General features: G+C 39.0%; 3 protein-coding genes and 2 pseudogenes across 7 annotated transcripts; 3 read left to right on the top strand and 2 right to left on the bottom strand.

The window, feature by feature from the left end:
* Positions 1-7,758: 7,758 nt before the first annotated feature.
* Positions 7,759-11,727, top strand: LOC139756029 (hemocyanin B chain-like; annotated as a pseudogene).
* A 597-nt stretch (positions 11,728-12,324) lies between these two features.
* LOC139755749 (hemocyanin A chain-like) lies at positions 12,325-12,824 on the top strand. The gene has a single exon (XM_071674379.1). It carries the CDS (start codon positions 12,325-12,327, stop codon positions 12,763-12,765), a length of 441 nt encoding a protein of 146 aa, XP_071530480.1. The 3' UTR covers positions 12,766-12,824.
* A 14,966-nt stretch (positions 12,825-27,790) lies between these two features.
* Positions 27,791-123,671, bottom strand: LOC139756027 (hemocyanin B chain-like). Of its 5 annotated transcripts, none has more exons than XM_071674973.1 (3): positions 123,490-123,610; positions 28,660-30,183; positions 27,791-28,436 (listed from the first exon to the last, which is right to left on the bottom strand). In XM_071674973.1, the coding sequence occupies exons 1-3, from the start codon at positions 123,578-123,580 to the stop codon at positions 27,997-27,999; spliced, it is 2,055 nt and encodes a 684-aa protein (XP_071531074.1). In that variant the 5' UTR covers positions 123,581-123,610; the 3' UTR covers positions 27,791-27,996. The 5 variants fall into 5 exon arrangements, with proteins under 5 accessions (XP_071531074.1, XP_071531076.1, XP_071531075.1 ...); XM_071674975.1 differs by lacking the exon at positions 123,490-123,610 and adding an exon at positions 31,642-31,797; XM_071674974.1 differs by lacking the exons at positions 27,791-28,436; positions 28,660-30,183 and adding exons at positions 61,440-62,082; positions 62,308-63,831 and having other exon boundaries at positions 123,490-123,642.
* On the top strand, positions 52,931-56,944 carry LOC139756028 (hemocyanin B chain). Its single transcript, XM_071674977.1, has 3 exons — positions 52,931-53,048; positions 54,557-56,080; positions 56,296-56,944. Exons 1-3 carry the CDS (start codon positions 52,952-52,954, stop codon positions 56,733-56,735), a joined length of 2,061 nt encoding a protein of 686 aa, XP_071531078.1. The 5' UTR covers positions 52,931-52,951; the 3' UTR covers positions 56,736-56,944.
* On the bottom strand, positions 100,012-102,399 carry LOC139756025 (hemocyanin B chain-like; annotated as a pseudogene).
* Positions 123,672-124,538: the final 867 nt, after the last annotated feature.

Genomic DNA, 124,538 nt, shown 5'->3' with positions numbered 1-124,538 from the left:
GCCAGATCCACTGACAGATATCTAAAACACTTTACTTCCTCCAGTTTTTCTCCATTCAAACTTACCTCCCAATTGACTTGATCCTCAACCCTACTGGACCTAATAACCTTGCTCTTATTTACATTTACTCTTAGCTTTCTTCTTTCACACACATTACAAAACTCAGTCGCCAGCTTCTGTGGTTTCTCACATGAATCAGCCACCAGCGCTGTATCATCAGCGAACAACAATTGACTCACTTCCCAAGCTCTCTCATCCACAACAGACTGCATACTTGCCCTTCTTTCCAAAACTCTTGCATTCACCTCCCTAACAACCCCATCCATAAACAAATTAAACAATCATGGAGACATCACACACCCCTGCCGCAAACCTACATTCACTGAGAACCAGTCACTTTCCTCTCTTCCTACACGTACACATGCCTTACATCCTCGATAAAAACTTTTCACTGCTTCTAACAACTTCTAACAGCTTCTAACAACCATATATTCTTAATACCTTCCACAGAGCATCTCTATCAACTTTATCATATGCCTTCTTTAGATCCATAAATGCTATATACAAATCCATTTGATTTTCTAAGTATTTGTCACATACACTCTTCAAAGCAAACACCTGATCCACACATCCTCTACCGCTTCTGAAACCACACTGCTCTTCCCCAATCTGATGCTCTGTACATGCCTTCACCCTCTCAATCAATACCCTCCCATATAATTTACAAGGAATGCTCAATAAACTTATACCTCTGTAATTTGAGCATTCACTCTTATCCCCTTTGCCTTTGTACAATGGTACTATGCACCCATTCCGCCAATCCTCAGGCACCTCACCATGAGTCATACATACGTTAAATAACCTTACCAACCAGTCAACAATACAGTCACCCCTTTATTAATAAATTCCACTGCAATACCTTCCAAACCTACTGCCTTGTCGGCTTTCATCTTCCGCAATGCTTTTACTACCTCTTCTCTATTTACCAAATCATTTTCCCTAACCCTCTCACTTTGCATACCACCTCGACCAAGACACCCTATATCTGCCACTCTATCATCAAACACATTCAACAAACCTTCAAAATACTCTCTCCATCTCCTTCTCACATCACCATTACTTGCTATCACCTCCTCATTAGCGCCCTTCACTGAAGTTCCCATTTGCTCTCTTGTCTTACGCACTTTATTTACCTCCTTCCAGAACATCTTTTTATTCTCCCTAAAATTTAATGATACTCTCTCACCCCAATTCTCATTTGCCCTCTTTTTCACCTCTTGCGCCTTTCTCTTGACCTCCTGTCTCTTTCTTTTATACATCTCCCACTCAATTGCATTTTTACCCTGCAAAAATCGTCCAAATGCCTCTCTCTTCTCTTTCACTGATAATCTTACTTCTTCGTCCCACCACTCACTACCCTTTCTAATCAAACCACCTCCCACTCTTCTCATGCCACAAGCATCTTTTGCGCAAGCCATCACTGCTTCCCTAGATCATCCGATTCTTCCCCCACTCCCCTTACTTCCATTGTTCTCACCTTTTTCCATTCTGTACTCAGTCTCTCCTGGTACTTCCTCACACAAGTCTCCTTCCCAATCTCGCTTACTCTCACCACCCTCTTCACCCCAACATTCACTCTTCTTTTCTGAAAACCCATACAAATCTTCACCTTAGCCTCCACAAGGTAATGATCAGACATCCCTACAGTTGCACCTCTCAGCACATTTACATCCAAAAGTCTCTCTTTCGCGCGCCTGTCAATTAACAGGTAATCCAATAACGCTCTCTGGCCATCTCTTCTACTTACATACGTATACTTATGTATATCTCGCTTTTTAAACCAGGTATTCCCAATCACCAGTCCTTTTTCAGCACATAAATCTACAAGCTCTTCACCATTTCCATTTACAACACTGAACACCCCATGTATACCAATTATTCCCTTAACTGCCACATTACTCATCTTTGCATTCAAATCACCCATCACTATAACCCTGTCTTGTGCATCAAAACCACTAACACACTCATTCAGCTGCTCCCAAAACAATTGTCTCTCATGATCTTTCTTCTCATGCCCAGGTGCATATGCACCAATAATCACCAATCTCTCTTCATCAACTTTCAGTTTTACCCATATCAATCGAGAATTTACTTTCTTACATTCTATCACATACTCCCACAACTCCTGTTTCAGGAGTACTGCTACTCCTTCCCTTGCTCTTGTCCTCTCACTAACCCCTGACTTTACTCCCAAGACATTCCCAAACCACTCTTCCCCTTTACCCTTGAGCTTCGTTTCACTCAGAGCCAAAACATCCAGGTTCCTTTCCTCAAACATACTACCTATCTCTCCTTTTTTCACATCTTGGTTACATCCACACACATTTAGACACCCCAGTCTGAGTCTACGAGGAGGATGAGCACTCCCCGCGTGACTTCTCCTGTTTCCCATTTTTTAGAAAGTTAAAAATACAAGGAGGGGAGGATTTCTGGCCCCCCGCTCCTCGAAGGCTCAGATTGGGGTGTCTAAATGTATGTGGATGTAACCAAGATGAGAAAGAAGAGAGATAAGTAGTATGTTTGAGGAAAGGAACCTGGATGTTTTGGCTCTGAGTGAAACTAAGCTCAAGGTTAAAGGGGAAGAGTGGTTTGGGAATGTCTTGGGAGTAAAGTCAGGGGTTAGTGAGAGGACAAGAGCAAGGGAAGGAGTAGCACTACTCCTGAAACAGGACTGGTAGGAGTATGTGATAGAGTGTAAGTAATAAAACTCTAGATTGATATGGGTAAAATTGAAAGTTGGTAGAGAGAGATGGGTGATTATTGGTGCATATGCACCTGGGCATGAGAAGAAAGATCGTGTGAGGCAAGTGTTTTGGGAGCAGCTGAGCGAGTGTGTTAGTAGTTTTGATGCACGAGACCGGGTTATAGTGATGGGTGATCTGAATGCAAAGGTGAGTAATGTATCAGTTGAGGGAATAATCGGTGTACATGGGGTGTTCATTGTTGTAAATGGAAATGGTGAAGAGCTTGTAGATCTATGTACTGAAAAGGGACTGGTGATTGGGAATACCTGGTTTAAAAAGAGATATATACATAAGTATACATATGTAAATAGGAGAGATGGCCAGAGAGCGTTATTGGATTACGTGTTAATTGATAGGCGCGCGAAGGAGAGACTTTAGTATGTTAATGTGCTGAGAGGTGCAACTGGAGGGATGTCTGATCATTATCTCGTGGAGGCGAAGGTGAAGATTTGAAGAGGTTTTCAGAAAAGAAGAGAGAATGTTGGGGTGAAGAGAGTGGTGAGAGTAAAGGAGCTTGGGAAGGAGACTTGTGTGAGGAAGTACCAAGAGAGACTGAGTACACCATGGAAAAAGGTGAGAATAAAGGACGTAAGGGGAGTGGGGGAAGAATCGGATGATCTAGGGAAGCAGTGATGGCTTGCGCAAAAGATGCTTGTCGCATGAGAAGCTTGGTAGGTGGGCAGGTTAGAAAGGGTAGTGAGTGGTGGGACGAAGAAGTAAGATTATTAGTGAAAGAGAAGAGAGAGGCATTTGGACGATTTTTGCAGGGAAATAATGTAAATGAGGAGGAGATGTATAAAAGAAAGAGGCAGGAGGTCAAGAGAAAGGTGCAAGAGGTGAAAAAGAGGACAAATGAGAGTTGGAGTGAGAAAGTATAATTAAATTCTAGGGAGAATAAAAAGATGTTTTGGAAGGAGGTAAATAAAGTGCGTAAGACGAGGGAACAAATGGGGCCTTCAGTGAGAGGGGCTAATGAGGAAGTGATAAGAAGTAGTGGTGATATGAGAAGGAGATGGAGTGAGTATTTTGAAGGTTTGTTGAATGTGTCTGATGATAGAGTGGCGGATATAGGGTGTTTTGGTGGAGGTGGTGTGCAAAGTGAGAGGGTTAAGGAAAATGATTTGGTAAACAGAGAAGAGGTAGTAAAAGCTTTGCGGAAGATGAATGCCGGCAAGGCAGCGGGTTTGGATGGTATTGCAGTGTAATTCATTAAAAAAGGGGTGACTGTATTGTTGACTGGTTGGTAAGGTTATTTAATGTATGTATGACTCATGGTGAGGTGCCTGAGGATTGGCGGAATGCTTGCATAGTGCCATTGTACAAAGGGCAAAGAGGATAAAAGTGAGTGCTCAAATTACAGAGGTATAACTTTGTTGAGTATTCCTGGTAAATTATATGGGAGGGTATTGACTGAGAGGGTGAAGGCATGTACAGAGCATCAGATTGGGGAAGACCAGTGTGGTTTCAGAAGTGGTAGAGGATGTGTGGATCAGGTGTTTGCTTTGAAGAATGTATGTGAGAAATACCTAGAAAAGCAAATGGATTTGTATGTAGCATTTATGAATCTGGAGAAGGCATATGATAGAGTTGATAGAGATGCTCTGTGGAAGGTATTTAGAATATATGGTGTGGGAGGCAAGTTGTTAGAATCAGTGGAAAGTTTGTATCGAGGATGTAAGGCATGTGTACGTGTAGGAAGAGAGGATAGTGATTGGTTCTCAGTGAATGTAGGTTTGCGGCAGGGGTGTGTGATGTTTCCATGGTTGTTTAATTTGTTTATGGATGGGGTTGTTAGGGAGGTGAATGCAAGAGTTTCGGAAAGAAGGGCAAGTATGCAGTCTGTTGTGGATGAGAGAGCTTGGGAAGTGAGTCAGTTGTTCGCTGATGATACAGCGCTGGTGTGCTGATACATGTGAGATACTGCAGAAGCTGGTGTCTGAGTTTGGTATAGTGTGTGAAAGAAGAAAGTTGAGAGTAAATGAGAATAAGATCAATGTTATTCTTTACAGTTGGGTTGAGGATCAAGTCAACTGGGAGGTAAGAATGAATGGAGAAAAACTAGAGGAGGTGAAGTGTTTTAGATATCTGGGAGTGGATTTGGCAGTGGATGGAACTATGGAAGCGGAAGTGAATCATAGGGTGGGAGAGGTTGGCGAAAATTCTGGGAGCGTTGAAGAATGTGTATAAGTCGAGAACATTATCTCGGAAAGCAAAAATAGGTATGTTTGAAAGAATAGTGGTTCCAACAATGTTATATGGTTGCGAAGCGTGGGCTATGGATAGAGTTGTGAGGAGGAGGGTAGATGTACTGGAAATGAGATGTTTGAGGACAATATGTGGTGTGAGGTGGTTTGATCGAGTAAGTAATGTAAGGGTAAGAGAGATGTTGGTGATAATACGAGTGTGGTTGAGAGAGCAGAAGAGGGTGTTTTGAAATGGTTTGGTCACATGGAAAGAATGAGTGAGGAAAGATTGACCAAGAGGATATATTTTTCGGAGTTGGAGGGAACGAGGAGAAGTGGGAGACCAAATTGGAGGTGGAAAGATGGAGTGAAAAAGATTTTGAGTAATCGGGGCCTGAACATGTAGGAGGGTGAAAGGCGGGCAAGGAATAGAGTGAATTGTAACTATGTAGTATACTGGGGTCGACATGTTGTCAATGGATTGAAGCAGGGCATGTGAAGCGTCTGGGGTAAACCATGGAAAGTTGTGTGGGGCCTGGATGTGGAAAGGGAGCTGTGGTTTCGGTGTATTATTACAGCTAGAGACTGAGTGTGAACGAATGTGGTCTTTGTTGTCTTTTCCTAGCGCTACCTCGCTCACATGAGGGGGAAGGGGGTTATCATTTCATGTGTGGCGAGGTGGCGATGGGAATGAATAAAGGCAGACAGTATGAATTATGTACATGTGTATCCTTTTCACACTCAGCTTCCCCTCGCACCAACCCACATCTCACATCTATCCCCTCCCCGTCTCCCATTCTCCTAGTTCCTTTTTAGCTCGACCGTGATTTGCTCTCCCGAGTAGTTTATCTCTATCGAAAAAAGTAGCCTAATGTTCTCATCTGATACTCTGACAAGGCGGGCTTTCCCTATTCTGTTTAAGTAAAGACCATCCCTAGAGTGCAGAGATCTCTCATGACTGAAATGGTCCCACAGGTCTATACACATGTATATACATACACGTCGACACACGCACATATACATTCCTATACATTTCAACGTATACATATATATATACGTGCACAGACATATACATATATACACAAGTACATATTTCATACTTGCTGCATTCATTCATTTCAGTCACCACCCCGCCACACATTAAATGACATCCCCTATCCCCGCATGCGCGAGAGGTAGCGCTAGGAAAAGACAACGAAGGCCACTTTCATTCACACTCAGTCTCTAGCTGTCATGAATAATGCAACGAAACCACAGCTCCCTTTCCACATCCGGGCCCCACAAAACTTTACATAGTTTACCCCAGACGCTTCACATGCCCTGGTTCAATTCATTGACAGAACGTCGACCCCGGTATACCACATCGTTCCAGTTCACTCAATTCCTTGCACGCCTTTCACCCTCCTGCATGTTCAGGCACCGATCACTCAAAGTCCTTTTCATTCTATCCTTCCACCTCCAATTATGTCTCCCACTTCTCGTTCCCTCCATCTCTGACACATATATCCTCTTGGTCAATCTTTCCTCACTCATTTTCTCCATGTGACCAAACCATTTCAATACACCCTCTTCTGCTCTCTTAAGCACACTCTTTTTGTTACCACACATCTATCTTACCCTTACATTACTTACTCTATCAAACCACATCACACGATATATTGTCCTCAAACATCTCATTTCCAAAATATCCACGCTCCTCCGCACAACCCTATCTATAGCCCACGTCTCGCAACCATATAACATTCTTGGAAGCACAAATTCCTTCAAACATACGCATTTTTGTTTTCCGAGATAATGTTCACGACTTCCACACATTCTTCAACGTTCCCAGAACTTTTGCCCCCTCCCCCACCCTGTGACTCATTTCCGCTCCCATGGTTCCATCCGCTGCCAAATCCACTCCCAGATATCTAAAGCACTTCAATTCCTCCAGTTTTACTCCATTCAAACCTACCTTACAATTGACTTGTCCCTCAACCCTACTGTACCTAATAACCTTGCTTTTATTCACCTTTACTCTCAGCTTTCTTCTTTCACACACTTTCCAAACTCAGTCACCAGCTTCTGCAGTTTCTCACCCGAATCAGCCACCAGCGCTGTATCATCAGCGAACAACAACTGACTCACTTCCCAAGCTCTTTCATCCACAACAGACTGCATACTTGCCCCTCTCTCCAAAACTCTTTCATTCACTTCCCTAATAACCCCATCCATAAACAAATTTAACAACCATGGAGACATCGCGCACCCCTGCCGCAAACCGACATTCACTGAGAACCACTCACTTTTCTCTCTTCCTACTCGTGCACATGCCTCACATCCTCGAGAAAAACTTTTCACGGTTTCTATCAACTTGCCTCCCACACCATATACTCTTAATACCTTCCACTGAGCATCTCTATCAACTCCATCATATGCCTTAGTCTAGATCCATAAAACGCTGAAAAAAAAGACAAATGGAGAATGAGAAAGAGTGTTAGCGCCAGAGAGCAGTTCCATATATTCTTATCCACACGCTCCATATTAAGTACAACTAACAACCATATATTATTCTTTAGAATTCGTCTTCCATTTCAAAACTTATTTACCCCAGTCAAACCACCTTTATTATCCTCTAACCACCATATGAAGTAATAATGTATTTCATCACAGATAATGATCAGTCATAATATGTTACGATAATAGAGACCTGGATGTCTTGTGTTGTCCAGCAAATCTCAAGCATTAAGATTGTCAGGGGAAGCAAAGGTCGCTGCGGGGCTGGACAAACACCGGTATATAAGCGGTCTGGGAGAGCTCAGTACCACCTCCACCAACATGAAGGTCCTGGTCTTGTGTGTGCTAGTAGCGGCTGCGGCTGCTTGGCCGAGCTTCAGCGAGGAAATTGGCGTACACTTCCAGAATGACGCTGGCGGTAAGCACATCATGCTATATTACGCATTGTATCATTACTTAAGGGGAACTCTCACTTGCGCTGTTCTTCACAGGACATTCCTGAAATAGTTTTCCAATCGTCTTGGCACTTTACTAACAATATACTGGTTCAAAACGAAATATTACATGTTAACAGATTAATACTTTTTATAATGATTGATTTGGGAAAAATTCCCTAATTCAGTACACACACACACACACACACACACACACACACACACAGACACTTGGTGGTATATATATATTTTCACTCCTTTAGCTTGATAAATTGTTTTTCCTTTGTTTGTATACCGATGTAAGTGTAACGGAAGGTATGTATCTTTATACCATTTTCACAGGTAAGAACACAAAATTGGTTCCATTGTAGTGTACGATATTCTACACAGGACACAAGTAATTGTTGCATATCATTAGGAATATATACTAAAATAATCAGTAGATTTAGAGGATATGTTCACGAGGGGAAGATGTTTCAAAAATTATCTATACCTAATGGAAACCACTTTTCATATTGATAGACAAATATTGACATGGATAAAGTGCTGCAAACAAAGATATTGTTGTGCAGTGAAAGACAAGGCGGTGTATAGAACACTAAAGTTGATTAACAAACATCTATTCCTGAGGAATTTTAGATCTACAGAGTAGGCAGAAAAGTTAGATTCAATCATTGATTCCATCATTGACGTAAGACCGTCATTTATCATTAACGTATCTTTGGATCAATATTCAGCTTGTCGATGAGCACATGCTTATTAACTCCATAGAAATAAGAGGAAAGTTGATACATACTCGTTGCTCTAAAGTTTCACTCTCACAGGAGAACTAGCCATAAAGAGCTTTCTTTTCTAAACTCAGGAGTATCAGAGACCATTCTAGGGAATATCTTTTATGGAGACGATGACGGTGACACGCACAATCAAAATTTCTAGGTAATAGTTTGAACGACAATGGAACGATAAATGTACCACAGAGAGGAGGGCAGAGCATGGAGCACCCTCGATTGTGTTCGTACTGACTAGAGCAATGCCTTACTGCTAACAGGGGACCAAGGGTGCTCATAACATACAAGGATGTCAAATGTACTTAAAGAACGTTAATAGCAGTATATAATGTGAAGTTTATCATATAGTGGAATGACAATAATGTAAAGGGAACAATTCCCATCAAAAATGAGTGGAGCAGAAAAACACTGCAACCAACAGTGGTGATGGATGAAAATTTGTGGGTCGGTTAGATTATTATATCATTCATTATTGATAAAATGTGCTCACGAAGTTTCATTTGTCATGATACAGTTTTCAAGTATGGTCTTTAAACTTTTCAAAACATGTTTTATCATGAAAAATTCATATAATTGTAAAATTGCACATAATGTCATGTATGTAACTCCATGATGATCATTCAAATATCTTACATTCCAGGATCTGATAACGCCCATAAACAACAAGATATCAACCATCTGCTGGACAAGATCTACGAGCCCACAAAGTATCCAGATTTGAAAGAAATAGCAGAAAACTTTAACCCTTTGGGCGACACTTCCATATATAATGACCATGGTGCAGCCGCCGAAACGCTCATGAAGGAGCTTACCGATCACAGGCTCTTGGAGCAGCATCACTGGTTCTCACTTTTTAACACTCGCCAACGAGAAGAAGCTCTCATGCTTTTTGCTGTTTTGAATCAGTGCAAGGAATGGTACTGTTTCCGTAGCAACGCCGCCTACTTTCGTGAGCAAATGAATGAGGGAGAGTTTGTGTATGCACTCTATGTGGGTGTCATCCACTCCAAACTGGGAAAAGGAATTGTTTTGCCTCCACTCTACGAAATCACCCCTCACATGTTTACAAACAGTGAAGTCATCGACAAGGCTTACTCTGCCAAGATGACACAAAGAGCAGGTACATTTGATGTGAGTTTTACTGGAACAAAAAAGAACAAAGAACAACGAGTTGCCTACTTCGGAGAGGATATTGGCATGAACATCCACCACGTTACTTGGCATATGGACTTCCCCTTCTGGTGGCAAGACTCCTATGGCTATCATTTGGATCGCAAGGGTGAGCTCTTCTTCTGGGTCCACCACCAACTTACTGCCCGCTTTGACTCTGAGCGTCTCTCCAACTGGCTGGATCCCGTTGACGAGCTACACTGGGATGACATCATCCACGAAGGGTTTGCTCCACTTACCAGTTATAAGTATGGTGGTGAGTTTCCTGTGCGTCCAGACAACATACACTTCGAAGACGTGGACGGCGTAGCTCGTGTGCACGACATGGAAATCACAGAGAGCCGCATTCGTGACGCAATTGCTCATGGTTACATTACAGCCACCGATGGACACACGATCGACATCAGGCAACCTAAGGGTATTGAAATTCTGGGAGACATTATCGAGTCCTCCATGTACAGTTCTAACGCGCGTTATTATGGTTCACTACACAACACTGCTCACATGATGCTCGGTCGACAGGGAGATCCTCATGGCAAGTTCAACTTGCCTCCCGGTGTTATGGAACACTTTGAGACTGCCACAAGAGACCCAAGTTTCTTCCGTCTGCACAAGTATATGGACAACATCTTTAAAGAACACACGGACTCTTTCCCTCCCTACACCCATGATGACCTCGAGTTCGCCGGAATGGTCGTGGATAGTATCGCTATTGACGGACATCTTACTACGTTCTTGGATGATTTCGAGTATAGTCTCATAAATGCTGTGGATTCGGGTGAAAACGTAGATGATGTGGAAATCAATGCCAGAGTTCATCGGCTTAACCATGAAGAATTTACTTATAAGATTACCGTCACCAACAACAATGAGGAAGACCATTTGGCTACCATCCGCATATTCTTGTGCCCCATCAAGGATAATAATGGCATAACTTTGAGTATAGATGAAGCACGTTGGCTTTGCCTTGAACTGGACAAGTTCTGGAAGAAGGGTAAGTAACATGTATCTCTTTCAGTAATTGATTTAGCTTCGTGCATTCAACATATGATCAGTAAGCCAAAGGCACTGTGATTATATAGGAAAATGGGGAACGGAGATGTATGCAAAGAAGATTTTTTTGATTATAGATATTATTAGAAATGAGTTTGGAAAAAAATATACAATACCAATAATATACACATGCCTATTTTCTCCCCTACAGTGCCCGGTGGAACTCATACAATCGACCCGCAGTTCTAAGGACTCATCGGTCACCGTTCCTGATATGCCAAGTTTCCAGTCACTGAAGCAACAAGCTGATGATGCTGTAACCGGCGGCCACGACCTCGACCTGAGTGCGTATGAACGGTCCTGTGGCATCCCCGACAGAATGTTGCTACCCAAGAGCAAGCCTGGAGGTATGGAATTCAACCTCTACGTGGCCGTGACTGACGGAGCCAAGGATACAGAAGGACACAATGGGGACCTCGAGCACGGTGGCACCCATGCTCAGTGTGGCGTTCATGGTGAAGATTACCCAGACAACCAGCCTTTGGGTTATCCTCTGGACCGTCGCATTCCTGATGAACGCGTCATTGATGGAGTTACAAACATCAAGCACACAGTCGTCACGATCGTTCATGATCCAGATCACCATGCTTAAGTTTCCTCTTCTGAATAATACAGTAATGTCAATCTTTTGATTCTCTCCCATTAACGAATTATTTCAGTAAATATTTGATATTTTACGTTCATTCATGCTTAGCTGGGTAGAATCTGATATGAATCATTCTTCTCCAGTTATCATTGAAAGGGAACTATGTATAGAAATTGATAACTTTATTGTCCCTTAATAAAAAGATTCTGTATTCATCACTTATGTTCATTATCCGGTTAGAAAATCCGTCAAAAGTTAAAACAAAGCACATACTTTTAGCCCACATATCCAAGCATGTACGAAAAAAAAAGTGTTGCGGATCTTATACTTATGTGACTTTTCTCCATGGATCTGCATTAAAATATTCAGTAACTCTTTGCTTCAATAACAATGAATGAAATGCGTCTTACACTCGCACAAACTAACGAATTCTATAAGGATATATAGGATTCTTCTTGTACTTGTATGTGTATGAAATTGCCTATCTAATTTCTTGAAATCACAGACGTTAATATGGCTGAGATCTTTAAGCTTGTTGATCCCGGGTATTTAAATATTCATTATACTGCACTTAGTTCTAAGCTTGTCATTTACTCAGCAATCATCTCGTTTTCGTATATCCTTTCCATGCCCAGCGGTTTACCATTCTAGAATACTTTCTACCAATTTCTTAAGCACTCAGTTTTCCAATCACAAGATAATGATTCCAATCTCCTACAGTCCAATTTGTTTCAAAATATTCATAAGTAACATCACAAAGACCTCTGGCGAACTTCAAGATTTGTGACCGTTCTGAAATCTCATATATATATGCCCGGTGGAACTCATACAATCGACCGCAGTTCTAAGGACTCATCGGTCACCGTTCCTGATATGCCAAGTTTCCAGTCACTGAAGCAACAAGCTGATGATGCTGTAACCGGCGGCCACGACCTCGACCTGAGTGCGTATGAACGGTCCTGTGGCATCCCCGACAGAATGTTGCTACCCAAGAGCAAGCCTGGAGGTATGGAATTCAACCTCTACGTGGCCGTGACTGACGGAGCCAAGGATACAGAAGGACACAATGGGGACCTCGAGCACGGTGGCACCCATGCTCAGTGTGGCGTTCATGGTGAAGATTACCCAGACAACCGGCCTTTGGGTTATCCTCTGGACCGTCGCATTCCTGATGAACGCGTCATTGATGGAGTTTCAAACATCAAGCACACAGTCGTCACGATCGTTCATGATCCAGATCACCATGCTTAAGTTTCCTCTTCTGAATAATACAGTAATGTCAATCTTTTGATTCTCTCCCATTAACGAATTATTTCAATAAATATTTAATATTTTACGTTCTTTCATGCTTAGCTGGGTAGAATCTGATATGAATCATTCTTTTCCAGTTATCATTGAAAGGGAACTATGTATAGAAATTGATAACTTTATTGTCCCTTAATAAAAAGATTCTGTATTCATCACTTATGTTCATTATCCGGTTAGAAAATCCGTCAAAAGTTAAAACAAAGCACATACTTTTAGCCCACATATCCAAGCATGTACGAAAAAAAAAGTGTTGCGGATCTTATACTTATGTGACTTTTCTCCATGGATCTGCATTAAAATATTCAGTAACTCTTTGCTTCAATAACAATGAATGAAATGCGTCTTACACTCGCACAAACTAACGAATTCTATAAGGATATATAGGATTCTTCTTGTACTTGTATGTGTATGAAATTGCCTATCTAATTTCTTGAAATCACAGACGTTAATATGGCTGAGATCTTTAAGCTTGTTGATCCCGGGTATTTAAACATTCATTATACTGCACTTAGTTCTAAGCTTGTCATTTACTCAGCAATCATCTCGTTTTCGTATATCCTTTCCATGCCCAGCGGTTTACCATTCTAGAATACTTTCTACCAATTTCTTAAGCACTCAGTTTTCCAATCACAAGATAATGATTCCAATCTCCTACAGTCCAATTTGTTTCAAAATATTCATAAGTAACATCACAAAGACCTCTGGCGAACTTCAAGATTTGTGACCGTTCTGAAATCTCATATATATACATAAAATTTTACGGACAATACTTGTATAATGATATATATATATATATATATATATATATATATATATATATATATATATATATATATATATATATATATATATATATATATATATATATATATATACATATATGAGTGAGGAAAGATTGACCAAGAGGATATATGTGTCGGAGGTGGAGGGAACGAGGAGAAGTGGGAGACCAAATTGGAGGTGGAAAGATGGAGTGAAAAAGATTTTGAGTGATCGGGGCCTGAACATGCAGGAGGGTAAAAGGCGGGCCAGGAATAGAGTGAAGTGGATCGATGTGGTATACCAGGGTATATGGGAGGGTATTGATTGAGAGGGTGAAGGCATGTACAGAGCATCAGATTGGGGAAGAGCAGTGTGGTTTCAGAAGTGGTAAAGGATGTGTGGATCAGGTGTTTGCTTTGAAGAATGTATGTGAGAAATACTTAGAAAAGCCAATGGATTTGTATGTAGCATTTATGGATCTGGAGAAGGCATATGATAGAGTTGATAGAGATGCTCTGTGGAAGGTATTAAGAATATATATATATATATATATATATATATATATATATATATATATATATATATATATATATATATATATATATATATATATATATATATTTTTATTTATTATACTTTGTCGCTGTCTCCCGCGTTTGCGAGGTAGCGCAAGGATACAGACGAAAGAAATGGCCCAACCCCCCCCATACACATGTATATACATACGTCCACACACGCAAATATACATACCTACACAGCTTTCCATAGCTTACCCCAGACGCTTCACATGCCTTGATTCAATCCACTGACAGCACGTCAACCCCGGTATACCACATCGCTCCAATTCACTCTATTCCTTGCCCTCCTTTCACCCTCCTGCATGTTCAGGCCCCGATCACACAAAATCTTTTTCACTCCATCTTTCCACCTCCAATTTGGTCTCCCTCTTCTCCTTGTTCCCTCCACCTCCGACACATATATCCTCTTGGTCAATCTTTCCTCACTCATCCTCTCCATGTGCCCAAACCACTTCAAAACACCCTCTTCTGCTCTCTCAACCACGCTCTTTTTATTTCCACACATCTTTCTTACCCTTACGTTACTCACTCGATCAAACCACCTCACACCACACATTGTCCTCAAACATCTCATTTCCAGCACGTCCATCCTCCTGCGCACAACTCTATCCATAGCCCACGCCTCGCAACCATACAACATTGTTGGAACCACTATTCCTTCAAACATACCCATTTTTGCTTTCCGAGATAATGTTCTCGACTTCCACACATTCTTCAAGGCTCCCAGAATTTTCGCCCCCTCCCCCACCCTATGATCCACTTCCGCTTCCATGGTTCCATCCGCTGCCAGATCCACTCCCAGATATCTAAAACACTTCACTTCCTCCAGTTTTTCTCCATTCAAACTCACCTCCCAATTGACTTGACCCTCAACCCTACTGTACCTAATAACCTTGCTCTTATTCACATTTACTCTTAACTTTCTTCTTCCACACACTTTACCAAACTCAGTCACCAGCTTCTGCAGTTTCTCACATGAATCAGCCACCAGCGCTGTATCATCAGCGAACAACAACTGACTCACTTCCCAAGCTCTCACATCCCCAACAGACTTCATACTTGCCCCTCTTTCCAAAACTCTTGCATTCACCTCCCTAACAACCCCATCCATAAACAAATTAAACAACCATGGAGACATCACACACCCCTGCCGCAAACCTACATTCACTGAGAACCAATCACTTTCCTCTCTTCCTACACGTACACATGCCTTACATCCTCGATAAAAACTTTTCACTGCTTCTAACAACTTTCCTCCCACACCATATATTCTTAATACCTTCCACAGAGCATCTCTATCAACTCTATCATATGCCTTCTCCAGATCCATAAATGCTACATACAAATCCATTTGCTTTTCTATATATATATATATATATATATATATATATATATATATATATATATATATATATATATATAGGATGTTTTGTTCGGGGTGATGTGCGAAGTAAGAGGGTCAAGGAGAATGGTTTGGTAAACAGAGAGGAGGTAATGAAAACTTTGCAGGAGATGAAAGCCAACAGCGCGGCGGATTTGGATGGTATTGCTGTGGAATTGATTTAAATAGAGGTTGACCATGCTGTTAATTGGTTGGTAAGGATATTCAATCTATGTATAGATCATGGTGAAGTACTTGACGATTGGCGGAATGCGTGCATAGTGCTATTGTAAAAAGGCAAAGGAGATATAGGTGAGTGTTCAAACTACAGAGGCATAAGTTTGCGGAGTATTCCTGGGAAATTATATAGGAGGGTATTGATTGAGAGGGTAAAGGGATAAAGGCAGCGTGGTTTCAGAAGTGGTAGAGGATGTGTGGATCAGGTGTTTGCTCTGAAGAATGCATTTGAAAATAATTAGAAAAACAGATGGATTTGTATGTAGCATTCATGTATCTGGAGAAGGCATATGATAGAATAGAGATGTTTTGTGGAAGGTATCGAGAGTACATGGTGTGGGATGTAAATTGCTAGAAGCAGTTTAAAGTTTTAACCAATGATGTAAGGGATATGTACGATAAGGAAGAGAGGAGAGTGGTTGGTTCCCTGTGAATGTCAGTTTGCGTTAGGGGTGTGTGTTGTCCCCATGGTTGTTGAATTAGTTTGCGGATGGGGCGGTTTGGTAGGTAAATGCAAGAGTTTTTGAGAGAGGAGCGTGTATGCAGTCTGTTGTGGATGTGAAGGACTGGGAAGCGAGTCAATTGTTCGTTGATGTTACAGCTATAGTGGCTGATTCGGGTGAGAAGCTGCAGAGGTTGGTGACTGAGTTTGGAAAAATGTGTGAAAAGAGAAAGTTGAGAGTAAATGTAATAAAAGCAAGATTATTAGGTTTGTAGGGTTGAGGGACAAGTCAATTGGGAGGTAAGTTTGAATGGAGAAAAGCTGGTTGAAGTGAAGTGTTTTAGACATCTTGGAGTGGATTTAGCATAGGATGCAACCTTGGATGGAGGAGAAGTGGGAGACCAGATTAGAGGTGGAAAGATGGAGTGGAATAGGTTTTCAGTGATCGGGGCCTAAACATGCAGGAAGGTGAAAGGTGTGCAAGGAATAGAGTCTAAAGATGGGGAAGGGGGCGAAGGTTCTGGGAGCGATGATGAGAGTGTGGAAGGAGAGAAAGTAGTCTCGGAGAGCAAAAATGGGTATGTTTGAAGGATTAGTAGTTCCAACAATGTTATATGGTTTCATGACATTGGCTATAGATAGGTTTGTTCGGAGGAGGGTGGATATGCTGGACAATATGTGGTGTGAAGTGGTTTGATAGAATAAGTAAATGAAGGATGACAGAGATATGTGGAAATAAAAAGAGTGTGGATGAGAGAGCAGAAGAGGGTGTGTTGAAATGGTTTGGACATATGGAGAGAATGAGTGAGGAAAGATTGACGAAGAAGATATACGTGTCAAAGGTGAAGGAAGAAGGAGAAGCGTTAGACCAAATCTGAGGTGGAAGGGTGATGTAAAAATGATTTTCAGCGATCGGGGCCTGATCATACAGAATGGTGAGAGGCGTGCAAGGAATATAGTGAATTGGAGCGATGTGGTGTACTGGGGTCGACGTGCTGTCAATGAACTGAACTAGGGCATGTGAAGCGTGTGGCGTAAACCATGGAAGGTTCTGTGGGGCCTGGATGTGGACAGGGAGCTGTGGTTTCGGTGCATTACACATGAGAGCAAGAGAATGAATGTGAACGAATGTGGCCTTTTTGTCTGTTTTCCTGGCACTACCTTGCTAAAGCGGGGATGGTGATGCTATTCCCCGTGTGGTAGCAACAGGAATATATGAAGGCAAGTAACTATGAATATTACTTGTGCCCATATGTTTTTATATGTATATGTGTGTGTTGATATGTATATTTGTGTATATGTGCGTATATATATGTGTGTGTATATGAGTGGATGGCAATTCTTCGTCTGTTTCCTGGCGCTACCTCGCTGACGCACGGAAGAGTAAGTATACATATCCATGGGGATAAGGGAGAAAGAATACTCACCACGTATCCCCGCATGTCGTAGACATGTGGGGATACGTGGCCGGCCGTCCTTGTATTTAAATTTGTCAAAGGGAAAACAGAAGGAGTCAAGCGGGGAATGCTGATCCTTCTCGAAGGTTGAGATTTAGGTGTCTCAATGTGTGTGGATGTAACCAAGATGAGAAAAAAAAATGAGAAATAGCCTGTATGTTTGAGGAAAGGAACCTGGATGTTCTAGCTCTGAGTGAAACAAAGCTCAAGGGTAAAGGGGAAGAGTGGTTTGGGAATGTTTTGGGAGTAAAGTCAGGAGTTGGTGAGAGGACAAGAGCAAAGGAAGGACTAGCACTACTCCTGAAACGGGAGTTGTGGGAGTATGTGATATAGTGTAAGTAAGTAAACTCTAGATTGATATGGGTAAAACTGAAAGTGGATGGAGAGAGATGGGTGATCATGCACCTGGGCATGAATAGAAAGATCATGAGAGGCAAGTGTTTTGGAAGCAGCTGAGTGAGTGTATTAGTAGTTTTGATGCACGAGACCTGGTTATAGTAATGGGTGATTTATTTGCAAAGGTGAGTAATGTGGCAGTTGAGGGAATAATTGGCATACATGAGGTGTTCAGTGTTGTAAATGAAAATGGTGAAGTGCATGTAGATTTGTGTGTTGAAAAGGACTGATGATTGGGAATACATGGTTTGAAAAGAGATATATGCATAAGTATACGTATGTAAGTGGGAGAGATGGCCAGAGAGCGTTATTGGATTACGTGTTAATTGATAGGCGCGTGAAAGAGAGACTTTTGAATGTTAATTTGCTGAGAGGTGCAACTGGAGGGATGTCTGATCATTATCTCTTGGAGGCGAAGGTGAAGATTTGTAGAGATTTTCAGAAAAGAATAGAGAATATTAGGGTGAAGAGAGTGGTGAGAGTAAGTGAGCTTGGGAAGGAGACTTGTGTGAGGAAGTACCAGGAGAGACTGAGTGCAGGAGAAAGGTGAGAGCAAAGGACGTAAGGGGAGTAGGGGAGGATGGGACGCATTTAGGGAAGAAGTGACGGCTTGTGCAAAAGATGCTTGTGGCTTGAGAAGTGTGAGAGGTGGACAGATTAGAAAGGGTAGTGAATGATGGAATGAAGTAAGACTATTAGCGAAAGATAAGAGAGAGGCATTTGGACGATTTTTACAGAGAAATAATGCAAATGAGTGGGAGATTTATAAAAGAAAGAGGCAGGAGGTCAAGAGAAAGGTGCAAGAGGTGAAAAAGACAGAAAATGAGAGTTGGGGTGAGAAAGTATCATTATATTTTTGGGAGAATCAAAAGATGTTTTGGAAGTAGGTAAATAAAGTGCGTAAGACAAGAGAACAAATGGGAGCATCGGTAAAGGGGGCAAATGGGGAGGTAATAACAAGTAGTGGTGAGGTGAGAAGGAGATGGAGTGAGTGAAAAGTTTTTATCAAGGATGTAAGTCCTGTGTACGAATAGGAAAAGAGGAAAGTGATTGCTTCTCAGTGAATGTCGGTTTGCGGCAGGGGTGCGTGATGTCTCCATGGTTGTTTAATTTGTTTATGGATGGGGTTGTTAGGGAGGTGAATGCAAGAGTTTTGAAGAGAGGGGCAAGTATGCAGTCTGTTGTGGATGAGACGGTTTGGTAAGTGAGTCAGTTGTTGTTCGCTGATCATACAGCGCTGGTGGCTTATTCGGGTGAGAAACTGAAGAAGCTGGTGACTGAGTGTGGTAAGGTGTGTGAAAGAAGAAAGCTGAGAGTAAATGTGAATAAGAGCAAGGTTATTAGGTACAGTAGGGTTGGGGGACAGGTCAATTGAGAGGTATGTTTGAATGGAAAAAACTGGAGGAAGTGAAGTGTTTTAGATATCTTGGAGTGGATTTGGCAGCGAATGGAACCATGGGAGCGTAAGTGAGTCACAGGGTGTGGGAGGAGGCGAAGGTTCTGGGAGCGTTGAAGAATGTGGTGAAGGCGAAAACATTATCTCGGAGAGAGAAAAGGGTATGTTTGAAGGAACAGTGGTTCCAACAATGTTATATAGTTAAGGTATGGGCTATAGATTGGGTTGTACGGAAGAGGGTGGATGTGTTGGAAATAAAATTTGTAGTGGGGTGGCGACGGGAATGAGCACTCCTGGCTTGACTCCATCTTTTTTTTTCCCCTTTTAGAAGCTGAAATATAAGGAGGGGAGGGTTTGTGGCCCCCCCCGCTCCTGTCCCCTTTAGTCGCTTCTACGACACGCAGACACGTATTCTTACTCCCCTATCCCCAAGGATATATAGATATATATATATATAAATATATATATATATATATATATATATATATATATATATATATATATATATATATATATATATATATATTGGAAATGGTGAAGAGCTTGTAGATTTATGTGCAGAAAAGAAATGGTAATTGGGAATACCTGGTTTAAAAAGCGAGATATACATAAGTATACGTATGTAAGTAGGAGGGATGGCCAGAGAGCGTTATTGGATTACGTGTTAATTGATAGGCGTGCGAAAGAGAGACTTTTGGATGTTAATTTGCTGAGAGGAGCAACTGGAAGGATGTCTGATCATTATTTTGTGGAGGCGAAGGTGAAGATTTGCAGAGGTTTTCAGAAAAGAAGAGACAATGTTGGGGTTAAGAGAGTGGTGAGAGTAAGTGAGCTTGGGAAGGAAACTTGTCTGAGGAAGTACCAAGAGAGACTGGAAAAAGGTGAGAACAAAGGACGTAAAGGGAGTGGGGGAGGAATGGGATGTATTTGGGGAAGCAGTGATGAATTGCGCAAAAGATGCTTGTGGCATAAGAAGCGTGGGAGGTGGGCAGATCAGAAAGGGTAGTGAGTGGTGGGATGAAGAAGTAAGATTACTAGTGAAAGAGAAGAGAGGCATTTGGACGATTTTTGTAGGGAAATAATGCAAATAAGTGGGAGATGTATAAAAGAGAGAGGCAGGAGGTCAAGAGAAAGGTGCTAGAAGTGAAAAAGAGGGCAAATGACAGTTGGGGTGAGAGAGTATCATTAAATTTTAGAGAGAATAAAAAGATGTTTTGGAAGGAGGTAAATAAAGTGCGTAAGACAAGGGAACAAATGGGAACTTCAGTGAAGGGGCCTAATGGGGAGGTGATAACAAGTAATGGTGATGCGAAAAGGATATGGAGTGAGTATTTTGAAGGTTTGTTAAATGTGTTTGATGATAGAGTGGCAGATATAGGGTGTTTTGGTCGAGGTGGTGTGCAAATGAGATGGTTAGGGGGAATGATTTGGTAAACAGAGAAGAGGTAGTGAAAGCTTTGCGGAAGATAAAAGTCGGCAAGGTGGCGGGTTTGGATGGTGTTGCAGTAAAATTTATTAAAAAAGGGGGTGACTGTATTGTTGACTGGTTGGTAAGGTTATTTAATGTATGTATGACTCATGGTGAGGTGCCAGAGGATTGGCGGAATGCTTGCATAGTGCCATTGTACAAAGGCAAAGGGGATAAAAGTGAGTGTTCAAATTACAGAGGTATAAGTTTGTTGAGTATTCCTGGTAAATGATATGGGAGGGTATTGATTGAGAGGGTGAAGGCATGTACAGAGCATCAGATTGGGGAAGAGCAGTGTTGTTTCAGAAGTGGTAGAGGATGAGTGGATCAGGTGTTTGCTTTGAAGAATGTATGTGAGAAATACTTAGAAAAGCAAATGGATTTGTATGTAGCATTTATGGATCTGGAGAAGGCATATGCTAGAGTTGATAGAGATGCTCTGTGGAAGGTATTAAGAATATATGGTGTGGGAGGCAAGTTGTTAGAATCAGTGGAAAGTTTTTATCGAGGATGTAAGGCATGTGTACGTGTAGGAAGAGAGGAAAGTGATTGGTTCTCATTGAATGTTGGTTTGCGGCAGGGGTGTTTGATGTCTCCATGGTTATTTAATTTGTTTATGGATGGGGTTGTTAGGGAGGGGAATGCAAGAGTTTTGGAAAGAGGGGCAAGTATGCAGTTTGTTGTGGATGAGAGAGCTTGGGAAGTGAGTCAGTTGTTGTTCGCTGATGATACAGCGCTGGTGGCTGATTCATGTGAGAAACTGCAGAAGCTGGTGACTGAGTTTGGTAAAGTATGTGAAAGAAGAAAGCTGAGAGTAAATGTGAATAAGAGCAAGGTTATTAGGTACAGTAGGGTTGAGGGTCAAATGAATCGGGAGGTAAGTTTGAATGGAGGAGAACTGGAGGAATGAAGTGTTTTAGATATCTGGGAGTGGATTTGGCAGCGGATAGAACCATGGAAGCGGAAGTGAATCATAGGGTGGGGGAGGGAGCGAAAGCTCTGGGACCGTTAAAGAATGTGTGGAAGTCGAAAACATTATCTCAGAAAGCAAAAATGGGTATGTTTGAAGAAATAGTGGTTCCAATAATGTTATAATGTTGCGAGGCGTGGACTATGGATAGAGTTGTGCGGAAGAGGGTGGATGTACTGGAAATGAGATGTTTGAGGACGTTATGTGGCGTGAAGTGGTTTGATCGAGTAAGTAATGATAGGGTAAGAGAGATGTGTGGTAATAAAAATAGTGTGGCTGAGAGAGCAGAAGAGGGTGTTTTGAAATGGTATGGTCACATGGAAAGAATGAGTGAGGAAAGATTGACCAAGAGGATATATGTCTCAGAAGTGGAGGGAACGAGGAGAAGTGGGAGACCAGATTGGAGGTGGAAAATGGAGTGGAATAGGTTTTCAGTGATCGGGGCCTAAACATGCAGGAAGGTGAAAGGCGTGCAAGGAATAGAGTGAATTGGAACGATGTGGTATACCGGGTTCGACGTGCTGTCAATGGATTGAACCAGGGCATGTGACGCGTCTGGGGTAAACCATGGAAAGTTTTGTGGGGGCTGGATGTGGAAAGGGAACTGTGGTTTAAGTGCATTATACATGACAGCTAGAGACTAGAGTTTGAACGAACGTGGCCTTTGTCGTCTTTTCCTAGCGCTACCTCGCGCACACGCGGTGGGAGGGGGTTGTTATTTCATGTGTGGCGGGGTGGCAATGGGAAGGAATAAAGGCAGACAGTATGAATTATGGACATGTATATATATATATATATATATATATATATATATATATATATATATATATATATATATATATATATATATATATATCTTTCTTTTTTTCAAACTATTCGCCATTTCCCGCATTAGCGAGGTAGCGTTAAGAACAGAGGACTGGGCCTTTGAGGGAATACCCTCACCTGGCGCAATTCTCTGTTCCCTCTTTTGGAAAATTAAAAGAAAAAAAAAAAAAAAACATCCAGCCCCCACAAAACTTTCCATGGTTTACCCCAGACGCGTCACATGGTATTGCAGTGGAATTTATTAAACAAGGGGGTGACTGCATTGTTGACTGGTAGGTAAGGTTATTTAATGTATGTATGACTCATGGTGAGGTGCCTGAGGATTGGCGGAATGCGTGCATAGTGCCATTGTACAGAGGCAAAGGGGATAAGAGTGAGTGCTCAAATTACAGAGGTATAAGTTTGTTGAGTATTCCTGGTAAATGATATGGGAGGGTATTGATTGAGAGGGTGAAGGCATGTACAGAGCATCAGATTGGGGAAGAGCAGTGTGGTTTCAGAAGTGGTAGAGGATGTGTGGATCAGGTGTTTGCTTTGAAGAATGTATGTGAGAAATACTTAGAAAAGCAAATGGATTTGTATGTAGAATTTATGGATCTGGAGAAGGCATATGATAGAGTTGATAGAGATGCTCTGTGGAAGGTATTAAGAATATATGGTGTGGGAGGCAAGTTGATAGAAGCAGTGAAAAGTTTTTATCGAGGATGTAAGTCATGTGTACGTGTAGGAAGAGAGGAAAGTGATTGGTTCTCAGTGAATGTAGGTTTGCGGCAGGGGTGTGTGATGTCTCCATGGTTGTTTAATTTGTTTATGGATGGGGTTGTTAGGGAGGTGAATGCAAGAGTTTTGGAAAGAGGGGCAAGTATGCAGTCTGTTGTGGATGAGAGAGCTTGGGAAGTGAGTCAGTTGTTGTTCGCTGATGATACAGCGCTGGTGGCTGATTCATGTGAGAAACTGCAGAAGCTGGTGACTGAGTTTGGTAAAGTGTGTGAAAGAAGAAAGTTAAGAGTAAATGTGAATAAGAGCAAGGTTATTAGGTACAGTAGGGTTGAGGGTCAAGTCAATTGGGAGGTAAGTTTGAATGGAGAAAAACTGGAGGAAGTAAAGTGTTTTAGATATCTGGGAGTGGATCTGGCAGCGGATGGAACCATGGAAGCGGAAGTGAATCATAGGGTGGGGGAGGGTGTGAAAGTTCTGGGATCCTTGAAGAATGTGTGGAAGTCGAGAACATTATCTCGGAAAGCAAAAATGGATATGTTTGAAGGAATAGTGGTTCCAACAATGTTGTATGGTTGCGAGGCGTGGGCTATGGATAGAGTTGTGCGCAGGAGGGTGGATGTGCTGGAAATGAGATGTTTGAGGACAATGTGTGGTGTGAGGTGGTTTGATCGAGTAAGTAATGTAAGGGTAAGAGAGATGTGTGGAAATAAAAAAAAGAGCGTGGTTGAGAGAGCAGAAGAGGGTGTTTTGAAATGGTTTGGTCACATGGAAAGAATGAGTGAGGAAAGATTGACCAAGAGGATATATGTGTCGGAAGTGGAGGGAACGAGAAGTGGGAGACCAAATTGGAGGTGGAAAGATGGAGTGAAAAAGATTTTGTGTGATCGGGGCCTGAACATACAGGAGGGTGAAAGGAGGGCAAGGAATAGAGTGAATTGGATCGATGTTTTATACCGGGGTTGACGTGCTGTCAGTGGATTGAATCAGGGCATGTGTAAACCATGGAAAGTTGTGTGGGGCCTGGATGTGGAAAGGGAGCTGTGGTTATCGGGCATTATATGCGTGGCAGCTAGAGACTGAGTGTGAACGAATGGGGCCTTTGTTGTCTTTTCCTAGTGCTATCTCGCACACATGAGGGGGGAGGGGGAAGGTATTCCATGTGTCGCGAAGTGGCGATGGGAGTGAATGGGGGCAGACAGTGTGAATTGTGTGCATGGGTATATATGTATGTGTCTGTGTATGTACTCATATGTGTACATTGAGATGTATAAGTATGTATATTTGCGTGTGTGGACGTGTGTGTGTATACATTGTGTATTGGGGTAGGTTGGGCCATTTCTTTCGTCTGTTTCCTTGCGCTACCTCGCAGACGCGGGAGACAGCGACAAAGCAAAATAAAAAAAGATAATAATATACATATATATATATATATATATATATATATATATATATATATATATATATATTATTATTTTTATTATACTTTGTCGCTGTCTCCCGCGTGTGCGAGGTAGCGCAAGGAAACAGACGAAAGAAATGGCCCAACCCCCCCCCATACACATGTATATACATACGTCCACACACGCAAATAAACATACCTACACAACTTTCCATGATTTACCCCAGACGCTTCACATGCCTTGATTCAATCCACTGACAGCACGTCAACCCCGGTATACCACATCGCTCCAATTCACTCTATTCCTTGCCCTCCTTTCACCCTCCTGCATGTTCAGGCCCCGATCACACAAAATCTTTTTCACTCCATATTTCCACCTCCAATTTGGTCTCCCTCTTCTCGTTCCCTCCACCTCCGACACATATATCATCTTGGTCAATCTTTCCTCACTCATTCTCTCCATGTGCCCAAACCACTTCAAAACACCCTCTTCTGCTCTCTCAACCACGCTCTTTTTATTTCCACACATCTCTCTTACCCTTACGTTACTCACTCGATCAAACCACCTCACACCACACATTGTCCTCAAACATCTCATTTCCAGCACATCCATCCTCCTGCGCACAACTCTATCCATAGCCCACGCCTCGCAACCATACAACATTGTTGGAACCACTATTCCTTCAAACATACCCAATTTTGCTTTCCGAGATAATGTTCTCGACTTCCACACATTCTTCAAGGCCCCCAGAATTTTCGCCCCCTCCCCCACCCTATGATCCACTTCCGCTTCCATGGTTCCATCCGCTGCCAGATCCACTCCCAGATATCTAAAACACTTCACTTCCTCCAGTTTTTCTCCATTCAAACTCACCTCCCACTTGACTTGACCCTCAACCCTACTGTACCTAATAACCTTGCTCTTATTCACATTTACTCTTAACTTTCTTCTTCCACACACTTTACCAAACTCAGTCACCAGCTTCTGCAGTTTCTCACATGAATCAGCCACCAGCGCTGTATCATCAGCGAACAACAACTGACTCACTTCCCAAGCTCTCTCATCCCGAACAGACTTCATACTTGCCCCTCTTTCCAAAACTCTTGCATTTACCTCCCTAACAACCCCATCCATAAACAAATTAAACAACCATGGAGACATCACACACCCCTGCCGCAAACCTACATTCACTGAGAACCAATCACTTTCCTCTCTTCCTACACGTACACATGCCTTACATCCTCGATAAAAACTTTTCACTGCTTCTAACAACTTTCCTCCCACACCATATATTCTTAATACCTTCCACAGAGCATCTCTATCAACTCTATCATATGCCTTCTCCAGATCCATAAATGCTACATACAAATCCATTTGCTTTTCTAAGTATTTCTCACATACATTCTTCAAAGCAAACACCTGATCCACACATCCTCTACCACTTCTGAAACCACACTGCTCTTCCCCAATCTGATGCTCTGTACATGCCTTCACCCTCTCAATCAATACCCTCCCATATAATTTACCAGGAATACTCAACAAACTTATACCTCTGTAATTTGAGCACTCACTCTTATCCCCTTTGCCTTTGTACAATGGCACTATGCACGCATTCCGCCAATCCTCAGGCACCTCACCATGAGTCATACATACATTAAATAACCTTACCAACCAGTCAACAATACAGTCACCCCCTTTTTTAATAAATTCCACTGCAATACCATCCAAACATGCTGCCTTGCCGGCTTTCATCTTCCGCAAAGCTTTCACTACCTCTTCTCTGTTTACCAAATCATTTTCCCTAACCCTCTCACTTTGCACACCACCTCGACCAAAACACCCTATATCTGCCACTCTATCATCAAACACATTCAACAAACCTTCAAAATACTCACTCCATCTCCTTCTCACATCACCACTACTTGTTATCACCTCCCCATTTGCGCCCTTCACTGAAGTTCCCATTTGTTCCCTTGTCTTACGCACTTTATTTACCTCCTTCCAGAACATCTTTTTACTCTCCTTAAAATTTAATGATACTCTCTCACCCCAACTCTCATTTGCCCTTTTTTTCACCTCTTGCACCTTTCTCTTGACCTCCTGTCTCTTTCTTTTATACATCTCCCACTCAATTGCATTTTTTCCCTGCAAAAATCGGATTATACTACCGGGTACGGAGAGGACAGGAAGCCACCATCATTATCCTTCGGAAACACAAATGGAGAGGACACGAAATGAAAAACCTGCTGCCTATTGACAGATTACAGCTATCAGATTACACCGCACAACCCAGCCTGATATATATATATATATATATATATATATATATATATATATATATATATATATATATATATGTATATATATATATATTGTTAATATATGTATATATGATGTTAATATATATACATATATTATATATATATATATTATATATATATGTATATATGATGTTAATCATAAATATTTTGAAATAAATAGAACTGTAGGAGTTTGGCGGTCATCATCTTGAAATTGGAAATTTTAGCGCTCGAGATTGGTATAAAGTATTTCTTCAATAGTGAAGCGCTGGGCATTTATAGGATTGATGAAGAACAAATAATTATCGAGTGAATGGAAAGCTTAGGGTTATACACAGTAGAATGTATGTTTAAAGTCCCGGAAGCAACAAGTGTTAAGATTAGATAGGTAATTTCATACACATACAAGTATAAGAAGAGTCGTGAACGCACTTAAAGACCTTAGTAGTTTGTGAAGGTGTAACACACAATTCATTTCAGTGATACCAAAGTAATAAGTTGTGAAGTTCCTGAATGCAGCTCCATAGCAAGAATAACATGTATATGAGCGTTGCATCTTTCTTGATGCATGCTTGGATATGTGAGCTAAAATGTCCCCTATTAAGAACTGTAATCGGATTGTGACCACAAATATAATGCAGATTCCTTTTATTATGGGAAAGTAAAGTTACAACATTCTTATACATTGTTACATTTTCATAACAACTGTAGAATGATTCACCTCAAATTATAAGCATCTAATCATGAAAGGACATAACCAGTTAAATATGTAATTCAATAATTCACTGATGGCAGAGAATCAAAAGTCTGACATTACTATATTATCCAGAAGAGGAAACTTAAGCATGGTGATCTGGATCATGAACGATCGTGACGACTGTGTGCTTGATGTTTGTAACTCCATCAATGACGCGTTCATCAGGAATGCGACGCTCCAGAGGATAACCCAAAGGCCGGTTGTCTGGGTAATCTTCACCATGAACGCCACACTGAGCATGGGTGCCACCGTGCTCGAGGTCCCCATTGTGACCTTCTGTATCCTTGGCTCCGTCAGTCACGGCCACGTAGAGGTTGAATTCCATACCCTGAGGCTTGCTCTTAGGTAGCAACATTCTGTCGGGGATGCCACAGGACCGTTCATACGCACTCAGGTCGAGGTCGTGGCCGCCGGTTACAGCATCATCAGCTTGTTGCTTCAGTGACTGGAAACTTGGCATATCAGGAACGGTGACTGATGAGTCCTTAGAACTGCGGGTGATTGTATGAGTTCCACTTGGCACTGTAGGGGATAAAGAAATGTTAAGTGATATATGAAGGGTATATCATACGTATATTCTATCTTATTCTATTGATGTTCGTGAATCAGCAACTCATAAAACTTTTGCACATATTCCCACCCCAACCCGTTTCTCATATATGACTGTAGTACCTTTAAATTGTTTGACATTTATGAAATTATTATTGAAACTAAACCAAATACCGAAGTAGGTAATGGTACTTACGCTTCTCCCAAAACTTGTCCAGTTCAAGGCAAAGCCAGCGTGCTTCATCTATACTCAAGGTTATGCCATTATTATCCTTGATGGGGCACAAGAAAATGCGGATGGTACCCAGATGACCATCATCGTGGTTGTTGGTGACGGTAATCTTATAATTAAATTCTTCATGGTTAAGCCGATGAACTCTGGCATCGATTTCCACATCCTCTATGTTTTCACCGGAATCCACAGCATTAATAAGACTGTACTGGAAGTCATCGAAGAAAGTAGTAAGATGTCCGTCAATAGCAATACTGTCTATGGACACACCGTCGAACTCGAGGTCATCATGGGTGTAGGGAGGGAAAGAGTCCGTGTGTTCCTTAAAGATGTTGTCCATGTATTTATGCAGACGGAAGAAACTTGGGTCTCGTGTGGCAGTCTCAAAATGTTCCATAACACCGGGAGGCAAGTTGAACTTGCCATGAGGATCTCCCTGTCGACCAAGCATTACGTGAGCAGTGTTGTGTAGTGAACCATAATAACGCGCGTTAGAACTGTACATCGAGGATTCGATAATGTCTCCCAGATATTCAATACCCTTAGGGTTCCTGATGTCGATCGTGTGTCCATCGGTGGCTGTAATGTAACCATGAGCAATTGCGTCACGAATGCGGCTCTCTGTGATTTCCATGTCGTGCGCACGAGCTACGCCGTCCACGTCTTCGAAGTGTATGTTGTCTGGACGCACAGGAAACTCACCACCATACTTATAACTGGTAAGTGGAGCAAACCCTTCGTGGATGATGTCATCCCAGTGTAGCTCGTCAACGGGATCCAGCCAGTTGGAGAGACGCTCAGAGTCAAAGCGGGCAGTAAGTTGGTGGTGGACCCAGAAGAAGAGCTCACCCTTGCGATCCAAATGATAGCCATAGGAGTCTTGCCACCAGAAGGGGAAGTCCATATGCCAAGTAACGTGGTGGATGTTCATGCCAATATCCTCTCCGAAGTAGGCCACTCGTTGTTCTTTGTTCTTTCTTGTTCCAGTAAAACTCACATTAAATGTACCTGCTTTTTGGGTCATCTTGGCAGAGTAAGCCTTGTCGATGACTTCACTGTTTGTAAACATGTGAGGGGTGATTTCGTAGAGTGGAGGCAAAACAATTCCGTCACCCAGTTTAGAGTGGATGACACCCACATAGAGTGCATACACAAACTCTCCCTCATTCATTTGCTCACGAAAGTAGGCGGCGTTGCTTCGGAAACAGTGCCATTCCTTGCACTGATTCAAGACAGCAAAAAGCATGAGAGCTTCTTCTCGTTGGCGAGTGTTAAAAAGTGAGAACCAGTGATGCTGCTCCAAGAGTCTGTGATCGGTAAGCTCCTTCATGAGCGTCTCGGCGGCTGCACCATGGTCATTATACATGGAAGTGTCGCCCAAAGGGTTAAAGTTTTCTGCTATTTCTTTCAAATCTGGATACTTTGTGGGCTCGTAGATCTTGTCAACCAGATGGTTGATATCTTGTTGTTTATGGGCGTTATCAGATCCTGGAATGGAAGACTTGAATAATCATAATGGCTTTACATACATGACATTACGTGCAATTTTGCAGATCTATGAAAATTCATGATAAAGAATTTCTTGAAATCTTTAAAGTTGTCTCATGACAAATATAACTTCATGAACACCATTATCACGAGTGAATAACAAAATCAGATAACCAATCTCAGAATTTTCATCCATTTCCACTGTTGGTTGCAGTGTTTTTGTTCCACTATTTTGTGGGGTGAAATATTCCCTTCACATTATTGTCACTCCCCTATATGATAAGGTTCACATCATCTACTGCTATTACTTTCTTTTTAGTACATTTGATAACCTTGTATGTTATGAATTTCCTTGGTCCCCTTTCAGCAGTAAGGCATCGCTCTAGCGAATACTAACACAGTGGGTGCTCCATGCCCTGCCCTCCTCTCTGTGGCATACTTAACGTTCCAATGTCAATGAAACTATTACCTAGAAATTTTGATTGGACGTGACACAGTCATCGTCTCCATAGGAAAATATGCTGATACACCTGAGTTGAGAAAGGAATGTTCCTTATGGCAAGTTGTGGTGTGAGACAGAAACTTTAGAGCAACGCGTGTGTTAACGTCCCTCTTATTTCTATGGAGCTAATAACCATTCATTTATGGACAAGTTGAATATTCCTCCAACGATAAGTTAATTTATGACGGTTTTACGACAATGATTGAATCTAACTTTTCTGCCTACTCTGTATATCTAAAATTCCTCAGGAATGGATGTTTGTTAATCAACTTTAGTGTTCCATACACCGCTTGTCTTTCACTGCACAACAATATCTTGGTTTGTTTGCAGCACTTTATCAATAACAATGATTTTCTACTAATATGCAAAGGGGTATGCATGTGGTATACATATCTTTCTAAAACATTTTCCCCTTGTGAGCAGAACTTCTAAATCGACTGGTGATGCTAGTATTAATTCTTAATTATATGAAACTCCAAAATTATCGCCGTTTCACCTATGATCCAGCTAATGAGGAAACATTTGTGTTCTGTCTAAAACATCGTACACTACAATGGAACCAATTTTGTGTTCTTACCCGTGAAAATGGTGTATACATACCTTCCATTACACTTAGATCGGCATACAAAGAAAGTAAAAACCATTTATCAGGCTAAAGGAGTGAAAATATGTACAATACCAAGTGTGTGTGTGTGTGTGTGTGTGTGTGTATGTGTGTGTGTGTGTGTGTGTGTGTGTGTGTGTGTGCATTTGTGGGTGAAGAATTATAGAAGTTCTCCCAGCGTAAACCTTATATAAGGGAGTAATCATTTAAAGTTTCGTTTTAGACCTGTACATTGTCAGTAAAGTGCCAAGACGATTGGAAAACTATTTCCGGAATGTCCTGTGAAGAACAGCGCAAGTGAGAGTTCCCCTTAAGTAATGATACAATGCGTAACATAGCATGATGTGCTTACCGCCAGCGTCATTCTGGAAGAGTACGCCAATTTCCTCGCTGAAGCTCGGCCAAGCAGCCGCAGCCGCTACTAGCACACACAAGACCAGGACCTTCATGTTGTTGGAGGTGGTACTGAGCTCTCCCAGACCACTTATATACCGGTGTTTGTCCAGCCCCGCAGCGACCTTTGCTTCCCCTGACAATCTTAATGCTTGAGATTTGCTTGACGACACACCCAGGTCTCTATTATCGTAACATGTTATGACTGATCTTTATCTATGACAAAATACATGATTAACTCACGTGCTGGTTAGAGGTAAATGAAAGGGGTTTGACTGGGGTAAGTAAGTTTCAAAACAGAAGACGAATTTTAAAGAGATTATAGGTGTATGCTATACGTAATATGAAGTGTGTGGTTGAAGGAATATGCAACTGCTCCCTCTCCGTCCCTGTCACTGTCTCTCTCTTTCTTTGCATTTATCTATGTTTCAGTAGATTAGAGTTGTTGTCTGTCTTTTTCATACATAATTTAGTTACCTACAGTATATATATATATATATATATATATATATATATATATATATATATATATATATATATATATATATATATATATATATATTTCTTTCATACTATTCGCCACTTCCCGCATCATCGAGGTAGCGTTAAGAACAGAGGACTGGGCCTTTGAAGGAATATCCTCATCTGGCCCCCTTCTCTGTTCCTCCTTTTGGAAAATTAAAAAAAATGAGAGGGGAGGATTTCCAGCCACCCGCTCCCAATATATATATATATATATATATATATATATATATATATATATATATATATATATATATATATATATTTTCTTTTTTTATTTATATTTATTATACTTTGTCGCTGTCTCCCGCGTTTGCGAGGTAGCGCAAGGAAACAGACGAAAGAAATGGCCCAACCCCCCCCATACACATGTATATACATACGTCCACACACGCAAATATACATACCTACACAGCTTTCCATGGTTTACCCCAGACGCTTCACATGCCCCGATTCAATCCACTGACAGCACGTCAACCCCGGTATACCACACCGCTCCAATTCACTCTATTCCTTGCCCTCCTTTCACCCTCCTGCATGTTCAGGCCCCGATCACACAAAATCCTTTTCACTCCATCCTTCCACCTCCAATTTGGTCTCCCTCTTCTCCTTGTTCCCTCCACCTCCGACACATATATCTTCTTGGTCAATCTCTCCTCACTCATCCTCTCCATGTGCCCAAACCACTTCAAAACACCCTCTTCTGCTCTCTCAACCACGCTCTTTTTATTACCACACATCTCTCTTACCCTTACGTTACTCACTCGATCAAACCACCTCACACCACACATTGTCCTCAAACATCTCATTTCCAGCACATCCATCCTCCTGCGCACAACTCTATCCATAGCCCACGCCTCGCAACCATACAACATTGTTGGAACCACTATTCCTTCAAACATACCCATTTTTGCTTTCCGAGATAATGTTCTCGACTTCCACACATTCTTCAAGGCCCCCAGGATTTTCGCCCCCTCCCCCACCCTATGATCCACTTCCGCTTCCACGGTTCCATCCGCTGCCAGATCCACTCCCAGATATCTAAAACACTTCACTTCCTCCAGTTTTTCTCCATTCAAACTCACCTCCCAATTGACTTGACCCTCAACCCTAGTGTACCTAATAACCTTGCTCTTATTCACATTTACTCTTAACTTTCTTCTTCCACACACTTTTCCAAACTCAGTCACCAGCTTCTGCAGTTTCTCACATGAATCAGCCACCAGCGCTGTATCATCAGCGAACAACAACTGATATATATATATATATATATATATATATATATATATATATATATATATATATATATATATATATATATATATATATATATGCAAACTTGATTGCCGTTTCTTGCGTTAACTAGGTAGTGCCAAAAACAGGCGAAGAAAGGCCGAAGTCATTGGTGCAATGCATCGATACCGCAGTTTCCTATCCATTTCTGAGCACCACAGAACTATCCCTGGTTTCCTTCGGCTGCTTCACATGCTCTAGTTCAGTTTACAGGCAGCAGGTCAACCCCTGTAAACCACAAAGCTCCAATTCAATGTTACTCTCTGCCGCACACTGAAGCTCCAATCATTCAAAATCTTTTTCATTCATTCCTACCATCTCCAGTATTGTATTCTCTCCTCCTTCTCCTTTTCCCCTCCCTTTTGACACCTGCATCCTATTAATCAATCTCTCTTCATTTAATCTCTCCATGTGTCCAAATCATTTTAGCACACCCTATTTTGACCTCCCACCTACGCTCTCTTAATTAACACTCCTTTCTCTTATACTATATAAGATTACAACCAATCTTTCCACACATTCTTCATTCCTCTTGGATCCTTTGGCCCGTCACCCATCATGTGACTCACCTCCGCTTCCATGATTCCATTCGCTCCCATGTGTACTCCAAGGTTTTTTCTGTTCAAACTCACACCATGTCTAACTTGACCATCACCCTTGCTAAATCTAATAACGTTGCTGTAACTCACATTTGCTTTTAACTTAATTCTTTTGCACAGTCCTCCAAACTTAATCATCAACTTTTCCAGGTTCTTAATCGAATCTGCCACCAATGCTGTATCATCAGAAAACAACAACTGACTCATTCCCAGTTGACTCATTCCCTACAGAATGCATACTTGCCCTTTCCCCAAGACTTACGTTCACTTTTAACAACACATTATCCATAAACAAATTCAACAGCCATGTTGACATCACCCGTGCCTTCGATAGGCTAGCCTTCATTGAAACCATACACTCTCCTTTCTTGCTACCCGTACACAAGCCTTACTCCCTTGATTCTCACTGCTTCTAGCAGCTTTGCATGAGACATCTATGTCAACACTTTCATATGCTTTTTTGAGATCCATAAATACCATATACAAATCCATCTTTTTCTTTAAGTATTTCTCACACACAATCTTTAAATCAAATTCCTCATCTACACATCGTTTACCACTTTTGAAACCACACTGTTTCTCTTTAGTATAATGTTCTGTATATTCCTTCACCCTTTTAATCACTAATCTACCAAACAAGTTATCAGGTACACTCAAGAAACTTATTCCTCCGTACTTGGAGGAGTCAACTTTATCCCCCTTACCTTCTTACAGTGGCATTATACATGCGTTCATCAATCTTCAAGCATTTCACCACGATCCATGCTTACATTCAAAATTCTAACTAACTAACAACACAGTTACCCCTTTATGAAATAATTCATCTGCAATGTTATCAACTCCAGCCATCTTGATATTTTTCATCTTACACAAGGCTTTCACCATGTATTCTCGTTTGACTTAACTATTATTCATGACTTTCTTACCTTGCATACTTCACGTACAACCCAGACCCAAACACCCTACGTATGACACACTAGCATCATATATTTCAACAGTACTTCAAAACACTCGCTTCATCTCCGCACTTCATCACGACCTGTTACCACATACCCTTTTGCTCACTTCATTGGTGTTCCCATTTGTTCTCTTGTTTGTCTCACATTACTAACTCATTCCAAATTATCTTATTCTCCCTAAAGTTTACTAATAATCTCTCACTCCAATCCTCATTTCCACTCCTTTTTTTTTTTTTTTTAACTCCTTCACCTTCCTCATGAACTTCTACCACTTTCTCTTATACATCACCCAATCATATGCACTTCTTCCCAGTAAGTTCCACCCAATCACCTGTCTTTTCTCTTTCACTGACAATTTACTTCTTCATCCAACAACTCACTACCTTTTTGACCTGCCCACCTCCCACCTTTCGCATGCCACATTCCACATTAACCAAGGGAGGATAGAACTGAGGTAAGTCAAGCAGTTTTTCATTGAAACTTATCATAATGTCACATGTTATCAATGCTTCCCTAAATACCTTCCATTCCTCACTAAATCCCTTGCTTTATTTACTGGCACCTTTTATCATTCGATACTAAATTTCTCTTAATATTTCTTCTCACAAGTCTCTTTTACAAGCTCACTTTCTTTCACTTTTCTCTCATCACCAATAATGTTTCCTCTTTTCCGAAACCCTCTTCAAGGCTTCTCCTTCACCTGCAGAAGTTGGAGACCACATTTCAGCACCTACCCATTTCAGCACACTTATATCCAAAAGTCTCTCTTTTACACTGCTGTCAATCAATGTGTAATCTTATAGCGCCCACTAACCATCTTTCCTACTCATATGGTATGCTTGAGTTTGTCCCTTTTTCAACTCCATAAGCTATTCACAAATTCCTCCACAATATTGAATACCCGATCCCTCCTCCTAGATATACCACCAAATGCCGCATTTCTCTACTTTGCATTTTAATAATCCATCACTAATACCTTACATCTTGCATCAAAGATGCTGACACACTCATTCATGTATGGAATTATCTAATACATATGAACCAATATAATTATTCTTATTGATATATCTATTATGTTTTCTAAGACGATTCATCTGTTTCTGTCAATTACTAAGTTATTGAATGTGGAAACCTTAGCAAAGCCCATCTCTCGTACCCACCTATTTTCTTTTTCGATTGATCCTCCTAACATAACAAGTTGTCCTCTACCATATATTTCCAAGACATTTACCGTATCCTTAGAATTTTGGTGAAGCTCAACACCTTACATACAATCTAAAACACTTCCCTAACCACAAGTTCCCTCCACTCAAAGTCACATTCCAAATATCCTCTCTCTTTTCATTTACTCTCAGCTTCTTTTACAAACACCAATATCGGCAGTTTCTTACCGTAATCTCTCACCAGCGCCGTATCATCAGCAAACACCAACCAACTCACCTCACACTCGACTCCCACCCAACGCCAGTAGACTGCATATTTGTTTCTCCATCGAAGACCTTTGCATCACTATCTCATCCATAAATAGATCAAATATCCATGGTGACATCATATATCTCTTTTGCAGAGTCACTTTCATCTAGAACCGCTTGCCCTCTACTCTACCAAATCATACAAATGCCGTAATCTCTTTATAAAAACTCTGCACTTTTTCTAATAGCTTTTAAGAAAGCATCCCAAGCAACCCAATCATACGCGTTCTTCAGATCCATAAATGACACAGGCAAATCTATCTGTTTTTCTAAGTATTTCTCATACACTCTTTTTAAAGCCATTACATGATTAACAATACTCTAGCACTCTTGAACCATATTGTTATTCCCGTGTCCGATGCTTTGTGTACACCAACACTCTCTGAATCACCATTCATCCGCACAGCTAATGAGATACAATGAACAGACTTATACCTCTGTAATTCGTACACTCACCTTTGTCTTCTTTGCCGTCATACAATGTCACTATACACGTATTCCGCCTATCTTCAGGCACTCTACTGAATATGATAACAAACAATCAACAATCTAGATAACCCCTTTCTTAAGAAATTTAACTGCTATATCATCCACTCCAGCCGCTTGTCACATTTCATGTTGTCGTCGCATTACCCAACAACCTACGAGCAACGAACTCTCGACTCAGAACAGGTTTAGCGCACTAGATGGTGAAGTACAGGATGATCGTAGCATCATCCTGGTCAGGGACTCTATAGTCAAACATCAGGACCAGGAGTTCTGTGCGAAGGGTAGAAATAGGAAGAACTCGTGCTATCGAGGGGCTAGGATAGAACACGTCCTAGATAAGTTTGACGACATAGCCTCAAACAATCCTGAGGATGTGATTTTGTCGTTCAGGTGGGGACTAACAATTCAGTTAATGGAAGATCGGAAGAAATTTTAGCGAAGAGTAGGGAACTTATGAGCAACTTTAAAGAAAATCATAGGAAGCTTATGATATCGGGATTGCTGCCAAGGTATGACGTCGTTTCCTGTACCCTCAGTAGAATGCTGGTGATAAACAGAAAAATCGAGGCTCTCTGTAGTGAGGAGTTTATTGCATTTAGCATGGACTAGGACCATTTTAGTCATGATAGAAGTCTGTACACTAGGAATGGTCTTTACTTGAATGGAATAAGGAAAGTCCGCCATGGCAGTTTAATATATTATATTAGAAAATTAGGCCTTTTTTCGATAAGCTTCTCAGGAGATCCTATCACGGTCGAGCTAATGAAGGAAGTAGGAGAATGGGGGAGGGTGAGGAGGGAGCTGTGGGAAGTGGGTCGGTGCAGGTGTAATCTTAATGTGAAAGGGATCTGAGGTCCAAGGTCTACGGATGGGACCTTGGCAGTAGGGATCCTCGGGGATTAGCGGTAACTTTACACGTAGAGGAATTAATAAAGAAAGGTCAAGAAGGGTTAGATCGAGACAGCTCAGGCAGTAGAAGCAGCGGTTTCGCACAAGCACATGTCAACTCTCAGGTAAATTTTAACCAAGGCTGGTAGCTTCCAGCGCGGTAAGGGTCAGAGTAAGCGGTGAACCCAAAACAAGTGAAGAACCGTCTCTCTCCCGCTGCTACACACGCAGACATAAGCAATGATGATACAATCACGCAAACCGGCAGTAAAAACACGCATGCCAACAGTAGAAAAAAAGAGGCAAAGGCAAATTCAATTCAGTATCAACTACAAGGAAGATAAATTTAATATACACAAATGCCCGAAGCATCATTGTTTATATCCTATACAGCTACTGAAAGACGAACATCATTGCAATCTCAGAAACGTTGGTAAACTGAGAATAACACAATCTCTGAATTAGTATTACCTGGACACAAATTATTCTCGAAAGATCGCTTCTACAGGGTAGGTGGTGGAGTTTTGATCTCCGTTGATAACAGTCTAAGTGCTCTTAAGATAGGTAGACACACACACACTCACGACTCTCCTTATATTGACCTTCCCAACGAGTTAACAAGCAAAATACGTCTTGACTTTATCTACAGACATCTTAAGCAATGAGAAGATAACTATAATATGTTATACAATTAAATCAAAACTATAGTTGACAGTAAAGAGGTCATAATGGCAGTAGACTTCAACAGTCTAAATATAGATTGGAAAACAACGTTAACAGATGACCGAGAGGGAACGAGACTTAACGGAACTGGTTGAAGACGCTTTTCTAGAACAGGTAATTAGAAGACCAACTAGAGGTAAAAACATTCTTGATCTTGTCCTCACCAGTGACAAAAACTTAACCAACTCTTGCGAAGTAGGCAAGAGTTTGTGAAACAGTGATCACAGTTTATTAGATTAGAGATATATTTAGATTTCTAAATATATGACAACAAACTCTTGATCTCAGATTACAGGAGAACAAATTCTTAAAAAAAATTAGACACGAAATTCGCAGTACCAATTGGACAAAACTTCTTGACGTTCTTACAGTAGAGGGAATGTAGAATTATTCTAAAGACACACTACTCGACATTGAAAATAACATATTCCAAGAATTGCGAAGAGAACTTGCAATATTTCAAAAACATCGTGGGTGAGTAGGGCAATTTCTAAAAGCAAACATATATGACATTCAAATCAATAAGAACCAATGAAAATCGCCAGGAATGAATCAAAATCCAAAGAGAGTGTAAGAAGGTCATAAGACAGAGTAAACGCGAGTAAGAAAAAAGAATTTCCTTGAAAGTTAAGAATAATCCTAAGGATTTTTTTTTATATATAAGACAACGAAATACAGTAAAAGAAGGAATTTGATCATTACGAAACGAGCATGATACACTAACTACTGACAAAGAAATTGCTATCATACTAAATCATGATTTAACTCTGTATTCACAAGTGAAGAAACATCTCGAAAATGTTTCAAGGGGTCAGATGAAGAAGAGCTGAAGGTTAGAGAAATGAAGAGCTGTGAAATACTTTGATACCTAGACCAATTAAATCTTAACAAATGCAACGGCCCAGATAACAAAGCTCCAAGGTCATGAGACAGCTGATGTATTCCGAATCAAAAATATTCAACAACTCTTTAACGGATGGTCAGGTGCTAACTAACTGGAAACTAGTAAATGTTACTCCTATATATAAAAGGAGACAAAAAGTGTATCATGAACTACCACCTAATTAGTCTTACGTCAGTGTTAGGCACACCGATGAAAATGATAATGGGAGATAAAATTGTCACGTTTCTAAAGGATCACAATATTATATCGGACAACTAACACGGTGTCTGCAATAGAAGATCCTACCTGACAAATTTGCTGGACTTTTTTAATGTTACTATTCAGAAATAGGACGAAAAAGTACCGTCTTATGTAGTATTTTTAGATTTCAAAAAGGCTTTAGATAAAGTAGTTTACAAGAGACATTTATATAAATTGAAAGCAGACGGAATCATTGGAGAACTCTGTACATGGATCACAGACTGGCTTACCGGAAGAAAGGAGGGTGTAGTATTAAACGGCGAAGCCTCAGATTGGCTTGACGTAACGAGTGGTGTGCCACTATGAAGAAGACGAGGAAGAATTAGAGCAAGTACAAAGACGCGCGATAAAATTGATCGCATCCCCTAGAAATCTGGCATAGGAAGAGAGGCCAAAACGATTGGATCTCTTCACCCTTAAAAAACGTAAACTCCTTGGCGACTCCAGGTTTTCAAATTTCTGGAAAAGTTCGATAGCGGAAATCACGAACATCTTTTCGAAATACAAACTAAAAGTGTATTAAGGACGTGGGAAAAAGCTTCTTTTCCTGTAAGTGTGTTGAGCAATGGAATAAGCTTCTGTCAGGCGTAGTGAATGCTAAGATTATAAATACCTTCAAAAGTCGTTTAGATAAATATTTTGTATATTCAGATATACTTTGAGAAAAACGACAGAAATAAGCTGTTTAAACGACAGCAGTGACGAAGACAGTAGAAGGCTAATGTGCAGTATCGGGGAGTCGGAGATGGATCTAAAAACTGCTAAGCGGAATTACATTTTCTTAAGTTAACCTCCTGTTTTTTCAGGCAACCCAATCGTGAGCTAATCAGGCCTCCTGTTGTCCTTCTTTCTCATGTGCACACTCATATAAACAACACTCCTTTTGTTACCACATCTTTATCTTAAACTTTTATTACTTTATTCGATGAAACCACATCAAACCACATGCTTTTCTTCGAACATTATGATTTGTAACACAACCACTCTCCTTAAATCTTCTTCTATAGCCTATGCCTCTCTTGCGCAAAACGTTGTTGGGAATACATTATCTTGAAATATACGTATTTTGGTCGTCTCAGATAAGGACCTTTCATTCCAGACATTCCTCAATGTTCCCCAGAACCATCGCCCCCTCATCCAGCTTTTCACTCACCTCCGTTCCCATAGTTCCATTTACTGTCGGGTCCACTCTCAGGTATCTCAAACACTCCACTTCTTCCAAGTTTTTTCCATTTACTCTCACAACCAAATCAACGTAGTCCCTCTGCATTACATCCCAGTCAACTTATTCCTTTATTCATTTTTACTTTCTACTTCCTTTCTCACACTCCCATATTCAGACTCCAACTTCTGCAGTTTCTCACACGAATCTGTCAACAGTGTTGTGTCATCAACGAATAACAACTGACTTACATCCCTGGTCCTTTGACCCTTATCGCCTGCTTATCCACCCTTTTTCCCAAAGCCCCTGCATTTAACCCTAACCTCCTGACCCAAAAACAAATTAAACAGTCATGTGACATCACGCACCTCTACCGTAGACCCTCATTCACCTTGAGCATCTCACCCTTTTCTCTACCTAACCGCACACACGCCTTACACTTTTGATGAAAAGCTCTCCCTGCTTCTAGTAGCTGTCCTCTCATACGATATATTGGTAAGGCACTCCACAAGGCTTCCCTGCTTTCTCCAGATCCATATATGTCTCAAATCCTTCAGTCTCTCCAAGTATTTCTCACATATATTCTTTAAAGCAAACACCTTAGCCACACATTTTCTACCACTTTTGAGACCACATTAATCCTCCCCAATCTGATGATCTTTGCATGCTTTACTCCTTTCAATCACCACTCCCATATAATTTGGCAGATGAACTCAACAGTCAGACTTTTGTTTCGAACGAACGCTCGCCTTTGATCCCTAGCCTTCATATTATGGCACTAAATATGATATGAGCGATGGGATGGTATATGATCCCCAATTTGATATAAAGTGCGGTAGCAGTATTGATGCTATTAAAAGCCCCATAGTAGGATATAGGACCCGAAGACTCCCATAGTTCTAAGTTACCAAACATACTTATTTTTGGCAGAGGGAGGCGGCAATTAATCCACAATTCCATGTAAAATGTTAAAGATAGACAACGAACGCTGTTTCTAGGGCGGTGGTATATTCTAAGGTATGATCTATTTTGATATGTTGCACAGATGATTTAATTGATATATTCTAGCAATAATCTAATGTGATATGCGATAGCTGTGTAGTATTTTACCATTATAAGTCTTCCCTTATAAACATATCGCTTCAGATCCATAACTGACACTATTTGCGCCTCTTTTGTTGGATGAAAAGTTTACAAGCATTTTTCTTTGAAACATATTTAATGGAGAGTTTACAGCATGAAATCTTATACCATAATGTCATTACTTTCTTTTTATTATAATCAAATTTTACGACCTGCCTTATTGGGTAGCAGTGTGCTATAATTTAATTTGTTCTTTTTTTATGTTTAAGCACTCTTCATGTGGTAGCAGGACGATTTTTGGGTGGGGTGGGGTTTGGTAGGGTGGGGGGTAAGGGTACAAACAGGGTACGGAGAGATATCGTTGTGATAACAAAGACACCAGCGAGGTTAGATGAGTTAAATGATTCTTGTACTGGTCGTTCAGGATGATCTGGGTAAGAATCAAAGTAGATTACGGAAGATAGGTGATTATTAGTGCCGACGCTCTTGACCACGAGAAGAAAGAAAATAAAAAGCAAATGTTCTTGGGAGAAACTAAATGTATGTCAAAATTTTGTGTTCAAGAAACCGCGTATTAGTGATGGGAATGCGAAAGTGACTAATGTGGCAGTTGAGGGTATAACTGAGGAACATGGATATTCAGTAAGGTGGATGGAGAAGGCGAACAGCTTGTGGAAATGTGCTGAAAAAGACTTGTGTTTAGGAATACCTGGTTTAAAGAGGACACACACTAGTGTTCGTAAGCTTGTATCACTGGATTACATAGTATTCTTGGAAAAGAATGTCTCTTGAACTTGAACATGCTGAGAAGTGCAAATGGCGGGATGACTGATCATTACTTTGCGGTGATCAGGGGAAGAGGAAATGATAGAGGTGAGAAGCGAGTGGTGAAAGTGATCTTGTGTGAAGAAATACTTGGAGAGTGTGAGAGACGAATTGCAAAAGGAGAAAGTGTAAGAAGCTGAGGGAGTGGGTGAAGAGTGGGATATACTTAGGGAAGCACTGCTGTCATATGAGAAAGAGGTGTGTGGCATGGAGAAGGTGGGAGGTGGGCGGATAAAAAAGTGTAGTGAGTGGTGAAATGACAAAGTAAAGGTACTAGTAAAAGATATAGGATAGGTGTGTGGGTGGTTCTTATAGAAAAGGAGTGCGAGTGTCTACATGATATTACATGAGAAAGACAGACTAGCCCACGAATGATTGGTAAAATAAAAGGAATTCAACTTGATTAAGAAACGTAATTCCGCTCAGCAGTTTTTTAAGCTCCCGCTGCTGCACATTAGCCTTCTACTGTTCCCCGTTACTGCTGTCATTTATACAGTATTTTTCTGGCGTTTTTCGCAGAGTTTTCCGAAATTTAAAGAATATTTTTCTAAACGACTTCTGAAGGTATTGATATTCTTAGCATTCACTACTTCTGAGCGTAACTTATTCTAGTGCTCAACACATTTGTAGGAAAATAAGCTTTTCCTCACGTCCATACTATATCTATTAGCTTTGAGTTTTATTCCATTTCTCCTGGTAACCGTATTTCCTTGTATTTCGAAAAGATGTCTGTGGTTTACGTTATCAAACTTGTCCAGAATTTTGAACACTTGGATTCAGTCGCCGTGAATTCTACCTTTTTTTTTTTTGTAAGGAGAAGAGATCCAATCGTTTTAACCTCTCTTCGTATGCTAGATTTCTAAGGGATGGAATCAATTTTGATGGGAGTCTCTATACTTGCTTTAATTTTTTCTCGTCTTTTTATAGTTTGTATATTCAAAGTTTGGTCTTACTAGAGAATCATAAAGTTTCTTGTGTCTTGTAATCTGTGTTTCTGGCTATGAAACGTATCATATGGTTGCCTTTTTTACATGCTCTTTGACACTGGATCCTGTACTTATGTTTCTTGACAGTGACAACTCCAAGGTCATTTTCTTCACTTACTTTAGTTAGAGAGTTTGGGAATGATATGTAGTCGTAACGTATATTCTTGTCTGCAAAGTGCACAACTTTACACTTCTCTACGTTGAACTTCATTTGCCACTTGTCTGACCACTCTGCTAGTGAAGTTAAGATATCTTTGAATGAATGCGCAGTCCTGCCTGTTTACAGCTTTATTTTCTAGCTCGGTATTGCCAACAAATTTGGAGATATTTGATAAGAGAACGAGATCTAGGTCATTGATGTATATCATAAAAAGAATGCCCCTAGGATCGACCCCTGTGGCACACCACTCGTTACGTCTAGCCAGTCTGAATCTTCGTTGTTCAATACTACATGTTGCTTTCTTCCGGTAAGCAGGTCTCTGATCTATGTACAAAATTCTTTATTGATTCCATGTGTTTTGAGAATATGTAAAAGTCTCTTGAGAAGCACTTTATCGAAAGCCTTTTCGAAATCTAAACATACTACATCAGAGGGTACATTTTCTTTCCCATTCTGATGACATTAAAAGATTCCAGGAAATTTGTCAGGCGGGATCTTCTTTTACGGAATCTGTGTTGGATGTCCGATGAAATTTTGTGATCTAGAAACGTGACAATTTCACCTCGAATTATTTTTTCCATCGTTTTAACTAACACTGACGTAAGGCTAATTGGGCAGTATTTTGAGGTACACTTTTAGTCTCCTTTATATATATATATATATATATATATATATATATATATATATATATATATATATATATATCCTGGGGATAGGGGAGAAAGAATACTTCCCATGCATTCCTCACATGTCGTAGAAGGAAGCTAAAGGGGAAACAGAAGAAGGAGTCACGGGGGGAGTGCTCAAGATTGGAAAAAAGGAGAGATAGGCAGTGTGTTTGAGGAAAGGAACCTGGGTGTTTTGGCTCTGAGTGAAACGAAGCTCAAGGGTAAAGGGGAAGAGTGGTTTGGGAATGTCTTGGGAGTAAAGTCAGGGGTTAGTGAGAGGACAAGAGCAAGAGAAGGAGTAGCGCTACTCCTGAAACATGAGTGGTGGGAGTATGTGACAGAGTGTAAAAAAATAAACTCTAGATTGATATGGGTAAAACTGAAAGTTGATAGAGAGAGAGATAGGTGATTATTGGTGCATATGCACCTGGGCATGAGAAGAAAGATCATGAGAGGCAAGTGTTTTGGGAGCAGCTGAGTGAGTGTGTTAGTAGTTTTGATGCACGAGACCGGGTTATAGTGATGGGTGATTTGAATGCAAAGGTGAGTAATGTGGCAGCTGAGGGAATAATTGGTGTACATAAGGTGTTCAGTGTTGTAAATGGAAATGGTGAAGAGCTTGTAGATTTATGTGCTGAAAAAGGACTGGTGATTCAGAATACCTGGTTTAGAAAGAGAGATATACATAAATATACGTATGTAAGTAGGAGAGATGGCCAGAGAGCGTTATTGGATTGTGTTAATTGATAGGCGCGCGAAAGAGAGACTTTTGGATGTTAATGTGCTGATAGGTGCAACTGGAGGAATGTCTGATCATCATCTTATGGAGGCGAAGGTGAAGATTTGTAGAGGTTTTCAGAAAAGAGGAGAGAATGTTGGGGTGAAGAGAGTGGTGAGAGTAAGTGAACTTGGGAAAGACTTGTGTGAGGAAGTACCAGGAGAGACTGAGTACAGAATGGAAAAAAGTGATGACAAAGGACGTAAGGACAGTGGGGGAGGAATGGGATGTATCTAGGGAAGCAGTGATGGCTTGCGCAAAAGATGCTTGTGGCATGAGAAGCGTGGGAGGTGGGCAGATTAGAAAGGGTAGTGAGTGGTGGGATGAAGAAGTAAGATTATCAGTGAAAGAGAAGAGAGAGGCATTTGGACGATTTTTGCAGGGAAATAATGCAGATGAATGGGAGATGTATAAAAGAAAGAGGCAGGAGGTCAAGAGAAAGGTGCAAGATGTGAAAAAGAGGGCAAACGAGAGTTGGCGTGAGAGAGTATCATTAAATTTTAGGGAGAATATGTTTTGGAAGGAGGTAAATAAAGTGCGTAAGAAAAGGGAACAAATGGGAACTTCAGTGAAGGGGGCTAATGGGGAGGTGATAAGTGGCGATGTTAGGAGATGGAGTGAGTATTTTGAAGGTTTTTTTTGAATGTGTTTGATGATAAAGTGGCGGATATAGGATGTTTCGGTTAAGGTGGTGTGCAAAGTGAGAGGGTTAGGGAAAATGATTGGGTAAACAGAGAAGAGGTAGTAAAAGCTTTGCGGAAGATGAAAGCCGGCAAGGCAGCGGGTTTGGATGGTATTGCAGTGAAATTCATTAAAAAAGGGGGTGACTGTACTGTTGACTGGTTGGTAAGGTTATTAAATGTTTCTATGATTCATGGTGAGGTGCCTGAGGATTGGCGGAATGCTTGCATAGTGCCATTGTACAAAGGCAAAGGGGATAAGAGTGAGTGCTCAAATTACAGAGTTATACGTTTGTTGAGTATTCCTGGTAAATTATATGGGAAGGTATTGATTGAGAGGTTGAAGGCATGTACAGAGCATCAGATTGGGGAAGAGCAGTGTGGTTTCAGAAGTGGAAGAGAATGTGTGGATCAGGTGTTTGTTTTGAAATGTATGTGAGAAGTACTTAGAAAAGGAAATCGATTTGTATGCAGCATTTATGGATCTGGAGAAGGTATATGATAAGATTGATAGAGATGCTCTGTGGAAGGTATTAAAAATATATAGTGTGGGAGGCAAGTTGTTAGAAGCAGTGAAAAGTTTTTATCGAGGATGTAAGGCATGTGTACGTGTAGGAAAAGAAAGTGATTGGTTCTAAGTGAATATAGGTTTGCGGCAGGGGTGTGTGATGTCTCCATGGTTTTTTAATTTGTTTATGGATTGGAATGTTAGGGAGGTGAATGCAAGAGTTTTGGAAAAAAGGGGCAAGTATGCAGTTTGTTTTGGATGAGAGAGCTTGGAAAGCGAGTCAGTTGTTGTTCGCTGATGATACAGCGCTGGTGGCTGATTCATGTGAGAAACTGCAGAAGCTGGTGACTGAGTTTGGTAAAGTGTGTAGAAGAAGAAAGCTGAGAGTAATTGTGAATAAGAGCAAGGTTATTAGGTAGAGTAGTGTTGAGGATCAAGTCAATTGTGAGGTAAGTTTGAATGGAGAAAAACTGGAGAAAGTGAAGTGTTTTAGATATCTTGGAGTGGATTTGGCAGCGGATGGAACCAAGGAAGTGGAAATGAATCATAGTGTGGGGGAGGGCGCGAAAATTCTGGTAGCGTTAAAGAATGTGTGGAAGTCGAGAACATTATCTCGGAAAACAAAAATGGGTATGTTTGAAGGAATAGTGGTTCCAACATTGTTATATGGTTGTGAGGCGTGGGCTATAGATAGAGTTGTGCGGAGGAGGGTGGATGTGTTGGAAGTGAGATGTTTGAGGACAATATGTGATGTGAGGTGGTTTGATCGAGTAAGTAATGTAAAGGTAAAAGAGATGTGTTGTAATACAAAGAGTGTGGTTGAGAGAGCACAAGAGGGTGTTTTGAAATGGTTTGGTCACATGGAGAGAATGAGTGAGGAAAGATTGACAAAGAGGATATATGTGTCAGAGGTGAAGGGAACAAGGAGAAGTGGAAGACCAAATTGGAAGTGGAAGGATGGAGTGAAAAAGATTTTGAGTGATCGTTGCCTGAACATGCAGGAGGATGAAAGGCGTGCAAGGAATAGAGTGAATTGGAACGATGTGGTATACCGGGATCGACGTGCTGTCAGTGGATTGAACCAGGGCATGTGAAACGTCTGGGATAAACCATGTAAAGTTCTGTGGGGCCTGGATGTGGAAAGGGAGCCTTTGTTTCGGTGCATTATTACATGACAGCTAGAGACTGAGTGTGAACGAATGGGGCCTTTGTTGTCTTTTCCTAGCGCTACCTCGCACACATGAGAGGGAAGGGGGTTATTTCATGTGTGGCGAGGTGGCGATAGGAATGAATAAAGGCAGACAGTATGAATTATGTACATGTGTATATATATATACATACATATATATATATATATATATATATATATATATATATATATATATATATATATATATATATATATATATATATATATATGTAAGAAAGTAAATTCTCGATTAATATGGGTAAAACTGAAAGTTGATGGAGAGAGATGGGTGATTATTGGTGCATATGCACCTGGGCATGAGAAGAAAGATCATGAGAGGCAAGTGTTTTGGGAGCAGCTGAATGAGTGTGTTAGTGGTTTTGAAGCACAAGACCGGGTTATAGTGATGGGTGATTTGAATGCAAAGGTGAGTAATGTGGCAGTTGAGGGAATAATTGGTATACATGGGGTGTTCAGTGTTGTAAATGGAAATGGTGAAGAGCTTGTAGATTTATGTGCTGAAAAAGGACTGGTGATTGGGAATACCTGGTTTAAAAAGCGAGATATACATAAGTATACATATGTAAGTAGGAGAGATGGCCAGAGAGCGTTATTGAATTACGTGTTAATTGACAGGCGCGCGAAAGAGAGACTTTTGGATGTTAATGTGCTGAGAGGTGCAACTGGAGGGATGTCTGATCATTATCTTGTGGAGGATAAGGTGAAGAATTGTATGGGTTTTCAGAAAAGAAGAGTGAATGTTGGGGTGAAGAGGGTGGTGAGAGTAAGTGAGCTTGGGAAGGAGACTTGTGTGAGGAAGCACCAGGAGAGACTGAGTACAGAATGGAAAAAGGTGAGAACAATGGAAGTAAGGGGAGTGGGGGAGGAATGGGATGTATTTAGGGAATCAGTGATGGATTGCGCAAAAGATGCTTGTGGCATGAGAAGAGTGGGAGGTGGGTTGATTAGAAAGGGTAGTGAGTGGTGGGATGAAGAAGTAAGATTATTAGTGAAAGAGAAGAGAGAGGCATTTGGACGATTTTTGCAGGGTAAAAATGCAATTGAGTGGGAGATGTATAAAAGAAAGAGACAGGAGGTCAAGAGAAAGGTGCAAGAGGTGAAAAAGAGGGCAAATGAGAGTTGGGGTGAGAGAGTATCATTAAATTTTAGGGAGAATAAAAAGATGTTCTGGAAGGAGGTAAATAAAGTGCGTAAGACAAGGGAGCAAATGGGAACTTCAGTGAAGGGCGCAAATGGGGAGGTGATAACAAGTAGTGGTGATGTGAGAAGGAGATGGAGTGAGTATTTTGAAGGTTTGTTGAATGTGTTTGATGATAGAGTGGCAGATATAGGGTGTTTTGGTCGAGGTGGTGTGCAAAGTGAGAGGGTTAGGGAAAATGATTTGGTAAACAGAGAAGAGGTAGTAAAAGCTTTGCGGAAGATGAAAGCCGGCAAGGCAGCAGGTTTGGATGGTATTGCAGTGGAATTTATTAAAAAAGGGGGTGACTGTATTATTGACTGGTTGGTAAGGTTATTTAATGTATGTATGATTCATGGTGAGGTGCCTGAGGATTGGCGGAATGCTTGCATAGTACCATTGTACAAAAGCAAAGGGGATAAGAGTGAGTGCTCAAATTACAGAGGTATAAGTTTGTTGAGTATTCCTGGTAAATTATATGGGAGGGTATTGATTGAGAGGGTGAAGGCATGTACAGAGCATCAGATTGGGGAAGAGCAGTGTGGTTTCAGAAGCGGTAGAGGATGTGTGGATCAGGTGTTTGCTTTGTAGAATGTATGTGAGAAATATTTAGAAAAGCAAATGGATTTGTATGTAGCATTTATTGATCTGGAGAAGGCATATGATAGAGTTGATAGAGATGCTCTGTGGAAGGTATTAAGAATGTATGGTGTGGGAGGCAAGTTGTTAGAAGCAGTGAAAAGTTTTTATCGAGGATGTAAGGCATGTGTACGTGTAGGAAGAGAGGAAAGTGATTGGTTCTCAGTGAATGTAGGTTTGCGGCAGGGGTGTGTGATGTCTCCATGGTTGTTTAATTTGTTTATGGATGGGGTTGTTAGGGAGGTGAATGCAAGAGTTTTGGAAAGAGGGGCAAGTATGAAGTCTGTTGTGGATGAGAGAGCTTGGGAAGTGAGTCAGTTGTTGTTCGCTGACGATACAGCGCTGGTGGCTGATTCATGTGAGAAACTGCAGAAGCTGGTGACTGAGTTTGGTAAAGTGTGTGAAAGAAGAAAGTTAAGAGTAAATGTGAATAAGAGCAAGGTTATTAGGTACAGTAGGGTTGAGGGTCAAGTCAATTGGGAGGTAAGTTTGAATGGAGAAAAACTGGAGGAAGTGAAGTGTTTTAGATATCTTGGAGTGGATCTGGCAGCGGATGGAACCATGGAAGCGGAAGTGGATCATAGGGTGGGGGAGGGGGCGAAAATCCTGGGAGCCTTGAAGAATATGTGGAAGTCGAGAACATTATCTCGGAAAGCAAAAATGGATATGTTTGAAGGAATAGTGGTTCCAACAATGTTGTATGGTTGCGAGGCGTGGGCTATGGATGTGCGCAGGAGGATGGATGTGCTGGAAATGAGATGTTTGAGGACAATGTGTGGTTTGAGGTGGTTTGATCGAGTAAGTAACGTAAGGGTAAGAGAGATGTGTGGAAATAAAAAAGAGCGTGGTTGAGAGAGCAGAAGAGGGTGTTTTGAAATGGTTTGGGCACATGGAGAGAATGAGTGAGGAAAGATTGACCAAGAGGATATATGTGTCAGAGGTGGAGTGAACGAGGAGAAGTGGGAGACCAAATAGGAGGTGGAAAGATGGAGTGAAAAAGATTTTGTGTGATCGGGGCCTGAGCATGCAGGAGGGCGAAAGGAGGGCAAGGAATAGAGTGAATTGGATCGATGTGGTATACCGGGGTTGACGTGCTGTCAGTGGATTCAATCAGGGCATGTGAAGCGTCTGGGGTAAACCATGGAAAGCTGTGTAGGTATGTATGTTTGCGTCTGTGGACGTATGTATATACATGTGTATGGGGGTGGGTTGGGCCTTTCTTTCGTTTGTTTCCTTGTGCTACCTCGCTAACGCGATAGACAGCGACAAAGCAATATATATATATATATATATATATATATATATATATATATATATATATATATATATATATATATATATATATGACTATATATATATATATATATTCATTTATTTATTTATTCATTTATTTATTATACTTTGTCGCTGTCTCCCTCGTTAGCGAGGTAGCGCAAGGAAACAGACGAAGGAATTGCCCAAACCACCACATACACATGTATATACATACACGTCCACCCATGCACATATACATACCTTTACGTCTCAACGTATACATATGTATACACACACAGACATATACATATATACACATGTACATAATTCATACTGTCTGCCCTTATTCATTCCCGTCGCCAACCCGCCACACTTGAAATGACAATCCCCTCACCTCGCATGTGCGCGAGGTATTGCTAGAGAAAGACAACAAAGGCCACATTCGTTCACACTCTATCTCTAGCTGTCATATATAATGCACCGAAACCACAGCTCCCCTTCCACATCCTGGCCTCACAAAATCTTACATGTTTAACCAAGGCGCTTCACATGCCGTAGTTAAATCCACTGACAGCAAGTCGAATCTGGTGTACCACATCGTTCTAATTCACTCAATTCCTTGCACTCCTTTCACCCTCCTCCATGTTCAGGCCCCGATCGCTCAATGTCTTTTTCATTCTATCCTTCCACCTCCAATTTGGTCTCCCACATCTCGTTCCCTCCACCTCTGACACATATATCCTCTGTCAATCTTTCCTCACTCATTTTCTCCATGTGACCAAACTATTTCAATACACCCTCTTCTGCTCTCTTAAGCACACTCTTTTTGTTACCACACATCTCTCTTACCCTTTCATTACTTACTTGATCAAACCACCTCGCACCATATATTGTCCTCAAACATCTCATTTCCAAAATATCCACGCTCCTCCTCACAACCCTATCTATAGCCCACGTCTCGCAACCATATAACATTCTTGGAACCACAAATTCCTTCAAACATACTCATTTTTGCTTTTCGAGATAATGTTCTCGCCTTCCACACATTCTTCAACGTTCCCAAAACTCTTGCCCCCTCCCCGACCCTGTGACTCACTTCCGCTTCCATGGTTCCATCCGCTGCCAAATCCACTCCCAGATATCTAAAACACTTCAATTCTTCCAGTTTTACTCCATTCAAACTTACCTTCCAATTGACTTGTCCCTCAACCCTACTGTACCTAATAACCTTGCTCTTATTCACCTTTACTCTCAGCTTTCTTCTTTCACACACTTTTCTAAACTCAGTCACCAGCTTCTGCAGTTTCTCACCCGAATCAGCCACCAGCGCTGTATGATCAGCGAACAACAACTGACTCACTTCCCAAGCTCTTTCAACCACAACAGACTGCATACTTGCCCCTCTCTCCAAAACTCTTTCATTCACCTCCCTAATAACCCCATCCATAAACAAATTTAACAACCATGGAGACATCACGCACCCCTGCCGCAAACCGACATTCACTGAGAACCAATCACTTTTCTCTCTTCCTACTCGTGCACATGCCTCACATCCTCGAGAAAAACTTTTCACGGTTTCTATCATCTTGCCTGCCACACCATATACTCGTAATACCTTCCACTGAGCATCTCTATCAACTCCATCATATGCCTTCTCCAGATATATAAAAAGCTGAAAAAAAGACAAATGGAGAAAGAGAAAGAGTGTCAGGGCCAGAGAGAGCAGTTTCATATATTCTTATCCACACGCTCCATATTAAGTACAACTAACAACCATATTTTATTCTTTAAAATTTATCTTCCATTTCAAAATTTATTTACCCCAGTCAAACCACCTTTATTATCCTTTAACCACCATATGAAGTAATAATGTATTTCATCACAGATGATGATCAGTCATAATATGTTACGATAATAGAGACCTGGATGTCTTGTGTTGTCCAGCTAATCTCAAGCATTAAGATTGTCAGGGGAAGCAAAGGTCGCTGCGGGGCTGGACAAACACCGGTATATAAGTGGTCTGGGAGAGCTCAGTACCACCTCCAACAACATGAAGGTCCTGGTCTTGTGTGTGCTAGTAGCGGCTGCGGCTGCTTGGCCGAGCTTCAGCGAGGAAATTGGCGTACACTTCCAGAATGACGCTGGCGGTAAGCACATCATGCTATGTTACGCATTGTATCATTACTTAAGGGGAACTCTCACTTGGGCTGTTCTTCACAGGACATTCCGGAAATAGTTTTCCAATCGTCTTGGCACTTCACTGACAATATACTGGTTCAAAACGAAATTTTACATGTTAACAAATTAGAATTCCCTAATTTAGCACACACACACACACACACACACACACACACACACACACACACACACACACACACACACAATCACACACACATACATACATAGACACACACACAAACTCTCGAGTACACACACACACACACACACACACACTTGGTGGTATATATATAATTTCACTCCTTTAGCTTGATAGATTGTTTTTCCTTTGTATACCGATCTAAGTGTAACGGAAGGTATGTATCTATATTCCATTTTCACAGGTAGTACATTGTAGTGTACGATGTTCTACACAGGACACAAGTAAGTGTTCGTTAGCTGGATCATAGGTGAAACGGCGACAAATTTGGAGTTGCATATCATTAGGAATAAATACTAATATAATCAGTAGATTTAGAGGATATGTTCACGAGGGGAAGATGTTTCAGAAAGTTACATATACCTAATGGAAACCCCTTTTCATATTGATAGACAAATATTGATATTGATAAAGTGCTGCAAACAAAGATATTGTTCTGCTGTGAAAGACAAGGCGGTGTATAGAACACTGAAATTGATTAACAAATATTCATTCCTGAGGAATTTTAGATCTACAGAGTAAGCAGAAAAGTTAGATTCAATCATTGACGTAAAACCTTCATTTATCATTAACGTATCTTTGGATCAATATTCAGCTTGTCGATGAGCACATGTTTATTAACTCCTTAGAAATAAGAGGAAAGTTGATACACACGTGTTTAAAGTTTCAGTCTCACAGGAGAACTAGCCATAAAGGGCTTTCTTTTCTAAACTCAGGAGTATCAGAGATAATTCTAGGGAATATCTTTTATGGAGACGATGACGGTGGCACGCACAATCAAAATTTCTAGGTAATAGTTTGAACGACAATGGAACGATAAATGTACCACAGAGAGGAAGGCAGAGCATGGAGCACCCTCTGTGTTCGCACTGACTAGAGCAATGCCTTACTGCTAAAAGGGGACCAAGGGTGCTCATAACATACAGAAATGTCAAATGTACCTAAAGAAAGTTAATAGCTGTACATGATGGGAAGTATATCTATAGTGGAATGACAATAATGTAAAGGGAACAATTCCCATCAAAAAAGAGTGGAACAGAAAAACACTGCAACCAACAGTGGTGATGGATAAAAATTTGGGGATTGGTTAGATTATTATATCATTCATTAGTGATAATATGTGCTCACGAAGTTTCATTTGTCATGATACAGTTTTCAAGTATGGTCTTTAAACTTTTCAAAACATGTTTTTTCATGAAAAATTCATATAACTGTAAAATTGCACACAATGTCATGTATGTAATGCCATGATGATTATTCAAATATCTTGCATTCCAGGATCTGATAACGCCCATAAACAACAAGATATCAACCATCTGCTGGACAAGATCTACGAGCACACAAAGTATCCAGATTTGAAAGAAATAGCAGAAAACTTTAACCCTTTGGGCGACACTTCCATATATAATGACCATGGTGCAGCCGCCGAAACGCTCATGAAGGAGCTTACCGATCATAGACTCTTGGAGCAGCATCACTGGTTCTCACTTTTTAACACTCGCCAACGAGAAGAAGCTCTCATGCTTTTTGCTGTCTTGAATCAGTGCAAGGAATGGTACTGTTTCCGTAGCAACGCCGCCTACTTTCGTGAGCAAATGAATGAGGGAGAGTTTGTGTATGCACTCTATGTGGGTGTCATCCACTCCAAACTGGGAAAAGGAATTGTTTTGCCTCCACTCTACGAAATCACCCCTCACATGTTTACAAACAGTGAAGTCATCGACAAGGCTTACTCTGCCAAGATGACTCAAAAACCAGGTACATTTAATGTGAGTTTTACTGGAACAAGAAAGAATAAAGAACAACGAGTGGCCTACTTCGGAGAGGATATTGGCATGAACATCCACCACGTTACTTGGCATATGGACTTCCCCTTCTGGTGGCAAGACTCCTATGGCTATCATTTGGATCGCAAGGGCGAGCTCTTCTTCTGGGTCCACCACCAACTTACTGCCCGATTTGACTCTGAGCGTCTTTCCAACTGGATGGACCCCGTTGACGAGCTACACTGGGATGACATCATCCACGAAGGGTTTGCACCACTTACCAGTTATAAGTATGGTGGTGAGTTTCCTGTGCGTCCAGACAACATACACTTCGAAGACGTGGACGGCGTAGCTCGTGTGCACGACATGGAAATCACAGAGAGCCGCATTCGTGACGCAATTGCTCATGGTTACATTACAGCCACCGATGGACACACGATAGACATCAGACAACCTAAGGGTATTGAAATTCTGGGAGACATTATCGAATCCTCCATGTACAGTTCTAACGCGCGTTATTATGGTTCACTACACAACACTGCTCACATGATGCTTGGTCGACAGGGAGATCCTCATGGCAAGTTCAACTTGCCTCCCGGTGTTATGGAACACTTTGAGACTGCCACAAGAGACCCAAGTTTCTTCCGTCTGCACAAGTATATGGATAACATCTTTAAAGAACACACGGACTCTTTCCCTCCCTACACCCATGATGACCTTGAGTTCGCCGGAATGGTCGTGGATAGTATTGCTATTGACGGACATCTTACTACGTTCTTGGATGATTTCGAGTATAGTCTCATAAATGCTGTGGATTCGGGTGAAAACGTAGATGATGTGGAAATCAATGCCAGAGTTCATCGGCTTAACCATGAAGAATTTAATTATAAGATTACCGTCACCAACAACAATGAGGAAGACCATTTGGCTACCATCCGCATATTCTTGTGCCCCATCAAGGATAATAATGGCATAACTTTGAGTATAGATGAAGCACGTTGGCTTTGCCTTGAACTGGACAAATTCTGGAAGAAGGGTAAGTAACATGTATCTCTTTCAGTAATTGATTTAGCTTAGTGCATTCAACATATGATCAGTAATCCAAAGCATTGTGATTATATAGGAAAAGGTGGGACGGAGATGTATGCATAGAATTAAGAGGTTTATGATCATAGATATTATTAGAAATGAGTTCGAAAAAAAAAACATACAATACCAATAATATGCACATGCTATTTTCTCCCCCTGCAGTGCCCGGTGGTACTCATACAATCGACCGCAGTTCTAAGGACTCGTCGGTCACCGTCCCTGATATGCCAAGTTTCCAGTCACTGAAGCAACAAGCAGATGATGCTGTAAGCGGCGGCCACGACCTCGACCTGAGTGCGTATGAACGGTCCTGTGGCATCCCCGACAGAATGTTGCTACCTAAGAGCAAGCCTGGAGGTATGGAATTCAACCTCTACGTGGCCGTGACTGACGGAGCCAAGGATACAGAAGGACACAATGGGGACCTCGAGCACGGTGGCACCCATGCTCAGTGTGGCGTTCATGGTGAAGATTACCCAGACAACCGGCCTTTGGGTTATCCTCTGGAGCGTCGCATTCCTGATGAACGCGTCATTGATGGAGTTTCAAACATCAAGCACACAGTCGTCACGATCGTTCATGATCCAGATCACCATGCTTAAGTTTCCTCTCCTGAATTATATAGTAATGTCAATCTTTTGATTCTCTCCCATTAACGAATCATTTCAGTAGATATTTGATATTTTACATTCTTTCATACTCAGCTGGGTAGAATCTGATATGAATCATTCTTCTCCAGTCATCATGGAAATGGAACAATGTATAGAAATTGATAACTTTATTGTCCCATAATAAAAAGATTCTGTATTTATCACTTATGTTCATTATCCTGTTACAAAATCCGTCAAAAGTTAAAACAAAGCACATACTTTTAGCCCACATATCCAAGCATGTACGAAAAAAAACGTTGCGGATCTTATACCTATGTGACTTATCTCCATGGAGCTGCAGTAAAATATTCAGTAACTCTTTGCTTCAATAACAGTGAATGAAATGATACTTACACTTGCACAAACTAACGAATTATATAAGGATATATAGGATTCTTCTTATACTTGTATGTGTATGAAATTGCCTATCTAATTTCATGAAATCACAGACGTTAATATGGCTGAGATTTTTAAACCTGTTGATCCCGGGTATGTGAACATTTATTATACTGTACTAAGTTCTAAGCTTGTCATTTACTCAGCAATCATTTCGTTTTCGTATATCCTTTCCATGCCCAGCGGTTTACCATTCTAGAATACTTTCTACCAATTTCTTAAGCACTCAGTTTTCCAATAACAAGATAATGATCCCAATATCCTACAGTTCAATTTGTTTCAAAATATTCATGAGTAACATCACAAAGACCTCTGGCGAACTTCAAGATTTGTGACCGTTCTGAAATCCTCATATATATATATATATATATATATACATAAAATTTTACGGACACTACTTGTATAATGATAATGATATATATAAATATATATATATATATATATATATATATATATATATATATATATATATATATATATATATATATATATATATTTGAAGGAATAGGGGTTCCAACAATGTTGTATGGTTGCAAGGCGTGGGCTATGGATAGAGTTGTGCGCAGGAGGGTGGATGTGCTGAAAATGAGATGTTTGAGGACAATATGTGGTGTGAGGTAGTTTGATCGAGTTAGTAATGTAAGGGTAAGAGAGATGTGTGGAAATAAAAAGAGTATGGTTGAGAGAGCAGAAGAGGGTGTTTTGAAATGGTTTGGTCACATGGAGAGAATGAGTGAGGAAAGATTGACCAAGAGGATATATGTGTCAGAGGTGGAGGGAACGAGGAGAAGTAGGAGACCAAATTGGAGGTGGAAAGATGGAGTGAAAAAGATTTTGAGTGATCGGGGCCTGAACATGCAGGAGGGTGAAAGGCGTGCAAGGAATAGAGTGAATTAGAACGATGTGGTATACCGGGGTCGACGTGCTGTCAATGGATTGAACTAGGGCATATGAAGCGTCTGGGGTAAACCATGGAAAGTTGTATGGGGCCTGGATGTGGAAAGGGAGGTGTGGTTTCGGTGCATTATTACATGACAGCTAGAGACTGAGTGTGAACGAATGTGGCCTTTGTTGTCTTTTCCTAGCGCTACCTCGCACACATGAGGGGGGAGGGGGGTTGTTATTCCATGTGTGGCAAGGTGGCGATGGGAATGAATAGAGGCAGACAGTATGAATTATGTACATGTGTATATATTTATATGTTTGTGTGTGTATATATATGTGTACATTGAGATGTACAGGTATGTATATTTGCGTGGGTGGACGTGTATGTAAATACATTTTTATGGGGGTGGGTTGGACCATTTCTTTCGTATGTTTCCTTGCGTTACCTCGCTAACGCGGGAGACAGCGACAAAGCAAAATAAATATATAAATAAATAAATAAATAGATAAATATATATATATATATATATATATATATATATATATATATATATATATATATATATATATATATATATATATAGGATGTTTGTTCGGGGTGATGTGCGAAGTAAGAGGGTCAAGGAGAATGGTTTGGTAAACAGAGAAGAGGTAATGAAAGCTTTGCGGGAGATGAAAGCCAACAGCGCTGCGGTTTTGGATGGTATTGCTGTAGAATTTATTTAAATTGAGGTTGACCGTGTTGTTGATTGGTTGGTAAAGATATTCAATTTATGTGCAGATCATGGTAAAGTACTTGACGATTGGCGGAATGCGTGCATAGTGCTATTATAAAAAGGCAAAGGAGATATAGGTGAGTTCAAACTACAGAGGCATAAGTTTGTTGAGTATTCCTGGGAAATGATATGGGAGGGTATTGATTGAGAGGGTAAAGGGCAAAGCAGCGTGGTTTCAGAAGTGGTAGAGGATGTGTGGATCAGGTGTTTGCTCTGAAGAATGTATTTGAAAGATAATTAGAAAAACTGACGGATTTGTATGTAGCATTCATATATCTGGAGAAGGCATATGATTGGATTGATAGAGATGTTTTGCGGAAGGTATCGAGAGTATATGGTGTGGGATGTAAATTGCTAGAAGCAGTTTAAAGTTTTAACCAATGATGTAAGGGATATGTACGATTAGGAAGAGAGGAGAGTAGTTGGTTCCTTATGAATGTCGGTTTGCGTTAGGGGTGTGTGATGTCCCCATGGTTGTTGAATTAGTTTGCGGATGGGGCGGTTTGGTAGGTAAATGCAAGAGTTTTTGAGAGAGGAGCGTGTATGCAGTCTGTTGTGGATGTGAAGGACTGGGAAGCGAGTCAATTGTTCGCTGATGTTTTAGCTCTTGTGGCTGATTCGGGTGAGAAGCTGCAGAGGTTGTTGACTGATTTTGGAAAAGTGTGTGAAAGGAGAAAGTTGAGAGTAAATGCAATAAAAGCAAGATTATTAGGTTCAGTAGGGTTGAGTGACAAGTCAATTGGAAGGTTAAGTTTGAGTGGAGAAAAGCTGGTTGAAGTGGAGTGTTTTAGACATCTGGGAGTGGATTTAGCATCGGATGCAACCTTGGAAGCGGAAGTGAGTCAAAAGATGGGGGAGGGGGCGAAGGTTTTGGGAGCGATGATGAAAGTGTGGAAGGAGAGAAAGTAGTCTCGGAGAGCAAAAATGGGTATGTTTGAAGGAATAGTAGTTCCAACAATGTTATATGGTTTTAAGGCATGGACTATAGATAGGTTTGTACGGAGGAGGGTGGATGTGCTGGAAATGAAACGTTTCAGGACAATATGTGGTGTGAAGTGGTTTGATAGAATAAGTAAATGAAGGGTGAGAGAGATATTTGGAAATAAAAAAGGTGTGGATGAGAGAGCAGAAGAGGGTGTGTTGAAATGGTTTGGACATATGGATAGAATGAGTGAGGAAAGATTGACAAAGAAGATATACGTGTCAGAGATGAATGGAACAAGGAGAAGGGTTAGACCAAATCTGAGGTGGAAGGGTGGTGTGAAAATGATTTTCAGCGATCGGTGCCTGAGCATACAGAATGGTGAGAGGCGTGCAAGGAATATAGTGAATTGGAACGATATGGTGTATTGGGGTCGACGTGCGTTCAATGGATTGAACTAGGGCTTGTGATGCGTGTGGGGTAAACCATGGAAGGTTCTGTGGGGCCTGGATGTGGAGAGGGAGCTGTGGTTTCGGTGCATTACACATGAGAGCAAGAGATTGAATGTGAACGAATGTGGCCTTTTTGTCTGTTTTCGTGGCACTACATTGCTAAAGCGAGGGATGGCGATGCTATTCCCCGTGTGGCGGGGTAGCAACAGGAATATATGAAGGCAAGTAACTATGAATATGTACATGTGCCCATATATTTCCATATGTATATGTATGTGTTGATATATATATATATATATATATATATATATATATATATATATATATATATATATATATATATATAGCCAGGAGGTAGCATTTTACCGAACCTAACTGTACAACGCGGAGGTATATGAATACGAACTAAGTGCATAGGAAGTTCGCCTTTTGGGAAATGACCGGTGTAGACACCGTTGCTCACCAACGTGAGACGAAGGGTATTCGAGTACATAGTATTCGAATAGTTATTTCCTATTAGCCAGGCCCATAGCCTAGCACTGGATTCACGCCTGTGGCACAGGGGTCCCGGACTCGATCCTGGCTGTTGGAGGTTTGTATATATATATATATATATATATATATATATATATATATATATATATATATATATATATATTACTCACGTATTGTCCGTAGAGTATATCTGTATATCTTAGAGTATTTCAGAACGGTCACATTCTTAAAGTTCACCTAAGGTCTTGGTGATGTTAAGCACAAATATTTTGAAATAAATAGAGCTGTAGGAGTTTGGCGGTCATCATCTTGTAATTGAAAATTTGAGCGCTCAAGAGATCGGTATAAAGTATTTCTTCAGTAGTGAAGCGCTGGGCTTTGTTAGGATTGATGAAGAACAAATAATTATCGAGTGAATGGAAAGCTTAGGGTTATACACAGTACAATGTATGTTTAAAGTCCCGGAAGCACAAGTGTAAAGATTACATAGGTAATTTCATACACATACAAATATAAGAAGAGTCGTACACGTACTTAAAGACCTTAGTAGTTTGTGCAGGTGTAAGACATAATTCAGTGATACCAAAGTAATAAGTTGTGAAGTTCCTGAATGCAGCTCCATAACAAGAATAACATGTATATGAGCGTTGCATCTTTCTTGATGCATGCTTGGATATGTGAGCTAAAATGTCCTCTATTATGAACTGTAATCGGATTGTGACCACAAATATAATGCAGATTCCTTTTATTATGGGAAAGTAAAGTTACATTCTTATACATTGTTACATTTTCATAACAACTGTAGAACGATTCACCTCAAATTATAAGCAGCTAATCATGAAAGGACATAACCAGTTAAATATGTAATTCAATAATTAATTGATGGCAGAGAATCAAAAGTCTGTCATTACTATATTATCCAGAAGAGGAAACTTAAGCATGGTGATCTGGATCATGAACGATCGTGACGACTGTGTGCTTGATGTTTGTAACTCCATCAATGACGCGTTCATCAGGAATGCGACGGTCCAGAGGATAACCCAAAGGCCGGTTGTCTGGGTAATCTTCACCATGAACGCCACACTGAGCATGGGTGCCACCGTGCTTGAGGTCCCCATTGTGTCCTTCTGTATCCTTGGCTCCGTCAGTCACGGCCACGTAGAGGTTGAATTCCATACCTCCAGGCTTGCTCTTAGGTAGCAACATTCTGTCGGGGATGCCACAGGACCGTTCATACGCACTCAGGTCGAGGTCGTGGCCGCCGTTTACAGCATCATCAGCTTGTTGCTTCAGTGACTGGAAACTTGGCATATCAGGGACGGTGACCGACGAGTCCTTAGAACTGCGGGTGATTGTATGAGTTCCACTTGGCACTGTAGGGGGAAAAGATATATTAAGCGTTATATCAAGGATATATCATACGTTTATTCTATCTTAGTTCATTGATGTTCGTAACTGAGCAACTCATAAAACCTCTGCACATATTCCCACTCCAAAATGTTTCTCACATGATTGCATTACTTTTGATTTGTTTGACATTCATGTTATGAATAAGCATTCAAACGAAATAAAATACAGAGGCAGGTAATGGTACTTACGCTTCTCCCAGAATTTGTCCATTTCAAGGCAAAGCCAACGTGCTTCATCTATACTCAAGGTTATGCCATTATTATCCTTGATGGGGCACAAGAAAATGCGGATGGTAGCCAGATGACCATCATCGTTGTTGTTGGTGACGGTAATCTTATAAGTAAATTCTTCATGGTTAAGCCGATGAACTCTGGCATTGATTTCCACATCCTCTATGTTTTCACCGGAATCCACAGCATTAATAAGACTGTACTGGAAGTCATCGAAGAAAGTAGTAAGATGTCCGTCAATAGCAATACTGTCTATGGACACACCGTCGAACTCGAGGTCATCATGGGTGTAGGAAGGGAAAGAGTCCGTGTGTTCTTTAAAGATGTTGTCCATATATTTATGCAGACGGAAGAAACTTGGGTCTCGTGTGGCAGTCTCAAAATGTTCCATAACACCGGGAGGCAAGTTGAACTTGCCATGAGGATCTCCCTGTCGACCAAGCATTACGTGAGCAGTGTTGTGTAGTGAACCATAATAACGCGCGTTAGAACTGTACATGGAGGATTCGATAATGTCTCCCAGAATTTCAATACCCTTAGGTTGCCTGATGTCGATCGTGTGTCCGTCGGTGGCTGTAATGTAACCATGAGCAATTGCGTCACGAATGCGGCTCTCTGTGATTTCCATGTCGTGCACACGAGCTACGCCGTCCACGTCTTCGAAGTGTATGTTGTCTGGACGCACAGGAAACTCACCACCATACTTATAACTGGTAAGTGGAGCAAACCCTTCGTGGATAATGTCATCCCAGTGTAGCTCGTCAACGGGGTCCATCCAGTTGGAAAGACGCTCAGAGTCAAAGCGGGCAGTAAGCTGGTGGTGGACCCAGAAGAAGAGCTCACCCTTGCGATCCAAATGATAGCCATATGAGTCTTGCCACCAGAAGGGGAAGTCCATATGCCAAGTAACGTGGTGGATGTTCATGCCAATATCCTCTCCGAAGTATGCCACTCGTTGTTCCTTGTTCTTTCTTGTTCCAGTAAAACTCACATCAAATGTACCTGGTTTTTGAGTCATCTTGGCAGAGTAAGCCTTGTCGATGACCTCACTGTTAGTAAACATGTGAGGGGTGATTTCGTAGAGTGGAGGCAAAACAATTCCATCTCCCAGTTTAGAGTGAATGACACCCACATAGAGTGCATACACAAACTCTCCTTCATTCATCTTCTCACGAAAGTAGGCAGCGTTGCTACGGAAACAGTACCATTCCTTGCACTGATTCAAGACAGCAAAAAGCATGAGAGCTTCTTCTCGTTGGCGAGTGTTAAAAAGTGAGAACCAGTGATGCTGTTCCAAGAGTCTATGATCGGTAAGCTCCTTCATAAGAGTTTCGGCGGCTGCACCTTGGTCATTATATATGGAAGTGTCGCCCAAAGGGTTAAAGTTTTCTGCTATTTCTTTCAAATCTGGATACTTTGTGTGCTCGTAGATCTTGTCCAGCAGATGGTTGATATCTTGTTGTTTATGGGCGTTATCAGATCCTGGAATGCAAGACTTTTGAATGATTATCATGGAATTACATACATGACATTATGTGCACATTTACAGTTATACGATTTTTTCACCGTAAAGCATTTCTTGAAATTTTTATAGAGCAAACATATAGATTGTCTCATGACAAATATAACTTCTTGAGCACCATGATCACGAATGAATGACAAAATTGTATGACCAATCTCAGAATTTTCATCCATTACCACTATTGGTCGTAGTGTTTTTCTTTTCCACTCTTTTTTGGAGTGAATTATTCCCTATACATTATTCTCATTCCCCTATATGATAAGGTTCCTATCATCTACAGTTATCACGTTCTTTTGGGTCATTTGTTATCCTTGTATGTTATGAATTTCTTTGGTCCCCTGTCAGTATTTAGGCATGGGTCTATTCTGTACGAACACAGAGGGTGTTCCATGCCCTGCCCTCGTCTCTGTGGCACACTTAACGTTCCAGTGTCAATGAAACTATTACCTAGAAATTTTGACTGCACGTGACACCGTCATCGTCTCCATAGGAAAATATGCTGATACACCTGAGTTTAGAAAGGAATGCTTCTTATGACAAGTTGTGGTGTGAGACAGAAACTTTAGGCAACGCGTGTGTTAACGTCCCTCTTATTTCTATGGAGTTAATAACCATTCATTTATGGACAAGTTGAATATTCCTCCAACGATAAGTTAATTTATGACGGTTTTACGTCAATGATTGAATCTAACTTTTCTGCCTACTCTGTATACCTAAAATTCCTCAGGAATGGATGTTTGTTAATCAACTTTAGTGTTCTATACACCGCTTGTCTTTCGCTGCACAACAATATCTTTGTTTGTTTGCAGCACCTTATCAAAGTAAATATTTGTATATCATTATGCAAACTGGTTTCATTAGGCATAGATAACTTTCCAAAACATTTTCCCCTCGACTGATAATGTTGGTATTTATTCCTAATGATAGCGTAAACCTTATAAAAGAAGTGCTCCATCAAAATTTCCTTTTAGACCTGTATATTTTGACTGAAGTGCCAAGACGACAGGAAAACTAGTTCAGGAATGTCCTGTGAAGAACAGCCCAAGTGAGAGTTCCCCTTAAGTAATGATACAATGCGTAACATAGCATGATGTGCTTACCGCCAGCGTCATTCTGGAAGTGTACGCCAATTTCCTCGCTGAAGCTCGGCCAAGCAGCCGCAGCCGCTACTAGCACACACAAGACCAGGACCTTCATGCTGGTGGTGGTGGTACTGAGCTCTCCCAGACCACTTATATACCAGCGTTTGTCCAGTCCCGCAGCGACCTTTGGCTCCCCTGACAATCTTGATGCTTGAGACTTGCTGGACAACACAACACACCCAGGTCTCTGATCTCGTGACTTATTATGACTGATCATTATCTGTGATAAAATTCATTATTGTCTCATATGGTGGTCAGAGATAAATGAAAGGGACTTGACTGGAGTAAGTAAGTTTTGACATGGAAGACTAATTTTAAAGGGTTTATATATGTGTATGTTGTACGTAATATGAAGTGTGTGGATGAAGATATACGCAACTGCTCTCTCTCTCTCTCTCTCTCTCTCTCTCTCTCTCTCTCTCTCTCTCTCTCTCTCAATGTCTGTTTCTTTGCATTTGTCTTTCTTTTTCATATGTAAAATGTTTACCTACAGTATATATTTATTTATTTATTTTGCTTTGTCGCTGTCTCCCGCGTTAGCGAGGTAGCGCAAGGAAACAGACGAAAGAATGGCCCAACCCGCCCACATACACATATATATACATACACGTCCACCCACGCAAATATACATACCTATACATCTCAATGTACACATATATATACACACACAGACATATACATATATACTCATGTACATAATTCATACTGTCTGCCTTTATTTGTTCCCATCGCCACCCCGCCACACATGGAATAACAACCCCCTCCCCCCTCATGTGTGCGAGGTAGCGCTATGAAGAGACAACAAAGGCCCCATTCGTTCGCACTCAGTCTCTAGCTGTCATGTAATAATGCACCGAAACCACAGCTCCCTTTCCACATCCAGGTCCCACACAACTTTCCATGGTTTACCCCAGACGCTTCACATGCCCTGGTTCAATCCATTGACAGCACGTCGACCCCGGTATACCACATCGTTCCAATTCACTCTATTCCTTGCACGCCTTTCACCCTCCTGCATGTTCAGGCCCCGATCACTCAAAATCTTTTTCACTCCATCTTTCCACCTCCAATTTGTTCTCCCACTTCTCCCCGTTCCCTCCACCGCTGACACATAAATCCTTTTTGTCAATCTTTCCTTACTCATTCTCTCCATGTGACCAAACCATTCCAAAACACCCTCTTCTGCTCTCTCAACAACACTGTTTATTTACACACATCTCTCTTACCCTTACATTACTTACTCGATCAAACCACCTCACACCACATATTGTCCTCAAACATCTCATTTCCAGCACATCCACCCTCCTGCGCACAACTCTATCCATAGCCCACGCCTCGCAACCATACAACATTGTTGGAACCAATATTCCTTCAAACATACCTATTTTTGCTTTCCGAGATAATATTCTCGACTTCCAAACATTCTTCAATGCTCCCAGAATTTTCGCCCCCTCCCCCACCCTATGATTCACTTCCGCTTCCATGGTTCCATCCGCTGCCAGATCCACTCCCAGATATCTAAAACACTTTACTTCCTCCAGTTTTTCTCCATTCAAACTTACCTCCCAATTGACTTGACCCTCAACCCTACTGTACCTATTAACCTTGCTCTTATTCACATTTACTCTTAACTTTCTTCTTTCACACACTTTACCAAACTCAGTCACCAGCTTCTGCAGTTTCTTACATGAATCAGCCACCAGCGCTGTATCATCAGCGAACAACAACTGACTCACTTCCCAAGCTCTCTCATCCACAACAGACTGCATACTTGCCCCTCTTTCCAAAACTCTTGCATTCACCTCCCTAACAACCCCATCCGTAAACAAATTAAACAACCATGGAGACATCACACACCCCTGCCGCAAACCTACATTCACTGAGAACCAATCACTTTCCTCTCTTCCTACATGTACACATGCCTTACATCCTCGATAAAACTTTTCACTGCTTCTAACAACTTGCCTCCCACACCATATATTCTTAAAACCTTCCACAGAGCATCTCTATCAACTCTATCATATGTCTTCTCCAGATCCATAAATGCTACATACAAATCCATTTGCTTTTCTAAGTATTTCTCACATACATTCTTCAAAGCAAACACCTGATCCACACATCCTCTACCACTTCTGAAACCACAGGTACATATATATATATTCCTACAGTATATATATATATATATATATATATATATATATATATATATATATATATATATATATATATATATATATATTTGACTGCCGTTTCCCGCGTTAACTCGGTAGTGCCAAGAACAGACAAAGAAAGGCCGAAGGTCATAACGATAATGTCCTACCTTTCATGTGCAATGCATCGATACCCTAGACCTCTATCCATAGCTAAGCACCGCAGAGCTATCCTTAGTTTCCTTCGGCCACTTCACATGCCATGGTTCAGTTAACATACAGCAGGTCAACCTCCTGCAAACCACAAGGCCCCAATTGAATATTCCCAGTATAGGGCTTTCTCTCTGCTGCACATTCATGATCCGATCACTCAAAATCTTTTTCATTTAGTCCTTCCATCTCCAGTATTCTCCCTCCCTTCTCCTTTTCCCCTTCTCTTTGACACCTGCATCCTATCTATTAACCTCTCCTCACTCATTCTCTCAGTGCCCTCTCATCTACGCTCTCTTTACTACCACACCTTACAACCAGTCTTTTCATACATTCTTCATTCCTCCTTGATCCTTTGCCCCGTCATCCACCATATGATTCACCGCTTCCATGACTCTATTCACTCCCATATCCACTCCAAGGCATCTAAATCAATTCACCTCCTCAATTCAATCTCACACCACATCTAACTTGTCCCTCAACCTTGCTAAATCTAATAACATTGCTTTAATGCACATTCAATCACAAATTCCTTCTCTCGCACACTCTTCCAAATTCAGTCACCAACTTCTGCAGGTTCTCAATCGAATTTGCCACCAGTGTTGTATCATCAGAAAACGACAACTGACTGAATACTGGCACTTCCTCCAAGACTCACGTTCACTTGTAACAACATCATCTCCATAAACAAATTCAACAGCCATGTTGACATCACCCATCCCTTTGACAGGTTAACCTTAAATTGAAACCACTCACTCTCCTCTCTTCCTACTCATTACATGTGTCTTACACCCTTGATAAAAACATCTCACTGCTTCTATCAGTTTTCCCACAAGGCATCTGTATCAACCTTCTCATATGCTTTCTCCCGATCCATATATGCCACATACAAATCCATCGTCTTTAAGTATTTCTCACTCACAATCTTTGAATCAAACTTCTTATCTACACATCGTCTACCACTTCTGAAAACACGCTCTTTCTCTCTAGTATGATGGTCTGTTCATCTCTTCACTCTTTCAATCACTACTCTCCCAAACAACTTAACAGGTACACTCAGCAGACTTGTACCTCTGTAGTTGGAACACTTAACTTTATCTCCATTGCCTTTATACAGTAGCACTATTCATCCATTCCATCAATCATTATACACTTCACCATGATCCATGCATACAATGAAAATTCTAACCAATAAAAAAACAGTTACCACTTCATGAAGTAATTCAACTGTAGTATCATCACCTACAGCCATCTTACCACTTTTCATCTTTTGTAAGGCTTTCATCACCTGTTCTCTCTTGACCAAACTATTCTCCATGATTCTCTTACTTCGCATTCTTGACAAACCACCCAGACTCAAACACCCTACACATGGCACACTATGATTATACATTTCAACAGTACTTCAAAGTGCTCACTCCATCTCCTCATTTCATGACTGCTTGTTACCACTTACCCACTCGCCCACTTTCATTGTAATTGATACTGGACTGAACTTGCCTTTTTTTTACCGTCAGTATGCGTGACTGCATCATCGCTATTTATGTCTGCATATGTAGATATGTAGCATCGGGAGAGAGACGGTTCTCCACCTATTTTTTTTTTTTTTTGGTTCTCCTCCTTACTCTGACCTTCCCCGCACTGGAACATACCAGCCTCGGTGTTAAAAGTTACCTGAGAGTTCCCATGTAGTTGTGGCAACCTGCTTCTGATACTGCCTGAACTGTCCCCATCTGATCCTACTAGACCTTTTTTTTGCTAATTCCTCTACCTGTAAAGTTACCGCTAATCCCCGAGGATCCCTACTGCCAAGGTCCCATCCATCCTTTACCGCTACCCTTATAATGGTCAAACTGGAAACCTTGGATCTCAGATCCCTTTCACATTCAGATTCCCCTGCGCCGACCCACTTCCCACAGCTACCTCTTCATCCTACCCCATTCTCCTACTTCCTTCGTTAGCTCGACCGTGATTTGCTCTCCTGAGAAGTTTATGAAAAAAAAAAAACTAACATTCTAATCTATTGCACTACCATGGTGGGCTTTCCATATTCCATTCAAGTAAAGATTATCCCTAGTGTACAGACATCTATCATGACTGAAATGGTCCTAGTCCATACTAAATGCAATATACTCCTCACTACAGAGAGCTTCGATTTTTCTTTTTTTTCACCAGCATTCTAATGAGAGTACAGGAAACGACGTTATACTTTAGCAGCAATCCCGATATTATAAGCTTCCTAAGGTTCCTCATAAGTTCCCTATTCTTCGCTAAAATTTCTTCCGATCTTCCATTAACTGAATTGTTAGTCCCCACCTGAGCGACAAAATCACATCCTCGGGATTGTTTGAGGCTATGTCGTCAAACTTATCTAGGACGCGTTCTATCCTAGCCCCTCGATAGCACGAGTTTTTCCTATTTCTACCCTTCGCACAGAACTCCTGGTCCTGATGACTGACTATAGAGTCCCTGACCAGGATGATGCTACGATCATCCTGTACTTCACCATCTAGTGCGCTAAACCTGTTCTGAGTCGAGAGTTCGTTGCTCGTAGGTTGTTCGGTAATGCGGCGACATGAAATGTGACGAGGCGGCTGGAGTGGATGATGTAGCAATTAAATTTCTTAAGGAAGGGGTTATCTAGATTGTTGATTGGTTTGTTATCATTTTTAGTGAAGTACCTGAAGATAGGTGGAATACATGTATAGTGACATTGCATGACGGCAAAGACGACAAAGGTGAGTGTACGAATTACAGAGGTATTAGTTTGTTCATTGTATCTCCTTAGCTGTGCGGATGAATGGTGATTCAGAGAGTGTTGGTGTACACAAAGCATCGGACACGGGAAGAACAATATGGTTTAAGAGTGCTAGAGTATTGTTAATCATGTAATGGCTTTAAAGAAAGTGTATGAAAAATACTTAGAAAAAAAAGAAGGATTTGCACGTGTCATTTATGGATCTGAAGAAAGCGTATGATTGGGTTTCTTGGGATGCTTTCTTAATGGTATCGCGAATGGTCTGAGATGAAAGCTATTAGAAACAGTGTAGAGTTTTTATCAAGAGATTACGGCTTGTGTATGACTGGGTAGAGTAGAGGGCAAGCGGTTCCAGGTGAAGGTGGCTCAGCAATAGAGATATATGATGTCACCATGGATATTTGATCTATTTATGAACGAGTTAGTGGTACAAAGGTCTTCGATGGAGAAACAGATATGCAGTCCACTGGCGTTGGGTGGGAGTAGAGTGTGAGGTGAGTTGGATGGTGTTTGCTGATGATACGGCGTCAGTAAGAGATTACGGTGAGAAACTGCCGATATTGGCGTCTGTGAAAGAAGCTGAGAGTAAATGACAAGAGAAAGGTTATGTGGAATGTGACTTTGAGGGGAGAGAACTTGTGGTTAGGGAAGTGTTTTAGATTCACAAGGGCTGAAATTAGCTACGAAGTGGATGAGGAGGGAAAAGGTCTCGAGTGCACTGAAAAATGTGGGGAAAGGGAAGTCCCATCCATAACGACAAACATGAGTATATATGATGGTATGGTATTCCGTGAGCAATACTTTTATGTAAGATGTGGAGCTTCACCAAAATTCTAAGGATACGGTAAATGTCTTGGAAATCATATGGCAGAGGATAACTTGTTATGTTGGAGGGATTAATCGAAAAAGAAATAGGTGGGTAGGAGAGATGAGCAACGCTAAGGTCTCCACGTTCAATAACTTAAGAATTGACAGAAACAGATGAATCGTCTCAGAAAACTCAATAGATATATCAATAAGAATCATTATACTGTTTCACATGAATCAGATAATTCCATATATGAATAAGTTTATCAACAACTCTGATGCAAGATATTGGGTATTAGTGATGGATGATTCAAGTGTGAAGTAGAGAACTGTAGCATTCGAGGGTATATCTGGGAAGAGGGATCGGGTATTCAATATGGTGAGCGAAAATTCTGATCAGCTTGTGGAGTTGTGTTCTGGAAGAGAACTGGTGATGAGGAATACCTGATTTAAAAGGAGAGACAAACTCAAGTATACCATATGAGTAGGAAAGATGGTCAGCGGGCATTATTGGATTACACATTAATTGTCAGCAGTGCAAAGGAGAGACTTTTGGATATAAGTGTGCTGAAATGGGTAGCTGCTGAGATTTCTGATCTCCAACTTGTGCAGGTGAGGGAGAAGACTTGCAGAGGGTTTAGGAAAAGAGGAAACTTTATTGGTGAAAAGAGAAAAGTGAAAGAAAGTGAACTTGTATAAGACCTGTGTAAAGAAACACCGGGAGAAATTCAATATAGAATGATAAAAGGTGCGAGTAAATAGGCAATGGATTTAGAGAGGAGTGGGAGGTATTTAGGGAAGCATTGATAACATGTGACATTATGATCAGTTTCAAGGAAAAACTACCTGATTTACCTCAGTTCTAGCTTCTCTTGGTAAACGTAATATGTGGCATGCGAAAGTTGGGAGGTGGGCAGATCAAAAGGGTAGTGAGTAGTTGGATGAAGAAGCAAAGTGCCAGGAAAAGAGAAAAGACAAGTGATTGGGTGGAACTTACTGGGAAGAAGTGCATATGATTGGGTGATGTATAAGAGAAAGTGGCAGGAGTTCATAAGAAAGGTGTAAGAGTTGAAAAAAAAAGAATGGAAATGAAGGTTGGAGTGAGAGAGTATTAGTAAACTTTGGGGAGAATAAGATATTTTGGAATGAGTTCATGATATGAGATAAACAAGAGAACAAATGGGAACACCAGTGAAGCGGCCAAAAGGATAAGTGGTAACAGATACTGATAAAGCGAGGAGATGAAGAGAGTATTTTGAAGTACTGTTGTTGCAATATGTGATGAGAGTGTGCCATGTGTAGGGTGATTGGGACGGGCTGGTATGCGAAGTATGCAAGGCAAGAAAGTCATGAATAATAGTTTGGTCAAGATAGAATAGAGAGTGAAAACCCTATGTAAGATGAAAAGTGGCAAGGTGGCTGTAGTTGATAACATTGCAGTTTAATTATTTCATAAAGGGGTTAACTATGTTGCTCATTGGTTAATTAGAATTCTAAATGTATGCATGGATAGTGACGAAGTGCCTGAGGATTGATGGAATGCATGTATAGTGCCACTGTAACAAGACAAGGAGGATAAAGTTGACTCTTCCAACTACAGAGAAACAAGTTTCTTGAGTTTACCTTATAAGTTGATTAGTAGAGTAGTGTTTGAAAGGGTGAAGGCATATACAGAACATTTGACTGAAGAGAAACAGTGTGGTTTCAGAAGTGGTAGACAATGTGTAGATAAGGAATTTGATTTAAAGATTGTGTTTGAGAAATACTTAAAGAAAAAGATGGACTTGTATGTGGCATTTATGGATCTCGAGAAAGCATATGAAAAGTTTGACATAGATGCCTTATCGAAAGCTGCTACAAGCAGTGAGAAGTTTATATCAAGGGTGTAAAACATGTGTAAGAGTTGGAAGAAAGGAGAGTGTATGGTTTCAAATGAGGCTAGCCTGTCGAAGGAACGAATGATGTTAACATGGCTGTTCAATTTGTTTATGGATATGGTGTTGTTAGAGGTGAACGTGAGTCGGGGAAAGGCCGAGTATGTATTCTGTAGGGGATGAGAGGGTCTGGAAAATGATTCAGTTGTTGTTTTCTGATGATACAGCATTGGTGGCTGATTCGATTGAGAACCTGGAAAAGTTAAGTAAGTTTTTAGGAGTGTACAAAAGAAGGAAATTGAGAATAAATGCGAGTTAGAGCAAGGTTATTAGATTTAGCAAGGTTGAAGGACAAGTCAGAAGTGGTGTGAGTTTGAATATGGTAGGTAACGGATCAAAGGATCAGGAGGGCATGAAGAATGGGCGGAAATATTGGCCGTACTCTGGGAGGGCGAAACTGAGTATGTTCGATGTTATAGTAGTCCCAGCATTGTTGTTTGAATGCAAGGCATGGACTATAAATATACAGATTATTAGAGAAAGGTGTGGTGATAAAAAGCGTATGTGAGAGAGGAGAAGAGGGTGTGCTGAAATAGTTTGAACATATGGAGACATTGGGTGAGGAGAAGTTATTCTATATGGTGATCAAGTATTTGGAGTCAAAAGACTGTAATTCGTAATATTAACAGTTTAATTATAATTATAATGAAATTCATATGCTAAGTACTCGACCAATTATATGAATATTTAGATTCTGACCAAAATTCCTTATTCAATATCCTTAAGAGCATCTATGCTGAAATTTTCAAGAAAATCTATTGTTTCAAAAAAAAAAAGAATAATTTTTTTTGCTCAAAATTTCAACTTCCTCAGATTTTCATGAAAATCTATGTATAGATATTATTCTACATGGGGATTAAGTATTTGGATTCAAAAGACTGTAATTTATGATATTGACCGTTTAATTAGCACCTGGACTAATTATGATAATTCATATGCTAATTACTCGACTAATTATATGAATATTTAGATTTTGACGACAAATCCTTATTCAATATTCTTAAAAGCATCTATGCTGAAATTTTCAGAAAGTCTGTTTCTTCAAAAAAATTAAGAACAATCCACATCATTGCATTCTTTTGCTTAGATTTTCAATTACCTCAGATTTTAATGAAAATCTGTGTATAGATGTTACTTTATATGGTGATTAAGTATTTGGAGTCAAAAGACTGTATTTCATAATATTAACCGTTTAATTAGCACCTGGACTAATCATGATAAACATATGCTAAGAACTGGACTAATTATATGAATATTTAGATTTTGGCCACAAATCCTTATTCAATATCCTTAAAAGCATCTATCCTGAAAATTTCAAGAAAACCTATTCTTTCAAAAAAAAAAAAAAATCCACATCCTTCCATTCTTTTTCCTCAGATTTTCAACTTCCTCAGATTTTAATGAAAATCTGTGTATCGATGTTATTCTATATGGTTATTAAGTATTTGCAGTCTAAAGACTGCAATTCGTAATATTAACCATTTAATTAACACCTGGATTAATTATAATATTTACACGCTAATTACTCGATTAATTATATCAATTTTTAGATTTTGACTACAGATTCTTATTCAGCATACATAACTTTCAACTTCCTCATATTTTGATAAAAACCTGTGTATATATGTCATTTTAACTGGTGATTGGGCATTTGGAGTCAAAAGACTGTAATTCATAATATAAACAGTTTAATTAGCACCTGGACTAATTATAATAAAATTCATATGCTAATTACTCGACTAGTTATTTGGATATTTAAATTTTGACCACAAATCCTTATTCAATATCCTTAAAAGCTTCAATGCTGAAATTGTCAAGAAAATCTGTTTTTTCAAATGAAACAAGAAAAATCCCAGTCTTATATATATATATATATATTTTTTTTTTGCCGAGATTTTCAACTTCTTCAGATTTTAATGAAAATCTGTGTATAGATGTTATTTTATATGGTGATTAAGTATTTGGAGCCAAAAGACTGTAATTCATATTATCAAACGTTTACTTACCACCTGAACTAATTATAGTGAAATTCATATGCTAATTACTCGACTAATTATATGAATATATAGATTTTGACCACAAATAATTATTCAATATCTTTAAAAGCATCTATGCTGAAATTTTCAAAAAAATTAAGAAAAATGCATTTTTTCTGCTCACAATTTCAACTTCCGGAGATTTTAATGAAAATCTATGTATAGATGTTATTCTATAAGGTAATTAAGTATTTGCAATCAAAATGTAATTCATAATGTTAACAGTTTAATTAGCACCTGGACTAATTATGATAAGATTCATATCCTAATTACTGGGCTTATTCCGTGAGTATCAAGATTTTGACCACAAATCCTTATTCAATATCCTTAAAAGCATCAATGCTGTAATTTTCAAGAAGATCTATTTTTTCAAAAAATTCAAAAAAAAATTCAAGGCTATAACCTTACATTATTTTTTTTTTTTGCACATATTTTCAACTTCCTCAGATTTTAATGAAAATCTGTGCATAGATATTATTCTATATGGGGATTAAGTATTTGGAGTCATAAGACTGAAATTCATGATATTAAGAATCACCTTAACACCTGGACTAATTATAAAATTTATATGCTAATTACTCGACTAATTATATGAGTATCTAGATTATGACCACAAATCCTAATTCGATATCCTTAAAAGTGTCTATGATGAATTTTTGAGAAAATGTATTTTCTCAAAAATATCAAGAAAAATCCTCAGATTTTAACAAAATCTGTGTAGAGAAGTTATTCTATATGGTGATCAAATATTTGGATTCAAAAGACTATAATTCATAATATTCACCGTTTAATTAGCACCTGGACTAATCATGATAAAATTCATACGCTAATTACTCGACTCATTATATTATGATTTGGATTTGGACCAAAAATCCTTAATATCCTTAAAAGCATCTATATTAAAATTTTTAAGAAAATCTATTTTTCAAAAAAAAGTCAAGAAAAATCCATTTCTTTTTTTGCATTTTGTTACTCAGATTTTGAACTTCCTCAGATTTTAACGAAAATCTGTGTATAGATATTATTCTATATGGTGATTAAGTATTTGGAGTCAAAAGACTGTAATCCGTAATATCAACCGTTTAATTTACACCTGGACTAATCATAATATTCATACGGTAATTACTCTACTAATTATTCAAATTTTTAGATTTTGTCCACAGACTCTTATTAGCATACATAAAATTATCTATGCTGAATTTTTCAAGAAAATCTATATTTCTCAAAAAATAGAGAAAAATCCATTGTTTATGTTGAGATTTTCAACTTCCTCAGATTTTATTGAAAATCTGTGTATAGATGTTACTTTATATGGTGATTGAATATTTGGAGTCAAAACACTGTAGTTCATAATTCTGACCGTTTAATATTCACCTTGGCTAAATATAATAAAATTAATATGCTAATTACTCTAATTATATGAATTTTTAGTTTTTGACCACAAATCCTTATTTCATATCCTTTAAAGCATCTACGCTGGAATTTTCAAGAAGATCTATTTTTCAAAAAAAAAAAAAAAATCAAGAAAAATCCAAGGATATTATATAACCTTGAATTTTTTTTGCTCAGAATTTCAACTTCCCAGATCTTAATGACAATCTGTGTATAGATGTTATTCTACATGGTGATTAAGTATTTGGAGTCAAAAGACTGTAATTCGCAATATTAACCGTTTATGTAACGCCTGGTCTAATTATGATAATAGTCACACGCCAATTGCGCTACTAATCTTACGTATTTTTAGATTTTGAACAGAGATTCTTATTCACCATACATGAAAGTATCTATGCTGAAATTTTCAAGAAAATCTAAATTCCCCCCATACCCCTAAAAAAAAAAAAAAAAATTCAAGAAAAGTCCAAGGCTATAGCTTTGCATTTTTTATGTATTTTGTTTCTTATGCTCAGACTTTCAACTGGCTCAGGTTTAATTAACATTCTGTGTATAGGTTTATTTTATATGGTGATTAAGTATTTGGAGTCATAAGACTGTAATTCATAATATTGACCGTTTAAATAGCACCTGGACTAATCACAATAAAATTCATATGCTAATTACACGACTAATGATATGAATATTTAAATTTTGACCACAAATCCATACTCAATATCTTTAAAAGCATCTATGCTGAAATTTTCAAGAAATCTATTTTTTCAAAAAAAAAAAAAAGAAAAATCAAAGCTATACCTGGCATTTTTTTTTTCTCAGGTTTTCAAATTCCTCAGATTTTAATGGAAATCTCTGTATGGATGTTATTTTATATGATGATTAAGCATTTGGAATCAAAAGATTGTTATTCTTAATAGTAACCATTTAAATAGCACATGGCCTATTTATAAGATTCATACGCCAAATACTCGACAAATTATATGAATATTTAGATTTTGAACAAAAATCCTTATTCAATATCCTTAAAAGCATCAATGCTGTCATTTTCAAATCTATTTTTTCATAAGAATCAAGAAAATTTCAAGGCTATAGCATTACATTTTTTTTTTTCTCAGATTTTAAACTTCCTCAGATTTTAATGAAAACCTGTGTGTAGATGTTATCTATATGGTGATTAAGTATTTGAATTCGAAAGACTGTAATTCATAATATTAACCGTTTAATTAGCACCTGGACTAATTATAATAAAATTCATATGCTAATTACTCGAATAATTATATGCATATTTAGATGTTGACCAGGAATCCTTATTTAATATCCTTAAAGGCATCAATGCTGAAATTGTCAAGAAAATCTATTGTTTCAAATGAATCAAGACAAATCTCAGCCTGACAATTTTTCTCATTTTCAGCTTTCTCAGATTTTAATGAAAATCTGTGTTTAGATGTTATTCTATATGGTGATTAAGTATTTTGAGTTAAAAGACTGTTATTCATAATATTAACCGTTTAATTAGCACCTGGACTGACTATCATAATATTCATATTCTAATTACTCGATGAATTATACGAAATTTCAGATTTTGACCACAGAGTTTGTATGCTTCTGACTGGGTATTTGGAGTCAAAAGACTGTAATTCATGATATTAACCGCTTAAATAAAACCTGGGCTAACTAAAATAAATTTTCTATAATAAATAATTGACTGATTATATGAATATTTAGATTTTGACAACAAATCCTTATTCAATATCCTTAAAAGCATCAATGCTGAAATTGTCAAGAAAATCTATTATTTCAAATGAATCAAAATCCCAGCCTGACAAGTTTTTTCTTTCTTTTTCTCATATTTTCAGCTTTCTCAGAGTTTAATGAAAAGTATTAAGTATTTGGAGTCAAAAGACTGTTATTCGTAATATCATCCGTTTAATTAGCACCTGGAATGACTGTCATAATATTAACCGCCTTACATTTTTTTTGCTCAGATTTTAAACTTCCTCGGATTTTAATGAAAATGTGTGTATAGATGTTATCTATATGTTGATTAAGTATTTGGAGTCAAAAAACTGTAAATCATAATATCAACTGTTCAATTAGCACCTGGACTAATTATGATAACATTCATATGCTAATTACTCGGCTAATTATATGAATATTAAGATTTTGACCACAAATCCTTATTCAATATCTTTAAAAGCATCAATGCTGCAAGTTTCATGATAATCTATTTTTTCAAAAAATTCAAGAAAAATTCAAGGCTATATAACCTTACATTTTTTTTTTTTTTTTTATATTTTCAACCTCCTTAGATTTTAATGAAAATCTGTGCATAGATATTATTCTATGTGGTGATTAAGTATTTGGAGTCATAAGACAAATTCTTGATATTAACTTAACACCTGGCCTAATTATAAAATTAATATGCTAATTACTCGACTAATTATATGAATATTTAAATTATGACCACAAATCCTTATTCAATATCCTTAAAAGCATCTATGCTGAAATTTTGAGAAAATCTGTTTTTTCAAAAATATCAAGAAAAATCCTCAGATTTTAATGAAATCTGTGTAGAGAAGTTATCCTATATGGTGATCAAATATTTGGAGTCAAAAGACTATAATTCATAATATTCACCGTTTGATTAGCAGCTGCACTAATCATAATAAAATTCATACGCTAATTACTCCACTAATTATATGATGATTTTTATTTGGACCAAAAATCCTTGTTCAATATCCTTAAAAGCATCTATAGTGAAATTTTTAAGAAAACATATTCTTAAAAAAAAAATCAAGAAAAATCCATTTCTTTATTTTTGCATTTTGTTGCTCAGATTTTGAATATCCTCAGATTTTAACGAAAATCTGTGTATAGTTATTATTCTATATGGTGATTAAGCATTTGTAATCAAAAGACTGTAATTGGAAATATCAACCGTTTAATTAGCAAGTGGCCTAATTATAAAGGTCATACGCTGAATACTCGAGAAATTATATGAATATTTAGATTTCGACCAAAATCCTTATTCAATATCCTTAAAAGCATCAATTCTGTAATTTTCAAGAAAATCTATTCTTTGAAAAGAATTAAGAAAATTTCAAGGCTATAGCCTTACACTTTTTTTTTTTTTGCTCAGATTTTAAACTTCCGCAGATTTTAATGAAAATCTGTGTATAGATGTTATCTATATGGTGATTAAATATTTGGATTCAAAAGACTGTAATTCATAATGTTAACCGTTTAATTAGCACCTTATAATAAAATTCATATGCTAATTACTCGAATAATTATATATTTTGATGATGACCACAAATCCTTATTTAATATCCTTAAAAGCATTAATGCTGTAAATTTCAAGAAAATCTATTTTTCAAAAGAATCAAGGAAATTTCAAGGATATAGCCGAACATTTTTTTCCCTCAGATTTCCAACTTCCTCAGATTTTAATGAAAATCTGTGTATAGATGTTATCTATATGGTGAATAAGTATTTGGATTCAAAGACTGAAATCTATATTAACCGTTTGATTAGCACCTGGACTAATTATAATAAAATTCATACGCTAATTACTCGAATAATCATATGAATAGTTAGATGTTGACCACAAATCCTTATTCAATATCCTTAAAAGCATCAATGCTGAAATTGTCAAGAAAACCTATTTTTTCAAATGAATCAAGAAAAATCCCAGCCTGACATTTTTGCTTTTTTTTTTTTTTTTTTTTTTTTTTTTTACTATATTTTCAACTTCCTTAGATTTTAATGAAAATCTGTGTATAGATGTTATTCTATATGGTGATTAAGTATTTGGAGTTAAAAGACTGTTATTCATAATATTAACCGTTTAATTAGCACCTGGACTGACTATCATAATATTCATATTCTAATTACTCGACTAATTATACGAATTTTTAGATTTTGACCACAGATTCTTATTCAGCATACATAAAAGTTTGTATGCTTTTGATTGGGTATTTGGAGTCAAAAGACTGTAACTCATGATATTAACCGCTTATATAAAACCTGGACTAACTAAAATGAGTTTTCTATAATAAATGATTGACTGATTATATGAATATTTAGATTTTGACCACAAATCCCTATTCAATATCCTTAAAAGCATCAATGCTGAAATTGTCAAGAAAATCTATTATCAAATGAATCAAGAAAAATCCCAGCCTGACAATTTTTTTTCTTTTTTTTGCTTATATTTTCAGATTTCTCAGAGTTTAATGAAAAGTATTAAGTATTTGGAGTCAAAAGACTGTTATTCGTAATATTATCCGTTTAATTAGCACCTGGACTGAATATCATAATATTCATAAGCTAATTACTCGATGAATTATACAAATTTTTAGATTTTGACCACAGCATACATAAAAGTTTGTATGCTCTTATTGGGTATTTGGAGTCAACAGATTGTAATTCATGATATCAACCGCTTAAATAAAACCTGGACTAAAATAAATTTTCTATAATAAATAATTGACTAATTATATGAATATTTAGATTTTGACAACAAATCCTTATTAAATATCCTCAAAAGCATCTACGCTGAAATTTTCAGGAAAATCTATTTTTCTTTAAAAAAAAAAAATCAAGAAAAATCCAAGGCTTTAGCCTAGATTTTCTTTTTTTTTTTTTTTGCTCAGATTTTCAACTTCCTTAGATTTTAATGAAAATCTGTATATAGATGTTATTTTATATGGTGAGTAAGTATTCGGAGTCAAAAGACTGTAATTCTTAATATTAAACATCTAATTAGCTCCTGGACTAACTATAAATTTCATACGCTAAATACTCGACTAATCATATGAATATTTAGATTTTGACCAAAAATCCTTATTCAATACTATTAAAAGCATCAATGCTGTAATTTTCAAGAAAATCTATTTTTTCAAAAGAATCAAGAAAATTTCAAGGCTATAGCCTTACGTTTTTTTTGCTCAGATTTTAAACTTCCTCGGATTTTAATGAAAATCTGTGTATCGATGTTATCTATATGGTGATTAAGTATTTGGAGTCAAAAGACTATAATTCATAATATTAACTGTTCAATTAGCACCTGGACTAATTATGATAAAATTCATATGCTAATTACTCGGCTAATTATATGAATATTAAGATTTTGACCACAGATCCTTATTCAATATTCTTAAAAGCATCAATGCTGCAAATTTCAAGAAAATCTATTTTTTCAAAAAATTCAAGAAAAATTCAAAAATTACAATCTTTTTTTTTTTTTTTTCATATTTTCAACCACCTTAGATTTTAATGAAAATCTGTGCATAGATATTATTCTATATGGTGATTAAGTATTTGGAGTCATAAGACAAATTCTTGATATTAACTTAACACCTGGACTAATTATAAAATTTATATGCTAATTACTCGACTAATTATATGAATATTTAGATTATGACCACAAATCCGAATTCAATATCCTTAAAAGCATCTATGCTGAAATTTTGAGAGAATGTATTTTCTCAAAAACATCAAGAAAAATCCTCAGATTTTAATAAAATCTGTGTAGAGAAGTTATTCTATATGGTGATCAAATATTTGGAGTCAAAGACTATAATTCATAATATTCACTGTTTAATTAGCACCTGGACTAATCATAATAAAATTCATATGCTAATTACTCGACTAATTATATGATGATTTGGACTTGGACCAAAAATCCTTGTTCAGTATCCTTAAAAGCATCTATAGTGAAATTTTTAAGAAATCTATTTTTCAAAAAAAATCCATTTCTTTACTTTTGCATTTTGTTGCTCAGATTTTGAACTTAAAAGCATCAATGCTGCAAGTTTCAAGAAAATCTATTTTTTCAAAAAATTCAAAAATTACATTTTTTTTTTCATATTTTCAACCACCTTAGATTTTAACGAAAATCTGTGTATAGATATTATTCTATAAGGTGATTAAGCATTTGTAATCAAAAGACTAATTCGTAATATCAACCGTTTAATTAGCACGTGGCCTAATTATAAAGTTCATACGGTGAATACTCGACAAATTATATGAATATTTAGATTTCGACCAAAAATCCTTATTCAATATCCTTAAAAGCATCAACGCTGTAATTTTCAAGAAAATCTATTTTTTGAAAAGAATCAAGAAATTTTCAAGGCTATAGCATTACATTTTTTTTTTTTTGCTCAGATTTTAAACTCCCTCAGATTTTAATGAAAATCTGTGTATAGATGTTATTTATATGGTGATTAAGTATTTGGATTCAAAACACTGTAATTCATAATATTGACCGTTGAATTAGCACCTGGACTAATTATAATAAAATTCATATGCTAATTACTCTAATAATTATATAAATATTTAAATGATGACCACAAATCCTTATTCAATATTCTTAAAAGCATTAATGCTGTAATTTTCAGAAAATCTACTTTTTTAAAAGAATCGAGGAAATATAGCCTTACATTCTTTTTTTTTTTTTGCTCAGATTTTCAACTTCCTCAGATTTTAATGAAAATCTGTGTATAGATGTTATCTACATGGTGAGTAAGTATTTGGATTCAAATGACTGTAATTTATAATATCAACCGTTTAATTAGCACCTGGACTAATAATAAAATTCCTATGCTAATTACTCGAATAATTATATGAATATTTAGATGTTGACCACAAATCCTTATTCAATATCCTTAAAAGCATCAGTGTTGAAATTGTCAAGAAAATCTTTTTTTTCAAATGAATCAAGAAAAATCCCAGCCTGACATTTTTGCTTTTTTTTTCTCATATTTTCAACTTCCTCAGATTTTAATGAAAATCTGTATATAGATGTTATTCTATATGGTGATTAAGTATTTGGAGTCAAATGACTGTTATTCATAGTATTAATCGTTTAATTAGCACCTGGACTAATTAAAACAATATTCATAGGCTAATTACTCGACTAATTATACGAATTTTTAGATTTTGACAACAGATTGTTATTCAGCATACATTAAAAGTTTCTATGCTTCTTATTGGGTATTTGGAGTCGAAAGACCGCAATTCATAATATTAACCGCTTAATTAAAACCTGGACTAATCAAAATAAATTTTCTATAATAAATAATTGACTAATTATGTGAATATTTAGATTTTGACCACAAATCCTTGCTGAATATCCTTAAAAGCATCTATGCTGAAATTTTCAGGAAAATTTAGATTTTTTTTCAAAAAATATATCAAGAAAAATCGAAGGCTATAGCCTAGTTTTTTTTTGTGCTCGGATTTTCTACTTCCTTAGATTTTAATGAAAATCTGTATATAGGTGGTATTTTATATGGTGATTAAGTATTCGAAGTCAAAAGACTGTAATCCTTGATATTAATCATCTAATTAGCACCTGGACTAATTACAAATTTCAATCGCTAGATACTCGACTAATTATATGACTAATTAGATTTTGACCAAAAATCCTTATTGAGTATTCTTAAAAGCATCAATGCTGTAATTTTCAAGAAAATATTTTTCTTAAAAGAATCAAGAAAATTTCAAGGCTAATTTCAAGGCCTAACATTTTTTTTGCTCAGATTTTAAACTTCCTCAGATTTTAATGAAAATGTGTGTATAGATGTTATCTATATGGTGGTTAAGTATTTTGAGTGATAAGACTGTAATTCATAATATTAACCGTTTAATTAGCACCTGGACTAATTATGGTAACTCATATGGTAATTACTCGGCTAATTGTATGAATATTAAGATTTTGACCACAAATCCTTATTCAATATCTAAAAGCATCAATGCTGTAATTTTCAAGAAAATCTATTTTTTCAAAAAAATTGAAGAAAAATTCAAGGCTATAACCCTACATTTTTTTTTGTTCGTATTTTCAACTTCCTCAGATTTTAATGAAAATCTGTGTATAGATAATATTCTATACAATGATAAAGTATTTGGAGTCATAAGACTGAAATTCATGATATTAACCATTAACTTAACACCTGGACTAATTATAGAATTTATATGATAATTACACGACTAATTCTATGAATATTTAGATTATGACCACAAATCCTTATTCAATATCCTTAAAAGTATCTAAGCTGAAATTATGAGAAAATCTATTTTTCAAAAATATTAAGAAAAATCCTCAGATTTTAGTAGAATATGTGTAGAATGTTATTTTATACGGTGATCAAGTATTTGGAGTCGAAAGCCTAAATTCATAATATTCACAGTTTAATTAGTACCTGGATCTAATAATAAAATTCATATCCTAATTACTCAGCTAATTATATGATAGTTTGGATTTTGACCAAAAGTCCTTATTCAATATACTTAAAAGCATCTATTGTGAAATTTTTAAGAAAATCTTTTTCAAAAAAAATCAAGAAAAATCCTTTTTTTTTTCTTTTGCATTTTGTTGCTCAGATTTTGAACTTCCTCAGATTTTAATGAAAATCTGTGTATAGATATTATTTCATATGGTGGTCAAGTATTTGGAGTCAAAAGACTGTCATTCGCAATATCAACGTTTGATTAACACCTGGACAAATTATAATAATATTCATACGCTAATTACTCTACTAATTATTCGAATTTTTAGATTTTGACCGCAGACTCTTATTAGCATACATAAAAGTATCGATGCTGATTTTTTCAAGAAAATCTATATTTTTCAAAAAATAAAGAAAAATCCCCTTTTTTATGTTCAGATTTTCAACTTCCTCAGATTTTATTGAAAATCTGTGTATAGATGTTACTTTATATGGTGATTGATTATTTGGAGTCAAAAGACTGTAATTCATAATATTAACCGTTTAATTTGCACCTGGGCTAAATATAATGAAATTAATATGCTAATTACTCGATTAATTATATGAATTTTTAGTTTTCGACCACAAATCCTTATTCAATATTCTTTAAAGTATTTGGAGTCAAAAGACTGTCATTCGCAATATCAACCGTTTGATTAACACCTGGACTAATTATAATAATATTCATACGCTAATTACTCTACTAATTATTCGAATTCTTAGATTTTGACCACAGACTCTTATTAGCATACATAAAAGTATCTATGCTGAATTTTTCAAGAAAATCTATATTTTTCGGAAAATAAAGAAAAATTCCTTTTTTATGTTCAGATTTTCAACTTCCTCAGATATTATTGAAAATCTGTGTATAGATGTTATTTTATATGGTGATTGGTTATTTGGAGTCAAAAGACTGTAATTCATAATATTAACCGTTTAATTTGCACCTGGGCTAAATATAATGAAATTAATATGCTAATTACTCGACTAATTATATGAATTTTTAGTTTTCGACCACAAATCCTTATCTAATATCCTTCAAAGCATCTACGCTTGAAATTTCAAGAAAATCTATTTTTCAAAAAAAAAAGAAAGAGAAAATCCAAGGATATTATATAACCTTGAATTTTTTTTGCTCAGAATTTCAACTTCCTCAGATTTTAATGACAATCTGTGTATAGATGTTATTTTATATGGTGATTAAGTATTTGGAGTCAAAAGACTGTAATTCGTGATATTAACCGTTTATTCAACGCCTGGACTAATTGTGTTAATAGTCATTCGCTAATTATGCTACTAATTTTACGAATTTTTATATTTTGAACACAGATTCATATTCACAATGCATAAAAGTATCTATGCTGAAATTTTCAGGAAGATCATAACTCCCCCCCGCCCCCCCAAAAAAATGTAGAAAAAACCAAGCCTATAGCTTTGCAATTTCTATTTATTTTGTTTCTTATGGTTAGATTTTCAACTGACTCAGATTTTATTGAAATTCTGTGTATATATGTTATTTTATATGGTGATTAAGTATTTGGACTCATAAGACTGTAATTAATAATTTTGACCGTTTAATTGGCACCTGGACTAGTAATAAAATTCATATGCTAATTACTCGATCAATTATGTGAATATCTAAATTTCGACCACAAATCCATACTCAATATCTTTAAAAGCATCTATACTGAAATTTTCAAGAAATCTGTTTTTTTTAAAAAAAAAAAAAGAAAAATTAAGAAAAATCAAGGCTATATACCTGGCATTTTTTTTTTTGCTCAGATTTTCAAATTCCTCAGATTTTAATGAAAATCTGTGTATGAATGTTATTTTGTATGGTGATTAAGCATTTGGAATCAAAAGACTGTAATTCTTAATATTAATTATTTAATTAGCACAAGGCCTAATTATAAGATTCATACGTTAAATACTCGACAAATTATATGAATATTTAGATTTTGACCAAAAATCCTTATTCAATATCCTTAAAAGCATCAAAGCTGTCATTTTCAAGAAAATCTATTTTATCATAAGAATCAGATTTTAAACTTCCTCAGATTTTAATGAAAATCTGTGTATAAATGTTATCTATATGGTGATTAAGTATTTGGATTCAAAAGACTGTAATTCATAATATTAACAGTTTAATTTGCACCTAGACTAATAATAAAATTCATATGCTAATTACTCGAATAATTATATGAATATTTAGATGTTGACCACAAATCCTTATTCAATATCCTTAAAAGCATCAATGCTGAAAATCTGTTTTTTCAAATGAATCAAGAAAAATCCCAGCCTGACAATTTTTTTCTTTTTTTTCTCATATTTTCAGCTTTCTCAGATTTTAATGAAAACCTGTGTTTAGATGTTATTCTATACGGTGATTAGGTATTTGGAGTTAAAAGACTGTTATTCATAATATTAACCGTTTAATTAGCACCTGGACTGTGTCATAATATTCATATGCTAATTACTCGATGAATTATACGAAATTTTAGATTTTGACCACAGATTCTTATTCAGCATACATAAAAGTTTGTATGCTCCTGATTGGGTATTTCTAGTCAAAAGACTGTAATTCATGATATTAACCGCTTAATTAAAACCTGGACTAACTAAAATAAATTTTCTATAATAAATAATTGATTAGTTATATGAATATTTAGGTTTTGCCCACAAATCCTTACTCAATATCCTTAAAAGCATCAACGCTGAAATTGTCAAGAAAATCTATTTTTTCAAATGAATCAAGAAAAATCCCAGCCTGACAATTTTTTTCTTTTTTTTTTTTGCTCATATTTTCAGCTTTCTCAGAGTTTAATGAAAAGTATTCAGTATTTGGAGTCAAAAGACTGTTATTCGTAATAATATTCGTTTATTTTGCACCTGGACTGACTATCATAATATTCATATGCTAATTACTCGATGAATTATACGAATTTTTAGATTTTGACCACAGAGTCTTATTCAGCGTACATAAAAGTTTGTATGCTTCTGATTAAGCATTTGGAGTCAAAAGACTGTAATTCATGATATTAACCGCTTAAATAAAACCTGGACTAACTAAAATAAATTTTCTATAATAAATGATTGACTAATTATATGAATATTTAGATTTTGACCACAAATCCTTATTCAATATCCTTAAAAGCATCTATGCTGAAATTTTCAGTAAAATCTATTTTTCTTTAAAAGAAAAATTAAGAAAAATCGAAGGCTATAGCCTAGATTTTTTTCTTTTTTTTTTTTTTTTGCTCAGATTTTCAACTTCCTTAGATTTTAATGAAAATCTGTGTATGGATGTTATTTTGTATGGTGATTAAGCATTTGGAATCAAAAGACTGTAATTCTTAATATTAACTATTTAATTAGCACTTGGCCTAATTATAAGATTCATACGCTAAATACTCGAGAGATTATATGAATATCTAAATTTTGACCAAAAATCCTTATTCAATATCCTTAAAAGCATCAATGTTGTCATTTTCAAGAAAATCTATTTTATCATAAGAATCAAGAAAATTTCACGGCTATAGCCTTACATTTTTTTTTCTCAGATTTTAAACTTCCTCGGATCTTAATGAAAATCTGTGTATAAATGTTATCTATAATGGTGATTAAGTATTTGGATTCAAAAGACTGCAATTCATAATATTAACCGTTTAATTAGCACCTGGAATAATCATAATAACATTCATATGCTAATTACTCGAATAATTATATGAATATTTAGATGTTGACCACAAATCCTTATTCAGTGTCCTTAAAAGCATCAATGCTGAAATTGTCAAGAAAATTTATTTTTTCAAATGAATCAAGAAAAATCCCAACCTGACAATTTTTTTCTTTTTTTTTTCTCATATTTTCAGCTTTCTCAGATTTTAATGAAAATCTGTGTTTAGATGTTATTCTATACGGTGATTAAGTATTTGGAGTTAAAAGACTGTTATTCATAATATTAACCGTTTAATTAGCACCTGGACTGACTGTCATAATATTCATATGCTAATTACTCGATGAATTACACGAATTTTTAGATTTTGACCACAGATTCTTATTCAGCATACATAAAAGTTTGTATGCTTCTGATCGGGTATTTGGAGTCAAAAGACTGTAATTCATGATATTAACCGCTTAAATAAAACCTGGACTAACTAAAATAAATTTTATGTAATAAATAATTGACTAATTATATGAATATTTAGATTTTGCCCACAAATCCCGTCGAAAGACTGTAATTCATGATATTAACCGCTTAAATAAAACCTGGACTAACTAAAATATATTTTCTATGATAAATGATTGGCTAATTATATGAATATTTAGATTTTGACCACAAATTCTTATTCAATATCCTGAAAAGCATCTATGCTGAAATTTTCAGTAAAATCTATTTTTCTTTAAAAGAAAAATTAAGAAAAATCGAAGGCTATAGCCTAGATTTTTTCTTTTTTTTTTCTCAGATTTTCAACTTCCTTAGATTTTAATGAAAATCTGTGTATGGATGTTATTTTGTATGGTGATTAAGCATTTGGAATCAAAAGACTGTAATTCTTAATACTAATTATCTAATTAGCACATGGCCTAATGATAAGAGTCATACGCTAAATACTCGAGAAAATATATGAATATCTAAATTTTGACCAAAAATCCTTATTCATTATCCTTAAAAGCATCAATGTTGTCATTTTCAAGAAAATCTATTTTTCATAAGAATCAAGAAAATTTCAAGGCTATAGCCTTACATTCAATATCCTTAAAAGCATCAACGCTGAAATTGTCAAGAAAATCTATTTTTTCAAATTAATCAAGAAAAATCCCAGCCTGACAATTTTTTTCCTTTTTTTTTTTTTTTTGCTCATATTTTCAGCTTTCTCAGAGTTTAATGAGAAGTATTAAGTATTTGGAGTCAAAAGACTGTTATTCGTAATAATATTCGTTTATTTAGCACCTGGACTGACAATCATAATATTCATATGCTAATTACTCGATGAATTATACGAATTTTTAGATTTTGACCACAGAGTCTTATTCAGCGTACATAAAAGTTTGTATGCTTCTGATTAGGTATTTGGAGTCGAAAGACTGTAATTCATGATATTAACCGCTTAAATAAAACCTGGACTAACTAAAATATATTTTCTATGATAAATGATTGGCTAATTATATGAATATTTAGATTTTGACCACAAATTCTTATTCAATATCCTGAAAAGCATCTATGCTGAAATTTTCAGTAAAATCTATTTTTCTTTAAAAGAAAAATTAAGAAAAATCGAAGGCTATAGCCTAGATTTTTTCTTTTTTTTTTCTCAGATTTTCAACTTCCTTAGATTTTAATGAAAATCTGTGTATGGATGTTATTTTGTATGGTGATTAAGCATTTGGAATCAAAAGACTGTAATTCTTAATACTAATTATCTAATTAGCACATGGCCTAATGATAAGAGTCATACGCTAAATACTCGAGAAAATATATGAATATCTAAATTTTGACCAAAAATCCTTATTCATTATCCTTAAAAGCATCAATGTTGTCATTTTCAAGAAAATCTATTTTTCATAAGAATCAAGAAAATTTCAAGGCTATAGCCTTACATTTTTTTTTTTTTTTGCTCAGATTTTAAACTTCCTCGGATCTTAATGAAAATCTGTGTATAAATGTTATCTATAATGGTGATTAAGTATTTGGATGCAAAAGACTGTAATTCATAATATTAACCGTTTAATTTGCACCTGGAATAATCATATTAAAATTCATATGCTAATTACTCGAATAATTATATGAATATTTAGATGTTGACCACAAATCCTTATTCAGTGTCCTTAAAAGCATCAATGCTGAAATTGTCAAGAAAATCTATTTTTTCAAATGAATCAAGAAAAATCCCAGCCTGACAATTTTTTTCCTTTTTTTTTTTCTCATATTTTCAGCTTTCTCAGAGTTTAATGAAAAGTATTAAGTATTTGGAGTCAAAAGACTGTTATTCGTAATAATATTCGTTTATTTAGCACCTGGACTGACTATCATAATATTCATATGCTAATTACTCGATGAATTATACGAATTTTTAGATTTTGACCACAGAGTCTTATTCAGCATACATAAAAGTTTCTATGCTTCCGATTAGGTATTTGGAGTCAAAAGACTGTAATTCATGATATTAACCGCTTAAATAAAACCTGGACTAACTAAAATAAATTTTCTATAATAAATAATTGACTAATTATATGAATATTTAGATTTTGACAACAAATCCTTATTCAATATCCTTAAAAGCATCTATGCTGAAATTTTCAGTAAAATCTATTTTTCTTTAAAAGAAAAATTAAGAAAAATCGAAGGCTATAGCCTAGATTTTTTTTTTTTTTCTCAGATTTTCAACTTCCTTAGCTTTTAATGAAAATCTGTATATAGATGTTATTTTATATGGTGATTAAGTATTCGGAGTCAAAAGACAGTAATTCTTAATATTAACCATCTAATTAGCACCTGGACTAATTATAAATTTCATACGCTAAATACTCCACTAATTATATGAATATTTATATTTTGACTAAAAATCCTTATTCAAAATTTTTAAAAGCATCAGTGCTGTAATTTTCAAGAAAATCTATTTTTTCAAAAGAATCAAGAAAATTTCAAGGCTATAGCCTTACATTCTTTTTGCTCAGATTTTAAACTTCCTCATCATAATATTAACCGTTTAATTAGCACCTGGAGTAATTATGATAAAATTCATCTGCTAATCACTCGGCTAATTATATGAATATTAAGATTTTGACCACAAATCCTTATTGAATATCCTTAAAAGCATCTATGCTGAAAATTTCAAGAAAATCTATTAAAAAAAAAAAAAATCAAGAAAAGCATTTTTTTTGCTCAGAATTTCAACTTCCTCAGATTTTAATGAAAATCTGTGTATAGATGTTATTCTATATGATGATTTAGTATTTGGAGTCAAAAGACTATAATTCGTAATATCAGCCGTTTAATTAACACCTGGACTAATTATAGTAATATACATACGCTAATTACTCGACTAATTACACGAATTTTTAGATTTTGACCACAGATTCTTGTTCAGCATACATAAAAGTATCCATGCTGAAATATTGACGAAAATCTAAATTTTCAAAAAATCAAGAAAAATCCGAGGCTATAGTTCGTCTTGCGACGGTCCAAGAATTTCACCTCTAGCGTCGCAGTACGAATGCCCCCGCCTGTCTTGATAAATCATTACCTCTGATTAAGTAAACCAACAAAGTAGAACCGAGGTCCTATTACATTATTCCATGCATAGATATTTAGGCCATTCAACATGCCTGCTCTGAGCACTCTAATTTTTTCAAAGTAAACGTGCCGGCCACTCGGGACACTCGATTTAGAGCAACCCATGCAAACCAGCAGTGATGCGGCTCTTCGGAGCGTGACAGTAGGCACCGGGCAGTGAGCCGTTAGTTCGTAACTGAAATTCAACTACGAGCTTTTTAACCGCAACAACTTCAATATACGTTATTGGAGCTGGAATTACCGCGGCTGCTGCCAACAGACTTGCCCTTCAGATGACGACGCATTTGTTAACAGTAAACGTACCAAGCAGAGCATGTGTATTGAAGGAGGATGCTTGTACTTACACTTGCATGGCTTAATCTTTGAGACAAGCACATGACTATGCTCATGCACAGCCAGTGAAATGCATGGCCTATCCTGTAACCGACCCGCATGCACCCCGCCCCAAAGGTCCATGCATGCTTTGTCTCTCTGGGTCTGGCCAACACCAACTTGACTTGCTACTACCACCAAGAGTCATAATAATCATTTGGGCGGCTGCTGCTGCACCGATGGAAGACACTCGAGGCTGGATGACGGCGCCGAACCTCTCACAGCATACATGCACCCACAGCAACAGCGGCCACTACCAGTCAGGCTTGACTGACCGCCTGCTTCGACTGAAGCAGAAGCGCGTGTTAGCCGAGACAGCGAAAATTTCAAACAACGACACGCGCCTATGTGTGGTCATCTTTCGGGTTTTGCTATCTCTCTATTATCCCATGGAACATACACACCAATGTATGCATGCCATCGGATTCTCTTTTGTTGCCTTCCTATTTGACTCACTGAGGAGGAGGAGGTTGCATTGAAGGAGGCTGCTGCGGCATTGGGGCAGATCACTAATGCTACGATTCGCACGCGCAAGGCCAAGCGACATGATGTGTGTACTTGCCGAGGCACCGAGGTAGAAACCCGTACTTTCACAAACCTTCTTAAGCAAACGACCGACCGACCTCACCTCAAACAAATCAGCCATGCTTCTTTATCTTTCTGTCCATCAACTTCTATGCCTCTATGGTAACAGAATTCAACTTTACATTGCTTTTGCACACACGTGCCAAGCATTTGCAGCTCCCAAGGATTGCGATATTACCATTGGAGAACAACAAACATTTCATTTGCTGCTCGTTCAGAAGACCCCTTTTCGTTACGGTCGTCGCTAAAGAGAGAGGCATTTGCTCTTAGTGCCGAAGGAGTCAGAAACCGTGGGTAGATATAGGAAAGAAAAGAGAGATCCCTTCTTTAGGGACTCCTTCGGAGAAGAATAAGAACGATTCCCATGACATCCAAAAATGTGCTGCATTGAAGGCGACGGGGGAAGGCAGGCCGCGCTCTCACCAGGAAGAGCCTTACAAGACTTATTACTTCCACGGTGAGGCGTCGTCTCCTCCGTGCCGCAGCATGTGCCGTGACGGTTCCATTTGGAGAAGGATGTCTTCGAAAAGGCCAAGGATATCATCCGGCGGTCTTCTTAACTTGCTCCGTGTTTCAGCAGCTATTGCTATTCACACTGCTGCACCAATCTGATTTATCCTCTGACCGACCCACATGCACCACCCCTAAGTGCATGGTTTGCCTTTGGGTCTGGCCAACACCAACAACAGTAGGTTTCAAGACTGTAATCATCATCATAGAATCAATGCATGGCTTAGCCTCTGACCGACCCGCATGCACCGCCCCTAAGTGCATGGTTTGTCTTTGGGTCTGGCCAACAACAACAACAGTAGGTTTCAAGACCGCAATCATCGTCATATAATCAATGCATGGCTTATCTTCTGAACCGACCCACATGCACCGCCCCTAAGTGCATCTTCTTTGGTCTTTGAGTCTGGCCAACACCAACAACAGCTTGGGGTAGAACACTAAGACCTACGATTCGCAGAAACGCGCACGGTCAAGCGACATGACATGATGCATGCATACATGCGGTTGCCGAGGTGGCGAGGTAGAAGCTTAGATCTCCCCGTACAATATCAGACTAAAGTAAAGCTCAACAGGATCTTCTTTCCCGCTCTTTGGCGCAGTCCCTACGTTCTCCTGCCTGTGGGTTCGCTAGATAGTAGATAAGGACATTGGGAATCTAACTCATTCACAAGCGTCACTATTTGGATGACGAGGCATTTGTTAACAGTATACATATCAATTACTTCATCCTTGGACTTCAGGTCCCCCCCCCCCCTCCCCCAGTCACCTCCCAATATTCCCCCACACGAGACCAAAGATTCTGTTCTGTCACTTTCGTTCACTCGCTAGACCTAATCCATTGGGTAGTCTCCGAAATCAGTTCTACCACCTCTTTGAGGAATGAAATGTTTCACGTCAGACAATCGAAGGAAGAGGTAAATGATGAAAAAAAAAGGAATTAAGAAGTAATTCCCTATTGCGTTGGATTTATAGAGTCATAAATAAGAGACACCCGACGAGGATTCAATTCTGTGATCAACTCCTTACACTCTCTCACAGCAATCACAGGCGTAATAACTAGGAAAACACAAGCTAATAAACACCGCGGATCAGCGTTTGCCAGGCTATTATAGCAGGCGGGCTGCCTGGCGGGTTCACGCATGCGCGCTTCGGCTGGCCCCTGGCACGATCACCAGTAGAAATAGCAATTACCTTTCCTAACAGGGAACGAGAGAACAAACAAGACAATAAATCTAATCACGGCCTCCCAGATGCGGATCTGGTGACCGACTCTACATGGGAGCCATAACAACGCAAAGTTCCCCTCCCTCCCGCCCTCTAGTGGAGCCGAGTTGACGGGCCTAACCCACTGCCGATTTTATGGCGATGGTGTTATTAATTCACGGAGCAGAGCGTGTCAAGGCGGTGGTGAACCGGCGAAAGGCAGCTCGCCAGACTGTCCTTTGTCCTTGCTCTGTGTGTGTGTGTGTGTGTGTAAAGAGGTTTGAGCATCTGCTGCTCACAGTGCACAAGGTGACGTTAGCGGTGTTGGTTGGCGTGGACGTTCGTGGGAGCTCAGGTGATCATCATCTGAGTGTTTGTGGATTCTAGTGGAGGTAGGGAGATATCATCGCTCGGGTGGTGCAGTGTGAGAAGAGACTTTGGCGTCTCCCTTAGGAAGCTCAGGTGTGTACGTGAGTGCGCTGTGGTGTACGTGTTGGAGCGGAGGTGGAGGAGCGTTTGGGTGTCGCGATGTACTCTGTGGTGCTGTGGTAAACATGTGGACGCAGCTTTGTTCTGTACGGTGGTGGAGCCAAGATGCAGAGGTGGGCATTGCGGTAATGCGAAAATGGAGGAAGGGAGGGAGGGAAGGAGGGAGAGAGAGAGAGAGAGAGAAGCAGTGACATACATAAGAGATGTACTGTTTTAATGAATGCGATGTACCTGTCGAGAATGACGTGGTACATGTGGCTGTTGTGGCACAAGCCAGAGAACTGTGGTGTGCGAGCGAGTGTTGTGGACTTCAGCGGAGGAGGTGTGGTGGACAAGGCAGTGTTTTTGTGTCCGTGGAGGAGCTGTTTGTACGTGGAAGTGTACAGACACACACGGAAGGGCTGTAGTGTACACGGCTGTGCTGTGGATACGTGGGGTGGAGGACTTGGAGGTGGACGTGTGGATGTTGGGGTGCAGCCGGGAGCTCTGATGATGAATAGGTGTTGTGGACTGCATTGGAGGGGGGGGGGGGACGCTGGTTTGGCCTCGAGAACTGTAGACCACCTGTTGGTGACTGTAGGGTGCGAGGCGTGGCCATCGTTACATGACGTCAGGAAGATGTCGTGTTGCACATGTGAACTGCCGTCTGTGTGTGTGTGTGTGGGGGGGGGGGGGGGGGACTGTAACATGCAGGGAAGGCGCGTCGGAGGGAAATGTTTATCAAACCATCGAGACAAAATTTCTTTTATCATGTCAATGTTGCTTTACCCTGACAAAAGGAACCCACCGAGCGACCAGCTTCAAGAAATGGGGTTCGAGATGGGTGTAGCGAATGAGTACCTGGAAAACTACTCCGGACGCAGAGGTAGGTAGGGTAGCGCCATCTGCATTACCAAACTCTTACCACCACTATGTTAGTCATAGAGTTTAGAAGTAGCTAGGCCTAGAGTTCAAGAGAGAACAGCTTCATAGTTTATCAAATTTTCTGCTTTCTCTCCTGCCCATATACTTCGATCCTACGCCATACCACCTTCCATAAGAATACAGGAAACGGAAAATATCATTTACCTCATCGAGAAGTGTTGAGAGCTCCTGCTGCCAGCAAGAAAAACGTGGAAGCGTTTGGAAACTCCCGCTTGAAGAATGACGCCACAAGACAAGCGACGAGGTGCTGTGGTTTAATGACGTATTTCGGAACTTACACCTGACCTTCCACCACCTGCAATCGACGTTTTACATGCTGGTTCCACACAGTTTCGAGAGTAGAGTAGCTCACACACAGTCTGATGCTAACAGTCGGGGTCCTTATGTGAGAATGTTAAGTCAATTATGGGTGAATCAGAGACATGAAAGTTCGTTTTTTTTTTTTTTTAACTGCCAGACTTATTTCCACGAAACACTCACTATCCATCAACCATAAGGTCAGTATCATGGTTTCCCATACAAATTCTTCTTTCATTGACTTTACCCAAGTCCGGGACCACCAAACTGCTCGGGGTTCACCTAACAAATGATGTACACACCTTAACAGTAAGCGAACCAGTCCACAGTAGTTTCCATGGTGGCGCCTACCTCAACACGATTCCAACAATTGCAACGGGAAAAAAAATCACTATATTTTCAGGCGTGATCATTCAAACAATAGTGTTATTTTCAAGACACAGGTTTAGCAACCTTCACACTCGGCTATTTCGCGCGAGTGACTCAGAAACTTGAATCATTCCAAGCCCATGAAAGGCGCATGCGTCACTTCACACCGAACATATGCAGAAAGTGAAACTTAGGTCGAGCGCGCGGAAACGGAAAAATTTAGGCCGAGTATGCGCAGAAGGTGACTTCTTCTAATATGAAATGCATCTAGAATTTAGTTCACGTTTAGTATCTCAAACCAAAAAGCAATATCCGAACAACACAAATCTACTCATGAGAAAAAGTAATAAGCAGAAGACTCACAAAGGATATTAAAATATACTATTAACGTGGTAGATAATGAAGCATTCAAGACCGTCCCGAAACAGTATTGATAGTCTCGGATCAGAACTCTCCTTAAAGCGCGTCTAGACCTGCCAACCGAACACGAATGGGTGCGAACGAGCACTAGCCACGGTGCATAGACGGTCGGTTTGATACCACTCTCACGGTTGCTCATTCCCAGCATTCATTCATATCCACTTGCATTTCTTCATGTTCTGACAAATAACAAAAGTAATGACAGCAGAAGTTTGTCAACCGCTACCACTCGTGTTGTTGTGTACAGCAATATCTAGGGAAGAACGTTTGACTGCAAGCGTAGGATTCACTGTCATCCATAAGTATTTAACATGGAAAAAAAAAAAAAAAAACGCTGTTGGAGGATGATGTCAGTCATAGTTCTTTCCTTTCACGAGATTGTATGACATGACCTGAGGATTCCACAATACATATTTCTTACGATGGCCATCAATCAGCTCTTACACAGGTTCGAACGCCTGTCTTCTTCACTCTACCCGCAGCCGAAGCATACTTGAACAACTAACCAAACGTTCTGAGTGGTAACAAGACGTTTTGAATGATAACGAACTCACTATCCCATACTAAAACCGTTGAAAAATGATTCATATGTGCTCGTTCATGCTAGATTGCGCTCGAACATCCGTCCACATGTAGGGAACGAACCTTATCATTCGCTTGTTCCTAATGCTTGTTCCTGCCATTCTCTTGTTTTGGACACTCCTTTAGACGACCAGTTAAAATTCATCTTTTCGCAGATCAGAATACTTTTTTTATGTATCTTGCTGGCAACAACTTTTCTTCAAAAGTCGATGCATCGTTAAAAAGTTACTAGATATCAGTCATTTCTTAACATATAGTAGGAGAGGTAAACTATATTCTCTTCCCCTAAGGTATAGTGCCATTGTACAAAGGCAAAGGGGATAAAGGTGAATATTCAAATTACATAGGCATACGTTTGTTGAGTATCCCTGGGAAATTATATAAGGTATTGATTGAAAGGATGAAAGCATGTACAGAGTATCAGACTGGGGAAGAGCAGTGTGGCTTCAGAAGTGGTAGAGGATGTGTGGATCAGGTGTTTGCTTTGAAGAACGTATGTGAGAAATATTCAGAAAAGCAGATGGATTTGTATGTAGCATTTATGGATCTGGAAAAGGCATATGATAGGATTGATAGAGTAGGAAGAGAGGAAAGTGACTGGTTCCCAGTGAATGTCGGTTTGCGGCAGGGGTGCGTGATGTCTCCATGACTGTTTAATTTGTTTATGAATGGGGTAGCTAGGGAGGTGAATGCAAGAATTTTGGAGAGAGGGACATGTATGCAGTCTGTTGTGGATGAGAGAACTTGGGAAGTGAGTCAGTTGTTCGCTGATGATACAGCGCTGGTGGCTGATTCGGGTGAGAAACAGCAGAAGTTTGTGACTGAGTTTGTTACGCAAAGTGTATAAAAAAAGGGGAAAGTTGAGAGTGAATCTGAATAAGAGCAAGGTTATTTGGTTCAGTAGGGTTGAGGGACAAGTTAATTGGGGGGTAAGTTTGAATGGAGAAAAATTGGAGGAAGTGAAGTTTTTTAGATATCTGGGAGTGGACTTAGGAGCGGATGGAACCATGGAAGCAGAAGTATGTCACAGGGTGTTGGAGGGAGCTGGGTGGCGACAGGAATGGATGAAGGCAGCAAGTATGGATATGTACTTGTGTATATATGTATATGTCTGTGTATGTATATGTATGTATACGTTCAAATGTATATGTGTATGCATATATGTATGTATGTATATGTGTATATGTATATGTGTGTATGTATGTGTGTATATGTATATATGAATATATGTATATGTGTGTGTGTGGGGGGGGAGGGCGTTTATGTGTATACATGTGTATGTGTGTGGGTTGGGCCATGCCTTGTCAGTTTACTTGCGCTAACTCGCTAAGGCGGGAGACGGTGGTTAAGTACAATAAGAAAAATAAAGAATGAAATATAAAAGACCTGATCGCCGATTCCTACGTTAGTGAATTAGCGCCACCAATAAAGAAAGTTCACATCCACTTTGTAGTAGTCATGTGTGACGCATCAAAATCAAAACACTTTATCCACAACCAGCACCCACTGACCTTTTCATAATTTACCCCAAACGCTTTAAAAGCATGATGGCTAAGTCCTTTGACAGCACATCAACCCCTTTATATCACATTTTTCCAGTTCACTCTGTCCCGTGCATGTCTTTCACCATCCTGTACGTTCAGGTTCCGAACGTATTGAATATCTTTTACTCAATCTTTCCTTCTCCATTTCGGTTTCCTCATTCCTTGCTACCTCCACATCTGAAACACAGATCCCCTTCGTCAAACTTTCCTTACTCTTTCTCTCCGTATGTCCAAAGCATTCCAATAAAATGTCCCGGTTACTAAAGATTATTATGATCATAAGGAATATAGAACACATACACACATACTAAAGCCACCCGGAGGTCATAATGACATTAATCAAATATTTCGAAATAAAGCTAACTGTTGAACCTAAGGGGTCGTAATGAGGAAACTGAGAAAGTTCATACTAATGAATAATGTGGGAGAACAATCTTTAAATAATAAAGTACGGAGCATCTCAGACAAGTAAATAAACAATTTCTGAGTGATATCAGAATCACAGAATTCTCAATAGTATAAATTATGTTTAGGTGATCGGGTCCAGTGAGTATAAAGATCTTATCCATATGCGCTGATGTGGCTTCAAAATATTGAATAGATAATTTCATGCGGATGCAAATCCAAGAAGAGTCAGTTACGTATTGGTTCCATTATATGTGGAAGTTTATCATTTATTTCAAATAGTGATAAGAAAGTAAAAGTTACCGAACGTAGCTCCTTGGCGAATATAAACAAAAGGCTTAGGAGAAACACAATATCTTTCCAATTTGTCCATGCTATGATACAAGAAATAAGACGTATTTTGTCATACACTATCATAGAAAGGAAAATGTAAAGTCATGATTAGTTATGATAAATGAATATTTTATTTTCTTTATTATGGAACAAGAATCATACAAAACTTCATTACATTCAATATCAATTTAAGAAAAATTGTCAAATAAGATTAAACCCAAATAGGTACGAATGAAAGTGAAAAACTAAATAATTACCAAGATGATCCTTCGTACAACAAAATCATAGTTTTGACAATACTAATTTCACTCAGGTAAGAAGTAATTTAGGCATGGTGATCTGGATCATGAACGATCGTGACGACTGTGTGCTTGATGTTTGAAACTCCATCAATGACGCGTTCATCAGGAATGCGACGCTCCAGAGGATAACCCAAAGGCCGGTTGTCTGGGTAATCTTCACCATGAACGCCACACTGAGCATGGGTGCCACCGTGCTCGAGGTCCCCACTATGTCCTTCTGTATCCTTGGCTCCGTCAGTCACGGCCACGTGGAGGTTGAATTCCATACCCTGAGGCTTGCTCTTGGGTAGCAACATTCTGTCGGGGATGCCACAGGACCGTTCATACGCACTCAGGTCGAGGTCGTGGCCGCCGGTTACAGCATCATCAGCTTGTTGCTTCAGTGACTGGAAACTTGGCATATCAGGGACGGTGACCGACGAGTCCTTAGAACTGCGGGTGATTGTATGAGTTCCATGGGGCACTGTACGGGGGAAAAATATCTCGTGTTACATTATGGATTTTGAATATGTTTATTCTAACTTATCTGAAATGAAATGTATTGATAAGAAACGCAGAAAAACTTCTTCATGTATATTTCAAACCCGTCCTTTTTGTAAGAATATAATTAAACTATCTTTAAATTACTATTCATGGTTTATGCATGTTCACATTGAATCAAATATCGTGGGAGATAAATGGTACTTACCTTTCTTCCAGAACTTGTCCAGTTCAACGCATAGCCTGCTTCATCTAAACTTAATTTTATGCCGTTATTATCCTCGACAGGGCACAAGAAAATGCGGATGGTTGATAAATGTTCATCGTTGTTGTTAGAGACGGTAATCTTGTAAGTAAATTCTTCATGGTTAAGCCGATTAACTCTGGCATTTATATCCACATCCTCGATGTTTTCACCTGAATCTACAGCATTTACAAGACTATATTGGAACTCATCGAAGAACGTAGTAAGATGTCCGTCAATAGCAATACTGTCTACGGCCATTCCGGTGAACTCGAGGTCATCATGGGTGTAGGGAGGGAAAGAGTCCGTGTGTTCTTTAAAGATGTTATCCATATATTTATGCAGACGGAAGAAACTTGGGTCTCGTGTGGCAGTCTCAAAATGTTCCATAACACCGGGAGGCAAGTTGAACTTGCCATGAGGATCTCCCTGTCGACCAAGCATTACGTGAGCAGTGTTGTGTAGTGAACCATAATAACGCGCGTTAGAACTGTACATGGATGACTCGATAATGTCTCCCAGATATTCAATACCCTTAGGTTGCCTGATGTCGATCGTGTGTCCATCAGTGGCTGTAATGTAACCATGAGCAATTGCGTCACGAATGCGGCTCTCTGTGATTTCCATGTCGTGCACACGAGCTACGCCGTCCACGTCTTCGAAGTGTATGTTGTCTGGACGCACAGGAAACTCACCACCATACTTATAACTGGTAAGTGGAGCAAACCCTTCGTGGATAATGTCGTCCCAGTGTAGCTCGTCAACGGGGTCCATCCAGTTGGAGAGACGCTCAGAGTCAAAGCGGGCAGTAAGTTGGTGGTGGACCCAGAAGAAGAGCTCACCCTTGCGATCCAAATGATAGCCATAGGAGTCTTGCCACCAGAAGGGGAAGTCCATATGCCAAGTAACGTGTTGAATGTTCATGCCAATATCCTCTCCGAAGTAGGCCACTCGTTGTTCCTTGTTTTTTTTAGTTCCAGTAAAACTCACATCAAATGTACCTGCTCTTTGTGTCATCTTGGCAGAGTAAGCCTTGTCGATGACTTCACTGTTTGTAAACATGTGAGGGGTGATTTCGTAGAGTGGAGGCAGAACAATCCCGTCTCCCAGTTTGGAGTGGATGACACCCACATAGAGTGCATACACAAACTCTCCTTCATTCATCTTCTCACGAAAGTAGGCGGCGTTGCTACGGAAACAGTACCATTCCTTGCACTGATTTAAGACAGCAAAAAGCATGAGAGCTTCTTCTCGTTGGCGAGTGTTAAAAAGTGAGAACCAGTGATGCTTCTCCAAGAGTCTGCGATCGGTAAGCTCCTTCATAAGCGTCTCGGCGGCTGCACCTTGGTCATTATATATGGAAGTGTCGCCCAAAGGGTTAAAGTTTTCTGCTATTTCTTTCAAATCTGGATACTTTGTGTGCTCGTAGATCTTGTCCAGCAGGTGGTTGATATCTTGTTGTTTTTTGAATTTACTAAATCCTGGAATGGTGGGCATTTGAATAATTATAATGGCATTATGTGTATGACAGAACATACTCTTTTGCTATATCTAGACGTTTCTCATAGTGATACTTCAATTCGTGATCGTTCTAATACTTGTAATGTGTCGCAACACAAATATGATTGTATGAATACCTATATATCTTATGAATCACATGATATAAGTAATCATTGCCTTTGTATCACTCTTGATACTTCGCATGCTGAAGATCACGCTACATTGTGTTGTAAATTAAACCTAAGGACATTAGAGGTATAGCATCACTTATTCTAATAATGCTAACAAACAGGCGTCCTCCCTTCCATACCCCTCTCTCCCAACCTCCCCCGCTCCACGGCTGTTCTTTTATACACTTATTACTGAAATTGTCTTGGAGAGTATTACCTAGAGAATGTGATTGCATATGCTACTTTCATCATCTGTTTCGTCGAGAAATGTGCCCATGAATAGTGTCTGATATGTTTACCCTTAAACATGTGAACGCTTCTTTTGACAAGATGTGCTTTGATACTGAACCTTTAGTGCAAATGTGCTAACGCTCTTCTTAGTTTCTTTCCATTAAATTTCAGGTGTTTATGAAAAAATCAGAATATTGCTTCAGTGAAATGCTTAATCCTAATATTCATTACTGATGGATTTTCAGCCTATTCCTTATAACGGATGGGGCGTTGTTATTCAGATTTAGCGTTCCATAAACAGCCCGTTCATACCTCTGGTTGTTTAGGGTACTTTATCAAAAAAAAATTCTGAATCAATATGCAGATATTTTTTGCAAACAGAATCTCCCAGAGGATCATTTGCTTTGTACTGATTGATGGTGTACATATTCATTCTTAATGAAGCACAGTTACAATTCTTTTTCTCTGGGTTATCAGTGGTCCAGCTCGTGAATATAGACCTGTCCCATGGCTTGAAGTATTGTACAAAACACCGGGACTGATTATGTAACAGTGGCCGACAGCAGGGTATGAGCACGTGGAAAGAATGATTTAAAACCATCTTTGATGGTCATCGAGTATGAACTGATAAATGATATTAAGTAATGTTATTAAACAAAACGACTCCACAAGAAGTTTGCATATTCAAAGGAAACCAAAACTTTTTGTGGAGCAGCTAACGTATGACTTTCGAAATTTCTTCTGCCATATCCTATAATGTACTAATGATGTTAAGAATTCCTACGACACTTTGTACAAAGGGATCTTCTCTCACCCGCTGTCGTTGAACTAAGAGGAAAATGGGTCCTAATTATTGGCTTACTGCAACGTACTGAAGAGAGTAACAATAGAAAAGAGTAACAATACCCGGGATGATTTATCTTGAATATTGAAATAAAACTTAACAAACATATCTACAAACATGAATATTCACAATGAAAAGAGAGAATGAAGAGTTGTCATGAATATCGGACAAATATATTTCTATCCATAAATGATATATTTCCACAGAAACAAAGGACAACTACTTTCTCAAATCATAGGCACGAAAATGAAAATACCGTTTTTGAGGGGATATGATAATGTGTGTATATCTGTGTTTGCTTGTATGTGAGTGTGTGTGTGTGTGTGTGTGTGTTCGTGTGTGTGTTTTGCAAGTGTTCCGTGTGTATGTGTGTGTGTGTGTGTGTGTGTGTGTGTGTGTTCGTGTGTGTGTTTTGCAAGTGTTCCGTGTGTACAGAGTAATTCCCGATGTAAAGCTTAAGAAAAGTTAAAGAGCAGGAAATCTCTTTATACCAATATATTTTCAGTGTAGCACAGACAGAATTGTAAAGCGTTTTCAGCTGTGGAGATGCGTAGTAAACATACCAGAAAGGTAACAATCATGTAGTGTTTGCGTAATGAGTAGTGCAACATTGTGTATCAGCGCAAGATGAGCTTACCCGAATCATCAATTTTGGAAGCCTTCACTTAGTTCCTCGCTGAAGCTTGGCCAAGCGGCAGCGGCCGCTACTAGGGCACACAAGACCAGGACCTTCATGTTGATGGAGGTGGTACTGAGCTCTCCCAGACCACTTATATACTGGTGTTCGTCCGGACCCACCGTGACCTTTGGTTCCATTGACAACCTTGATGCTTGAGACATGCTTGGCAGCACGCTCAGGTCCATGATATCTCTTTATAGCATGTCATCACTGAGGATTACGAATGAGAAAATGAGTTATAGATGTGTATTGATTAAAGCAATTGCCTTTTCTCTCAGTATGTCTGCCTATTGAAACATACTAACATCATATATATATATCTAAATATATATATATATATATATATATATATATATATATATATATATATATATATATATATATATATATATATATATATATATCTATCTATCTATCTATCTATCTATCTATCTATCTATCTATCTATATATATATATATATATATATATATATATATATATATATATATATATATATATATATATATATATATATATTTCTCTCTTTTCTTTCATAATATTCGCCATTTCCCACGTCAGCGAGGTAGTTTTAAGAACAGAGGACTGGGCCTCTGAGGAAACATCCTAACCCGGCCCCCTTCTCCGTTCCTTCCTTTGGAAAAATAAAAAAGAAAAAACGAGAGGGGAGGATTTCCAGCACCCCGCTCCCTTCCCTTTAGTCGCCTTTTACGACACGCAGGGAATACGTGGGAAGTATTGTTTCTCCCCTATCCCCAAGGATAATATATATATATATATATATATATATATATATATATATATATATATATATATATATATATATATATATATATATATATATATATTATATTTTGCTTTGTCGCTGTCTCTCTGCGTTTGCGAGGTAGCGCAAGGAGACATACGAAATAAATGGCCCAACCCATCCCCCTACACATGTATATGCATACACGTCCACACACGCAAATATACATACCCATACATCTCAATGTACACATATATACACACACAGACACATACATATATACACATGCACACAATTCACACTGTCTGCCTTTATTTATTCCCATCGCCACCTCGCCACACATGGAATAACATCCCCCTCCCCCCTCATGTGTGTGAGGTAGCGCTAGGAAAAGACAACAAAGGCCCCATTCGTTCACACTCAGTCTCTAGCTGTCACACAATAATGCCCGAAACCACAGCTCCCTTTCCACACCCAGGCCCGACAGAACTTTCCATGGTTTACCCCAGACGCTTCACATGCCCTGATTCAATTCATTGACAGCACGTCGACCCCGGTATACCACATCGATCCAATTCACTCTATTCCTTGTCCGCCTTTCACCCTCCTGCATGTTCAGGCCCCGATCACTCAAAATCTTTTTCACTCCATCTTTCCACCTCCAATTTGGTCTCCCACTTCCCCTCGTTCCCTCCACCTCCGACACATATATCCTCTTGGTCAATCTTTCCTCACTCATTCTTTCCAATGTCCAAACCATTTCAAAACACCCTCTTCTGCTCTCTCAACCACGCTCTTTTTATTTGCACACATCTCTCTTACCCTTACATTACTTACTCGATCAAACCACCTTACACCACACATTGTCCTCAAACATCTCATTTCCAGCATATCCATCATCCTGCGCACAACTCTATCCATAGCCCACGCCTCGCAACCATACAACATTGTTGGAACCACTATTCCTTCAAACATACCCATTTTTGCTTTCCGAGATAATGTTCTCGACTTCCACACATTCTTCAAGGCTCCCAGGATTTTCGCCCCCTCCCCCACCATATGATTCACTTCCGCTTCCATGGTTCCATCCGCTGCCAGATCCACTCCCAGATATCTAAAACACTTTACTTCCTTCAGTTTTTCTCCATTCAAACTTACCTCCCAATTGACTTGACAATCAACCCTACTGTACCTAATAACCTTGCTCTAATTCACATTTACTCTTAACTTTCTTCTTTCACACACTTTACCAAACTCAGTCACCAGCTTCTGCAGTTTCTCACATGAATCAGCCAACAGCGCTGTATCATCAGCGAACAACAACCGACTCACTTCCCAAGCTCTCTCATCCCCAACAGGCTTCATACTTGCCCCTCTTTCCAAAACGCTTGCATTCACCTCCCTAACAACCCCATCCATAAACAAATTAAACAACCATGGAGACATCACGCACCCCTGCCGCAATCCTACATTCACTGAGAACCAATCACTTTCCTCTCTTCCTACAGTTACACATGCCTTACATCCTCGATAAAATCTTTTCACTGCTTCTAACAACTTGCCTCCCACACCATATATTCTTAATACCTTCCACAGAGCATCTCTATCAACTCTAGCATATGCCTTCTCCAGATCCATAAATTCTACATACAAATCCATTTGCTTTTCTAAGTATTTCTCACATACATTCTTCAAAGCAAACACCTGATCCACACATCCTCTACCACTACTGAAACCACACTGCCCTTCCCCAATCTGATGCTCTGTACATACCTTCACCCTCTTAATCAGTACCCTCCCATATAATTTACCAGGAATACTCAACAAACTTATACCACTGAAATTTGAGCACTCACTTTTCTCCCCTTTGCCTTTGTACAATGGTACTATGCAAGCATTCCGCCAATCCTCAGGCACTTCACCATGAATCATACATACATTAAATAACCTTACCAACAAGTCAACAATACAGTCACCCCCTTTTTAAATAAATTCCACTGCAATACCATCCAAACCTGCTGCCTTGCCGGCTTTCATCTTCCGCAAAGCTTTTACTACCTCTTCTCTGTTTACCAAATCATTTTCCCTAACCCTCTCACTTTGCACACCACCTCGACCAAAACACCCTATATCTGCCACTCTATCATCAAACACATTCAACAAACCTTCAAAATACTCACTCCATCTCCTTATCACATTACCACTTCTAGTTATCACCTCCCCATTAGCCCACTTCACTGAAGTTCCCATTTGCTCCCTTGTCTTACGCACTTTATTTACTTCCTTCCAAAACATCTTTTTATTCTCCCTAAAATTTAATGATACTCTCTCACCCCAACTCTCATTTGCCCTCTTTTTCACCTCTTGCACCTTTCTCTTGACCTCTTGTCTCTTTCCTTGATACATCTCCCACTCATTTGCATTTTTTTCCCTGCAAAAATCGTCCAAATGCCTCTCTCTTCTCGTTCACTAATAATCTTACTTCTTCATCCCACCACGCACTTCCCTTTCTAATCAACCCACCTCCCACGCTTCTCATGCCACAAGCATCTTTTGCGCAAGCCATCACTGCTTCCCTAAATACATCCCATTCCTCCCCCACTCCCCTTACCTCCTTTGTTCTCACCTTTTTCCATTCTGTACTCAGTCTCTCCTGGTACTTCCTCACACAAGTCTCCTTCCCAAGCTCACTTACTCTCACCCCCCTCTTCCCCCCATCATTCTCTCTTCTTTTCTGAAAACCCCTACAAATCTTCACCTTCGCCTCCACAAGATAATGATCAAACATCCCTCCAGTTGCACCTCTCAGCACATTAAAATCCAAAAGTCTCTCTTTCGCGCGCCTATCAATTAACACGTAATCCAATAACGCTCTCTGGCCGTCTCTCCTACTTACATACGTATACTTATGTATGTCTCGCTTTTTAAACCAGGTATTCCCAATCACCGGTCCTTTTTCAGCACATAAATCTACAAGCTCTTCATTTCCAACACTTAGCACCCCATGTATACCAATTTTTTCCTCAACTGCCACATTACTCACCTTAGCATTCAAATCACCCATCACTATAACCCGGTCTTGTGCATCAAAACCACTAACACACTCATTCAGCTGCTCCCAAAACACTTGCCTCTCATGATCTTTCTTCTCATGCCCAGGTGCATATGCACCAATAATCACCCATCTCTCTTCATCAACTTTCAGTTTTACCCAGGCTCCCAGAATTTTCGCCCCCTCCCCCACCCCATGATTCACTTCCGCTTCCATGGTTCCATCCGCTGCCAGATCCACTCCCAGATATCTAAAACACTTTACTTCCTCCAGTTTTTCTTCACTCAAACTTACCTCCCAATTGACTTGACCTTCAACCCTACTGTACCTAATAACCTTGCTCTTATTCACATTTACTCTTAACTTTCTTCTATATATATATATATATATATATATATATATATATATATATATATATATATATATATATATATATATATATATATATATATATATATATATATATATATATATATATATATATATATATATATATATATATATATATATATATATATATATGGAGACATCACGCACCCCTGCCGCAATCCTACATTCACTGAGAACCAATCACTTTCCTCTCTTCCTACAGTTACACATGCCTTACATCCTCGATAAAATCTTTTCACTGCTTCTAACAACTTGCCTCCCACACCATATATTCTTAATACCTTCCACAGAGCATCTCTATCAACTCTAGCATATGCCTTCTCCAGATCCATAAATTCTACATACAAATCCATTTGCTTTTCTAAGTATTTCTCACATACATTCTTCAAAGCAAACACCTGATCCACACATCCTCTACCACTACTGAAACCACACTGCCCTTCCCCAATCTGATGCTCTGTACATACCTTCACCCTCTTAATCAGTACCCTCCCATATAATTTACCAGGAATACTCAACAAACTTATACCACTGAAATTTGAGCACTCACTTTTCTCCCCTTTGCCTTTGTACAATGGTACTATGCAAGCATTCCGCCAATCCTCAGGCACTTCACCATGAATCATACATACATTAAATAACCTTACCAACAAGTCAACAATACAGTCACCCCCTTTTTAAATAAATTCCACTGCAATACCATCCAAACCTGCTGCCTTGCCGGCTTTCATCTTCCGCAAAGCTTTTACTACCTCTTCTCTGTTTACCAAATCATTTTCCCTAACCCTCTCACTTTGCACACCACCTCGACCAAAACACCCTATATCTGCCACTCTATCATCAAACACATTCAACAAACCTTCAAAATACTCACTCCATCTCCTTATCACATTACCACTTCTAGTTATCACCTCCCCATTAGCCCACTTCACTGAAGTTCCCATTTGCTCCCTTGTCTTACGCACTTTATTTACTTCCTTCCAAAACATCTTTTTATTCTCCCTAAAATTTAATGATACTCTCTCACCCCAACTCTCATTTGCCCTCTTTTTCACCTCTTGCACCTTTCTCTTGACCTCTTGTCTCTTTCCTTGATACATCTCCCACTCATTTGCATTTTTTTCCCTGCAAAAATCGTCCAAATGCCTCTCTCTTCTCGTTCACTAATAATCTTACTTCTTCATCCCACCACGCACTTCCCTTTCTAATCAACCCACCTCCCACGCTTCTCATGCCACAAGCATCTTTTGCGCAAGCCATCACTGCTTCCCTAAATACATCCCATTCCTCCCCCACTCCCCTTACCTCCTTTGTTCTCACCTTTTTCCATTCTGTACTCAGTCTCTCCTGGTACTTCCTCACACAAGTCTCCTTCCCAAGCTCACTTACTCTCACCCCCCTCTTCCCCCCATCATTCTCTCTTCTTTTCTGAAAACCCCTACAAATCTTCACCTTCGCCTCCACAAGATAATGATCAAACATCCCTCCAGTTGCACCTCTCAGCACATTAAAATCCAAAAGTCTCTCTTTCGCGCGCCTATCAATTAACACGTAATCCAATAACGCTCTCTGGCCGTCTCTCCTACTTACATACGTATACTTATGTATGTCTCGCTTTTTAAACCAGGTATTCCCAATCACCGGTCCTTTTTCAGCACATAAATCTACAAGCTCTTCATTTCCAACACTTAGCACCCCATGTATACCAATTTTTTCCTCAACTGCCACATTACTCACCTTAGCATTCAAATCACCCATCACTATAACCCGGTCTTGTGCATCAAAACCACTAACACACTCATTCAGCTGCTCCCAAAACACTTGCCTCTCATGATCTTTCTTCTCATGCCCAGGTGCATATGCACCAATAATCACCCATCTCTCTTCATCAACTTTCAGTTTTACCCAGGCTCCCAGAATTTTCGCCCCCTCCCCCACCCCATGATTCACTTCCGCTTCCATGGTTCCATCCGCTGCCAGATCCACTCCCAGATATCTAAAACACTTTACTTCCTCCAGTTTTTCTTCACTCAAACTTACCTCCCAATTGACTTGACCTTCAACCCTACTGTACCTAATAACCTTGCTCTTATTCACATTTACTCTTAACTTTCTTCTATATATATATATATATATATATATATATATATATATATATATATATATATATATATATATATATATATATATATATATATATATATATATATATATATATATATATATATATATATATATATATATATATATATATATATATATATGGAGACATCACGCACCCCTGCCGCAAACCAATATTCACTAAGAACCAATCACTTTCCTCTCCTCCTACTCGTACACATGCCTTACATCCTCGATAAAAACTTTTCACTGCTTCTGACAACTTGCCTTCCACACCATATATTCTTAATACCTTCCACAGAGCATCTCTAACAACTCTATCGTATGCCTTCTCCAGATCCAGAAATGCTCCATACAAATCCATTTGCTTCTCTAAGTATTTCTCACATACATTCTTCAAAGCAAATACCTGATCTACACACCCCCTACCACTTTTAAAACCACACTGCTCTTCCCCAATCTGATGCTCTGTACATGCATTCACCCTCTCAATCAATACCCTCCCATGTAATTTCCCAGGAATACTCAATAAACTTATACCTCTGTAATTTGAGCACTCACCTTTGTCCCCTTTGCCTTTGTACAATGGCACTATGCAAGCATTCCGCCAATCCTCAGGCACCTCACCATGAACCATACATACATTGAATTACCTTACGAACCAGTCAACAATACACTCACCCCCTTTTCTTTTTTTTATATAAATTCCACTGCAATACCATCCAAACACGCTGCCTTGCCGGCTTTCATCTTCCGCAAAGCTTTTACTACCTCTTTCTGTTTACCAAATAATTTTCCCTAACCCTTTCACTTTGCACACCACCTCGACCAAAACACCCTATATCTGCCACTCTTTCATCAAACACATTCAACAAACCTTCAAAATACTCACTCCATCTCCTTATCACATTACCACTTCTAGTTATCACCTCCCCATTAGCCCACTTCACTGAAGTTCCCATTTGCTCCCTTGTCTTACGCACTTTATTTACCTCCTTCCAAAACATCTTTTTATACTCACTAAAATTTAATGATAATCTCTCACCCCAACTCTCATTTGCCCTCTTTTTCACCTCTTGTACTTTTCTCTTGACCTCCTGCCTCTTTCTTTTATACATCTCCCACTCATTTGCATTATTTCCCTGCAAAAATCGTCCAAATGCCTCTCTCTTCTCTTTCACTAATAATCTTACCTCTTCATCCCACCACTCACTACCTTTTCTAATTTGCCCACCTCCCACGCTTCTCATGCCGCAAGCAGCTTTTGCGCAAGGCATCACTCTTTCCCTAAATGCATCCCATTCCTCCCCCACTCCCCTTACCTCCTTTGTTCTCACCTTTTTCCATTCTGTACTCAGTCTCTCCTGGTACTTCCTCACACAAGTCTCCTTCCCAAGCTCACTTACCCTCACCACTCTCTTCACCCCAACATTCTCTCTTCATTTCTGAAAACCTCTACAAATCTTCACCTTAGCCTCCACAAGATAATGATCATACATCCCTCCAGTTGCACCTCTCAGCACATTAACATCCAAAAGTCTCTCTTTCGCGCGCCTATCAATCAACACGTAATCCAATTACGCTCTCTGGCCATCTCTCCTACTTACATACGTATACTTATGTATATCTCTCTTTTTAAACCAGGTATTCCCAATCACCAGTCCTTTTTCAGCACATAAATCTACAAGCTCTTCACCATTTCCATTTACAACTCTGAACACCCCATGTATACCAGTTATTCCCTCAACTGCCACATTACCCACCTTTGCATTCAAATCACCCATTACTATAACCCGGTCTCGTGCATCAAAACCACTAACACACTCATGCAGCTGCTCCCAAAACATTTGCCTCTCATGATCTTTCTTCTCATACCCAGGTGCATATGCACCAATAATCACCCATCTCTCTCCATCAACTTTCACTTTTACCCATATCACTTTAGAGTTTACTTTCTTACACTCTATCACATACTCCCACCACTCCTGTTTCAGGAGTAGTGCTACTCCTTCCCTTGCTCTTGCCCTCTCACTAACCCCTGACTTTACTCCCAAGACATTCCCCAACCACTCTTCCCCGTAACCCTTGAGCTTCGTTTCACTCAAACATACTACCTATCTCTCCTTTTTTCTTATCTTGGTTACATCCACACATATTTAGACATCCCAATCTGAGCCATCGAGGAGGATGAGCACTCCCCGCGTGAAACAACCAGTATAGACCCCGTTGCTCACCATTGTGAGACGAAGGGTATTCGAGTACTTAGTATTTCGAATAGTTGTTTCCTATCTTACAGTCCCATAGCCTAGCGGTTAGCATGCCTGCCTCTTGCACAGGGGTCCCAGGTTCGATCCTGGCTGTTCGAGGTTTGTATGTTCTATGAAGGTGCGCGTTCATATGCACTTTATTCGTATTCATATACCTCCGCGTTGTACAGTTAGGTTCGGTAAAACGCTATCAGCTGGCTATGTGCGTCTGTTCGGAAACAACCAGTATAGACCCCGTTGCTCACCATTGTGAGACGAAGGGTATTCGAGTACTTAGTATTTCGAATAGTTGTTTCCTATCATACAGTCCCATAGCCTAGCGGTTAGCATGCCTGCCTATTGCACAGGGGTCCCAGGTTCGATCCTGGCTGTTGGAGGTTTGTATGATATATATATATATATATATATATATATATTTTGAGTGATCGGGGCCTGAACATGCAGGAGGGTGAAAGGCGCGCAAGGAATAGAGTGAATTGGAACGATGTGGTATACCGGAGTCGACGTGCTGTCAATGGATTGAACCAGGGCATGTGAAGCGTTTGGGGTAAACCGTGGAAAGTTCTGTGGGGCCTGGATGTGGAAAGGGAGCTGTGGTTTCTGTGCATTGTTACATGACAGCTAGAGACTGAATGTGAACGAAAGTGGCCTTTGTTGTCTTTTCCTAGCACTACCTCGCGCACATTTGTGGGGAGGGGGTGTTTATTTTCACGTGTGGCGGGGTGGCGACGGGAATGAATTAGGGCAGACAGTATGAATTATGTTCATGTGTATATATGTATATGTCTGTGTGTGTATATATATATATGTATACGTTGAGATGTATAGGTATGTATATATTGCGTGTGTGGATGTGTATGTATATACATGTGTATGTGGGTGGGTTGGGCCAATCTTTCGTCTGTTTCCTTGCGATACATCGCTAACGCGGGAGACAGCGACAAAGCAAAATAGGTAAAGTAAATAAATAAATATATGCTTTTACAGTTTGTGTTTGTTCGACAATTGTATATGTACAGTAGAAGTCATCAATCGTGTAGGCAGGTTCTTGATATCCGAAGGATGTTGTAGCGATACAGTAACACGAGGTATATCCGTACTCGATGGGTGAAGAGGGGATTACAGGTGTGCTGCAATGTTAACAGGAGCGAAAGAAATTATTCATTTCACTAAGAAAGTAACAAATTTACAAGTGCTAACAAAAATATTCTGTAGGTTTTTTCATATGGCTTTAACCCAACCTATGTATAGTTGATTATAGTTTTTAAAATGACAAGTTTTCTGAAACCTGGAAGTTTGATTCTTTGTTTAAACAACCAAGGCGTTTTAGCCAGATGCTCTGTGCTTTCCTATTATGTAATGATTTACATGGTCATAACGCCTGTTTGCTCAGTGTCACAGGATGTGTTGGACTGATAATATGACTATTATACAGCAGCTAGTGTGAGACTTTAGAAAATCTGTATGGTTTTCTAAGGTGACGTTCACACCCTGAACCAGATACGTTGGGGTTGATAGACCTGAGGTAAACTTTGATGTATGAGAAAGGTCAGGGTTGGCGTTAGCCTGGATGGCCGTTGTTGTCAGGAGTTAATGGAAAGCCTGTCCTCCAAAACACCCTAATTGGTGTCCAGCGTCAGGTATATTCAGAGTGATCTGCTTTGGTTCATATCCGGGAAAGGAGTGGAATGGGAGGTGGATTGGGTAGTAAATTGTCCGTCTTTCAGGGCGAGGTTAACATCATCTTTGATAATAGTTTCCTTTGCTATTTTGTCACTGAAGTAGCGGCATGCTCTCGTGAGCTGTTTTTGATATAATTTCTTTTCTCCGGTAGAACCTCTATTAGTTCTGTTTTTTCCTGTGAAAGCTTTACCCATATTAGGGGTCATCTTTATATTTGAATTTCACTTTGAATAACTACACAAGCCGTGTACGTCATGGTAGAGGATGACGGCAAAAAAAGGTGTGTGTGTGTGTGTGTGTGTGTGTGTGTGTGTGTGTGTGTGTGTGTAGAATATTATTTTAGTATAAAATCTTAGTACAGTATCCGAATCATTATAAGATATTTTGATTATCACGAATTTGGAACTTTCATATATACGAAAGTTACCAAGAAATCTTGGAAATATTAGTCACCAATAATTGGAAAAATAAAGGCTTTTGGGACTATGCGTCATAATATGATAACTGTGAAAGATGATGGTCTTGAAGAATGTGAAAAACAATCATTCATTAATAATGCAATGTGCATAAGTAAAGGAAAAATAAGCAGCAATTTCTGGAAAATTTGAAAAACTTAGAATTCTAAATAGAATATAAGCCTAAACACATGGGTCCATTGATTGCAAACATCTCATTCATGTGTACTCAAGGGATTTTAGAAAATGAATAGGTAATTTTATGCAGTATATGTGCAAAAACAGTCCGTTACTTATAGATAATTTAATTCTCATTTCAATTAATGAAAGCAAAGTAAACATTACTGAATGTAGTTCCTTGGGAAAAAAGACAGAGGAATCAGGAGACCTGTAACACTTTTCTACTTTGTACTTAATGGGAAATGAAAAAAAAAATATATTGTGCTCTATTATAACCTATCATAAGACGTAAAATGTACAAGGATAATGAGCTGATATGATAAATGCAATATGTTCTTTATTATAGGATAAGAATCTTAGACAGTTCTGTTATGTTTTTCATTATTGACAATGCTTAAAGCAAATAATCACCTTAGATGAACTTTACTTAGTATTAAAGGCTGTGAACAGTCAACTAATTAATAACAAAATCTCATAATTTGGACAATATTTTGTTAGTCGAGTGAGAAAAGAATTTAGGCATGGTGGTCTGGATGATGGACGATCGTGACGACTGTGTGCTTGATATTTGGAACCCCATCAATGACGCGTTCATCAGGAATGCGACGCTCCAAAGGATAACCCAAAGGCCGGTTGTCTGGGTAATCTTCACCATGAACGCCACACTGAGCATGGGTGCCACCGTGCTCGAGGTCCCCACTATGTCCTTCTGTATCCTTGGCTCCGTCAGTCACGGCCACGTAGAGGTTGAATTCCATACCCTCAGACTTGCTCTTGGGTAGCAACATTCTGTCGGGGATGCCACAGGACCGTTCATACGCACTCAGGTCGAGGTCGTGGCCACCGGTTACAGCATCATCAGCTTGTTGCTTCAGTGACTGGAAACTTGGCATATCAGGGACGGTGACCGATGAGTCCTTAGAACTGCGGTTGATCGTACTAATTCCCTTGGGGACTGGATTGGAAAATTTCATCTCGTGTTAATATTATATATATTTTCTGTCTTCATCATTATTACTACTATTATGATTATTACTATTGTTACTATCATCGTGATTATTATCATTATTATTATTATTATCATCATTATTATCATTATCATTATTACCAAAATCATTAATTATTTTTTTTTATTATACTATGTCGCTGTCTTCCGCGTCTGCGAGGCAGCGCAAGGAAACAGACGAAAGAAATGGCCCAACCCCCCCATACACATGTACATACATACGTCCACACACGCAAATATACATACCTACACAGCTTTCCATGGTTTACCCCAGACGCTTCACATGCCTTGATTCAATCCACTGACAGCACGTCAACCCCTGTGTACCACATCGCTCCAATTCACTCTATTCCTTGCCCTCCTTTCACCCTCCTGCATGTTCAGGCCCCGATCACACAAAATCCTTTTCACTCCATCTTTCCACCTCCAATTTGGTCTCCCTCTTCTCCTCGTTCCCTCCACCTCCGACACATATATCCTCTTGGTCAATCTTTCCTCACTCATTCTCTCCATGTGCCCAAACCACTTCAAAACACCCTCTTCTGCACTCTCAACCACGCTCTTTTTATTTCCACACATCTCTCTTACCCTTACGTTACTTACTCGATCAAACCACCTCACACCACACATTGTCCTCAAACATCTCATTTCCAGCACATCCATCCTCCTACGCACAACTCTATCCATAGCCCACGCCTCGCAACCATACAACATTGTTGGAACTACTATTCCTTCAAACATACCCATTTTTGCTTTCCGGGATAATGTTCTCGACTTCCACACATTTTTCAAGGCTCCCAAAATTTTCGCCCCCTCCCCCACCCTATGATCCACTTCCGCTTCCATGGTTCCATCCGCTGACAGATCCACTCCCAGATATCTAAAACACTTCACTTCCTCCAGCCTCTCACCATTCAAACTCACCTCCCAATTGACTTGACCCTCAACCCTACTGTACCTAATAACCTTGCTCTTATTGACATTTATATATATATATATATATTGACATATATATATATATATATATATATATATATATATATATATATATATATATATATATATATATATATATATATATATATATATATATATATATATATATATCATTTTCCCTAACCCTCTCACTTTGCACACCACCTCGACCAAAACACCCTATATCTGCCACTCTTATCATCAAACACATTCAACAAACCTTCAAAATACTCACTCCATCTCCTTCTCACATCACTACTACTTGTTATCACCTCCCCATTTGCGCCCTTCACTGAACTTCCCGTTTGCTCCCTTGTCTTACGCACTTTATTTACCTCCTTTCAGAACATCTTTTTATTCTCCCTAGAATTTAATGATACTCTCTCACCCCAACTCTCATTCGCCCTCTTTTTCACCTCTTGCACCTTTCTCTTGACCTCCTGTCTCTTTCTTTTATGCATCTCCCACTCAATTGCATTTTTTCCCTGCAAAAATCGTCCAAATGCCTCTCTCTTCTCTTTCACTAATACTCTTACTTCTTCATCCCACCACTCACTACCCTTTCTAATCAACCCACCTCCCACTCTTCTCATGCCACAAGCATCTTTTGCGCAATCCATCACTTATTCCCTAAATACATCCCATTCCTCCCCCACTCCCCTTACTTCCATTGTTTTCACCTTTTTCCATTCTGTACTCAGTCTCTCCTGGTACTTCCTCACACAAGTCTCCTTCCCAAGCTCACTTACTCTCACCAGAGAAGAGGTAGTAAAAGCTTTGCGGAAGATGAAAGCCGGCAAGGCAGCAGGTTTGGATGGTATTGCAGTGGAATTTATTAAGAAAGGGGGTGACTGTATTATTGACTGGTCGGTAAGGTTATTTAATGTATGTATGACTCATGGTGAGGTGCCTGGGGATTGGCGGAATGCGTGCATAGTGCCATTGCACAAAGGCAAAGGGGATAAGAGTGAGTGCTCAAATTACAGAGGTATAAGTTTGTTGAGTATTCCTGGTAAATTATATGGGAGGATATTGATTGAGAGGGTGAAGGTATGTACAGAGCATCAGATTGGGGAAGAGCAGTGTGGTTTCAGAAGTGATGGAGGATGTGTGGATCAGATGTTTGCTTTGAAGAATGTATGTGAGAAATACTTAGAAAAGCAAATGGATTTGTATGTAGCATTAATGGATCTGGAGAAGGCATATGATAGAGTTGATAGAGATGCTCTGTGGAAGGTATTAAGAATATATGGTGAGGGAGGCAAGTTGTTAGAAGCAGTGAAAAGTTTTTATCGAGGATGTAAGGCATATGTACGTGTAGGAAGAGAGGAAAGTGATTGGTTCTCAGTGAATGTAGGTTTGAGGCAGGGGTGTGTGATGTCTCCATGGTTGTTTAATTAGTTTATGGATGGGGTTGTTAGGGAGGTGAATGCAAGAGTTTTGGAAAGAGGGCCAAGTATGAAGTCTGTTGGGGATGAGAGAGCTTGGGAAGTGAGTCAGTTGTTGTTCGCTGATGATACAGCGCTGGTGGCTGATTCATGTGAGAAACTGCAGAAGCTGGTGACTGAGTTTGGTAAAGCGTGTGAAAGAAGAAAGTTAAGAGTAAATGTGAATAAGAGCAAGGTTATTAGGCACAGTAGGGTTGAAGGTCAAGTCAATTGGGAGGTAAGTTTGAATGGAAAAAAACTGAAGGAAGTAAAGTGTTTTAGATATCTGGGAGTGGATCTGGCAGCGGATGGAACCATAGAAGCGGAAGTGGATCATAGGATGGGGGAGGGGGCGAAAATTCTGGGAGCCTTGAAGAATGTGTGGAAGTCGAGAACATTATCTCGGAAAGCAAAAATGGGTATGTTTGAAGGAATAGTGGTTCCAACAATGTTGTATGGTTGCGAGGCGTGGGCTATGGATAGAGTTGTGCGCAGGAGGATGGATGTGCTGGAAATGAGATGTTTGAGGACAATGTGTGGTGTGAGGTGGTTTGATCGAGTAAGTAACGTAAGGGTAAGAGAGATGTGTGGAAATAAAAAGAGCGTGGTTGAGAGAGCAGAAGAGGGTGTTTTGAAATGGTTTGGGCACATGGAGAGAATGAGTGAGGAAAGATTGACCAAGAGGATATATGTGTCGGAGGTGGAGGGAACGAGGAGAAGTGGGAGACCAAATTGGAGGTGGAAAGATGGAGTGAAAAAGATTTTTTGTGATCGGGGCCTGAACATGCAGGAGGGTGAAAGGAGGGCAAGGAATAGAGTGAATTGGATCGATGTGGTATACCGGAGTTGACGTGCTGTCAGTGGGTTGAATCAGGGCATGTGAAGCGTCTGGGGTAAACCATGGAAAGCTGTGTAGGTATGTATATTTGCGTGTGTGGACGTATGTATATACATGTGTATGGGGGTGGGTTGGGCCATTTCTTTCGTCTGTTTCCTTGCGCTACCTCGCAAACGCGGGAGATAGCGACAAAGCAAGAAAAAAATATATATGTGTATATATATATATATATATATATATATATATATATATATATATATATATATATATATATATATATATATAGATAGATAGATAGATAGATAGATAGATAGATATATAGATAGATAGATAGAGAGATAGACATAGGATCTATTATGTCACTTTGCAAGGTTTTTATATATATTGAAACTAAATCTTATCCTGTAGGTAAAAGGTACTTACCCTTTTTCCAGAACTTGTCCAGTTCAACGCAAAGCCAACGTGATTGATCCAAAGTCAATTGTATATGATTATTATCCTCTTTTGGGCACAGGAAAATGCGGATTGTAGCTAAATGATCGTCGTTTTTGTTGTTGGAGACTGTAATCTTGTAAGTAAATTCTTCATGGTTCAGCCGATGAACTCTGGCATTGATTTCCACATCCTTTATGTTTTCACCGGAATCTACAGCATTTATGAGACTATAATGGAACTCATCGAAGAATGTAACAAGACTCCCGTCAATAGCAATTTCGTCCACGACTATACCCGGGAATTCGAGGTCATCATGGGTGTAGGGAGGGAAAGAGTCAGTGTGTTCTTTAAAGATGTTATCCATATATTTATGCAGACGGAAGAAACTCGGGTCTCGTGTGGCAGTCTCAAAATGTTCCATAACTCCGGGAGGCAAGTTGAACTTGCCATGAGGATCTCCCTGTCGACCAAGCATTACGTGAGCAGTGTTGTGTAGTGAACCATAATAATGCGCGTTGGAACTGTACATCGAGGATTCGATAATGTCTCCCAGAAGCTCAATGCCCTTAGGGTTCCTGATGTCGATCGTGTGTCCGTCGGTGGCTGTAATGTAACCATGAGCAATTGCGTCACGAATGCGGCTCTCTATGATTTCCATGTCGTGCGCACGAGCTACGCCGTCCACGTCTTCGAAGTGTATGTTGTCTGGACGCACAGGAAACTCACCACCATACTTATAACTGGTAAGTGGAGCAAACCCTTCGTGGATAGTGGCATCCCAGTGTAGCTCGTCAACGGGATCCAGCCAGTTGGAAAGACGCTCAGAGTCAAAGCGAGCAGTAAGTTGGTGGTGGACCCAGAAGAAGAGCTCACCCTTGCGATCTAAATGATAGCCATAGGAATCTTGCCACCAGAAGGGGAAGTCCATATGCCAAGTAACGTGGTGGATGTTCATGCCAATATCCTCTCCGAAGTAGGCCACTCGTTGTTCCTTGTTCTTTTTTGTTCCAGTAAAACTCACATCAAATGTACCTGCTCTTTGTGTCATCTTGGCAGAGTAAGCCTTGTCGATGACTTCACTGTTTGTAAACATGTGAGGGGTGATTTCGTAGAGTGGAGGCAAAACAATTCCATCTCCCAGTTTGGAGTGGATGACACCCACATAGAGTGCATACACAAACTCTCCCTCATTCATTTGCTCACGAAAATAGGCGGCGTTGCTTCGGAAACAGTACCATTCCTTGCACTGATTCAAGACAGCAAAAAGCATGAGAGCTTCTTCTCGTTGGCGATTGTTAAAAAGTGAGAACCAGTGATGCTTCTCCAAGAGTCTGTGATCGGTAAGCTCCTTCATAAGCGTTTCCGCGGCTGCACCTTGGTCATTATATATGGAAGTGTCGCCCAAAGGGTTAAAGTTTTCTGCTATTTCTTTCAAATCTGGATACTTTGTGGGCTCGTAGATCTTGTCCACCAGATGGTTGATATCTTGTTGTTTATGGGCGTTGGTAATTCCTGGAATGGAAGACATTTGAATAATCATCATGACAATATATAATAGTTTGCTGTATCTAAATTTTCATAACAATACTGCACTTTTTAGAATGAACCTTAAAGACCTTGCTTGCAAATTGTTAAGGATAAATGAAAATCTATGGATGAATATGTACACTAAACGAATATTCAGCCACATCTGCAACTGATTTTGTTTCTTTTCTGTTCCTTTGTGTTTGTATTTGAAATATTGCCATTACATTACTGTCATTCCAGGTTATGATGAAGTTCATATCACGTAGTATTATGAAATAGATTCAAATTTGTGCGATATATATCAACGCAAATTCTAATACTGACGAAGAGCGATTCTCTCGACACAGCTCGCGTGTCTTTTGTACGTTTATTTGCTATTTCTTTATTTTTTCAAACTAATTCCTAGGAATTACAATTGCATGTAACACTCTCATCGCCTCTTTCGTCCAAAAAAATTTCCATGAGAGGTCTCTGTAATTAGAAATAAAATCTTTTTATGGTAAGTGCTGATGTGGAGCAGCAAAAGTGTGGTAACGTGCCGCTTACTTTCTCTTAGTTAAATTCAAGATGTTTAGGAAAAAATTTAGAATTACTTCAACGGTAAATGAATGATAAATCATGATTATTATCAATGCTGGAATCTTTACTTTCATTTTATTTTGAATGACTAAGAATGGATTCTTTACTTTCAACTTATTCTTTGTGGCGAGAATCGTTTTTGTATGAATAGTTGTTGGTCAACTTAAGTGATCTTTCCATCCCCGTGTCTTTAATAGCCCATTAGCACCTTTGGTTGTTTGGAACACTTTATCGATAATGATTTTCTTTATGAAAGTACAAATATACGTATATGTCTAAAAAAGTTTTCCAAATGAACATCTATCTATAACTGATGATGAGGTAAATACTTATTCTTCATAAAAAACGGTTCCAAAATTTTAGCCGGGTTGTCTATGACCCAGATGGCTAGTATAGAATGGTCCTATCTTTTGGACTAATAAACACAATTAAAGGACAATTTTTCTGATAATAGGCGACAAATGAGTAGGCATGAGAAAAGAATGAGGAGTTAACCCTTCAGGAGGTCCAATGTGAATAGGTATGTGTCATAAAAGAACGCTGTCAAAAATCATGATCACACATGAAGCTAATTATTTTCTATATCGAACCAAAAATCGTTAGTCCCAAAATGACACATTTTTTTCATCAGCTGATGTATGACTTTTGAGGAAGTTCCACCATAACTTGCATCTGTTTCGTCAGCAACTGTCCTGCTGGTCTTTTACAATAACAGTACTTGGTGAAGCTATGATGAAAATATACATTGAACTGAATATTTTCTTGACTTAAAGTCTTTGTCGCCAGATGTTTCTACTGACACATTCCATACTAAACTAAAAATATATGAATGCGAACCGGCACTTCGCATCATAGTGATTTTCTATCAGTAACCATCACTGAACTAAGAAGAAATGAACTCCAGATGATAACGTACTACAAGTTACTAATGTATATGCTGACTAAATCAGTAAATAGAAATATGACTTCATTATCCTTTTTTGTTGAGATGAATGGTGATAATCCCGGAGTGATCTATTCTCAATAAGAATAAATAAAACTTCAGTTTTGAGTCTGGTAATTGGAATGTACATGAAAGAAGAAATATAAATATTGTTACGAATATTGTACAAAAATACTTTCCTGCATTGCTCTTCGACTACCAAAGAAATGAAAAACGAACGTTTCGTCAGTGGAAAGACACAAAAAAATTACTCACTCGAGAAGGGTATGATAACGAGTGCGTTTTTCATTCATATGAACTTTCTCTTTATGTGGAATTTACGGAAAGGAATAATCAGTTAACATGTAAAATTTCTTATATACATAAAGACATATTCTTAATGTAGTGCAGAAATGACTGAAATGATTTTCAGAAATGAGTTGTGGGAAGCTCGGTCAATAAGCATATACGTAAGACACGTAGCGATCAGCAATCGAGTAGTGTAATGGTGTGCAAACATGCAAGATTTACTTACCCGAGGAGTCACTCTGAAAGCTAAGTTCCTCGCTGAAGCTTGGCCAAGCGGCAGCGGCCGCTACTAGCGCGCACAAAACCAGGACCTTCATGCTGGTGGAGGTGGTACTGAGCTCTCCCAGGCATCTTATATACCAGTTCTCGTCTTGCCCCGCGGCAATCTTTATGCTTGCGACGTGCTTGGCAACACACATAAGTCTATGTTATCTCCTTGTTACAGGTTATCACTGAACATAAAGTATGTAAAAAATATTCTAATTCTTATGAACCTATCTCGTTCAAGATATCAACATCATTGTCTGTTTATTTATATATATATATATATATATATATATATTCTTTTTTTTTTTTTTTGCTTTGTCGCTGTCTCCCGCGTTTGCGGGGTAGCGCAAAGAAACAGACGAAAGAAATGGCCCAACCCACCCCCATACACATGTATATACATACGTCCACACACGCAAATATACATACCTACACAGCTTTCCATGGTTTACCCCAGACGCTTCACATGCCCCGATTCAATCCACTGACAGCACGTCAACCCCGGTATACCACATCGATCCAATTCACTCTATTCCTTGCCCTCCTTTCACCCTCCTGCATGTTCAGGCCCCGATCACACAAAATCTTTTTCACTCCATCTTTCCACCTCCAATTTGGTCTCCCTCTTCTCCTCGTTCCCTCCACCTCCGACACATATATCCTCTTGGTCAATCTTTCCTCACTCATTCTCTCCATGTGCCCAAACCATTTCAAAACACCCTCTTCTGCTCTCTCAACCACGCTCTTTTTATTTCCACACATCTCTCTTACCCTTACGTTACTTACTCAATCAAACCACCTCACACCACACATTGTTCTCAAACATCTCATTTCCAGCACATCCACCCTCCTGCGCACAACTCTATCCATAGCCCACGCCTCGCAACCATACAACATTCTTGGAACCACTATTCCTTCAAACATACCCATATATATATATATATAAATATATATATATATATATATATATATATATATATATAAATAAATATATATATATATATATAT

Source organism: Panulirus ornatus, chromosome 20, assembly GCF_036320965.1.
Source record: "Panulirus ornatus isolate Po-2019 chromosome 20, ASM3632096v1, whole genome shotgun sequence".
NCBI classification, from domain to species: Eukaryota; Metazoa; Arthropoda; class Malacostraca; order Decapoda; family Palinuridae; genus Panulirus; species Panulirus ornatus.
Note: the sequence above shows the minus strand (reverse complement) of the source record. Positions and strands in the feature narration are given on the sequence as shown.

Excerpts from the sequence above, each read along its gene's own strand:
- LOC139756028 (XM_071674977.1), top strand. The coding sequence starts at position 52,952 with ATGAAGGTCCTGGTCTTGTGTGTGCTAGTAGCGGCTGCGGCTGCTTGG. Across the intron at positions 53,049-54,556 it reads CTTCCAGAATGACGCTGGCG|GATCTGATAACGCCCATAAA; the intron begins GTAAGCACATCA and ends CTTGCATTCCAG. Across the intron at positions 56,081-56,295 it reads GGACAAATTCTGGAAGAAGG|TGCCCGGTGGTACTCATACA; the intron begins GTAAGTAACATG and ends CTCCCCCTGCAG.
- LOC139756027 (XM_071674971.1), bottom strand. The coding sequence starts at position 65,230 with ATGATCAGTCATAATAAGTCACGAGATCAGAGACCTGGGTGTGTTGTG. Across the intron at positions 63,832-64,971 it reads CTTCCAGAATGACGCTGGCG|GATCTGATAACGCCCATAAA; the intron begins GTAAGCACATCA and ends CTTGCATTCCAG. Across the intron at positions 62,083-62,307 it reads GGACAAATTCTGGGAGAAGC|TGCCAAGTGGAACTCATACA; the intron begins GTAAGTACCATT and ends TTCCCCCTACAG.
- LOC139755749 (XM_071674379.1), top strand. The coding sequence starts at position 12,325 with ATGCCCGGTGGAACTCATACAATCGACCGCAGTTCTAAGGACTCATCG.